Source organism: Mesoplodon densirostris, chromosome 3 (genome assembly GCF_025265405.1).
Source record: "Mesoplodon densirostris isolate mMesDen1 chromosome 3, mMesDen1 primary haplotype, whole genome shotgun sequence".
Classification (NCBI taxonomy): domain Eukaryota; kingdom Metazoa; phylum Chordata; class Mammalia; order Artiodactyla; family Ziphiidae; genus Mesoplodon; species Mesoplodon densirostris.
Genome location: NC_082663.1, coordinates 84419456 through 84557089, shown reverse-complemented (window position 1 = coordinate 84557089; position 137634 = coordinate 84419456). Strand labels below are relative to the sequence as shown.

The 137634-nt window shown below is 36.7% G+C and overlaps 1 protein-coding gene across 1 annotated transcript; it reads left to right on the top strand.

Annotated features, from left to right (window-relative positions):
- The first annotated feature begins 16075 nt into the window (after positions 1 to 16075).
- Positions 16076 to 79108, top strand: SLCO4C1 (solute carrier organic anion transporter family member 4C1). The gene is made up of 13 exons (XM_060091827.1): positions 16076 to 16421; positions 19504 to 19767; positions 52087 to 52269; positions 57880 to 57976; positions 59517 to 59638; positions 60594 to 60706; positions 63147 to 63291; positions 63656 to 63851; positions 69509 to 69662; positions 73299 to 73489; positions 74992 to 75056; positions 76428 to 76565; positions 78978 to 79108. The coding sequence occupies exons 1-13, from the start codon at positions 16076 to 16078 to the stop codon at positions 79106 to 79108; spliced, it is 2145 nt and encodes a 714-aa protein (XP_059947810.1).
- The last annotated feature ends 58526 nt before the right edge of the window (positions 79109 to 137634 follow it).

Here is a 137634-nt window from a genome sequence, read left to right as displayed (position 1 = left end):
CTCTCAAATCATCTTTGAACATGTAGTGGAGCTAGAAATAAATTTTTTTTTATTACTTTAAGCCACCACAGTTGGAGTGGTAATTTGTTACTGCTGTTTGACATAGTTATCCTAAAAAAAAAAATACAGATACTAAATATAACTTAGTAAAAATATTTCTGTCAGGAACTAAGTTTCTCTAATTTCTAGAGTTCTGGCTTAAAGATAGAACTTTCAGAATTTAGAAGACTTCATGGCTAACATTGCCCTTAGACTGTAACATCTCATCTATACTTTTAGCACACAAGATTTCCAATTCTAAGTTATGCTCTCTGGCCAGTGACTAGAATGAAGACTGTGTATCTTATTGAAAAGAGTCATATGTTCTTTACGGATTATGATCAATAGCAGAATAAGATGCAGTTATACAAATTAAAGAAGTTGTTTTATTTTTGCTCAGAGGTAATCCGTAATCCCACCTCATGGAGGTGCCTGGGACAAGAGTCTACAGTAATGCCTGGAGAGGAGCCAGTATTTTTCTCAAAGAATTTTGAGCCTCTCATATGCCTGAATAATACTTCTGTGGCAGTGCAGAGTTACCTGAGAACTAAAAGTTATGGTTTTACTTTAGCTGAGAGATTTTTAAAGGCAAGTTGTTGCTATTTAACCTAGTTAATTACAGAAGAACTTTAATGTAAATCTGTTTTATAAATGAACCAAAGATGTCCCCTAGGTTGTTTGTTTCATCACAGGAGACTGTGTCCTGTTAGCTCAAAAGGTCATTGGTTCCAAAGTAAAATTTTTACACATTGTTTTCAACATAGCCCAAATAAACAGAATTTAGTCATTTTGAGTCTGACTGCTTTGTGTATCTTGTGAAGCTATGCCCAACATCTGCTGGCCATGGATAAAATAAACCCTATAGCTACAAAAGCAGAGCTGCTGCTGCCCTTTGGAACTCTCTGAACCAGATTCCCTACTGGTCTCCTGAATGACATCCCCTAGACATGTAAGCCCCCTTTCCCCTGGGAGTTCACTTGTCCCTCCATCCCCTTCTAGATAGTGCTTTAGGCTCCAAATACTATCATGCCATGAGGGACTTCCCCCACATGCAAACCTGTCAAAGTGTTGCTGAAATAATGCTCATATGTACAACAGCCACTTCATGGTCATATCTTTTTCCCTTGTTCAGCCCTGAAATCCCTCAAATGCACTGAATGTGTCAGCTTTGGCTGCAGTCATCTCAAGTCTTACATAGAGAAGAACCTTCTTCCAAGTTCAATCGTATGAGAATCATACTGTTGTTGGTAGGATTCAACTTCTCAAGGTATGTTGGACCAAGGGCCTCAGTGACTCCACCAGCTTTTGACCAGAAGTTCTTTGGCATGTGGGCCTCTCCATGTGGCTCATATCATGAAACTCACTTCATCAGAGCAGCAAGCAGGAAGAGCCCAAGAGTAAGTGCAAGCCAGATGGAAGTTTCAGGGGTCTATAGCATAGTCTCAGAATTGACAGCTCATCACTTAAAAAAAAAACAAACTAAACTACAACTTTATTCAGATTTCAACAATTTTTTCCACTCAGGATCCTATTCAGGGTTGTCATGTCTCCTTAGTCTCCTTGATCTGTAATCATTCCTCAGTATTTCCTTGTGTTTCATGATCTTGACATTTTTTTGGAAGAACTTCTAGTTATTTTGTCATTTTGTAGGACTGCCCCTCAATTTGGATTTGTTGGTATTTTCTCATGATTTTGTTGAGGTTTTACATTATTAGAAGGATAACACAAAAGTGATTTTCCCTTTCCATTGTATCATATCATGGGTACATGATGTCAGTATATATTGGCAGTGTTATTAACTTTGATAAATTGGTCAAGGTTGTATGCATCAGGCTTCACTTCAATGAAGCTACTATTTTTTTTTTATCAACTCAGAACCACCACCACTTTTGACATATTCTATTTGTTAGAGACAAGTCGCTAAGTCCAGCCAGTACACACAAGGAAGGAGATGATATAATGGCATAAGTATCAGGAGGCAGGGTTCATTGGGAGTCATTTCAGAAGTTGCTCATCATACTATGACAGGTAAGGTAAGTAAATGTCCATCAACAGATGAATGTATAAAGAAGATGTGGTGTATATATATACACAATGGAATATTACTCAGCCATTAAGAAGAATGAAATATGCCATTTGCAGCAACATGGATGGACCTGGAGATTATCATACTAAGTGAAGTAAGTCAGACAGAGAAAGACAAATATATGATATTGCTTATATGTGAAATCTAAAAAAAAATGATACAAATGAACTTATTTACAAAACAGAAACACTCACAGACTTAGATGACAAACTTATGGTTACCAGGGGGAAAGGGCATGAAGAGGGGAGGGATAAATTGGAAGTTTGGGATTGACAAGTACACACTACTATATTCAAAATAGATAACCAAGAAGGACCTACTGTATAGCACAAGGAACTTGGCTCAATATTCTGTAATAAATGGGAAAAGAATTTGAAAAAGAATGGATACTTGTAAGGGTATAACTGAATCACTTTGCTGTATACCTGTAACTAACACATCATTGTTAATCAAGTATACTCCAATATAAAATAAAACTAAAAAAATAATAAAAAAGGTAAGGTAAGGATACAGTTGTAAGTAAGGTAAGGCTATAGTAGGTAAGGTAAGGATACGATAATGCACATAAAGGTCTTAACATGTTACTGTTTAAATGGTAGCTATTAATGATAATTATGATAATTATTTTGTGGCTCTCTTTCAGATTGATTCATTTGACAAATGTTTATTGAATGCTTATAATGTTAGAAATAGAAATACAAAACTATTTGGTTTAGGGGAGAAATAATAATAAACAGGTAAGGAAAATATTTGTGAACTTAAAAAAAATAAATTTATTTATTTATTTATGGCTGAGTTGGGTCTTTGTTGCTGCGTGCAGGCTTTCTCTAGTTGCAGTGAGCAGGGGCCACTCTTCATTGCGGTGTGCAGGCTTCTCATTGCGGAGGCTTCTCTTGATGCGGAACACAGGCTCTAGGCACGCAGGCTTCAGTAGTTGTGGCATGTGGGCTCAGTAGTTGTGGCTTGCAGGCTCTAGAGCGCAGCCTCAGTACCTGTGGTGCACGAGCTTAGTTGCTCCACGGCATGTGGGATCTTCCCAGACCAGGGCTCAACCCCGTGTCCCCTGCATTGGCAGGCAGATTCTTAACCACTGCGCCACCAGGGAAGCCCAATACTTGTGAATTTTGATGAATGATATAAGGAAAGCTATCAGGACAAGGTGATTGTGTGTGTGTGTGTGTGTGTGTGTGTGTGTGTGATGATTGTTTCAATCAAGACAGAGAAAGCCTACTTGATATGATACTTATGCTGAGATTGAATGTTGAGAAAATATCAGCTTTATAAGATCCTGAAAAGTAATATTGTAGGCAGAGAGATTAGCAAGTTCAAGGACAGTGAGGCAGAGAAGAGTTTGTCATGTGAAGGAAATAGGAGAACCTTATGACTAAAGTATGCTGAGCCAGTGGTAAAGTGTTATAATGTTGGTGAGGTAAACAGGGGCTAAATTATATAGGACCTTGTAGGCTGTGGGAAGGATGTTATTTTATTCTAAGTATGATGGAAAGGATTGTAGTGTTTTATGAAAGGTAATGATAAAATCTTATTTTTAAACTTTTATTCTAAATTTATTCTAAATTTATATTTCTACAAATTATAGACTTGCAATAGTGTAAGGATAGTGTAATAGAATAGTGTAAGGAAGTTCTGTATATGTGTGGTGAAAATTATAACAATGCCAGCTCTCTCTGATTGAATCTATTGTCTTCAAAACATCTAAAATGGTATACTGGCCTTTACTTTTCTAGTATTCAAAGAAGACAACATTTCTGTACCTACTATATAAGGACAAGGCATCATTATAATTAGGTTATTTTCTCTTTAAATATTCAGATAATAAGTGCAAAAATGTTTGGAGACTATTGAAATTATCTCTAGTGTTTAAGTTTGGGACAGCCATAAAATGGCACCTACTGACTGGTAGGAAACTATTTTCCAGATCAGTCTGGTGTCATTGCAAGTATCCCATGGGCAATTTTATTTTACTGTTTGAATTTCACCTTAGGATTTTTGCCTTTACTCTTGACATTTTTTTTTTTTTCGGCAAGGAAATATAATATAGGTACAATTTTCTGAACCATGGATATTTTAAAGGAATGTGTAACTGATCCAAAACTTTGACACCAACAACGATGCTTGAATATTATGGCACATACATGGTAGTACCTAATTAACACTTGTGCCTACAGTATCTCCATGCTCATAGCATGCCATTCTTACTGATTTTTTACACTTGCTTTAGAAAGTGTTGCATGGCATTCATTTAATATATCTTTTATATTCAGGTTCATTATTTGGGAAAGTATTTGTTGGTGTACAATTATATGTGCTTTACTGTTTTATGACTCATCCCACTCCATGGATGACCTCAAAACTAGGTAGTATTTCATCTGGCTTCTTTCTTATTTTCTTCCCACCCACATCTCACAACTGAATCTTTGTTTGCTAACATGTACTCTGAATGCCTTAGACACAAATAGAAAACAAGAGTCATGGTAAACAGCACACCAGAAGTCCAAGAAATCTATTGTCTATTCAGTCAAGGAGTGTTAAGAAAGGAAGCTGGTCACAACCAACAAACATCTTAGCTGGTGAGCTCATGAATGGTTCTAGTTAGAATAAAACACAGTCCATTTATTTGCCTGGCCAAGGCCTGGAAGTAAACATAAGGTTGCTAGGTATGGGAACAGGATAAGGGGAAGAAATAAAAGTGGTTTAGTAGAAAGACGACAGAATTCTAAGTATGGCTCTGACACTAAATAGATTTTAGATGAAACAAATTTTAATTAAGTTTATATTCTTATCAGTATTTTATGAAATTACTGGATTACTGAGTTTTAGCATCATTAAATTTCAGATTTGGAAAGGGGTTCAGTGGTTGGCTAATCCAAATCTGTAGTATGAATGCCTCCCACAATACCCCTAATAACTGACCAGCTAGCTCCTTCAGTGAAAGAGAATTCAGTACCTACTGAGGCAATCCATCCCATTTTGTATAGCTCTAATTCAATGGGTCTTAAACTTTTTTGTCTCAGGACCCATTTATACTGTTAGAACTAACTAAACATCACAAAGAGCTTTTTGTTTATATGGGGTATATCTATTGATAGTGATATTAGGAATTAAAATGAGGCATTTAAATAATTAGTTCATTTAAAATAGCAACAATAAGCCCATTAGATATTAGCATAAATGTTTTAAAATTTTAATAATTTTGAGCTAGGCACAGAAAAACAGTTACTACATGATCTCACTTATATGTGGAATTTTTTAAAAAGTTTAATTCATGGAGACAGAGAGTAGTATGGGACCAGGGACTGGAAGAGGTGGGGGAAAATAGGAGATGCTGGCCAAAGAGTACAAACTTTCAGTTATAAGATGAATAAATTCTGGAGACCTAATGTACAGCATAGTGACTACAGCTAATCATAATGCATTGTATACTTGAAATTTGCTAAGAGAATAGATCTACAGTGTTCTCACACACAACACACACACACACACTAGCTGTATAAGATGATGGGTTTGTTAGTTAGCTTGATTGTGGTAATCATTTCACAATGTATATATATATATTAAGTATGTTGTACACCTTAAATATATACCATTTTTATTTGTCAATCATACCTCAATAAAATTGAAAAAAATAATTATATTTTAAAAATTATAGTGAGAAGAATGAAATGGTTTTATCTCTTTTCAAATCTCTTTAATATCTAGCTTAATAAGGAGTTCTTATGTCTTCTTTTTTGTGATATGACACATCAAGTAGCCTCTGGAAAACTTCACTGTTCATTTGCATGAAAATGGGGATCTAAATGGCAAATAACATCCTAGTATTACTTAAATATAGTTGTGAACTAGCAGACCCCCTGAAAAGGTCTCAGATTGTGCTGGGACTCTGGATCACATTTTGAGAACCATTGCTCCAATTATTTATAAAGGATTTTCTTTATTTTGAGCCCATATTATCCTTCTACTTGAAAGGTCCTTGTACTAATCTCAAGAACCATAAAGAATAAGTGTGATCTCTGTTTCATATGATCCCCTCACTCAAATATTTTATAACAGCTATTTGTTATCCCTGTATCTTTCTTTCAGGATAAACTTTCATAGTTCTTTCAACTAATTATCATGTGAAAGTTTTCAATTTTCCACCCTAGTTATATTGGGTTGGCCAAAAAGTTCATTTGGGTTTTCTGAAACATCTTCCAGAAAACCCCAAATGAACTTTTTGGCCAACCCAATATTATCCTTGGGCCTACTCCCATTAGTCAGTTGTTCTCGTTGTGCATCAATTAGGGTTGAATACAGTATTTCAGGATAGTCTGAATGGTGCAGAGAGAAAATTTTAACCTGGATTTCATACTTCAATTAATGTCTCAAATTAATACATATTTGATCCATATTTTAACTAGCTGGTGTTTAGTCAAATCTTTACTTTGCAATTTTGATTTAAGTGAATTTATAGAATTTTTTAAACCTATGTCACCTTGTTAGATATGGATCATGGTTTTAGTTTGTGGATCCTGATGCTGTTATACAAAGTATTCATAATATATATGGCAGATATAATGCGACATGTTCACCAAATTGCTTTATTTTCCTCCTGGGCATACAGCACAACTACATACTGAGCTCCTGTTGCGTCTAGGCATAGGACTGAGTTTTGGTCAGTGGGATATAGGCAGAAGTGCCCTATGATCTGTTTCAGTGCTGGCCAGAAACATGCAGTGCAAAGGTGTACTCTCTCTCCAATTGACTTGTTGCAAAAAAAGACCTCAGAGAGAACAAAAAGTGGATCCCTGAGTCCATCATTTGAAGGAGACATTCCAGGAGAGCCTCCTGAAGAGGAAAATTCACACTGAACCTTCCATGAGCCAGAAAGAAACTGTTATTTATTGCTCTACGCTCACTGAATTGTTTGATAGCCTACATGTTCTCAGCTTCTATTAAAATTCTCTACGGTTGACATTAGTCTGTTATTCAATCACTGTTTTGCCATAGTCAGTCAATCAAAAAGGACTGTACTACCTCAACAATACTAAGAGTACTAACTGTACTGTCATTTACCCCATATTTATCATATCCACATGAATATAAGATAATTTTTGGTAGATGGTATGGTGAAATTTAGATAAATGATGAGTGATGCTGGCATCATAGAATAAGTTGGGATGTATTCCCTTATCTTTGATTTTCTGAAAGGGTTTATGTAGAATTGGTATTAGGTCTCCCTTAAATGCTCAGGAGAATTCACTACGGAAGTCAATGGGCCTGAGGTTTTCTTTGTGGGAAGATTTTTAACTACAAATTCAATTTCTTTAATAGACCTAGGCTTGTTTAGAGTATCTATTTATTACCTCTTAAGAGTTCTTTTGTAATTTGTCTTATAGATATTTTGTTCATTTCATCCAAATGTCAAAGTTTTAGGCATAAGGTTTTTTATAACTGTATCCCTTTAATATCTGTAGAATCTGTAATATCACCTCTCTTGTTCCAGATATTGGTGATTTGTACCTTTCTTCTGGTCAGTCTGGCTAGAGATTTATCAATTTTCTTTATCTTCTAAAAAAATCAGTTTTGGTCTTATTAATTTCTCTATTGTTTTCCTGTTATCTATTTCATTAATTTCCTCTCTGGTCTTTATTAGTTCCTTTATTTACTTTGCATTTAACTTGTTCTTTATTTTTCAGTTTCTTATGGTAGAAAGAAACTGAAAAATAAAGTTTTTTATATAAAAAATAAAAAAAAACTTGAAGTCACTGATTTGAGACCTTTCTTCTTTTTAATACAGGCACTGCTTTAGTAGCATCCTACAAATTCTGATGTTTTGTTTTTCATTCAGTTCAAAATACTTTCTTATTTTCCTTTTGATTTTGTTTTTGACCTATGGGTTATTTGAGCTGTTATATTTTTTTCACACATTTGGAAATTTTCCAGATATCTTTGTTATTGATTTCTGATTTAATTCCATTGTGATCAGAGAACACATTTTGTATGACTTGAATCTTTTAAAAATTATTGAAACTTTTTTCATGGCTCAGGATCTGGTCTATCGTGATAAATGTTCCATGTGAACTTTGAAAGAGCGTGTAGCCTACTGTTATTGGCAAGAAGTTCTATAAATTTCAATTAGGTCAAGTTTGTTGATAGTGTTGTTTAAGTCTGCAATACTCTTGATTTTCTATTTGTTCTATTAATTATTGAGAGCATAATTAGAGCATATTAATTATTCTGAGCATAATTGTGGATTTGTGTATTTTTCCTTGCAGTTCTATCAGTTTTTATTTCAGGCATTTTGATACTCTATTTTTAAGTGATTATTTGAGATTCTTAAGTGCTATTGATGAATTTACCCCATTATCACTAAGAAATAACCTTCTTTATCTCAGATAATATTCTTCACTGTGAAATCTATTTGCACTGTTATTCATGTATCCATTCCAGCTATCCTTTGATTAGTATGGGCATAATATTCATTTTCAATCTTCTACTTTTAGCCTATTAGTGTTTATATTTAAAGTGTGTTTCTTGTAGGCAGTATTTAATTGGTTTTTGCTTTTTGTATCAGATCTGATCATCTTTTCCTTTTAATTGCAATGTTTATCCTATTTATATTTAGTGAGATTATTAATATAGTTAGGTGTAAATCATCACCTTGTTACTTGTTTTCTTTTTCTCTTATCTACTTTTGTTCCCTTTGATCTCTTTTCTTGCCTTCTTTTAGATTAATTGAATATTTTCTATGATTCCACTTTATTTTTTTTCTTGGCTTTTTTATTGCTGTTGCTATTTAGGAGGTTGCTCTAGGGCACATGGTGTAAGTCATTATCATATTCTACCTTTGACATGATATCACTTCACATATAAGACATTTACAATAGCATAATTCCATTTCTCTTTACCTGGTCTTTGCATTATTGTTGGCATATATTTTGCCTCTACACAACTTATGAATTCCACAATACTTCTTTATTTTTGTTTAAACAGTGAATTATCTTTTAAAGAGACTGAAATAATTTTTTTAAAATCACACATATTTCTCCATGGGTCTTGAGCTCCATCTCCCCATTTCTGGTGTTCTTTATTGTTTTGCATAAATCATTATTTTCACTTGTTATCATTTTCCTTTAGCCTGAAGGACTTCTATAACATGTGTGCAGGTGCTCTGGGTGATGAATTATTTCTCTTTTTTTTTTTAATGTCTGAAAACTTCTTTATTTCACCTTCATGTTGTCTTACTGGCCACTGTCCCTCTAATCCCTTCAGATGGTTCTTTCCCTGGACTAGGATAGTTTCTTCCCATACATGTGCTCTCAGTATTCTGCTGAATACTAGAGGGAACCCTCTGCATATCAACTCTGTCCAGCTTTCTCCTCTCCAGTACTCTGTCCTGCATATTCTAGTTGTCTTGTACCTTCAGCTTTGTCTCCTCAACCCAAGAGAGTCTGATGGGTTTTCTATGGATCTCACATCCTGCCCCACCCTACCCACACCATCAGCTGAAAACTCTCTGAAGGCAATAAACTGCTCACCTAGTTTGTTTCCCGTCTCTTTGAGATGACTGTCCTTCATTACCTGGTATCCAGTGTCTTGAAAACCTTTTTCTTTCCTTCATATATTTTTTCTTTTTCTTTTGGGTGTTTCAAGTTGAGGTTAAATCCAGTCTCTGTTACTCCATCCTGCCTGGAAGTGAAAGTCCCTTCACTGGCTGTTCTTTTAATGCCAGTTTTTTGTATTCCATTTTTCATATTTTAAAAAATTTGTCTTTATTTCACCATTGCCTCAGAAGTTTTTACTTCTTATAGTTCTTCAGTATTATTTTCTTTTTCTAGTCTAGCATTTTTTCATCTCCCCTGATAAGCTGGAGTATGGAGATCCTTGTACCTCTTCATCAAAGAATAGACAATTTTCTGGGATACTCACTTAAGCAATTCTCTATTTTCATATCTCTTTTGTAGAGTATAAAACATTTGTCTTTGTCCTATAGGAGCATACTCTGAGAGCTTTCACAAGTTGTAAAGTAGAAATGTAAACGTTTTGTTTTGTTTTACCTATGTCTACTGCCTTGAACTTTGTTCATTAAAGCTCTTATTTACAAGTAAATTATTTTGCTAATTAATAGCAGCCTGCTAGCTCCCTCAGCCTCACACCAGACTTCTCCCAACTCCCAGTAAATTGTGAAAAGATTATTGTGAAAGAATTTATGAAAATTCCTCACTCACCGCTATCGCTTTATCTGTTATTGGCCTATTTTCTGCTTCTGACTGCATTGGGTTTTTGGGTGTATTTGACATTAATCTTGCTAGAAGCAGACTGCTGGAACAAATGAAATCGCTGTCTTATATAGTTTTATAAATCTAAATTTTAGGGCTCCCCTGGTGGCGCAGTGGTTGAGAGTCCGCCTGCCGATGCAGGGGACATGGGTTCGTGCCCCGGTCTGGGAGGATCCCACGTGCCGTGGAGCAGCTGGGCCCGTGAGTCATGGCCGCTGAGCCTGCACGTCCGGAGCCTGTGCTCCGCAACGGGAGAGGCCACAACAGTGAGAGGCCCGTGTATCGCCAAAAAAAAAAAAAAAAAAAATCTAAATTTTAGTAACCTTCATTATCTCCTTTCCTTTGTTAAGAAATGGATAGTGGTTAAATTGTGGATGTGATGGGACTATCAAGAGTGGCAGGATGGCTATTTCTCTATTCAGTAAAGATGGCATTTTGTTATGATTATGACATTGTGATTGTGTATATCCTATAGAATCATAGCATGTTGAAGACTGTTTCCAGGCATCAAAATCAGACCTCGAGTAGAAAAGAAATATGTTTTAGAAATAATATCCTAATTACTAATTTACAGTAGGTTAATTTCTTCTAGTTTAAAGCATTTCTTGGTATATAAATCCAATTATGCTTTCTTCACTATATCTACTGTTGTGATATTTGATCATAAGTATGCTTTTATAGAATTTATAGCATTTTGAGTGAATTATAATAACAATCACTTAGTGAAAAGCTTAACTTGGTACTATATAGTAAATTTTATACTAGTCGTTCATTTTTCACTTCCTACTGAGTTTGCTTTCTTATGGGATTATTGTATTAAATGTTTACATGTTTTCTTTTTAAAAATTATGATCAGTCATGTTTATGGATGTATCTCTTAATGATTTATGATTAGTATTACTAAAAGAAAAATGTAGGTGCATTTCTCAATATAAATATATTTTTCTGTGAAACTGCAATTCAAAGCAGTATTAAAAAAATCTAGGGGCTTCCCTGGTGGCGCAGTGGTTGAGAGTCCACCTGCCAATGCAGGGGACACGGGTTCGTGCCCCGGTCCGGGAAGATCCCACATGCCGCAGAGCGGCTGGGCCCGTGAGCCATGGCTGCTGAGCCTGCACGTCCAGAGCCTGTGCTCCACAATGGGAGAGGACACAACAGTGAGAGGCCCATGTACCACAAAAAAAAAAAAAATCTAGTCAGCATTAAATTTTTTCTTAAGATATAATTTGTGTTTTTTTGAAGTATTTATTTTTGTTTGGTTGCGCCAGGTCTTGGTTGCTGCAGGGAAGCTCCTTAGTTGTGGCTCGCCAGCTCCTTAGTTGCAGCACGTGGGCTCCTTAGTTGCAGCAGGCGGGCTCCTTAGTTGAGGCATGCGAAATCTTAGTTGAGGCATGCATGTGGGATCTAGTTCCCTGACCAGGGATCAAAGCCGGGCCCCCTGCACTGGGAGCAGTGTCTTAGCCACTGCACCACCAGGGAAGTCCCTATAATTTGTTATTTTTAATTATACATTTTCTAGAGTATTTAAAGTGAAGAATACTAAGAGGATCACTTAGATTGCTTCATTGCTTTTCTGCTTTTATTTAGTTAATATAAGATCTAGTGGTGTTAATGTTTAATGTTGGGATTAAAAAAATTTTTTTTCTGGGTGTTGCTTCCTTCTTTTTTGTTTGTTTTGCTTTGTTTTTTTCTTTTTAAAACTTTTTTATTGGAGTATAGTTGATTTATAATGTGTGATAGGTTCTGCTGTACAGCAAAGTGAATCAGTTATACATATACATATATCCACTCTTTTCCCATATAGGTCATTACAGAGTATTGAGAAGAGTTCCTGGGCTATACAGTAGGTCCTTATTAGTTATCCATTTTATATATAGTATTGTGTATATGAATGCTGAAATTTTAAATTATCTCGAAAATATCTGCGTTTGACCATCTTTCTATTCAGGCTTCCTCAAATCCCTCCAATTTTAATATTCTGTGAGCCTCATAGTGTTATACCGCTAAAGATTTCACATCAGTCTGAAACTGGAAGGGAACTAATAAAGAATTAAAAGCAAACAGAAAAGAATATGATAAAATACTCAAATAGTCATATAAGTACATTTTCACCCTATAGGCATACCTACTTGGAAGGCAAATATATAATCCTTAGAATGCTTTTAACCATGGAATCAGAGCAAGGGGAGTTGGTGGGATAATCTTGAAAGCTTCTGTCATTAAGCCACTTTACCTAGGTTCATCCAGTTCCTGATAGGGAAGACCTGCTGCACATCCCAGAAAATGAAACCCATAGGCAGGGACATCTGCTTCTGGGTACATTGGTGGAGTTCTACTTTAAAATCTGGATACTGTTCTTTCTTCCATTCTCCACAGTTTAAAAATATAGCAAATGAAATTTGCTAAAAGAATAGCAATTTATTAATTACTTCCTGAAACTTAAGATGGTATTTTGACTATGCTCATTAGATTTACCCTAGATTGAACAAAGAATTTTTAAATGACAATTTTCCACAGAATTATTACAGACAAAATCCATGAAGTTGTTTTGTCTTTGTTGCAAACCTGAACTTAAGGGAACAGGAAAGTCGTGTTGATAACTATTTCATGAAGACCAAGAAGTACTCAGCACGAAGCAATAGCGCTTTTGCTAATCTTTCAACAAAATTCTACTCTTCCTCACTGCAACAGTGGAGATTTCTCCTTGACAGTATGGATTTAAGTGCATAAAGATTATGCTACTTTGATTTTGATAGTCTGAATTTGTTCATTCAAAGCTGCAAAATAGTCTTAAACCGTGAATGTATTTACATCTCAACAAAGCAAACTTTGCTGATTGGTTAAATTAATTCATATTTCATAGATAAAATGGTGATCATATCTATTTACACATTTAAACACCACTGTAAGTTTATTTTTGTCGAAACTTTTTTCAGTAGAAGGCCTAGGAGGATTACATACCAAGCCTAATTTGAATATCTGCCAAATCTGGGGAATTCAGAGCAGCATTAGTCTTCTAAATCTCATCAGTACGAGATAAATAGGAGTTTTGATCTCTCAGAATTGCTATGCAATAATCCTAACCACAAAGGTAGGCTGTAACAATTATAAGAGAGAGAATGCAAAGTCCAGGGAAGATACCTAACTGAGAGAACTAAGTTCAAATCCTTAATAAGGTTGGCTATTAGCTATATGACATTGGAAGAGTTGCTAATCCTCTCTGGAATGTAGTTTCTTTAATATGTAAAATGAAGATGATAATAGATACTGCTCTTGTAAGGATTAATAATGGGATATATAGCAGACATTTTAAAAATGTTAACTCCTACTTCTGCTCTTTCCTTAGGTTCTAGGCCAGTCTAGACCTTTTCTGACTGTGAGGGAATAAAAAACAGAATGTATGTCTGTTCAAAATAAGATAAATGTTTTATATCTTAATCCCTCAACTCAGCAAAATAGGCGTATATAAGTGAAACAAAATTTTCACAAAATAGTACTTGTGAAAATGTACTATGTCATGCACTGTGTATTTTTTTTCTTCTGAATTCTACTTTATTTCATTAAAAGGTAATAGTGTTTGGAAAACATTCCTCTAGGCCACTTTAAGTGAGCCTACTGTCTACAGTTATAAATAAAAACATCTTGTTTCAGGATGAGAGGTAAACTTTCCATCACCATACTCTCTTCTCTGGGTTTAAGGCTACACTTGGATATGACCATCATATGCTACCAAATCATTGCTATTTTGAGAGGTATTAGCACTGAATCTAGAAGTAACTTCTTGGCCAGGCAACCAGCCAGGTGTTAAATGAGGATAGGAAGACTTGAAAACTGTCTCTAGAACTTGATAGCATGATTAATTAATATTTAGTGAAGTACTCTAACTTTCGATGAAAGGACCCTTATAAATGAATAATAGTACTAACGTACTGAAAATATCATATACCAGTATAGTATCCAGTAATATCTGAGACCTCTATTAACTTTGCTAAAGGTAGTTCAGACATATTGTTTGAGAAGTTTTACAGCCAACAATTAGATGTGAGGAAGTAGGTTCCTTAACAATCTGCAGTCTTATGAAGCATAACAGCTTTGTGTATGTAGTCCTGATTACATAGCAAAAAGAAAATATTTGTGGTTTTTATTATGTTCCTTATTGGAATAAATAGTTCATTTAGGGAAAGATAAACGTTCCAAGACCGTGATATATAGTTTTAAAAATGTCTCTGTTTAAAATATATTACTTTGGGATGTATTAGTATATCTTCAGAAGGGGACAGAGAATGGGTCCTTTGAAAATCTAATCATACCATGATCATGTCACTCCTTAGCTCCAAACCTTCCTATTTTAATCACAATAAAAGCTAAAGTCCTTATAATAGCCTACAGGGTCTGGCCCCAATCACTTCTCCCTCACTCCACCTGCACCCCTTTACCTGCCTTCAACTCCCACTGCTCTCCAACCATCTCATTCCACCGCAGTCACACTATTTCCCCAATATACCAGGCTCCCTCCCTTAACTTCCTTCAGTTCTTTGCTCAAATATCACCTTCTCAGCGAGGGCTTCCCTGACTACCCTCTTTAAGATATTGCATCAAATTCTCCCCCTTCCAACACACACGCACACTTTCCAGCCTGTCCTTGCTTTACTTTTCTCCATAGCATTTGTAGAGATGTACTACATATTTATTACTTATTTTCTGTCTCCCATTAGAATGAAAGCACCATAAGGGTAGGGGTGTTTTTCAGTTTTTGTGCACTATTGTACTCCCAGAACTTAGAACAGTGTTCGGCACTCAGGAAATAAATATGCTTTGATGAATGAATGAAAGGATGAATGAATGAATTGTAACTACAATTAGCATAATGGTTTCAGTTCTTCAAAGTGTTTTTCTTATTTATTCCACAGGTAGAAATTATTTACACGACTATCACTATTGTTAATCTTAAGATAGGCAATGTACAGCAGAAAGAATATTATATATATGGCTTGAAAGTTTCTGAGTTCCTATTCCTTCAGTTTGGGGGCAGTGAAAGCTAAAAAAAGGGGTTCTGTCATGATGCTAATGGCTGCGGTGTTGAAGGGCGGCTGGGGATTTAGTTTCTAGGGAGGGTTACAGGTGAAAGTCTTACCACGTTGCTCATGGAATCCAAAGTATTGTACCTGCGGCTGCTTGACTCTCGGAGTCCAGACCTAGCCTGGTTTGGTAAGCAGCAAGGGAAGAAAACCGCCGGATATTTTCTTGAACAATCTCCTGATGCAACTGTGTTTACAGCCTTCCCGGCAGCACCCAGCGGGAACTTTAGGGCCAGGAGACTCTCACAACCTTTATTTGGTTCTCAGTCCCTGGGCTCTGGGAAGCAGCGAGGTGGGCTGAGGGCCCCCTCCCCTTTACGTGGCGGCCGCCGGGCCGCACGCCCACGCGACAGGTGAGGCGCGGCGGAGCGCCAACTACACAACCGCGGGGCCAGACGCCCGCGTTCTGCGCCGCAGGCGGCCGCGAGTTGGCGGAGGAGTGTCCCGGCGGCGGCGAGAGCCCCTGCAGACGGACGCCCGGCAGGCGGGAACTTTTCCCGCACGGGGGCGCTGCCACCTGCCCGGAGGAGGAGCCAGAGCGGGACCTAGTTTTTTGCGGCTCCGACGCACGGGAGTCGGGAGAACCCACCCTGATCATGAAGGGCTGCAAAGGCATCGAGAACCCGGCTTTCGTCGCCTCCAGTCCAAACAGCCCGCGCCGTTTGTGTCCATCGCCCTCTTCCGTCGAGGTCTCTGTCTTGTCCACTAATCCCCTGAGAGAGGGTTCGCAGCCGCAGGAGCCTCAGGAGCCCCAGAAGTCCCCGGAGCCACCTTTTTCTTCAGTAACTCCTCCTGGCTCCCAGGAGCGGTCCGGGCCAGAGTCACTGTCAGAGTATGAGGAGGGGCCCTGCGGGTGGGGGAACTTCCAACCCCAGTGTCTCCAGTGCTGCAACACGCCCCAGGGCTTTCTGTTTCACTACTGCCTTTTGGCCCTCACGCAAGGTAAGGTTCAGAGCCGGCTCGAGAGGGCGGTGGGCCTGCGCGGGGCGAGGGGGGCGCGGAGGGCCGGCGGGGAGGAGAGGGCAGGTGCGCCGCGAGCCCGAGGGGTCGACGCGCCGAGCTAGGTGGCCCCAGGCTTGGGACTTGGAAGCGCTCGCACCGACGTCAACCAACGAGGTTCAGGCATCTACATTTTAGCTTCTGTTTTATGGAAACATTTAAAACTGGCCATGCAAGCTTTTTCTCTTTAGTGTTCTACCTCAGTCTAGCCGATTCGATTCCTACAGAGAAGATGAGTGGAGCCTTCCTTCGGGAACCTTTTGCTGGGGGGTGGGGCGGGGGAGATCCGCTGTACGTTACAAAAACACACATTTTGCTAAACCCCCTTATTAAAAGGATTTTTTTACGTTGTTTCTGGAAGAGAAGAATTAATAAATTTGCAGTTGAGGTAGGGTGGTTCTCGAAGGAGAAACTTGTTGAAAATATATAGTATCGGTTAGATCTAGGCATTCGTGTTTTTTGAGTATAGTTTGAATGTATTGGATGCACTCGTGGAGCCCAGTGAGTAAATCCGCAAAGGCTTCAGGCGTTGTTAACTGGTAAGGCTGTTTGTTCGAGGATCTCTTTTAGATTCTCTTGGGAGTTACTGGTAAAGTCCAGGTTTATACCCTCAGGAGTTTGCAATCTAAGCCTGATTTGGAGGAGTGAGTAGTAGGGCAGAGGGACAATGACTCTCCTGAAAGAAAGCATGCAGGGAATGAAAGAAATGGGAAGTTACAACTAAGGCGACAAATTAAGGAGGGGGGCATTAAAGTGCAGCATTTTCAAGGACATGCTGTTGGTTAGCTAGAATTTGATGGTATGTAGATATTTTTTGGTCACTTGAGTCATAGTTTAAAAATATTTTGTAAAGAGGCAATCAAGGACTGATTGAAAGAAATCTAATCCCCCCCTCAAAAAAATTGGGGGAGGAGGTGGGTTGAAATTGCTCTTTTTAAAGATTAACAGAAGACTATCTAAATATATTCTTCCTGTTCTTATTCCTGCTCCACTGTCTTAAAGCAACTCAGTGTCCCTTGCACAGGTTAGGTGCTGAGTAAATATTTGTTGATTGTGAGTCTGTAGCTCTTCTACTAGGGACAGTTTTGTGCTAAAGAGTTACTTCCTTTTCCACCTTTCTTGTCCCCACCAAAGTTGGCCTTCTCTCAACATCTTGATCTCAGTTGTCCAAAATCAGTGATTGTGAAGCATCTTAGTGTCAAGGGAATGCAAAGTTCAAAGAAATTGGGCACAAGTAAAAAATTCCTTGTCTTGTGTATTATCTTAAACGTATTCTGAAATTTCAATATTATTCCAAAATATATCATTTTACATTTAATATAAAATATTGTTTAAAATTATTATCGAATATAATTGAAATTCTTAGAGAAATGTGTCAAGTTTAGCCTGGAGCTACTCTACCTAGAAATCTCCAATTTCAGAAGCATAATCTGAGATGAAAGTGACCCAGTAAGTTCTTATTTGGGTTTAAGTCTGAATGACTGAAAACATTATTATTGTGTTTTTCAAACAATATCCTTGGGAAGACCATTTCCATGATATAGTAATAGGTGATTAATTGGTAAAAAAAGACCCAAAACTTGTCAAGTGAGTTTACTTAACCCAGCACTTCTCAAAGATAAACAGGATTTTTCTTAGCACTTAATTTCCTAATATACCTCATAGCTTCATGCATTTACAATAGACATAGTATGCAATGTTTCATGAAATTTCTTTTTTTTAAAAGCAAAGTTCTTGGAACTTGTGTAGCATAGAATTCACATTGGGATCATAGGCTTAAAGTGCTATATTTCCACAAGAGTTTGCAAATTTGCTTTCTTAGAAAATTTTTTACCATAAAAACAGTGAGTTCTAATGACTGACTTTTAATCAGTATGGCAAGGGTGTCAGAAAGTTGATTTTAGATGGGAAATTTTCAAATTCTCAGACAACCTCATCTCCTTATAAATGTGTCATTCCTAGGTACCTTAGAAATTTTATCTTAAAACATCAAGAATTATAAATTGGCTTATAGATTTATTAAACTGACATAAAAGTAAAAATCATGTTAGGACTTTTAAAACTTATACAAATTTTCTTGAAATACATTCCTAGTTACAGTCTTGATAAAGCAAAATTTGAAGAGATTATAGAGATCATGACTTGGATATACTCTTTCTATTAATTAATGAATGAAAACAATTCATGGCAGCCTCTTAAGTAAAAGGAATAATCAGTTAAAAACTTTGTAATTTGATCAGATGCTTTTTATTTTCACTTTATAGTAATGTTTAAACTTCTATATATTTAATCTATATCCAAACAGGACATTTTCGTTAAGTCAGTCAAAATTGGATTTCAGCTTTTCCTTGTTTATCTTGTACTCCTTCATCATGGTTATAATGAGCAGATGAAGTATAATGGTTTTTTATTTTTCTTTTTTCTGTTACTTTGCCTATTATTTAGAATGCCAGTGGTTAAAATAAGACTTTCAGTTTGTTATTTTTGCCCCAGGAACTTTTAAATGATAACTTTAAAGAGTGCTAGAAGAAAATAGAGGTTTGAGAACTCAATTTCACCTCTCTTAAGACTAAGTCAAGGATCTCATGTTATAAATATGTTTAAAGATTGAGTAATCTGAGCAGTTTTAGTATTTGACCTCTCAATCACCTGTACATTTTGTACTCTTCCAAGCGAGGTCCATGGGACTATGCTACACCTGGAACTCTCTAGCAAACCAGCCTCATGAGACTTTACCAGTCTTTTTGTCATTTAAAGAAAAATGAAGTTAGTTATAATTCAGTATGTGATAAGCATCAATTTTATTTAACATCTGAAAATTCACAAGTGTATAATTTAAAAGTGAGCTGATTTGTAAAGGAAATATATTTGGCTTGCTTAGCTTTGAAATTTTGAGATTTTTAAAATTGGTACATTTAAAAATATCAAAAGAAACAAACAATCAAATTTTAGTATGTCGTTAATAATCATAATCTATATGGTAAAGTTGTAATAATGCACTTAAATTTCCTCTTCTCTCTTTTAGGTATGGTGGTAAATGGCCTAGTAAATATTAGCATTTCCACTATTGAGAAGCGCTATGAATTGAAGAGTTCCCTGACAGGCTTGATATCATCAAGCTATGATATTGCATTCTGTTTGTTGTCTTTATTTATATCATTCATTGGTGAAAGAGGACACAAACCAAGATGGCTTGCATTTGCATCCTTTATGATAGGATTGGGAGCACTTATATATTCATTGCCAAAATTTTTTAGTGGAAAATACCAATTCGGGTCCCTTTTTGAAGGTAAGTTTCTGTTGTGTTTTGCTTATTTTAAGAAGTAGTATGAAACTATGTTATACTGCAACTCTATATTGCAGCTCACTTGTATGGGTAAATAGGGTAAAGGCTAGTCTCTTCCACTGCTTACTGCTTTGTTATTATTGAATTGTGTTAGGAGATTACTGAGACAGATTGCACATTATTCATCCCTTCAGTGGTTCTCCAAGTTTTTAATCCTCTAATACTCATTCCCCATATTATACACAATCTTCCTCAGAAAAGACATGACTTGTTTTGGTTTGCAGGTGGTGTGACTTCACTGGGGTTCTAAGATCTAGTTTTTCCCTTTATGGTTTTATTTGCTGTGCCTATAGCTCTGCACCCTGGACATGTTGACGCCTGATTTGAGAAAGAGAGGTATAACTTATAGGAGTGGATCTTTTCCTGAGAACTGAAACTAGCTTTACTTTTGACTCTAGTTTAGAGACACAGAGCTTCATGAGTTACCTAAAGTGTTGCTCTGGTCAGTACATTATTTAAAGGCTCAGAAAGGAAGTTTGATTATTTATATTTCTTCCCTTTTTTTCCCCCCCAAAGAATCCTTTTTAATGGAAAAACAATTATGGTAGAGCCCAAGAAATGTGCTAATGAAAGTAGACCTTAACGTTTTTTGTCCTTCTTGAGACTTTTAATAGCAAGTATTGAAATAAAATCAGAGGGCTACAAAATCTGAAGTTTTGATAGGTTAGGTAAGTGAAGAAAAGGCTTATATTAAGAAGAAAGGAGAATTGGGGCCTCCTGCACAATAGGCATTATTTTTAAAAAGTTAGGATGGTTATATTTGTATTAATTTTGAAAATTCATATTAAAGTGTTAACATTTCCCTAAATCTATTTCCCAATTATAGAATGACAACAAATGGGAAAATATTTTCAATAACAAAGTATATATCATGTAGCATGGTTTTAGGGGTGCACTTATTTAGAAAGCAGACTTCATTTTGGAAATAAAAATAGAATATGCAAGCATATGGTCCAAGAGGGGATGTTTTAAAAATGTGATACAGTTTGGAATGAATTGGATAAGGTGAATGTGTTATCAGTAGAAAGAACAGTTACTAGATTTTAGTATATTATCTAAGATTCCACAGGATTTTATCAGGCCAACTTCACATACTTTCTCTGGGGGTAGATTTGGGAAAAACACATGTAGGCTTTAGTATAATACCTTTGAAATCTTAATTTCAAAGAGGAAAGGGAAAAGCTGAATTTTAGTCTGTCACACAAGAAATACGAAACTGATTCTATGATAGCAAAAATATTGTTGTGTCTCTAGTATTTAGGTGTTGATCTTTGTACTGAATCTAATCCCTCATTTTTCCAGTTGATCAGATGCCCTGTTTGTTCTTAAAGTATACAGACTTTGTTAAAAAAATCATTGACTCTCTAAACTGAAACATAAACACCTAGTCCAGTGCAAAAGCCTGATTTGTCCTCAGCCGTCTTCTTAGCTCCGTCTCTTGCCATACATGTGTTGAGTTTCAGCCAGTCTGAATAATTTATATTTACTAAAGGGAAATGGCCACAAATTAAGGTGTGTTTGTGGCCAGAGATGAAGCCAAGAAGGTTGCTGAAGCCAGGTTAAAAACTTTTAGTACATTATTGTATATTGTGCAAGTTTTCACCAAATTCATATTGATATTTTTCATTATTTTAGTTGAGGTAGATTAGGTAGAGGAATTGGCTGATCTGTAAAATTTTTACTCTAAATTATGACTCATAATTTAAATAATAGTTTATCTGTGGCAAATAAAAGCAAAAACTCAGGTTGCCCTTACATTATTCTGCCATTCCTATGAGGAATATTTATTGATATGGACTATACATGATGCTGAAATAATAGCAGTGAGACTGTTTCATGCCCTCTGGATTTTATATACTAGTGGGAGGTAATACAAAATAAACAAACAAGATAACTGAAGATTGAGGTGAGTGTATAACAGAACAAGTATTGTGAAGTAATAGTGTACAAAAGGGAAAATTTGTGGGCAAGGGAAGGCTATTGTGATTGAAAACTGGATAATGAGGACCCAGCCAAGGAAGATGATATCCAGGCAGGAGAAAAAATGATCACGGGCTTTGGAGCAGGAAACAGCTTGGCTGGTTTTAGGAATTGTCAGTTTTGGCCAGCATGATCAAAGCGAGGGAGAATGTGGCATGAGAAGAATTTGAGAGTCAGGTAGACCCCAGTGTGAGGCATTTGGATTTTCCTTCAAGTGCCATGGGAATTCATGAGAGAGTTTTACACAGGGAGGTACATGATCTTATTTATGTTTTTAATTGATCATTTGGCTTCTATTGTTCTGAGGGACAAGAGTAGATGGGAGGAAATCACCCAGGAGGTTTTTATTGTAGCTCAGGTGAGCAATAAGGGTGGTTGGGATGGGGTTGGTAGCAGTAGAGATCTAGAGGAGTGATTGATTTTCAGTGTATTTTATTTTTATTTATTATTTTTAAATGTTTATTTATTTATTTATTTTCCTATTAGTCATCCATTTTATATACCTCAGTGTATACATGTCAATCCCAATCTCCCAATTCAGCACACCACCACTCCACCACCCCCTTGGTGGCCATACGTTTGTTCTCTACATCTGTGTCTCAATTTCTGCCCTGCAAACCGGTTCATCTGTACCATTTTCTAGCTTCCATATATATGCGTTAATATACGATATTTGGTTTTCTCTTTCTGACTTACTTCAGTCTGTATGACAGTCTCTAGATCCACCCACGTCTCTACAAATGACCCAATTTCGTTCTTTTTTATGGCTGAGTAATATTCCATTGTATATATGTACCACATCTTCTTTATCCATTCATCTGTCGATGGGCATTTAGGTTGCTTCCATGACCTGGCTATTGTAAATAGTGCTGCAATGAACATTGGGGTGCCTGTGTCTTTTTGAATTATGGTTTTCTCTAGGTATATGCCCAGTAGTGGGATTGCTGGATCATATGGTAATTCTATTTTTAGTTCTTTAAGGAACCTCCATACTGTTCTCCATAGTGGCTGTCTCAATTTATATTCCCACCAACAGTGCAAGAGGGTTCCCTTTTCTCCACACCCTCTCCAGCATTTGTTCTTTGTAAATTTTCTGATGATCCCCATTCTAACTGGTATGAGGTGATACCTCACTGTAGTTTTGATTTGCATTTCGCTAATAATTAGTGTTGTTGAGCAGCTTTTCATGTGCTTCTTTGCCATCTGTATGTCTTATTTGGAGAAATGTCTATTTAGGTGTTCTACCCATGTTTGGATTAGGTTTGTCTTTTTTAATATTGAGCTGCATGAGCTGTTTATATATTTTGGAGATTAATCCTTTGTCTGATGATTTGTTTGCAAATATTTCCTCCCATTCTGAGAGTTGTCTTTTCATCTTGTTTATGGTTTCCTTTGCTGTGCAAAAGCTTTGAAGTTTCACTAGGTCCCATTTGTTTATTTTTGTTTTTATTTCCATTACTCTAGGAGGTGGATCAAAAAATACCTTGCGGGGATTTATGTCAAAGAGCGTTCTTCCTATGTTTTCCTCTAAGAGTTTTATAGTGCCCAGTCTTGCATTTAGGTCTCTAATCCATTTTGAGCTTATTTTTGTGTATGGTGTTAGGTAGTGTTCTAATTTCATTCTTTTACATGTAGCTGTCCAGTTTTCCCAGCACCACTTATTGAAAAGACTGTCTTTTCTCCATTATATATTCTTGCCTCCTTTGTCATAGATTAGTTGACCATAGGTGCGTGGCTTTATCTCTGGGCTTTCTAACTTGTTCCATTGATCTATATTTCTGTTTTTGTGCCAATACCATATTGTTTTCATTACTGTAGATTTGTAGTATAGTCTGAAGTCAGGGAGTCTGATTCCTCCAGCTCCATTTTTTTCCCTCAAGACTGCTTTGGCTATTTGGGGTCTTTTGTGTCTCCATACAAATTTTAAGATTATTTGTGCTAGTTCTGTAAAAAATGCCATTGGTAATTTGATAGGTATTGCACTGAATCTGTAGATTGCTTTGGGTAGTATAGTCATTTTCACAATATTGATTCTTCCAATCCAAGAACTTGGTATATCTCTCCATCTGTTGGTATCATCTTTAATTTCTTTCATCAGTGTCTTAGAGTTTTCTGCATACAGGTCTTTTGTCTCCCTAGGTAGGTTTATTCCTAGGTATTTTATTCTTTTTGTTGCAGTGGTAAATGGGAGTGTTTTCTTAATTTCTCTTTCAGATATTTCATCATTAGTGTGTAGGAATGCAAGAGATTTGTGTGCATTAATTTTGTATCCTGCAACTTTACCAAATTCATTGATTAGCTCTAGTAGTTTTCTCATGGCATCTTTAAGATTCTGTGTATAGTATCATGTCATCTGCAAACAGTGACAGTTTTACTTCTTCTTTTCCAATTTGTATTCCTTTTATTTCTTTTTCTGCCCTGATTGCCATGGCTAGGACTTCCAAAACTATGTTGAATAATAGTGGTGAGAGTGGACATCCTTGTCTTGTTCCTGATCTTAGAGGAAATGCTTTCTCTTTTTCACCATTGAGAATGATGTTTGCTGTGGGTTTGTCATATGTGGCCTTTATTATGTTGAAGTAGTTTCCCTCTATGCCCACTTTCTGGGGAGTTTTTATCATAAATCGGTGTTGAATTTTGTCAAAAGCTTTTTCTGCATCTATTGAGATGATCATATGGTTTTTATTCTTCAGTTTGTTAATATGATGTATCACATTGATTGATTTGCATATATTGAAGAATCCTTGCATCCCTGGGATAAATCCCACTTGATCATGGTGTATGATCCTTTTAATATGTTGTTGGATTCTGTTTGCTAGTATTTTGTTGAGGATTTTTGCATCTATATTCATCAGTGATATTGGTCTGTAATTTCTTTTTTTTCTTTTTTTTTTTTTTTTTTTTTTGCGGTACGTGGGCCTCTCACTGTTGTGGCCTCTCCTGTTGCGAAGCACAGGCTCCGGACGTGCAGGCTCAGTGGCCATGGCTCACGGGCGCAGCCGCTCTGCAGCATGTGGGATCTTCCCGGACCGGGGCACAAACCCGTGTGCCCTGCGTTGGCAGGCGGACTCTCAACCACTGCGCCACCAGGGAAGCCCTGTAATTTCTTTTTTTGTAATATCTTTTTCTGGTTTTGGTATCTGGGTGATGGTGGCCTCATAACATGAGTTTGTGAGTTTTCCTTCCTCTGCAATTTTTTGGAAGAGTTTGAGAAGGATGGGTGTTAGCTCTTCTCTAAATGTTCGATAGAATTCACCTGTGAAGCCTTCTGGTCCTGCACTTTTGTTTGTTGGAAGATTTTTAATCACAGTTTCAATTTCATTACTTGTGATTTGTCTGTTCATATTTTCTATTTCTTCCTGGTTCAGTCTTGGAAGTTTATACCTTTCTAAGAAATTGTCCATTTCTTCCAGGTTGTCCATTTTATTGGCATAGGGTTGCTTGTAGTAGTCTCTTAGGATGCTTTGTATTTCTGCGGTGTCTGTTGTAACTTCTCCTTTTTCATTTCTAATTGTATTGATTTGAGTCCTCTCCCTCTTTTTCTTGATGAGTCTGGCTAATGGTTTATAATTTTGTTTATCTTCTCAAAGAACCAGCTTTTAGTTTTATTGATCTTTGCTGTTGTTTTCTTTTTCATTTATTTCTGCTCTGATCTTTATGATTTCTTTCCTTCTGCCCACTTTGGGTTTCAATGTATTTTAAAGGAAAAAGAGATCGGTCTTTCTAGTGGATTGATTGTGAAGAAAGGGTGACTCCTTCATATTTGGTTGGACCAACTGGAGCCATTTACTCTAATGTGGAAGACTGGGTTAGAACAGAATTGGGAGTGGAAATCAAGAATTCAGGTTTGGACCTAAGTATGAACTGCATACTATATATCCAATGTTGCAATGTATATTTTTGGACATGTACGTTTATGTAAATGTGCAAGTTGTTCTTTAGTCTTCATTCCTTGAAATGAAAATACTGGTTTGAAGGGCTTCCTCATTCTAATTTTTGATAGATAATGTCACACTGACTTTTAGGAAGGGATATACCAGTTGCTCTCCCACAGTCAATATATGAAAATGCCTGGTTGCTATTTTGAAATCTTTACATTATTTTTTATACTTGTCTGCTCAAGTGAATTAACCCACTTTTGCAAATATGGGATTCTGTAACCAAAAATCTGGGTTATTTATCCTACTCTAAGGAGAATATAGAGGAAAACTGGAGATTTAAGTGAGAAAAGGAAAACAAATTAGTTGAAAGCTTTTTGTAAATAAATTAGAAGCAAAGAAATGTATAATCTTCTTAGGTAACATTACATAAATAATCTAAAGAGCATAACATTAAGAAATCATATTAATTGAAATCATACATGTAATTTAATTTGAAACTGACATTGAGAGAATTAACACATTCCCTTGTGTGCTTTTTTTGTTGCTGTTGTTTTTTTGAACTTGAGGTAAACCAAACTCAGGCTCAGTTTGGATAAAATAATCTCTGTAAGAGGAGATTAAAGTAATGTAATATAGTTTGTAAATAGAAGAAAACAAAATATGAAATATGATAAGCATGTATAATTTCCACAGGTGTGAGAATTACACAGAAGGAGGTTAAGAGTTAACAAAAAGGTAGAAAAATGTGTTTGGAATCAGCTTGAATTTTCTATTGTTCTATAAAAAATAAATTTGAGTAGATTTGGGAAAAGTATTTTCTTAAGGGAAGTTTTAAAGGACACATAAGGTTTAGAGGTGATTATCTATCTTTGAATGGAGATAACATTTATCAAAGAGAAGTTTTGCTTGTTATTGGACAAACACGCGAAAAAGGAAGAATTAAATTTAACAGAGAAAAATGCTTCTAAGGGCTAATTTTGGTATGTGTTAACCTGAAGATAGAATAATGTCATAAAACATTTTCAAGTAAATCATATTTGCCACTCACTTTTGATATATTTTAATAGACCGTTAACATAAAACATCATATTTTAATATAACTTTTAAATATTTTTTAAAATGTAATAAATAAATAAATCTTTACCACGTAACATATTGTTTTCATTCAAGCACTTTTTAATTTCCTTTGGATGAGTTAATTTAATGTTGGCAAACAAAATAATCTTTTCTTCTCTTTGAAACTTTGTGACAGGGGCCATTAGTAAATAGCAATACTTAGGAATTGTAGAGAAGTAATTACTAAATCCAGTAAATCTCTTTTTCTTTACTGACCAATAGTTGGATAAATTTTCCTAAGTTGTATTATTTTCTTGTTTCTCTTTTCCATCCCTTTCTCTCAAAAGAATGTAGCTCTCAACACTTCCCTTTTGCTTCATCACTAAATTTCTAATATTTTAGAAATGGTATTTCAGGGAGAATTCTGCATTTAAGGACTATGGTTACGCAGGCTGACTACCTAAAAATGTTGAACTAGGAAAATGATTAGAGCAGGACTCAAAGTCAGACTTAATTTTTAGTTACCGTTTTGTCTTTATCTTGTATTCTTAAGGTTTTTTTTTGTTTGTTTGTTTTTTAAATATGGAATGCTTGCCTAGATTGGAGAAGACATAGGGCCAAGAATCTTAGAGTTTTTCAACCACCAGTTCAATACAGGATGCTTTAATTTTGCTTGGCCTCTGGGAAATATGTGTCCAGTTTAGTGTTTACTTATTTTGTAAAGTCAATTGTGGGCATAGAGAAAAAGGTTTCTTTTCATTTCAGGATTATTGCTTTATATTTTCCTTTAAAATAGGAGTTTCATAACCATCATGAAATACTACATACCTTAATGTAGCCAGTTTTGTTGAAATTCAAATGACCTAACTTTTGAAATAGAGGAAACTCACTGAGAAAAATAAGTATGAAAGCATGTGTCAATGAGATGTTAGCACAAACTCTGTTCTGCCCACAGTTATAATTTGCAGATAGGTATAAATTTTAAAATGAGTGGCCTTGAACAAGAGAAAGTAACATCCCAACATATCTCAAAATATGATCTGCTGAGCAGAGTTTCTGAAGGTATTAAGATATACAATGGAATATTACTCAGCCATAAAAAGGAACGAACTTGGGTAATTTGTAGAGACGTGGATGGACCTAGAGAGTGTCATACAGAGTGAAGTAAGTCAGGAAGAGAAAAGCAAATATCATATGATAATGCGTATGTGTGGAATCTAGAAAAAATGGTATAGATCATCTTATTTGCAAAGCAGAAATAGAGACATAGACATACAGAACAAATGTATGGATACCAAGGGGGAAAGGAGTGGGGAGGGAGGAATTGGGAGACAGGGATTGACACATTTACATTATTGATGCTATGTATAAAGTAGACAAATGATGGGAACATACTGTATAGCACAGGAAACTCTACCTAATGCACTGTGGTAACCTAAATGGAAGGGAAGTCCAAAAGGGAGGGGATATCTGTATGTGTATGGCTGATTCATTTTGTTGTGCAGTGGAGGCTAACACAACATTGTAAAGCAACTATACTCAATAAAAATTACTAGTAAAGTAAAAAGAGTATGTTAAACACGGGTTCCGTAGTTCAATGAGTTTGGGAAAAGATGAAAGTTAAAGAGGCGTCTCTATTGCATCACTGTAAAAGTGAATGCATTGTGTGCCTCTTTAGTTAGGGAATATGAAATGTATAGTTCTGAACTTTTTGACCAGGAACTCCATTGATATGCTTGTCCCTTTTACCCTGCTTGCACTACTCACTTTACATTTTCTCCTCCAGATTAGTGTTTCAGTGAACAGGCTTTGGAAAAATCTGCTCTATGCTGTCTTATGTCTAAGTATTGAAGCCCTTGTTGAATTTAGAAACTTCCTTATGGCCAGCACCTAGAACAGCGTGTGATAGATAGTAGGTACCTGAGAAATGTTTGTTGAGTTGTCAAATATATAAATGAATGATTGGATCCCTTCAACGGAGGCATATTAGGAGCCTGATGAATTGTCCTTCTGTAGAAGGCAGTAAGAGTAGGTAATGGCAGATAAAGGCAATGTGGGATTCTCTGTTCACATTTTCCATAAACTTGGCTTCATGGAATAAACATATTCCATAGAGAATAATTTTCTTTTGGCCACTGACCTGGGAAGAATTGTAAGTTATCAGAGGCAAAAATTATTTGCCATAGATGATCTTTATGGGTAAGATTTTGGATCTGAAAAATTTGCAGTATGAAAAAGGAAGCTAAAATGAGAAGCATATTCAGAAATAGAAGCAAAATGCAGTGATATTCTATTTTTGGTTTCATCTTAATTACTTGATAAAATATTGATTTCACTATGTATCTACTGTACTTCTAAAGTGGTGATAAAATGTCAGAGTTATTTTTTGATAGACTGTTAGTAGTGATTACCCTTATTTGTCTTCATGTATGAAATAAAAGGAAATGCTCTGGTAGGACATTCAAGTGGACCATAGGCAAAGTTGTGTCTAACCAGGTATAATGTATGGGAGGTAATTATTAAGCAATGCTTTTTGCTTACCTCAGAAAGATTGGTAAAAATGTGGTTTGTGGTAGGAAAGAAATGAGGAAATTCTTATTTCTTAGTCACTGTTCTTAAAAATGCACAAATAACCAATGTGTGTTTTAATGTATTTTTCTCTTTTATTTTAATGCTGTTAGCACATTACATTGAGTGAAAATATGCAGCAATATAGCAGGGATATTAAGATCAGACAAAACAGTTTAAATTTTTGCTCAAGCACTGTATGATAGAGCTTTGTGACCCTGGACAAGTTTCTTCAACTGTAAATCATGATGAGGATAGTAACTGCTACTTCATAGGAAATTATACACAAATAGTGATAAGGTTGTGTCTGGTGTGGGTAAGTGCTCATTAAATAGTAGCAATGAATAAAAATGATGTTCATGATAATTAACAGCTATATTAATGTAAAAAACCTGCCTTTCTTGGTTTGTTTACTTATTGTCAATGGTAGTTACAAGATAATATGAACAACTAAAAATCTTTCAATATGATACATATTTTTTTTAGGTGCCACTTGATATTGACATATCCCAAAAGTCTGGCTAAACACTTTCAAAGTAATATATTAGAAAAGGTTTTAATTAGCTATGTATCCAGGATTGTATTCTTTTTATGAGATAAGAAAATAAGTTTATTTGCTGTAGCTCAGATTAATTGGAGCTACTCAATATGACATATTAAATATTGCCTTTTAAATAGCCAAGTTGACTCTTTCTAAATATTTTTAATTTTTTTTCCTAATTTTAAAATTGTCCCTTTGCAAGCCAATCGGAAGATAGAAAAATACAAACAAAAATGAAGTAGAAGGGGAAAAAATGGAATATATGGAATAAAAAAGTAAGGAAATAAAATTTTTTATAACAGAGCCTAGATAACACTGTCAGTATTGTTCAGCCTTTTTAATATATACACACATTCATACATGTATTGACAAATAGTTATGCATAATTACACTTTTACATTACATAGTCATTAACACACACTCATGCACATACATTCTCACACCTTCTTACTAACCTTTATCCATATTCATACATCTTTACATCACATTTTCACATATATGTTTAAATGCACATTTTAAAGAAACAAGATTTTGAACTTATGGATATCTACTTTTTTTTAACTTAGAATATATATTGGATATTGTAAATATTAAAAAAGACAAAACTGCAGAATATTTGTTTTTATTTCATTTTATAGATAATACATTTAATCAACCCTCCTTTGTTGTGATTTTTATTAATACATTTTATTTTTCTGATTAGAAAAGTTCTATTGGTCATTGCAGACAATTTGGATAATACTAAGAAGTACAAAGAGAAAAAAACCTAATTCATTATTATTCTTTTCTCAAGGAGAACAACTTTGAGATTGTCTTAATATTTTTATTGTGCCTATTTCTTGTAGAGTTAGTATAATATTTTTCATAGTTTGCAGCATGTGAGCATTCTTATTCTTGCATAGCATTCCATTTTATATTTTAACGATTCTCATAAATATTTACATTTTAAAAGTTTTCCATTATAAGTCACCTCATGGTAACATTTTTATGTTTCAAGATTTTACTATATTTTGGGAGTTATACAGTATTTAACATTTTGGAGTTGGCTTTTTTTTTTTTTTTGCGGTACGTGGGCCTCTCACCGCTGTGGCCTCTCCCGCTGCGGAGCACAGGCTCCGGATGCACAGGCCCAGCGGCCATGGCTCACGGGCCCTGCCGCTCCACGGCATGTGGGATCTTCCCGGACCGGGGCACGAACCCGTGTCCCCTGCATCGGCAGGCGGACTCTCAACCACTGCGCCACCAGGGAAGCCCTGGAGTTGGCTTTTTTTATTCAGAATAATTCTGTGAAGACTCATCAGGGTTGAATTTATCAGTTGCTCATTCCTTTTTATTGCTAACTAGTAAGTATTCCATGGTATGGATTTACCATAGTTTGTTCAACCATTCACCTGCTAAAGGACATTTGGGTTGATCCCAGTTTTTTGGCTATTACAAATAAAGTTATGAACATTTGTGTACAGATTTTTGTGTGAACATACTTTTCAGTTCTCTGGGATGGATGCCTAGGAGTAAAACCAATGGGTCATATGGTAGTTCTCTATCTCTACTTAGTTTTTTGAGAAACTACTGTTCTCCAGAGTGTACCAATTTATATTCCCATCAGCAATGTATGAATGATCCAGTTTATCTGCACCCTTGCCAGCATTTGGTGCTGTCATTTTTTATTTTAGCCATTTTGATAGGTTGTAGTAAAATCTTATTATGCTTTTAATCTGCATTTCCCTAATGGCTAATGATGTTGAGAATCTTTGCTTGTGCTCAGTTGCCATCTGTTTGTCCTTCATGTAATATCTTTTCATGTATTTTGCCCATGTTCTAACTATATTGTTTACCTTTTACTGTTGAGTTTTGAAAGTTACTTATGTATTCTAAGTACTAGATCTTTGTCAGATAGATGGTTTGCAGATATTTTCATCTCGTCTGTAGCTTGTCCTTTTCAACCTCGTAACAGGGTTTTTCACAGAGCAAAAGACTTTAATTTGGGTAAGGTTCAGTTTATCACTTTTTTCCTTTTGTTGTCGAGTCTAAGAATTTTTTCCCTAGTCCTAGATCCCAAAGATTTTCTATTTCTTTTCTTCAAAAAGTTTATAGTTTTCCATTTTCCATTTAAATCTGTGATACATTTTGAGTTGATTTGACTCTCTTTATATTTCCAAATAACATTCTCTGTTTACTCCTTTTAAAAACAGAAATGTATAACTAATGTATTTGTCACAATAATCATTACTGGTTGGAAAGGGGAAAATACACAGGAGTCACTGATTCAGAGAAATCCTAAAATCCCACTGGGAAGCTGTCATGCTTGTTCCTTGAGTAAACTCTCCTTCTGCTTCTTGGGAGGGGCTTCATAGTTCATTGTTCTCTGTTGGTCTTTTTAAAAAAATTATCCTTGGCTATATTTAAAGAGGGCAAATGGAGAATATATTACTTAGATGCTTAGAAGCTGTTATCAGCCTGTTTCTTGCCTGTAGAAATTTGGGAACTAAGGGTCATCTTAACACTCATTCTGTCATAATCTCTCCTAGAAGAGGCTAGTGGTTCATCTGATAGTGCAGATGTTTCAAAACCTAACTGATTCAGGTATATGTGCCAATAACCACACTCATAGTTTTGCATTGTATCTTGTCTTTCTTAACCTCCTGTCTCTCTGGATTTAATTAAGCTTATCAGACTGAGAGAGTCATACCGCTAGGTACTTTTCCTTGAGCCATATTTTCCAATTAAAAGTATTTGCTTGGGGCCACCTTAATCCATTCAATGGCATTAACAGGGAGTGGGGCCATAGCCTTGATTTTATCTACTCCACAGGCTGTTTTAATTAACCTTTGTTGCTCAAAGGCTTTCTGAGTTCTGAGTTCTGGAACAAGATAAACTTCTTGAAGCAGGTATGGACAGTGTTTATGACAGTGTTTATGGCAGACAGGGAAGATGTAGGAAGCCTCGGGCAAGTCTCCAATAGGGAAATCCCAGTGAGGACCCCTGGGTTTCTGTAGTAAGACCAAGCTTTTCTGCCTAACTATTCTCCTTTTGAAAAGCAGCTATTGGTTTTCTCCTTAATGCTGGTAAACAGGATTATGAACACCGTTCAACCTGGACTCCCCATTATGAAGTGTATGTTATCTACTGTAACAAATCATAAAATTAGACAAGTGAAAATTAGACATCTCATTGTTAAATGAATTGGTAGATGCAAGCAGATGTGGAAGGCACAAGTAACTATATAGGCCAGTATCTCATACTACTAGCCTACTTGTTTTTATTGACTTTCACTTCCTTCTTTTTCAATGGAGAAAGGTTATTATAGGCAGAAGTTAGCATGGTCTTACTACAAAAACCTAGATGTCCTTATTAAAAGGATCTCACAGAGTTCCTTGTGGCTGGCTAACAGAGGAGGAAGGGGTGTAGCCTGGCTTACAGTGGGTTTTTGCTGGCACCCACCAAAGATGAACATTTTGAAGAAAAACCCCAGTCAGGCATGTCCCTAAAAGGCAATGGTCAGTGGAAATTCTCTTGACAGAAGGGAAGGCCTGAGGTACAGATTTATATTGATTTATGCACAACACTAATAGATAAGCTGGCCAGTCAGAAGCTTGGAAGAAAACAAAAATGAAAGTTGTTTACAAGGTATGAGGAGTTCCAGCCAAGAGGTTTGTAGTATGCTTCTGGGCATGGGCCTAGAATATAAAACTATTTTTGCCACATGTTAATACTCACTTGAGGGCATCCTTTGTAGAAGAGGCTCTCAATCAGGAAGAAAAGATGGTCTGTCCAGTGAGTGTCAATCAGTGTTTTTCCCCAGCCACTGTGGTGCTTGTGGAATTGTCCCATGTAAAAAAATGGCCATATAGCATAAAAGGAAGCTAAACATGGGGTCCAAAAATGCCCTTTCCCTCATAATGGCTGGTCTAACTACCTGTACTGCAGGTTGGTTGCTCAGTTTCCCAATTGCCGGGGCCAGTCCTGAGAGCAGTGATTTGGTAACATTCCCTAGGGCAACCACTATACCCCAGGGCAACGAAAAAATATATATCCTGGTTGTAATTTGTTCTCCTAAGACAAGTAAATATTCTAAATATGAATTCATTTTCACTGCCTGCAATACTTCTACCAACACTCAATGTTGTTTGACTTACAAAATGCCTTATTCATTATTATAACCTATACAGCATCACTTCTGATGAAGAAATTCATTTGCAGCAGAATTATGGTAACAAACTTCTGCTCATGAAATTCACTTGTGTGTCTTACTGTGTACCTCAACACCCAGAAGCCGCTGACTCGGTAGAATAGTGTCTGTTGTGTTATAACTTGCAGAATAAGATTTCCTTCTGTACAGAATATGGTATATGCATTAAATAAGGCAGAAACCATTCTGTGTTGCTGGGTCCTCCATAGCCAGCACACACAGGGTAGTGAACTAGGGCGTGGCAATGGTTTGGAGCCTCTTGCTACTGTACCTAAAAATCCACCTACAGAATTTTTGTTTCCTGCCTTGGTCTTCATACTAAATAATCAACAGGAAGAGAAGATGGTCACTGAACTGACAGAAGTGATGGATCCTCGTTACGAAGGGGAAATTGGGTGGTTTCTAATCAGAGGCAAGGAGGAATGTATTTTGGACTGAGGGAATTCACTCCTGTGCCTCTTAATATCCCCAACCCAATAGTACTTGTTGAAAGGAAAACTGTGGCAACCCAATAGAGACAGAAGAGCTGAAGACTTGTAAGAACTTTGTAAACTCCCTCACCAACTAAGGGATAGGCAGGAGGTAAAGGAAACATGATCTGGATGATAGAAAAAGAAGTGATTACAGGCAGGAGAATTATCAAGCTTGTCAGTTGTCTTACTGCTTTATTAGAATAAGCCTCATGGACTATATTGCCGTGCACTTTTGCCTTCTGGCTTCTAGCTGGGTTCAGCCAGTGGGAGTTTGCATGTGGGGAAGAAGGAGGTTCTTGTGCTTATTTCCCTGGTGTGTTCCCCAGAAGACCTAGTGTGGGAGTTGATGTGTTGCCTAAGGCCATGTTGCTGCAGGGTTTCTGTAACTGCCTAGTAGCACCTACTGTTTGTTCCCTTAACTCTGCCTTTGTAAAAAATCCACCCATAAAACAATCCACATCCATACAAAAATTTAAAATTTGCTTCAGTTATCTCTTTTGTCTGTGTCCTACAGCAACCTTAACTAATATGTAAAAATATCCATACACATATTCTAACTTGAGTCTTTTAACAAATATTTTGAGTTAAGTAAGTTCCTCCTTACAAATGACTGATGTTTTGAAGTGAAATTGTGCTAATACTTCATAACAAATTGGGAAACTTTTTATTTTCTTCTCTATATTGGAACAATTTAAATAACACACAAGGATTGATTGTTTTTGATGGAGCTTTGATATAAATTCTCCAGAAAAACCATTTTGGATATGTTGATTTTAGAGGTACACTTTTGATTCCCATTTCAATTTATTCCAGAATCATATCTTCATTCAAATTTTATATCATTTATAGTCAATATTTTTATTTTAAGAGATTTTCAAATTTCTTGGTATATGATTATACATAGAATTTTCTAATGTTAAACTTTTTTATGCATTTGTGGTCATTCCTATTATATTCATGATGTTGGATTCTGGTTTTCATATCTTTTAATGGGTTAATAGCCTGGTAGGTCAGGAGTTTGTATTTTAGAGACCATAAGGAGGTTGACTGTTAGATCTTATATCAAAAGTTTTTGTCTATCTTGATAGTCAGAAGCTCTTACAGAAATGTTTTGAATTCACATCCCAAATTATTTAAGTAACTGATTAATTTTACTTTATGTCACTGTTAACCATAAGATGAATCTCTTAAATACATAGGCTCTTAAATCTTAGAGATTTTGAAGTTAATCCAATCCTGACTTTACTCATCTGTAAATGAGGAAAATAATAGTATCTCTTTCATAGGATTTTTTTCTGGGGATTAGAGAAGATAATGTATGCCAGTGAAGGACCTTGTATAAGATAAGCACCCCATAAGTATTACTACTATTATTATTGCTATTAACATAAATGAGGATAAGGTAAAAGTAAGATATGGTAATCAAGAACCTAGTGAGTCATACAGGCTTATTGTCACTGAATGAAGAAAGATACTAGTAAATGAAGAAAGGGTTTCCTTTGGACAACTCAGGTGAGAGCTTTTAATAGGAAGTGGAGTTTTATAGACTTGAACAATGGGTATGGTATCAGTAGGAAAAGCATATGATATGGTCATTATAGACAAGGAATATATTATTGAATGCTTTTTGTGTTTTAAACTTGATGACTAGAAAATGGATGTTATGAACACATATGGGAAAATCAGGTAGAGAAGTTGGTTTTGTGGTGAAGATTGTGAACTTTGTTTTAGATTTTGAGGTAGAAATTTGGCATTAGAAATATAACACTAGAACATAAGACATTGGACATTCAAAATTGAGATTTGGAGCCATCCTCACAGTTTCTACATCTGTGATGGTATATGTTCACTCCAAAGGAGATGGGTAGTAATAGAAAAGGTGGGAAGCAAAATCCTGAATCTTGGCACTATGAATCATTAAGCGATCATTGATAACACTAACCCTTTAAGATTTATTTCTGTCTATACAGTGGTTACATTTAAATTTTTTAATTATCTAGGATTGTTTTGTTTTACTTGACACCTTTGTCATACTTCAAACCAGTATTTTTCAAAGTGTGTTTTATGGAACACTAGTTCTGTGAGCTGTAAGACATCAATGGAGAAAAAAAGCAACTTGAATATACAATAAATAATGTATAAAACTTTATCATATTACATATAAATGCATGCTTATTAATCTAAGAGGAGAAGTGCTATAATAGAGTGTTTCCCAAACTAATTTGACCAAAGCATCCTTTTGTTTATGGAAATTCTCAGAAGCCTAGGGTTCTATAAATTATACTTGGGGAAATCTTCCTTTGTACCTCTTTAGATGATGGTTCAGCTCATTAAATTATAACTCAAAGATCATGGAGTATATATTGGAGGATCAGAAGAATAGGAATCAGATTATTAGGCTGTGTTGCAAAATCGGACTATGCATAGCCTGTGATTTCGGGCTTCAGTTTCTTCACAGGTAAAATGATTGCAGAAAGTTGTAAAGGTTAGGCTAGGAAGTGTATGTGAAAGCTTATAGTTTTTTTCCTCTGGAACAATACAATGTGAGTAAAATAGGATAGATTTCATTGTAGTTAAAGATTAATATGTTATTTGGCACAAGGTGTTATTCATTTTTGTGACTTCACCGTTTCTCTTTTTTACATTTGTAATTTAATCATTGCCTTTTAGGGAATTTCTTATGCATTCTTATATTACTTAAGTTCTCAGAGGCCTTTTTCCACCTGTATATTCTGAAATCATTTAGAAGTGCTCGTGACACTGGATATATAATATACTGCTCATATTTTCTACCACGAATATTCTCAAGAGTCCATATGTCTATGAAATTTGGCGTCTCTTCAAAGTCCAGTTGAAGCTCTATCTTGGTGATGACTGTTGATGTCATGTTTCCCTGGCACCCAGTTATGCAGATTGAAGTATATAGATTAACATGCATATTAACATTTTAGGGACATTTTCTTTTTTTTTCTTTTTTTTTTTTTTGCGGTATGTGGGCCTCTCACTGTTGTGGCCTCTCCCGTTGGGGAGCACAGACTCCGGACGCGCAGGCTTAGCGGCCATGGCTCACGGGCCCAGCCGCTCCGCAGCATGTGGGATCTTCCCGGACCGGGGCACGAACCCGCGTCCCCTGCATCGGCAGGCGGACTCCCAACCACTGCGCCACCAGGGAAGCCCTAGGGACATTTTCTTAAACTACATATCTGAGTATTTTATTCCATGATTTTTTTTTCTCAGATACTTCAATTGTGTGTATGTATGATCTTCTTTGGCCACCTTATATCCTTAGCATTTCCTCTGCTTTTTTTCTTTATCATTCATTTTACTCACTTTTCTAATTTCTGTATTACATGCCTGTTACTGTGTTTTCTCAGTTCGTTCACCCTTGTACCCCTTTCAATTTTATCTTCCTTTCTATGAGATTTTAGTTTTTCCCTTTTACTTTTTTCTCTGAGTTCTACCAGTTCAAGCTTCATATCCTCTTTCTTCCTCTCACCACTTCTTTTCTAAGTTATTTCATTTCTGCTTTGCCATTATGATGTGTTCACAGTTTTCACCTGCTCCATGAAAATATTTTTGTGGTCCGTGTCCTAATCTTAATTTTAATGAAAGTATGTTGGTCTTTTTTCTTACAACATCTTTGTATGGATGCTGTGATAGTTTTTTTTTTTGAAAAATTACTTTATTGGTTGAGTTAGATTCCCATGGGAGGTGAGTGATCAGGTCAGCATCCCAGGTGGGTTAGCTGCACAGGCAAAGGCTCTCTCAACTTTTCAGTACCCATAAATAGAGTCCTAAATTGTCTGTGAGATTCCTTGTGCTGCCTCTTCCCACCCACGCTATCTATTTTTATGAACCGAAGCAGCCCAAGAATTCCCTGCTGCCACCTGGCCTATCTCCTGTTCCTGTATCAGTTGTCTCAGGCAAAAGAAGTCTGGATTTCTGAGTGTTGCTCCCCACCTTCAAGAAGAGTATTTTTCCCCCCTCTTTCTCAAACCTACCACCAGCTGCCTGCCCTTAGGTCCGGACAAGAAGGGTCTTGCCCTGAGCCCTGTGCTTAGAGGGACCCATATCACAGACACTGAAACTCAAAGGTAATTTGTTCTTCTCTTAAAGTTTTGTGAGAAAGATTTTTGCAAGATTGGTACACAGGATAAGTGAACAGAGGTTATAAGAGAGGGAGGTAGGGATGAGCTACCACCTCCAGGCCAGAAGCTGCTACGTAGACTTGGGGACGGTCAAATTTAAACAAAAGCAGCAACTCCTTCTCCCTTTTCAGGGCAGTGGTTAGAATATGGGAAGTGGAGCCAGGGGGAGAAAATTACGGTCACTTCCTGGGAACAGAGAAAGAGAGGTTGCTTTTCATTAAAGTTAGCCACCTCAAAGTACCTGACGCAGGTAATTAGGCAGACCGGGTTCCCCAGAAAACTGTGCTTCTCAGGAGGCACGGGCACCTCCTGGAAATACTGTCAGAAAAGTGTGGCTAGGGGAGTGGAATACCATCTCAAGACTGCAACATCCTTCCCTGCCCCTGGCAGCAAGATGGGCCAGAGGAAAAGGTGGTCTCTTTAAACTTACAGGTGTTGAAGGTAAATGCTTGGTGGGGAGCAGGCTGTGGACCTCTAGGTGAGGGTGAGGGCTGCACTGAGCTTGATATTTAACTTCTAAATATTCTGGTATATGGATTTTCTTTTGCCATTTTGCCTTTTTGCCTTTAGTTCCTGCACATGATACTGGGCAGGACTAGACACTGGTTTGTTCATTAAGTAAAATTCTAAGCCTTAATTTTATTGGCAACCCTCCTCTGTGTTCATAAACAACATAGAAGCTCCCTCTTGTGGTGTATTGTCAAATCACATGCCTTTAATTTAGCGTTAAGTATTTTGTCAGAAATTTTTTTATTTCACGTTAGAAGTTGAAATTCGAGGTTCAGATAGTTTCCTTAAGCAATAATACCTCAGAATTCACATAGGGGGTAAATCTATCTATCTTGTAAAGCTGTATTATAAGAGACAATTTAATAAATTATTTAATGTTACTTAAGATGAATAGTCTTCTTTAGGTCCCCATGATGCATCTCTGAATGACGTATTTCGTGGTAAGCTGAAATGTACCCTCTAGTAAGTGTTTTGTTTGCTTGTTTGTTTTTTGTTTTTAAAGGAAGGGTTAATTCCATAAGATTTTAAATATGTTAAATATTTGTCTTTTGCCTTTATATTTGGATAACAGTGTTGGCTGAATGTAAAATTTCTGAGTCACATTATCTTTCACTGATTTTTTTGTCATTCCTTTACTGCCTTTATGGGATTAATGTTGCTTTAAAGAAGTCTGATGCCAGCTAAGGGTTTTTTTTCCCCTCTGCCTAAGTGACTATATTTTTTCCTGACTGTTCAAAGAAGTCTTTCTTCATCTTTAAAATTCAGTGACTTTTAGTGTTGAAAGTTCTGCATCAAAATTTCCAGGGTTGGGCTTCCCTGGTGGCGCAGTGGTTGAGAGCCCGCCTGCCGATGCTAGGGGACACGGGTTCGTGCCCCGGTCTGGGAGGATCCCACATGCCGCGGAGCGGCTGGGCCCGTGAGCCATGGCCCTTGAGCCTGCGCGTCCAGAGCCTGTGCTCCGCAACGGGAGAGGCCACAACAGCGCGAGGCCCACATACCGCAAAAAAAAAAAAAAAAAAAAAAAATTTCCAGGGTTTTTCTATGCCTTTTAAAATTATAGATCAGTCTTCATTTTTTAAGTTTTACCTTTGAAAAAAAATATGTATATATATATATATATATATATATATATATATATTCTATTCTGATTGATTATGCACGTTTATTTTCTTTGTCTGAATATCATTTCTATAATTTTCTCTCTAATCTTTTAAGTCTTAGGTTTTGTTCATTTAATTTTGTTTGTATTTCTCAAGCCTTTTCTCTCTGTCCTTGTAATTCTCACAGTCTCTAGTCTCTCTTTTGTCCATTGCAATGTGACTTTTATTTCTGTTTGGGGATTTTTTCCAGAGTTCTTTCAGCCCATTTTTTTTCCTTTTTTAAAAATCCCTTATCTCACCACATTCATGAGTTTATTAAATCCCTGTTTTCACCTTTTGATTTTAGGAAGCAATTGTTCTTATCACTTTAAAGGATGGCAATATGGTAATTGTTCTGCTATGCATTTGCTTTTCTTTTTTGGTTATTATTTACCTTTGAATGAAGTGAATTATTCCTTGGCCAGCTTTTTGTAAGATGTTTGTATTAACTTTCTATTGCTGTATAGCATATTACACAAACTTACCAACTTGAAAAAGCACAAGTATATTATCTTACACTCTCCATAGTTCAAGAGTCTGGCACAGCTCTGGGTTCTCTGCTTAGAGTCTCAAACTCAGGGTGTCAGCTGGCTGCATTCTCATTTGAGGCTCTAGAGAATTCTTTTCCAAGCTTATTAAACTGTCGTGAAATATCAGTTTCTTGGAATTGTTGAACCGAGATCCCCATTTCCTTGACGATTGTCAGTGGGGGTTGCTCTCAGCTCCTAGAAGCTCCCCACATTCCATCTTCAAAGGCAGCAAAGGTTCACAGAGCCCTTTTGCTTTAAATTTCTCTCATTGCTTCTGCTAGCCACAGAAAGCTTTCTGCTTTTAAAGTGCTCATGTGATTAGATTTTTGAGCACAGCCAGATAATCTCCTTTCTGACTAATTCAAAATCAACCGATTAGTAACTTAAGTTAGTTAATTAGTAAGGTGAACTTACTCTGCAGAATCCCTTTTGCCACTGTAACAGAATCAAGTGTGATGTTGTCCTATTCACAGTCCCAGGAATTAGGATGGGGAATCTTGGGGACCATTTAGAGTCCTGCATAACATAGTATACATGCAGGAGAGGGACTGGAACTCTGTCTGGACAAGTGGGGATTATCTCTGTTGAGACAGATGTTCCTTCTGAATAAATTATTTAAGCTTTTATTTCTTCCCCACATAGAAAGATTGCTGTTCAGATTTAGAATTTTTCTCTGGCACCATGCCTCTATGACATACTGTTCCTTGTTCTGTCCCACCTTGCTTGCTTCTCAATGATGCTAGGTAGACAAGTATTCTTCATATAGGATGTTCACATTTATTTCTCAGTGTATTTAGTTTATCTTTCTTGCTATACATTGGTATTTCTTCCATCATGTCATCTAACTTATGCATGTGAAGCTTACTTATTTTTTTGTATATTCTTTTTTTATCTCTTTCAAAATTAATTTTATGTTTTACTACTTTACTAAATTCCTTTATTGTTTTTAGTAGTTTTTCCATTGGTTCTGGAACCAATTAAGTGTTCCAAAAAGACAATTATAATTTCTGCAAATAGAAATTGTTTTACCTCTTGATTTCCAATTCATAGGCCTCTAGTTCCTTTCTCTTTCCTTCCAATACAATATGAAAAGTTACAGTTAGGGCACATCCTTGTCTTACTCCTGATTTTAGCAGTCTGTATGTATGCATATACATACATGTGTATGTATACACACTTATATACTTGTATGTTTGATCATGTTAAAAAATGTCTATTCCGGGCCTCCCTGGTGGCGCAAGTGGTTGAGAGTCCGCCTGCCGATGCAGGGGATACGGGTTCGTGCCCCGGTCTGGGAGGATCCCATATGCCGCGGAGCGGCTGGGCCCGTGAGCCATGGCCGCTGAGCCTGCGCGTCCGGAGCCTGTGCTCCGCAACGGGGGAGGCCACAACAGTGAGAGGCCCACATACCGCAAAAAAAAAAAAAAAAAAAAAAAAAGTCTATTCCTATTTTATGTTGACATTTGTCAATTTGTCAGTTTTCTACTTGAAATCTATGAAACTGATCATTTGATTTTTCTAATTAGATCTAATATGTTAAATTTTAATAGACTTCCTAATGTGCTTCTTTAAAAAGACATGCTTTTTATATATGTTGTTGGATTTTGTTGCTAATATTTTGTTTATGATTTTTTTGTGTTGATATTCAGATATGAGATTGGCCTATGGTTTTCTTTGGTGTTGTTAAACTTTTTCACATGTTATTATCAATCTGTAATCAGTAAAAATATTTTGGTAATTTTTATCTTGTTTCTATGCTCTGGAATAGATTAAGTACTGTTAAGTTTATCATTTATTATTATTGTCATGATTATTATTTAATATATAAAGTTTTGGTAAAATTCATTTCTGAAACTGTCTGGGCTTGGTAATTAACCATTTTAGATTTTCAAATTAATATGCTAGTAATTTGTTCTAAGTAGTCTCTTCTGATTTTAAAAAAATGTCTTCTCTTCATAGTTTATTTCCTTTTTTCATGTATTATTTGTGTATATGTAATTTCTCCTTCTCATTATGCTAGCTAGTGGTTTATTTTACTGATTATTTCAAAGGATTTATTTTTGTGTGAATTTTATTATTACATTTTATTAATCAGATTTCTATTCCTTTGTTAATTCTTTTTTTGTGTGTGTGTGGTATGCGGGCCGCTCACTGCTGTGGCCTCTCCCATTGCAGAGCACAGGCTCCAGACGCGCAGGCTCAGCGGCCATGGCTCACGGGCCCAGCCGCTCCGCGGCACGCGGGATCCGCCCGGACCGGGGCACGAACCCGCGCCCCCTGCATCGGCAGGCGGACTCCCAACCACTGCACCACCAGGGAAGCCCAATTCTTTTTTTTTTTTTTTTGCGGTACGCGGGCCTCTCACTGTTGTGGCTTCTCCCATTGCGGAGCACAGTCTCCGGACACGCAGGCTCAGCGGCCATGGCTCACGGGCCTAGCCGCTCCGCGGCATGTGGGATCTTCCCGGACCGGGGCACGAACCCGTGTCCCCTGCATCGGCAGGCGGACTCTCAACCACTGCGCCACCAGGGAAGCCCCGTTATTACATTTAGCCCCCAATTCTTTTTTTTTAAATTTATTTTGTTATTTATTTTTGGCTTCATTGGGTCTTCGTTGCTGCACACGGGCTTTCTCTAGTTGCGGTGAGCGGGGGCTACTCTTCCATTGCGGTGCGTGGGCTTCTCATTGCGGTGGCTTCTCTTGTTGTGGAGCACGGGCTCTAGGCGTGCGGGCTTCAGTAGTTGTGGCTCGTGGGCTCTAGAGCGCAGGCTGTAGAGTAGTTGTGGCACATGGGCTTAGTTGCTCTGTGGCATGTGGGATCTTCCCAGACCAGGGCTCAAACCCGGGTCTCCTGCATTGGGAGGTGGATTCTTAACCACTGCGCCACCAGGGAAGTCCCCCCTTTGTTAATTCTTTATTGCTTTTTATTAGAGATGCCTCTTAATTGCTTGCTTTTTTCAGTATTTCTTTTTCCTAGATATTCTTTTGCATGTTATCTTCTCGAACATCACTATTCTATGATAAACTCATCTAGTGCCAGTGGTGTTAGTGCTGGGGGCAACTCATTAATGTGCAATTTATTTTTATGTTTTTTTTTATTTTGACTTCTTTTTTCGGGGGTCTTTTTTTGTTTCTTTTTTGGTTTTCTTATAAGAACTACTTTACTTATAGCGTATAAGTTTCGATGTGGTTTGTTTCTAGTATCATTTCTGAGAAATTTTGTAATTATAATTTTTTGATCAAAGAATAGTTTAATAGAGTTTTTAATTTTTTGAATTCCATATAGAAGGGCCTTTTCATTTTCTGTTGTCTTAAAAGTTTCTAGCTTTTTTTTTTTTCCATTTTGGTCATAGAGTATTATTGTTATTTACTCTTTGGATTGTATACTGATATTTTTTTTGCATAATATTTGGTCACATGTTTTTAGAATTGTCCATGGTACCTAAAAATGGAAGACACAATTTTATAAGAGACTAGAATTTGACATGTTTTCCTAAATTCAGTGGTACTAATTATACTGTTTAGGCCTGCTCTATTGTTGCTTATTTTTAACAATTTGCTGTCTTGGACTGGGAAAGATGAAAATTAGTCTGCTGTTTTAACTTTTTATGTCTGTTTTTGCATTTCTGGTAGTATCTGCTTAATAAAAATTGCTGCTGTATATTTATTTATTTATTTTTAATTTTTATTTAAGTTTAAGCCTTTATTTGTAATTGGCTGTTTTATTCTATACTTTAAAAAATATTATAAACTTGCCTTTTTAGAACAGTTTTAGATTTACAGAAAAATTGTGAAGATAATATAGTTTCCATATATACCACAACCATTTCCCCCTATTATTAACATCTTACTTTGTATGCTACATTTCTTATGATTAATGAATTAATATTGGTACATCATTTATTACATTTTCTACTTGTTAACTGAAGTCCAAACTTTATGTAGATCTACTTAGTTTTACCTAGTTTCCTTTTTCTATTTTAGGATCTGATCCAGTATACCTTATTACATTTTTTTTTTTTTTTTTTGCTGTACGTGGGCCTCTCACTGTTGTGGCCTCTCCCGTTGCGGAGCACAGGCTCCGGACACGCAGGCTCAGCGGCCATGGCTCACAGGCCCAGCCGCTCCACGGCATGTGGGATCTTCCCAGACCGGGGCATGAACCCGTGTCCCCTGCATTGGCAGGTGGACCCTCAACCACTGCGCCACCAGGGAAGCCCCCTTATTACATTTAGTTGTCATGTCCCTTTGGCTCTTCATGGCTGTGATAATTTCTCAGATTTTTCTCTTTTTTTTTTTGATGACCATAGCAGTTTTGAGGAGTGCTGGTCAGATATTTTGTAAAATGTCCCTCAGCTGGGATTTGTCTGATGTTTTTTCCTGTGATTAGACTGGCTTAATAGGATTTTCAGGGGGAGGACCACACAGGCAAAATGCCATTTTCATCACATCATATGAAGGGTACATGCTATCAACATCACTTATCACTCTTGATGATAACCTTGATCACCTGACTCAGGTAGTATTTTTCAGGTTAATCCATTGTGAAGTAACTCTTTTCCTACTTTCTATACTATATGATTTGGAAGAAAGTCACTATGTGCACCCAACATTTCAGAAATGGAGTGTTATGTGCCATCTCTTTGAGGATGCAGTATCTACATAAATTACTCGGAGTTATTCTGCATTAGACATTTGTCTCTTCTCCCACATTTATTTATTTATTCAATTATTTTTTTTCAGTGTGGCTGCATAGATTTGTATTTTACATTAGATTATAATCCAATGCAACTTTATTTCGTTGCTCAAATTATTCCAGCTTTGTCTACCTGGAGTTTTTTCTGTTGTCTCCTGTGTACCTTTGACATACCTCCATCACTGCAGATATTTTTGTTTGTTTTCCTTATTTTCTTGCACTCTGAGGTGCTGCAGGCTCATCCTATATATTTCCTGCTCCAGTCCTAAAGTCAGCTATTTCTCCAGGGGGCCCTGGTTTCTTTAATTACGGAATGGGAAATAACTTTATCATCTAGAATACAGTGATTATATATCGTTACTTTTGCCTTTAGTCTTGCAGACTCTACTCATTCCAGTGTTACTTAGGTCAGCACCCTTACCCCCACTCTCCTTAGTGAGGTTGTTTCATACATTTGTATTACAGTTAGATCCTTTTGTCACATTCTGCCTTTCCTCCTGGAAACTTTTGGCCTCTTAAATGATTTTTAAAATTTTGTGTAAAGTTCACTCTTTGTACTATAAAGTTCAATGTATTTTGACAAATACTAGTCAAATATATGACTAGTGTCATATATCCACAATCAAATCATATAGAATAGTTTCACTACCCTAAAAAAAATCCTGTGGTGCTTCATCTGTTCAACCCTCCCTCCCCTCTTCCCTTGGCAACTATTTCTATGGTTTTACTTTTCCAGATTGTCATATATTTGGAATTATAAAGTATGTATCCTTTGTGGACTGGATTCTTTCACTTAGCAATAAACATTTTTTTTTTTTTTTTTTTTTTTTGCGGTATGCGGGCCTCTCACTGTTGTGGCCTCTCCCGTTGCGGAGCACAGGCTCCGGATGCGCAGGCTCAGCGGCCATGGCTCACGGGCCCAGCTGCTCCATGGCATGTGGGATCTTCCCGTACCGGGGCGCGAACCCGTGTCCCCTGCATCGGCAGGCGGACTCTCAACCACTGCGCCACCAAGGAAGCCCAGCAATAAACATTTAAGATACATCCATGCCTTTCTGTGGCTTGACATCTCATTATCAATTTTTATCAATTCTAGGAAAAGTGAAAGAAGGAAATTATTCAGAAGTAATGCAGAGAGAGTAATATATTGGATACAGTAGTTTTCATAAGTAGATCTTAGGCCTTGTTTATTTGGGAAAAATGATAAAATAAGATCTGTTAACTGTTACAGAGCCTTTCATGTAGTACTGTAACATGGGATATAGCCGGGCTGAAATATTGATACCCACAAACCTTAGACAGCTGAAGTACTTAAAACAGATCTGTGGAGAGGGACTGCAAAGATCAGTGACATGAAACTGATTATCCAGAAATAAACCCATACATAGGAAATCTAACAAAATATGTACTCTTTGGTTAATCCAACACAATGCTGTAATCCCTGTCTTTTTCCACTAAAATATATTACATATGAATTAAAAAATAAAGTATTAAAAATGCTAGGGTAAAACCCAACATAAATAAATTTATGTGTAATCATGGAGAAAGGGAAGACTTTTATAAGTCAGATATCAAACTCAGAAGCTCTGAAGTAAATTTGAGAAGTTAGTTCACAGAAAAACATGCAGGTAGCCAATAAACATACAGAAAAATGCTTAAGTTCACTGAAGATTTTTTCAAAAGTGTTGCTGCATTGCTAATGGGAATGCATATATTTATAATTCTTTGTTATGGCAACTTGGCAAATCAAATATAAATATTTATACATGTTGACCCGGCAGTTCCACTTTTTGGAACCTGTCCTACGATAGGCTTGCACAAATATGCCAAGATAAATTTTAAAAATATTCATCACAACATTGTTTTACCTAAATGTATGTATAACATAATATTAATAATATATGTTATATTATTATGAAATAGAAGTTGGGAGGAAGATGCAAGAGGGAGGGGATATGGGGATATATGTATGCATATAGCTGATTCACTTTGTTATATAGCAGAAACTAACACAACACTGTAAAGCAATTATACTCCAATAAAGATGTTAAAAAGGAAGCATACAAGCAAACTTAAAAAAAAAAAAGAAGTTGTGGACTTGGTAAATAAATCACATTTATGCTGTGGAATATTATAACAATGCCAACAAAGAAATTTAAATACAGCTTTAAGTTCCAACATCAAGGATTTCTAGGACATAAGAAGTGAAAACTGGAAGTTGTTGAATATAAGGATAGTATGTTTAGTATGATCAAAAATATGTAAAAATGTAACTGGATATAAAACATGTGAATGTGTGAGAATATGTCTGAAAAATGATAAAAGGAACTGTTAACAGCGGTTATTGCCTTCATCTAAGTGACATGGGAGAGCTTAAATAGAGGCAGGCAGAGGTAAGGGAGAGCTTGGAATTTTTCTTGGTATTCTTCTGTTTTATTTTAAATTTATTTAAACAAGCAGGTTGAAACCCATTGATTACTTCCTCTGGGAGAAACAGAAAAACACCAAAACCCTGCAGAATACTCTTATAATCAAAAAGTCTACCAGATTACTACAGAAATATATTTTCCTAAAGGCAATTTACCTATTATAAAAAGGAAGTAGGAGAAAATAGTAAACCAATAATGCATGTACGTATGTTCAGTTTTTCAAAATGAACAATTTGCAAATAACAAAGCAAATAATAAGAGATTGTTAGTCTAATCTACTACCTCCAGGAAAGTGAATATTGAAACCAAGAATTATAATTCAAATGTTTGACATGACCAGGGAAATATCACAAATAATGCAGACCTAGCCCAGTTATAAATATAAATAAATTATCTGCCAAAATATCCATCAACCTCTTATAACATGAATATATACAGTATTATAGAGTATATTTTAACTATAAAATTTTAAAAATATATTTTTATGCATAGAATTTGCATCTGAAAATTTGATGACAGTGAACCAGTTAAAGAATATTCAGGATTGGTGCTTTAGGGGCCTTACGTCTCATCAATCAGGAAATAATAAATCTTGATCTGATATCAAGGAAATGAAAATAGAATTAGCTGAGGCCATTGTTAAAATGAAAATTCCTGGATACTACACCAGATTCAAAGGGAAAGGGTTGGAAATATATTTTTAACAAATCTCTTAGTTCATTAATATTGATGAGTTTAGGAAATATGGATTTACTTTAATACCCAGGCTTTGAATGTGATTTTCTTTTTTTTTTTGCGGTATGTGGGCCTCTCACTGTTGTGGCCTCTCCCGTTGCGAGCACAGGCTCCGGATGCGCAGGCTCAGCAGCCATGGCTCACGGGCCTAGCCGCTCCATGGCATGTGGGATCTTTCTGGACCAGGGCACGAACCCGTGTCCCCTGCATTGGCAGGCGGACTCTCAACCACTGCGCCACCAGGGAAGCCACTGAATGTGATTTTTTAAAAAGATTTTAATCAAATCCTAAAGATAACCATTTTTCAGGTATCTAAATTGGAAAGGAAGTGGTAAAATTATCATTATATGCAGATGATATGATATGATATATAGAAAACCCTAAAGACTCCACACAAAAACTGCTAGAACTGGTAAAAGAATTCAGCAAGGTAGCAGGATACAAGTTTCACATACAGAAATCTGTTGCATTTCTTTACACTAACAATAAAATATCAGAAAGGGAAAATAAAAAGACAATCCCTTTTAAAATTGCATTAAAAAAATATAATACTTAGGAATAAACCTGACCAAGGAGGTGAAAGACTTATATGCTGAGAACTATGAAACATTGATAAAGAAAACTGAAGATAATTTAAAGAAATGGAAAGATATCCCATGCTCTTGGACTGGAAGAATTAATATTGTTAAAGTGGCCATATTACACAAAGCAGTCTATAGATTTAATGCAATCCCTATCAAATTACCCATGACATTTTTTCACAGAACTAGAACAAATAATACTAAAATTTATACAGAACCATGAAAGACCCAGAATTGTCAAAGCAATTCTGAGGAAAAAGAACAAAGCTGGAGGCATAACCCTCACAGACTTCAGACAATACTACAAAGTTACAGTAATGAAAACAGTGTTGTATTGGCACAAAAACAGACATGGATCAATGGAACAGAATGGAGACCCCAGGAAAAAACCAACACACCTACGGTCAATTAATCTTCGACAAAGGAGGCAAGAATATACAATGGGAAAAAGACAGTCTCTTCAGCAAGTGGTGTTGGGAAAGCTGGACAGCCACATGTAAATAAATGAAGTTAGAACACTCCCTCACACCATACACAAAAATAAACTCAGAATGGCTTAAAGACTTAAATACGAGACATGGCACCATAAAACTCCTAGACGAGAACATAGACAAAACATTCCCTAACATAAATTGTAGCAATGTTTTCTTAGGTCACATAAATTGTAGCAATGTTTTCTTAGGTCAGTCTCCCAAGGCAACAGAAATAAAAGCAGAAATAAACAAATGGGACCTAATCAAACGTATAAGCTTTTGCACAGCAAAGGAAACTGTAAAGAAAACAAAAAGACAACCTACACACTGGGAGAAAATATTTGCAAATGATGTGAGCAACAAGGGCTTAATTTCCAAAATATATGAACAGCTCATGCAACTCAATAACAGAAAAAACAACCCAATCAGAAAATGGGCCGAAGACCTAAATACACATTTCTCCAAAGAAGACATACACATGGTCAATAGGTTTATGAAAAGATGCTCAATATCACTAATTATTAGAGAAATGCAAATCAAAACTACAATGAGGTATCACCTCACACTGGTTAAAATGCCCATCATTAAAAAATCTACAAATATCAAGTGCTGGAGAGGGTGTGGAGAAAAGAGAACCCTCCTACACTGTTGGTGGGAATGTAAATTGGTGCAGCCACTGTGGAAACAGTATGAAGTTTCCTTAAAAAACTAAAAACAGAGTTGCCACATGATCTAGCAGTCCCATTCATGGGCATATATTCAGAGAAAACTCTAATTTGAAAAGATACATGTACCCCAATGTTAATAGCAGCACTATTTACAATAGCCAAGATGTGGAAGCAACATAAATGTACATTGATGGATGAATGGATAAAGAAGACTCCATACATAAAATGGAATACTACTCAGCCATAAAAAATAATGAAATAATGCCATTTGCAGTAACATAGATGGACCTAGAGATTACCATAGTAAGTGCAGTAAGCCAGAGAGAGAAAGATGAATACCATATGATATCATTTATATGTGGAATCTAAAATAAAATACAAATGAACTTATTTATAAAACAGAAACAGACTCACAGACATAGAAAACAAACTTAGGAAAAGTGGGTGGGGGCAGGATAAATTAAGAGTTTGGGATTAGCAGATACAATCTATATAAAAATAGATAAACAAAAAGTCCTACTGTATAGCACAGGGAACTGAATACATTCAATATCCTATAATAAACCATAATGGAAAAGAATATGGAAAAGAATATATATATAACTGAGTCACTTTACTAAACACCAGAAACTAACACAACATTGTAAATCTACTATACTTCAATAAAAGGAAAAAAAGAAAAAAAAAGATAACAATTTTTCCTTTTAAAATTTTCAAAAAAACATCCTATGGACCCAAAGATTGCTTCAAAATATAAATGTAATAAAATAGTTTGACCTGTAAAAAAGAAGTAGACATAACTTCTAAATATTACTGCTTTGTAGTGAATATTTTAAAAAATTAATTAATTTTTGTCTGCGTTGGATCTTTGTTGCTGTGCACGGGCTTCTTATAGCTGCGGCGAGCGTTGGCTATTCTTGGTTGCGGTGCACAGGCTTCTCATTGTGGTGGCTTCTCGTTGCAGAGCATGGGCTCTAGGCGCACGAGCTTCAGTAGTTGTGACACGTGGGCTCAGTAATTGTGGCTCACGGGCTCTAGAGCGCAGGCTCAGTAGTTGTGGCGCACGGGCTTTTTTGCTCAGCGTCATGTGGGATCTCCCCGGATCAGGGCTCGAACCCGTGTCCCCTGCATTGGCAGGTGGATTCTTAACCACTGTGCCACCATGGGAGTCTCATGTAGTGAATATTGAGAATTACTGTTTTGGCCAAAATATCCTATAGTCTAACACACTTTTCAAGTGTGTTTAAGATGCTGATTGATAAAATCAATATGGTGGTAACAAAAAAAAATCTTTTTAAAGAAAAAACCAATACGGTGGTCCTATTGTATTTATGACTTGTAAAAAAAATCAAGTCTAGTGTTTTTTTTTCCCTTCAATTTGAAAACTATCCTTCCCTGGCACCACTTGAGTCACTTGTGTTTATACAGTTTGTTAATTTTGGTTCTTAAGTAATGTTTCTCAGTTTTGTACTGTATTTTCTAAATTTTGATGTAATGTTTCATAAATTTTCTTTAATAATGTATGTATTTTTAAATATTTTAAGTATAATCAAAGTGAAGTGATTGGAAGAAATAAGGAAGGTTATGTTAGGCAAGTATAATTTGTAAGATATTTAAATTATTAGCTAAAATTTTGATAAATTCACAACTTTTTTTCCCCTAAAGATACCTGCTTAACAGAAAAGAATAAAACCAGCTGTACTGCTTCAAGTTCTTCACTTTTCTACTACTTGTATGTCTTTATTTTGGGACAACTATTGCTGGGAACAGGAGGAACTCCTCTTTATACCCTAGGAACAGCCTTTATTGATGATTCTGTGCCCACCCACAAATCTTCTCTCTATATAGGTAAGTTTGCTCTGTAATGTAAATGTCTCGGTGTCATTTTATCTTATTGCTTGTTTAATTTATAAGTAAAGCATAACATACACTTATTAAGAAGTTGTGATTTCGTAGGTATTTACATTTGATAAATGCAATATTACTTTTTTTGTTTAATTATATGCTGATGTATCATGTCCTTCAGTTGAATGCGGTTATGATTTTTATTGACATTCTGTTCTATTTTCTATGGGGAGCATGCCAACCTTCCTGGAAGTGCCATCCAAGCAGTAGGCTGTCTAGATTGCTGGAATGTACCCCAGGCTAATTTACACAGGTGGGGGGATAGAGCTCTGCTGTTCTACTGACTTACTTCATCCTACGTGGACTTTGACTAGAGTCAACAAAAGAAACCACACAATGGTACTCAGAAACTCCTGTGGAGTTCTCCATTTCAGATTAATGCTTTTTATGTATGACTCAATTGTTTTCCTTTGTGAACTAATTCTTAGCAGTACAAGTTTCTCTTAAATTCCATCCCTGAAGTTCCTGGAACGTAGAGTTAACTAGACCATGCATGGCCCTACATCCAAATTAATGTGTAATTTATTTGCACATGAAGTTTCACTTTATCAGTCTATTATTCTAATGTAGGGGACTTAGTCCATTTGGACTACTATAACAGAATACCATAGACTATTTGGCTTCCAAGCAAGAGAAATTTATTTGTCACAATGCTGGAGGCTGAGAAATACAAGATCAGGGTGCCCATAGATTTAGTATCTGGTAAGGGCCCATTTCTTGGTTCATAGACAGCTGACTTTTAGCCATGGCAGAAGGGACAAGGGAGCTCTCTGGGGCCTTCTTTTAAGGGCACACTAATCCCTTTTTGAGGGCTCCACTCTTATGACCTAATCACTTCCCAAAGGCCCCACCTCCAAATACAGTTTCATTGGGAATTAGGTTTCAACATATGAATTTTGGGGTGGCACAAACTTTCAGTCTATAACAAAGACCTATTGCCGTAGTCACTGGAAGCCAAGTGTGTTCAATGCAGCCCTGATAGAGGGTACTAATCTCCTAGGCTCATCTCTAATATGGAAACCACTACACTTCTACCAGTTTTCTCTACTTGCTTTGCTTTGGTCTCTCCGCAAGATCTGATGCTCTCTCTTTACATGTTCTGGCTGATCTGTACAACCTCTCCATTTACTAATTTAACAGTGCTTTTATTTCAGTTAGCTACTAGTGATGCTTTTCACTCTTCCAGTTCACAGATTTTCTTTCTGAGGTCCTCTCCTAATCAGTACTTCTCATAAAACAATTTCAATCTTTATATTTTAGTAACACACAAAATACTAAGTTATTCAAAAATTATTTAAGCATGGGAAGGTTGGGTGAAGGCCCACGAGACCATCCCAGATTTGAAATTCTCTAGGCCTTGACAGTTCTCAGGGCTATGATTTATCACAGCAGAAAGATACAAAGCAAAATCAGCAGAGTTGGAAAAGGTACATGAGGTGAAGTAGAGACGACCAGCTGCAAGCTTACAAGAATCCACTCCCTCCTCATGGAGCCCTACGGATTGAAATTAATTGCTCCAGCCAGGAGTTGTGACAACATGTATGAAATGTTTTCTACCAGCTAAGTTCATTAGAGATTCAACGCCCAAGGATTTTATTGGTAGTTGATCATGTAGGAACCCTCTGCCTTGCACAGAGAAAATTTCTAGACTCTCAGAAGGAATACAAGTGTTCAACAAAACCACATTGTTTATACAAACAGTTTGAGCACAATGAGCCCCCTTTATTAGTTAGGGAACTGTGGCATCCCTCTGGACATTTAAGATCCCAGATGCCAGATGAGAGCAAAACTTGCAAGCAGGTCTTTCTAAAGATAGCAGCCACAAGGCCTGCTATCTTATCTTTTTCTTGTACTGTGGGAATTCATTGAATGGTAATTTTTGAGAGTAAAGGAAAAAAACAAAAAGTAACAAAACTGGGAAACTCATTTTAATTTTTTTCAATTTCAGATAACTGATACTTTTCATTGGGTAATTAGGTTTTGTTGATTGAAATCCTTTCGTATGTTTTTTATATTTGTGTACATTTCCCCATTTCCAAAATCTTCCTCCCTTCTTTCTTTCTTTATTTTTATTTTATTTTTTTGTGCGGTACGCAGGCCTCTCACTGTTGTGGCCTCTCCCGTTGCGGAGCACAGGCTCCGGACGCACAGGCTCAGTGGCCATGGCTCACGGGCCCAGCCGCTCCGCAGCATGTGGGATCTTCCCAGTCCGGGGCACGAACCCATGTCCCCTGCAGACCCCCCAACCACTGCGCCACCAGGGAAGCCCTAATTGAACTTTTAAATTCATTTAATGTTATTTTGTGTTTAAATCTTTCATCTTAATATGTGCTTCCTATCTGCTCTACACTCTTATTTCTTGCCCTTTTTTCCTATCTTTTTGATAATTTAATATTTATTATTTCATTTCTCCCCTCCATTAACTTCCTAGGTATATGCTTTTTTACTGTTCATCTGCTAATTACTTTATATGCAAACTTGATTTTATGAAATTCAAATGTTAATTGATAATTTTACCACATTCCTAATCATCACATAAGTCTTAAAACCCTTTAAATTTATTCCTTTCCCAACATTTATTCAGTTATTTCTGTGTACTGTAATCCCTTCTATATTTAAATTCCTGAAATAAGTATTATTGTTTTATTTTAAAATATTGATCCACTTTTATAAACATGTTTACCTTTTTTTATTGCTCTTCTTTCCTTTGCTACTCTGAGTTTCAGTCTGGGATCATTTTCCTTTAACGTGAAGAACAGTCTTGAGTTAATTTACTGGAACAATCTGCTTGTGATGAGTTCTCTTAGTTTTTCATCTAGGTTTTTTTTACCCTTTTCCCTGATGAATATTTTCACTGGGAATAGATAATTAGTTGGCCATTAATTTTCTTTCCGTACTTTAAAATTGCTATTCTACTGTATTCACTTCCACTGTTTCTTATGTATGTTTACCATTATTAAGATTCTTTTCTTGTATTTGATTTTCATTTGTTTTATTTACTATGAGTGTATAGGTGCAAGATTCCATTTATTTCATCTGTTTTGAAGTTATATGACTTCACGAATATATTGTTTGATATTTTTCATTGGTTTTGGAATATTTCCTATGATTATTAATATAACTTCTGCCCTATTGTCTCCTCTCCTGGGACTCCAGTTACTCCAATTACATGTATGGTAGGCCTTTGTGGGTTTTGTTTTTTTTTTTAATGTATTCTTTCTCCTTTACTATCTTTTCTGTATTTCCTATCCTGTATTTTTTCTGTGCTTCTTGATAAATATTTACTGATTTAATAATATATTTTCCAGTTTAGTAATACTCAGTTCAGTTCTAAGTAATCTGCTGTGGATCCATTTCATTTTTATTGTGACAAATGCATTTTATAGTTCTAGAATTTTTTTTCAGAATCACTCTGTGTGTCTTTTAATAACTTTCCAACCTCTGTCGTACATGGGAACAGTACAGTCTGGGATGCCCTTTATCTAATTTCAGGGACTGAGTTTATTTGAAGCTAAACTGCACTTACTCTGTGAGCCAGTCTACTTCTAACTCATCCTTGCTTTTAGAGTATAGCCTCGTAGGTGCCAACTTAAAATGTAGGACAGGGAAAGTTTATAAGCTCTACTCCCTAAACTGCAACTTTTGTTTCCCTACTTCCTAGAGACTAGCAAAGGACAGTTTACCCTCTCAGTGCCTCTTATAGAATTAGCCAACGTACCCAGGAAAAAAAATCAGTCCCAATTTTTGTTAAATCTCTCTCTTCTTAAGAATCTTAACACAGTGGTCCTTCACTATTTTTATCTGACTTATATTTAAAAATAATTTTTACCGTTTTTAAAAGTTTTTCTTAGTGGGCAATTTGGTTGGAAATGCTAGTCTACCATAGTCCATCCACCATTACCAGAATTTTTAATTTTGGGGTCATAGCAAATTCACCTTTCATCAGTTGAAAACATTAAATTCTTTGTTTTCTTGATATATTTCTTTTATGAACATATTTGTGAACATACACAAAGCGTATGTGAACATACTCCTTGGTTATTGTTAACCAAGGAGTAATTGCTGAGGACTGAGAAAGCAGGTGATGTAGATAGTGCTATTCAGTGTGAATTACATAGATCCGTGCCAACATGAAGAAAGTCAAAAAATGAAAATAAACTTTTAGAAACTTTTATAGCAATTCTTTTTAATAGATCTGTTTATTTATTTAGGCTGTGTGGGGTCTTCATTGTTGCTTATGGGCTTTCTCTAGTTGCGGCAAGTGGGGGCCACTCCTCATTGTGGTGCGTGGGCTTCTCATTGTGGTGGCCTCCCTTGTTGCGGAGCATGGGCTCTAGGTGCATGGGCTTCAGCAGTTGTGGCCCACAGGCTCTAGAGCACAAGCTTAGCAGTTGTGGTGCACGGGCCCAGTTGCTCCACAGCATGTGGGATCTTCCCGGCCCAGGGCCCAAACCCGTGTCCCCTGCACTGGCAGGCAGATTCTTAACCACTGTGCCACCAGGGAAGCCCTACAGCAATTTTATACTTCCACAAAACTTATAAGGTATCCTTACAAATGTATCAGTCTAAACCCTTTTGGAAATAATTTATAAAAGGATCCATCACCAAAGATAATTTGGGAATCATTGATTGCCAGCATTTTTAATCATGTACTTTCAGCTATAAAATTTTTTGAGCATGAATCATATATATATATATACACACTTATTTATAAATTATATACTTAAAATTTTCTACCAATACATTTTTTACGTTCAAAAATATAGTTATAATATAAATTAGGGTAGTTGATAGATAAATAAAAGTTCTTATATGTTTTCAGATCATCTTGAATGACCTCTACTTTGGAGCCTCGATCTAGTACATAAGTCATTTTTACCATTGATGCATGCTTCACTTTGTGTATGGTATATTCCTTTTCTTTTATGTATGAGAAGGAGAATCTCAGTAATTAATAAAAAAATTCAGAAGGTGGTAGTATATGAAGATACTGATGTATGCATAATTTTTTAACAAAAAGTAAAAAGTTATATATGGCAAAGTTTTAAATATCAGAGAAATAAGGTCAGTTTAATTTTGTTGCAAGTTAAAATGGGAGATTCACTAAGAGAAGGAGTTTAATGGTTTACTTTTAAGAAACAGACTAATGAACCAGATCCAGGTTTTAAATCAGCTGCCATAGAATGCTTTTGGAATGTGTACAGAGTATAAAAGCCTTCTCATTTCACTTTGTTTTCTTCCGTAAGAATTGTAGCCAGTAATTACTATCACTGTTCACAAAGGGTAATAGTAGATGAACTACCCCTGCTGTGAGTTAACATGATATAACTTTCATAAATTTATAATTATTGGATTTGTTGCCATCATTATTGTAGTCTAAAAAATTTGACATTGAATTATGTATTTTAAGCTCCTTGACAAATATGTGTAATTTTCATATAATTCTAATCATTTTGTTTTTCTATAGTAAAATATTTCTCTTTCTTCACTTGTCAGACATTCAAAGCAAAGTTCCACAGATGACCATTTTCATTGTCTTTGTTCTTTTTCTAGGAATTGGCTATTCCATGTCAATTTTAGGCCCTGCTCTTGGCTATGTGTTGGGAGGACAGTTGCTAACCATGTACATTGATGTTGATTTGGGACAAAGGCAAGGCAACATCTATTTTTCTTTTATTTAGATTTATATTATTTTAATCATGTTAGTACCATAGACAGAATATTTTTATAATATTTCTTCAGAATATCATGAGGGATTTTTCAGGAAACAAAACTGAATACACACAATTTTTATGTACTATTTTGGCTGCATTGCTTCATGAATTAATGCCACACCATCTCTTGGTATAGTGTATTTATTTACAAATAAGGATGCTTAGTAGTTAGATGGTGAAATTTTTCAAAATACATAACCAGTACCCTGTGCATTGTTCAAAAATAATAGTTTAAAATTAGTTATGCTTTCAGTAGATTTAGCTGTAGGTAGATAGCCTGAAGAGTCTCGAGAGTTTATGATTCTCAGACTAAGTGCTATAGTAGCTCTGATAATATAGAGATCACAATTGTTCAGCTTTAACAACTGTAACACTGGAGGATAATAATAGGTAATGTTTGTTTATCCCATACTGTGTTCTAGACAACATAGGTTTTGTGTGTAACGTAATTTTACATGCCATTTTATTTAATCCTCTTAATAATCTTATAAGGTAGTTGATACAGAACTTGGTAAGTGGCCAAGGCATGAAATGAAGTAGATCTTTTTGATTCCAAAACCCCCTTCTTACCCACTGAGTTACCTTCTCCTTTTCCTGAATAGAGAAGTTAGTGGCCTTTGCTGAGGCCATATTTTCTCATTTTATTGTAACTGCACAGTCTTTTGCATGCCTGTGAGCAATGAATAAGAAAATGTGGTCACAGTATGTGATTTGTTCTTTAGCTGTTAGTCCCAGGTTAATCTTTTAGAGACTAGGTTAATCTTTTAGAGAATATAGGTTAATAAAAAATTTCAGAAGGTGGTACAATACAAAGATACTGATGTTTGTAGCCCTAGGTTAATCTTTTAGAGACTGTATAAAAAGGTGTACAGAGGAAACCCTTGAACAGAAAGCTGGGTTTTAATTTCAGTGGAGAGAAATGAGTTGTAGAAATGATGTGTTTGGGGGAAGAGCCTGTTGATATAAAAATATGACAACCATTATAACAAACTGTTAATATATTATCACTTTAAGAAGAATTTTACATTCAAATGAATGCCACAATTGGGGCATAGTGTATAGGCTTTGAACAAAAATCAGTGATTCATTGTGAGATGTATTTAGTATTCTCTCTCTATATATATACTATATATTATAATATTCAGAGAAGAAAAATGTAGCCAAAGTTAGATAAAGAATGTTCAGAAATTCCATGCATGCTTTCAAATAGTCAACATACATATATTTACTATTAAATATTTAAAACTTCTGTGTTATATTTGCCATGTGGAATACTTTGTAAATCATTATTCTTAGAGCTCTCATTTATGCCTGCTATCCACTGTGATTCTTCAAAATGGCTCCACTTGAAATTTTGGATAATATAATAATATTTCTCTATATATGCATTTGAATTATAAATTACATAATTATCGTGACTGAGTTTTAATTAACAAGATAGAGTTGACTTTTACCTCTTGTTTTTCTATCATATAGCATTGATATCACTGAGGATGATCCACGATGGCTGGGGGCATGGTGGATTGGATTTCTTATGTCTTGGCTCTTTGCCTGGTCTTTGATAATACCTTTTTCTTGCTTTCCAAAACACTTACCAGGTAAAAATATTTTCTTTAAAACCAGGGAGTCTTATTCCAATTCTAGGCCAAGTGTTGCTTTCTACATGATTACTAAGAACCCTAGAAAATTCACTATTTTTTTTAATAGAATCTCAGTTGTCTGCCTATGCAAACTTTTGAATATCTGTCTTTATTTTAGGAAATATTGAGTAACAATCTTAATATTCATGGTTTTTATTTATTTTCATTTAATACCCAATAAAACTGTACATATTCACCTCTTTATTAAATACTAAATTTGTATCTTATGTGTTATCTGGAATCTTGCTTTATGTTTATGTGAGATATAATATCTTCTAAACTATTAGTTTGTATTCAGTTAGTAACTTCAAGAGCCAATCGGCTTTAAATTATTGATGTTAATTATTTGTTAATGATAGTACAAGTATTTTTTTTAATTGTCACCAAAGTCATGCTTTTGTATACTTATTTTCACCAAATTTCAACACTAAAAATCTGTCCTAAAAGAAAAGATTAATAGAAAAGAATATCTATTCCTTTCTCTGTGAGATTTTGTTTCTTTATAATCATGTGGTTCATATACATATCTATAGAAGTATTTTTCTCCAGGCTGAAGGCATTTAGTTGTTTCTGTTATATATAACAGAATAGATGTAACAGGATAGATGATTAACTTCTGGAAATGGGCAGAAGAAAAGTAGGCAGAGTAGAAGTAGATGGACTCATTGATTTCTTTCTACCCTGGGCCATCCAACTTATCAGTCTGTATCGACTGTTTTCTCAGATTTATTCACGGTACTATTATTAAAAATTAGACATGATAATAGGTAGTAAATATTATTTCATCTAAAAAATATGTTAGAATTAGAGTAGAAGAGAAAAGCTTTAAACATTCTTTGTTTAATGCATAAAGGATGAGAAAGAATCATTAGAAAGCAAGAAGATAGAGCGGGTAAATTTACTATTTTTTTAGGTACAGCAGAAATTCAAGATGGAAAAACTTCCCAGATTCATCAGAGTAATTCTTTACAACATACAGATGGGAATTTTGGACAAAGTTTTAAAGATTTTCCAGCTGCTCTAAAGGTAAAATAACACTGTACACACACACACACACACAACTATACACACATACATATCTAGATATATGTATATATTACAAATATATGTAAACAGCATATCCATACACACAAATATTATCATAATGCACTCTTGCTTGCTTATTTACTATAGTTCTAGCTCTTATAAAAACCTCTTCAGATTTAATTGTATTGTGCTTTGAGTAAATGAAAACTAGTCCAGAGTAGATTGGTTGGAAGAACATGAGTTATCTTATTGGCAATATCAATATTCAGTGGTTCCTCATTAGCATGTAGTCCATTATCCCATGCCATTTCCCTTGTGTAATGGATGGATCAATTATCATTGAATTGTAAATATGTTTTTGAGAATGCCAAACCAATATTTTTCCCTTGTGAAAGGAGTGGCGGTTAGTGGTTACTTGTTTTGAATTTGAGGTTAAAGAAACAAAAGTGTTATGGTCTGTTTTATTGAACTCGGCAGAGAAGTGTTCTTTCTATTTAGCATCATAAAAGTTTTGTACATAAGGGAATTTATAATTTTACCTTTTCAAGATATGAACTTATTTACTTTTCATTTTTTTTCCTCCTCAAATGAAAGCCTTAAAATGTTTTTACTCCATTCACCCTACTTTTTAACTCTCCTTCCTCCTCTTCCGTACAGGCACATTCTTGTGTTTTGCTGAGATTGTTTATAATTTTTAATTCTAATTACTGTTATTTTCTTTTATAGTAGTTCTGTTCTATTTCATATATTTCTATTTAATTTATTTTATAAATTCTTATATGTATCAAGAGTCATTACTCACCAATGCTTTTTTTATCCTTATGTTCTCGTGCTTTGAGATCTTGATTCTGATTCAGATCTCTATAGATACAGCATTTTATTGCTGGTTTTTCTCAGATAGGATGCCATCTAAGTATCCTTGAATGTCAGAATGATATTTCTGACTGGATGGATACTTTCAGATCATACTTCTTTAATTCTAGTAGTCTGTAGATGTTGTTTGGCTCTTTTCTAGTTAAATATGTTGCAGTTGAGAAGTTTCAAGTTAATGTGATTCTTAGTTATTTCTATCTGCAAATTTGTAAATTTTTTCATTTCTCTTTGATTTCAGGAAATTCACTAGTTTATTCCTAAATATGTATCATTTTTCATTAATCCTTGCTTGGAGTCCATTATCTTTTTCAATCTGAAAACTTAAATATTTTCTACTCATTATTATTATTATTATTATTTTTTTTTTTTTTTTTTGCGGTACACGGGCCCCTCACTGCTGTAGCCTCTCCCGTTGCGGAGCACAGGCTCCGGACACACAGGCTCAGCGGCCATGGCTCACGGGCCCAGCCACTCCGCAGCATGTGGGATCTTCCCAGACCGCGGCACGAACCTGCGTCCCCTGCATCGGCAGGCGGACTGTCAACCACTGTGCCACCAGGGAAGCCCCTACTCATTATTTTTTTAAATTATTGCATTTCTTCATTCAGGTATTTTTTTTCATTTTGTCACTACTGTTATTCTTATGTTCGATCATCTGGCTCTGACTTCTAAATCCCTTATCTTGCCTTTTTGTGACTTCTTTGTGTGTGTGTGTTGCTCAGTTTTTTTGTTTTTTGGTTTTTTTTTTGCGGTACGCGGGCTCAGCGGCCATGGCTCACAGGCCCAGCCCCTCCGCGGCATGTGGGATCTTCCCGGACCGGGGCACAAACCCGCGTCCCCTGCATTGGCAGGCGGACTCTAAACCACTGCACCACCAGGGAAGCCCCTGTTGCTCAGTTTTATTAAATTTTTTTGCATTGAATATTCTAGAACTATACTTTCTGGTTTTTCACTTTATGGTTAAATATTGTGAAATAACTGAATCTCTACACTCCCCTCTGGTAGATTAATAAGGTTCTGAGAACTCCAGCAATATAGACCCTTATTGAAAATTGCTTAACTCTATACCTAATGTTCTTAACTACCGAGAGCAATACTTGTGGAGCAATACCAAAAGTTTGATACTTAGAGACCACTCTCATCTTTGCTCACAGTCAATTCTTCATTTACTGGACACAGGGATTCAGAACACAATTTAAAAAAATCGAATATGGGGTAGATTTATTGTATGGAGATATATAGTAAGACTGGGGAAGAGAACTTTCCAAGCCAGCTTTTACCTCCTTTCCCTAGTCCCTTGCATATGATCAAGGCACATTCACCCTACTGATTAATCATCTGTCAATTTTCTAGGTGCTCCATGTATAAATTTTCTCAACATTGTATGTATAAAACTATTAGTGATCAGTATTTATACTTCTGTGCTAAAGAAAATGCTGAAATTTTACAAATAATTATATTGTGTGTATTTAAAATGTGCTATTTCATCATGGTACCTACCATTCTAATGCTGCATTTTGCAGTATAATCATAGTTATTCATTTGGTGAACTGTATTTTTTCTTTAGAATTTGATGAGGAATACTGTCTTTATGTGTTTAGTTCTATCAACTTGCTCAGAAGCCTTAGTTACTACTGGATTTGCTACATTTTTACCTAAATTTATAGAAAATCAGTTTGGATTGTCTTCCAGCTCTGCAGCTACCCTTGCAGGTAAAACATTTTCTTTGTTCTAGCTTAATCTAATAATCTTACTTTACCACATTAGATATTTATTAAAATAGCATAAAATTTTGGATAACCCACTCCTTGAAGTTTAAACTTTACACTGACTTTGATAAAAGTTTCCAATTTTCTGACATTAGACAATCTATTGTATGAATTTGAGAGATACAAGTGCTATATACAGAGCTAAAGCAAATGTATATTAATCTTAATATTCAAAACATTAATTTTATTAATCTCTTACTTAGTATAAATGTTAACTCAAGTACTACTTGTTTTTGATGTTTTCCAATTGTTGGTATAAATTACTGAGTATACGTGTATGTTTTCTCACTGTCTTCTTTCTCATTAGGGACTGTTTTAATTCCCGGAGCTGCTCTTGGTCAGATTTTAGGTGGTATCCTTGTTTCGAAATTCAAAATGACGTGTAAAAACATAATGAAGTTTGCTTTGCTCATGTCTATAACTTCACTTACACTGACTTTTGTATTTGTTTATGCCAACTGTGAAAATGAGCCATTTGCAGGTGTATCTGAATCATATAATGGGTAAATATATTTCACTGCTTTTTGATATTAATATCAGAGTAATAAACTATGTGTGTATTTCCAAGTATATGCTTTCTTAAATAAAATGATAAGAAATTGGCTTTTTAAAAAAATTGGAAGACTGCTTTTCCTATGTAAGAATATGTAGCTTTGGGCTTCCCTGGTGGCACAGTGGTTGAGATTCCGCCTGCCGATTCAGGGGACGTGGGTTCGTGCCCCGGTCCGGGAGGATCCCACATGCCGCGGAGCGGCTGGGCCCGTGAGCCGTGGCCACTGAGCCTGCGCGTCCGGAGCCTGTGCTCCGCAACGGGAGAGGCCACAACAGTGAGAGGCCCGCGTACCGCAAAAAAAAAAAAAAAAAGAATATGTAGTTTTTATTTTTAGTTTCAATAATTGATATCATATTAACAGTTGGATATTTTTTCAGAAAGAATTTAAGAAACAACTATTCTGTACTGAGTACTATTCTCAGGGCTACAAAGATTAATATTACAGAATCTTTGTCCGTAATGGATTCAACATCCTAGGGAGAATTTCACATTATATGTTCCTATTGATTTAAATTTTAAAACTCTCTATGGTGAAAGTCTCTTATTAGATGGATTGAAAATAGGCTAGCAGAGAAATTAAAATGAAGCTACAACTAGGTGGTACTAATTACTGTTGTGTTTACTTTAGAAGTTCATGTTTATTATAGAGAAATAAATAACTTCTTGTTGTTATGACCTGTAAACATATTTCTACCTATAACTGGTTTGACCATTTTATTTTTCTTTGCCTTGTTTGTTTTGCTTTGAAATCCTAAGCCATAATAGAGGATCAGGCTCTAGGACATTGCATAGCAGTGTATTTTATGGCCCACGGTGCTGCTTTAATTGTTTGAATATATGTGTTTGAGACTGTTAAAGGGGATGGTGCTCCAGGTCAAGGACTCTCTAATTTTGTATTAATATGTCATTCAGATAACCTAAATAAAGGGAAAAATTTGTTTTGAAAAGTTTGCCAGTAACAGTTATCATGATTTGTAGCTACTGTTCATGTCTGTCATTCTTTTATATTAATGAAAAATGTTCGAAAGCAATGTTTAGTCCAGCTCCATTACATTTGTTCAACAATTCATCGACTGCTTCCTCTGGCAGACTTTTATGGCAAAATTCCTACTCTAAAGGAGTTTCCAGGGTAGCAGGATAGATTGGGAAACAAAACAGTGAATGAACAATGAATTAGGTGGTGAGAGATATAAAAGGCTATGGAATTTAAAAGAGCTTTTCAGTTTCTTTAATTAGATTTAGGAATGGCTTCATGGCATAATAGAGAAATAGGGCTAAAATATCCTCTAAGTATACAAAAAGCTTGAGAGAGAAATATTTGGGAAAGAGGGAATGGCAAAGGAATATGTTAAGCCAAAGCATAAATGCTAGAAAATGAAGGCTAGATTCAGGGACCAGTTTGAATGGTGCTTAGGTCATGTGTCTGGAAATAGTAGAAAGACACCTGGAAAGGTCGAAAGATAGATAGAGGTAAGTTGTGCAGAACCTGACTGACACCTATAAACTTCACCCAAATGTACCCCAAGAAACCACTTTTTTTGTATGTTCCTTTTAGAAGTACAGAAACTTCTGGATAGTTTAATACTACTCTATCACCTTGATGCACAGATGATGTGGATGTGAATCCATCTGATATTTTCTACCTTAAACAAGAGTCACTACTAGATGAGTGGCCTTAGCCTAATCAGAAGGGAAAGCAAGTGAGGTGGTGTCAGTTCGAGGTGCATGTGGGGGCTGGTCATCGAGAGATATCAAGGTCTGGGACATAGAGACAGAGCTTAATTACATACACATTCTCAGTGGTGAAAAAAACTGAAAGTGAGTATACACACGTACACACGCACATTCACACACACGGAATGTGTGTGTGTGTGTATGTAGATTCTGTTAATAAAGAGATAAGGCTTGAAGTCACAATGGAGGTGTGAAATTGTCAGATCATTTTTCTCTGTGGTCCCAGATTCTTAATTTAGCTATGTGCCCTGCATATTAAAATGTCCACATCATGGACATTAGCTTAGTCATAATAACCTTATGCAAGAAACATGTGTATAAGAAAAAGTACAATGAAAGAACAGACTAAGAAGCTCAAGAGGACTTCCCTGGTGGCACAGTGGTTGAGAATCTGCCTGCTAATGCAGGAGACACGGGTTTGAGCCCTGGTCTGGGAAGATCCCACATGCCACGGAGCAACTAGGCCCATGAGCCCCAACTACTGAGCCTGCGCGTCTGGAGCCTGTGCTCCGCAACAAGAGAGGCCACGACAGTGAGAGGCCTGTGCACCGCGATGAAGAGTGGCCCCCGCTTGCCACAACCAGAGAAAGCCCTTGCACAGAAACGAAGACCCAACACAGTCAAAAATACATAAATTAATTAATTAAAAAAAAAGAAGCTCAAGAAATACCTCCTTAGTGAAGTGGGAGAAAGAGAGGTTGTGAAGATGCAGGGTTTGTAGTAAGTACACACAGTATTTTTTCCCTATCTGGCCTATAGCTAGAATTTCATTGCTTATCTGAAACAGCGCCTTAAAGAGGCATGTCTATCAAGGAGTTGCAGTAGATTTAGGGAAATCTTTGCTTATTGTAGAAACATAATTATAGAATAATAAGTTTGGATTCAAATAAGACATTAATGTTTAAATTCAGATATTTGTGATAAACATGTTTCTCATATATACATATATGTATGCATAAACACATTTATGTGTATTTTTTAAATTATTAAATATATTTTGTGTATAATCAAAATGATATATTTAAAATATTTTTAATATTCAATTTTTTAAAATTTAAGATATTTTATATATTTAAAAAATAATATGTATATATTAAGAAAATTTAATAAACTTCACAAGCACTGGCTATTTTCCTGGTAATAGTTTCCCCTTTATGAAATAAACCTTTAGAAAATGTGTAGGCTAAGGTGATTAACCCTTGATAATAAAGAATATATTCTATATTTCTTTGTTTCTACTGTAGTTTGCCTCAGACTGTCTCAAACTTTCATGTTCTTAGTAATCATTTATCAGTAATATGGGGATTATATATTGGAAAATTTTAATTTAAAAATTATCATGTAGAGGCTATTTCTAGAGTTGCAGGGATAGTTTTTCTGTCACCTTATTTCTACATCTATATTGTAAACTAGATGTGGGCAGAGACTATCCTGATTGCTTTCATGAATGGAATCATGCTTGATAAAGACATCTAGCAGCAGCCTGTGGAATAGATTTGAAGACAGAGACCCTAAGCAGAGAGATGAATTACTTAAAATTTATTCTTTGATCACCTTTCCTTCAAACTCCCTACTGATTTGTTCCCCATTTGTTTTATATTCTTCTCTTTAATCTGTTTCCTTCATGAGCTTCTTGTTTTCCACTTACTCCTTAGGTATCATCATTTTGCAACATAGCGGTTATTATCTTCTGATACTTAGATACATCGCTCATTTACTGTTTTTGATCCCCAGTGCAAGAAACTTGGCTTCATGGTTGCAGGGAATTTTATTCCTCCCTCCCTCCCTCTTCCCTTCCTCCCTTCCTTTCTTTCCCCCTCCCCGCCTCCCTCTCTCCCTCCCTCCCTCCCTGCCTTCCTTCCTCCCTCCCTTCGTTACTCTTTCTTTATCTCTATTTCTTTATTTATTTTAGATATATTTCCACCACTTTGAGTCTAGCAAATGATTGGAGCTCATTACGTATTCATGAAATAAATGAACTCCCAAGACCTCTCTGTATTCTTCGACTCTTTATATGGTTGATCTTATCATTCTTAGAGTTTCAGCTACATGTATATGCAAATGGATATTAAGATACCTGGCTCCAGGCCAGATTTCTTCACCAAATTTGAGACTCTTAATCTCAATATGTATAAAACCATACCCATCACCTCTTCCCCAAAACTAGTTCTCTATCAAAATGCCAAGTTAGACACTAGGAGTCACTCTTGACTTTTCCATCCTGTTCCTATCTTCAGTCAACCAAACACCAAATCTTACTGATTCTACATCCCAAATATTTCTCAAATCTGTTTTTTTTAATCAAAATTCTATTTAAGTTCTCCTACACATCATCATAATTTATTGCCTAGGGTATTGTAACTGGTCCCCTTCCTCCAAATTCAAACTCTGTATAACTCCTAGGGTTATTTCTTTAAAATGTACTTTTCACATTGCCACTTTTCAGTCTAAAATACTTGATTACCTTTTCAAAATAAGTTAAAGCCCATTAGCTTTAACTTAGCCTCAAGGCTCATGAGACTTTCAACAATCTGGTCCATGACTCTTCCAACTACATTTGCTATCACTCTCTGCCTCAGACATCATTCATATTTCTCCATATAGAATGCTATTTCTCAACTTTTGACTTTGATCAGCTTCTCTGAAGTACCCTTCGCCTTCCCCATTTACTCAGCTAACTCTTACTCATTCTTTAAGACTCATCTCAGGCAGATGCTCCTTCAGACCCTCTTATCTAAACTTTGGCTTGTTTTAAGTGTCATTCCTTAGTGCAGATATATAAAATACACTTTGTTGATATCTATAACCACAGTCTATAACCATATTAGTGTATAAATTTGTGTCCACTCTACTCCTAGACTGTGAAATCTTTGAGAATGGCGACTGTCTTATCAGCTTTGTAGTCCCAATACCTAGCATAGGGCCTAGCACTTGCTCAATATATATTGGTTTAATGAATAAATAAATAAGGGATTGGAGAAGTATCTTTGCCTAGGGTAACCCTTTATATTTTAAAAGATGTTCCTCCTATTAAGAGGCAGCATGGAACAACACCGAGCCTGGGAACCAGGATTATTATATTTGGAAAAGAAAGAAAAGTAAATTAATTTCTCTGGGACTCAGTTTTCCCATTGATAAAATGAGTATGCTGAAGTTTACAACTGTATTCATCCTTCCAGGTTTAAAATTTCACTCACATCCCAGGGAAATTTGGCAGTGTCTGGATACATTTTGGTTGTCACAACTAAGGGGATGCTACTGGCATCCAGTGGGTAGAGGCCAGGGATGCTGCTAAATATCCTACAACCCACAGAACCAGCCCTCCCTCACCCCACACCAAAAAAAAAAAAAAGAATTATCTAGTACCAAATGAGAAACTGCTTTATTTGCTTACTCTGCCTATGTTGTTTTTTTTTTTTTTTTTTTTTTTGCGGTCGCGGGCCTCTCACTGTTGTGGTCTCTCCCGTTGCACAGCACAGGCTCCGGACGCGCAGGCTCAGCAGCCATGGCTCACGGGCCCAGTCGCTCCGCGGCATGTGGGATCCTCCCGGACCGGGGCACGAACCTGCGTCCCCTGCATCGGCAGGCGGACTCTCAACCACTGCGCCACCAGGGAAGCCCCTGCCTATGTTTTTTAAATCATTGACAGACATTATAAAATATAGCTGTTGTTTCTACTTCCTGTCTCTTCCACAAGAAGTTAATTAAGCTCTATGTGAAAAGGCAGACATTCTGTTTGTTTTATTCAGTAATTAAATGAAGTGTTGAGTGAGTGAATAAATGATTGAATGGCAAGATATAAAAATACTTATGAACTGTTCATTAAAAGTTATAACATAGATAATTTACCCATCTTTTATTTATTGTTGACAGGACAGGAGAACTGGGAAACTTGACCGCTCCTTGTAATGCCAACTGTAACTGCCTGCGATCATATTATTATCCTATCTGTGGAGAAAATGGAATCCAATATTTTTCTCCCTGCTATGCAGGTTGTACAAATTCTGTTTCCAAAAGACATCCAAAGGTAACTTGTGTCTTTACCTTACTTCCTTTACCTTAATGAGGCAGTATGTTTGTGTATTTCTGATGCCCTTCCTTATCCCTCTAGTGGTGTTATGCTGTGCCTAGTCTTTCCTTCCTGGCCCACCTCCTCCATTCAGAAGCCAGGCATAAAGTTTCAGTCAAGTAAAATGAATAAGTTCGAGAGATCTGCTGTACAACATTGTACCTGTGTCAACAATAATGCATCGTACACTTAAAATTTGTTGTGTTCTTACCTTAATTAAAAAAAAAAAAGGCCCCTGACCACTCCATATGAAAAAGATCCTTCTTCCTTTATACCTCACGTTCAATTACTGTTGAAAAATCAATTGAGCAGTTCTTCATATACATCTTTATAACATCACTTCTGTTATAGAAGTGGAATATTATTTACCTTTTTACATTGTTTTATTTTTTCTCAACTATACTTTATGTCACTCGAAGTCAGGGAACTTCTCTTATTCTTACTGAGTACAGTGTATATAATAAAAACACAGTAAATATTTGTTGCTTTTAATTGATACACCATGGACACATTAAAAAAATATATAAACCACTAATCCATTCTCAAATGCAAGTTTACTTTTAGTTGTGGATTAGAATGCATATCAGGACTTCCCTAGTGGTGCAGTGGTTAAGAATCCGCCTGCCAATGCAGGGGACACAGGTTCTATCCCTGGTCCGGGAAGATCCCACATGCTGCGGAGCAACTAAGCCTGTGTGCCACAACTACTGAAGCCCATGTGCCCTAGAGCCCGCACGCCAGAACTACTGAGCCGACGCACTGCAACTACTGAAGCCTGTGCACTCTAGGGCCCGTGCTCGACATATGAGAAGCCACCACAATGAGAAGCATGTGCACTGCAATGAAGAGTAGCCCCCACTCGCTGCAACTTGAGAAAGCCTGCACACAGCAACAAAGACCCAACACGGCCAAAAAATAAATAAAAATTTAAAAAAAGAATGCATATCAGTTTACCTAAATATGATTTCTTTTTAATACAATTAAATGGTTTAAGAAAATCCAATAGAATTTTGTTGTACTTCATCTACACTCTAAAGATTTTATCTTCGTTAAATTTAATAGCCTGGGAAGAAATAATATTCACATTACTAGTAGTACATAATAGGTAATGTTATGCATTAATAGATAATGTGATAACTTTAAAAAGACCTGAGGGAAACATAGAGACTACAATGAATAAGGTATATAAGAATTATATGAAAAAACAGCACAATCTTGGATATTTGAAATATGTATTAGTGAAATGGCATTCTTTTTCCTATATAAAGATAAGTTTAAGATTGCAAGAAAAGATTTTTACGTAAATAAATAGAAATCATTAATTGAAATTATCTGTAACAGTACTTCAGATTTCGTTTAGAGCTAACAGATGTCTGTATGTGTGTGTGTGGTTATACACATTTATATGTTCATATATACACACATAAATATATGTCTGTACATATGTATACGTATCTTTAATGATTTTGTATGTAATAAATACATTGAACATTTATCTCAACAGAGATGTAGGATTTCATCTTTCAGCTAGGGGTAAAACAGAATGTGAGAAACAGTATACATATTTTTTCATATAACCTAGCTTATAGATATAAAAATAGTTGTCTAAGAACATTGAAAATATGCCAGAAAATAAGTGGTGAATCATAGCAGACTTAATAGACTTGGTTGACGTGCAGTTTTAATCCTTGGAGTAAAACTAACTAAATAACTACCATAAAGTTCCTGTGAAAGTTTAATGAAAGATTACCATACCTTCAAACCAGTGGACATCTGGGGTTGCTTTAGTTTCAAAACAGATTGAGAAAATTAGGTGTTCGTGTCAGTTATAAGGAATCAGATTCCACAAGTGAGCATAATACATATCATAGGTAAAGGTAAACTGTTCCTTTGAGAGGCAGATAAGTAGGTAGCATTTTCCTGTTTATAAAATATCATCAATCAATAAGTGCTATTGACTAACTCTAATTAGAAGATTATGACAAGGAATTAAATTAATGGAAGGGTTTTACTCACATAGCAAAATGTATAGACACAAATACCGTCCTGCACAAGGAAACCAAAATAAATGAATAAATAAGTAAATAAATAAAAAATCTAATACCCAGAGCACACTTGAAATGGTATTGGTTATTTTGACATGGTTAATTCGATATTTGTATTTGTCACCAAATATTATCATCACTATTTTAAACAATAAATTGTCTTCTAGGGATTGTTTCAGAAAAGCAAGTTATTTTGACTTCCAAATTTTTTATTTGACCTGGCTTTTTTATGTGCAACTAGTCCATGTAACAACTCATTTTTTCACAGGATTTTTTAATGAAATATATCAGATAGGCAAATGCATTGATAATAATGTAATAAAAATCTATTCACATTTGTTCACAGTAATAGAATATATTTCCTACCAGTGATCTGAACTACAAAAACAGATGTTGACTAGCAGCTAGCTATATTATAGGCAAATGTATACTTTTTTATGTAAGAGAGTTGTAAAGCTTCATTAAGATACAAAATACTGTTTTGAGTTTTCCTTCTTAAAATTTTTAAAGGCTACTTTATTTCATTATTTGACATATCGGATTGCTGAGTATGTAATATTTCATTTTAGGAATGTCACCTGCATATTTGATTTTCCTGAACAGTACCAGTGGTCTCTGGCCTTTGGGACAGTAAAAGCACCACTTCACTTTGACTTCTCTAGCTCTGCTCTGACTTTATTGAGGCCTTAAACATATAAAAAGATTTGTAGTAAGGATGGGCTTGAGATGTAAAAAGCCTTTAAAAAATGATTATGCCTAACTTTTCAAATACCTGAACTCTTTTCCTACAAAAGTAATACTTGTGATTTTTAAACATGTTACTTTCCAACATTTCATATTATTAATTTATATATATATATACATATATGTGCATATATATATTAAATAGTTAATATGTTAATAAAAAATAGCCTTCAGGATAACATAATAACTTCTAGTTTTTGATTATCATAAATATGTCATCTTAAGAAGGATCCAGTTTGCTTTTGGTAAAACAATTCAAAAAGTTCAGAAAATTATAGTAAAAAGGTTTAGTTGAAAGTAGTTTTTTTTTCCTCAAACTCTTGTAATGTATTAGTTAATTTACTGTGGCAATTGTTAAAATTAGAGTGTTAGTTCTTTCAAACTAGCATAGATAGTGAGATTGTCACTATGCATGCTTTTCTTTGTGTCCTAATAATGGAAAAGAAGAAAATTAGCAGGAAAACTATTTGAACAATTGTGATCTATTGAAAGCAGCCTAGAATGTGTGAGATCATCTAATTGTTATATTCTTGTCAATTTGTTTTATAAGACATGAATCAATAACAGGTTACAAGTTAAAATAATGGACACAAAAGTCAAATACAGATTATTCTACTTTGTAACTATGACCCCTTGTTTTTACTTGCTTGATTTCTTAAGGGTTATTACTGTTTCTCATCACTATTTGATGTGTATGAATTAAGGCTGTGTAAGTGTTTGCCTGTCTAAAACTCACATAATTTGCAATGATAAAATATGTTTTGACGATAAGCACTTTTAGTGTGTTTATGTCTAATATTTCCAGGTATATTATAACTGTTCATGTATTGAAAGAAAAACAGAAGTAACACCTACTCCATCAAGTTTTAGTTTTGAAGCTCAAGCTGGGAAGTGTTCAAGTCAATGTAAAAACTTGCCTGTATTCCTTGGCATTTTCTTTGCTGCAATTGTTTTTACCTTCATGGCTGCTACTCCTATAACTGTGTCTATCCTAAGGTATGTGTTATATTGTGAAATTTGCCATCCCTAAGCCAACATGTTGAATGAAAAAAAAATGGACTTAGGGATTTATTTGGGGTTTATATTGACTGTTGGTTCCAAAATTAATTCAGCCCTTAGAAGATCATTAGTTTTGTGGCATTGGGAATGCTACCTCATTGAACCCAAGATGTTTGAGGCTTTAATAAGATCATGGTTGTGAAAGTGTCTTAACATTGCCTACTTGGCATGTACTCCATGCTAGTTTCTCTGCTTCTTTCATGAGGCTTCGGTTGTAAGCTGGAGTTATAATCATTTGCATTTGAGTATGATGGAAATGGCAGTGCATTCTACATGTGTCAGAATCAGAATGATGTGCATTCTGTCTTATACAGTAGGTGCTGTGATATTAAACCTTCCTGTAAACAGTAAAATATGCTGGCTGTCCCCTGGCTCTTCAGTGTTTTGTGCTTTCATTGGCTCTTCTTCCTTCCACACCACTTTGTAAAAATATTTCCTATTTGCCCTTCCATAAGCTCATCAGCCTTTCGATATCTTTCCTAACAAACTAGCTTTTCTGTCTTCAATTTTTGTTCCTTGATACTCACTGCTTTTTCACATACTTTTTTTTTTTTTTTTTTTTTTTTGCTGTACGCGGGCCTCTCACTGTTGTGGCCTCTCCCGTTGCGGAGCACAGGCTCCGGACGCGCAGGCTCAGCGGCCATGGCTCACGGGCCCAGCCGCTCCGCGGCATATGGGATCCTCCCAGACCGGGGCACGAACCCGTATCCCCTGCATCGGCAGGCGGACTCTCAACCACTGCGCCACCAGGGAGGCCCGTTTTCACATACTTTTTGACAAACAGAAGCTTCAGAGATTTTGTCTAAAAACATTAAGTAGTCTGTTAACATAACACCTATTACATCTATATCACTTTTTACCTACATATTTTTTTTTAAAGACTACTCGATCTCTTCTATCTCCCATCTAACTCTCTTGTGTGCCAACATCATGTCTCATTCATCTCTGAGAGTTATTACTTAAAGAATTATTGTTGAATCAAATTGAGCATCAGAAATTGTTTTACACTACCTCAAATTTGTAACCATAATTACAGGTATGATTTCTGTCTCAAAGTTAATAAGAGAATAAGAATTATTTGCTTGCAACTTAAGCCATATGACTTGTAACTTATGGGATAGTCAAATAGAAGTCTTGTTAATGAATGTCCTTTCTTCTTTACATTTGCTAAAATTCATACATATTCAATACATTTGTTAAAACTCATTTGACTCCTTTTTGTTATTATTTGCAGTATTTTAGTTGAGATAACATTTTTCTTCTCTTATAATTCCAGAAAGTTTGAACCGTATATAAGCTGTTATAAATAATTTGTTTATTTTATGTGTATAGTATTTGCTTTAATCTAGAAATGCTAAGCTGTTATAAGAATGAATTTGCTCAAAGAGTAAATATACTATACAACCATTTTTTGTCTTATATGCATTTAATATATCCAGGTGTGTTAATCAAAAGCAGCGGTCTCTAGCATTGGGAATACAGTGTATGTTGCTTCGATTATTAGGTATGCCATTTTTCTTAATGTATTGGTAACTGTTGGTTATTTTTATTCATTACTGTTATTGATTTATTCACTTACAGTATGTGCCAAGAAAACAATTAGTTTAACTGCAGTGGAACTGCAATTAGTTTCTGCAATTGTCATTGAAGAGAGCTGTTTTTCACTATTCAATATGTAGTAGTATTTATATATCACATAGGAAAATAATGACTTTACTTTTCACCTACCTGATTGGTTAACTGTTGTTACCAATTCTGTTGCAAATATAACCCCAAAGAGTATATTGTATTTATTTAAAATATAACATATGATCATCAACACATTTCTAATAGAGCAAGTAAAAGACATAATTTTTTTTCTATTCATATAAAACCTATCACCAACATAAATTATGATAAAATCTTATTTATAACTATTGTAATTCCTTTTCCTCCCTGTATTTAACTCCATTTAGGACATAATTATGTTACATTAGCATTGAAAAATGATGAATTTATATGTTTCAATAAAAACTGTGCTGTGAATATTGTGTCTAGTTAAGAATTGATGGAAGAAATAATTTATGCCAGAAAATTTTTAAGGTTCCAGATGTAGGAAGAATAATAAGGCAGAAACGTGTCTTACACGTAATTATATGTGTGTATAATTTTACGTATAATATTATACACATAATATTACGATTAGTTATAAAAATAAAAATCAAAAGCAGGAAACATTAAGAGATCCCCTAGACCAACTTTTCAATTTTTTAGATGAGTAAATTAAGGACCTGAGAGATTCAGGGATTTGCCCATAGTTGCACAATTAATGATGAACTAGGCATGTTAGTGTGAATGTTTGTGTGCATGTACATATGTACATTCCCATGCACATTTATGTCACCGTATGTATGTATATATATATATATATAAATATGTATACTCACACACCCACATTAGTTTACATGCACATGCACACACACACACACACACACATAATATATATGCTGTAGTTTAGGAGACTTATTCTGTGCATCAATAATTTATTTTGATTTTTTAAAAGTATAATAGCTAATTTCAAAGACATTTACTAAATTAGAAAAGCAGTGAATTAGAATATTTACTCAACTAAATATTAACCCAATACATGACAGAGATGTTTATTAAAATAATTTCTTGAATTGATTAGAAATATATAATATGTATAATCATTTTAGAATGTTTGGTCTGCATTTCTTTATATTCCTATTACTTGTACATGAACTGACTGATTTGCATATGGGCAGATTAATACCTATTTTTATTTATATAAAATATATACATAATCATATATAAAAAAGCTGTAACTATAAACTATAATCTTCACTTATGTGTATTTCACATGTAATTCTTCTAGGCACAATACCTGGGCCTATTATATTTGGCATCACAATAGACAGCACATGTATTCTCTGGGATATCAACGAATGTGGAATTAAAGGAGCTTGCTGGATTTATAGTAACTTCAAGATGGCCTATATGCTAGTGGCCATAAGTAAGTGGAGACTTTTTGATATCTTTAGAATAAATGGATTATGTCAAGAGAAAAAAAATCTTATTGTTACTTACTTAGGTTTTGAAATGTTCAGTCCATGCTTTTGGATTCCTATAGTCCTGAAGCCGAGATCATTTATCATAGCTTATTATAAAAGGTCTTACCTGGAGTCTGCGAGGCTCAGTCTAAAATAGAAGAGAGTAACATTTTAGCTTTCATCATATCACATATCATATAATTTTCTTTTAACAACTTCTCTCAAACTTTTTTTGGAAAGTATAACAAAAAGCTAAAAGAGAATTCTAAGAAACTGAAACGATTGTCATTTAGGCACCTGGGCTTTGAAAAGCACATAGAGCTGAGGTAGGGAAGTATTTTCTGGCTCTAAGGCACGTTGTAAGAAACCTTTTTATCATTTACAAGGTTGGCCATGATGTTTAACCCTTTTTGCCTTTGGTAGTCTGTCTTCCATAGTCTTGGTTAAGCAATCAATGAAAATTAAGAATAAGGAAATATATCAATGCATCTAGTATGAAAGAGTATGATAAAATTTAAAAGAACAACCTAAGAAATTAGAGTATTTAAAAATAGAGAAATTCTAGATATAAATACACACACATACAGAGTTGACCCTTGAACAACATGGGTTTGAACTGCTCGGGTCAATTTATAAGCAGATTTTTTTCAATAAATATGTACTACAGTACTGCACAGTCTTTGGGTTGGTTGAATTCGCCATCTGGAACCGCAAATACAGAGGGCAGTCTGTAAAGTTATATGAGGATTTTTGACTGCATGGGTTGCCGGTGCCCCTAACCCCTGAGTTGTTCAAGAGTCAACTGTGTGTGTGTGTGTGTGTATTTAAAATAATGTGTGATTTTCATTGTGATTGTGGTGTGATCATTTTCACACATGTATCAAGATAGCTTGTTTCTCCTACATGTGTTTAAATCCATAGTATGCTGTCTGAATTTATAATGACAGAATAATAAATTATCCACTGATGAAATAAATATATATATCTAGCAAAATAATGAGAAGATAAATATTGACTAGAATAGGCAAAATTAATCTTCCCATCACTTTTACCTGTTAAAAAACATTTTTTATTCAGTGTATTTTTATGCTTAAAAATTTTTTTTAATTGATTATGTTTGTACTTTTTTTTTTTTTTTTTTTTTTTTTTTTGCGGTATGCGGGCCTCTCACTGTCGTGGCCTCTCCCGTTGCGGAGCACAGGCTCAGCGGCCATGGCTCACAGGCCTAGCCACTCCGCGGCATGTGGGATCCTCCCGGACCTGGGCATGAACCCGTGTCCCCTGCATCGGCAGGCAGACTCTCTACCACTGTGCCACCAGGGAAGCCCTGTTTGCACTTTTTGACCAAAAAATATAGATAATGAATTGTTCCTTTACCTACTCTGTAGTGAATATGAGAATTTTTTTCCCCAAAACATATATACCTTTAAATATTCCAAGAACATTGTAATAGTAGTACCTATGTAATTGTTCTTCTTATAAATCTAAAAATGCTTAGCACAGTGAGTATTCCTGTTTTTCAAATACACAGTTTGAGTAAAATGTTAATGATTAACACAAATTAGCTACTGCAAAAACCATATTGTGAGGTCATTTAATGTATTTGGCTGGCACTTTGATGCTTGTACTGTGACCAGAACTAGTTTTTCTTCAAATAACTGAGCTTAAAATCAGAGTTCTTTGAAGACAAATTGAAGCCTGTGAAGAGTATTGAATGTTATATATTCCCATAGAGGCTTTCTTTTAAGAACTCCAAAGCCTTTTTTATTTTTAGAATTACTTTTCATCATGGACATGAAAATGTTGCAACTTATTATTCAGGTTCAAGGATGTCGTAAGCTATTTTTCCTTGGTTGAGAATGTATTATTGTAACCAAAAATAGAATAATTATTTTACATTTTCATTGTTTAGAAAGAAAATAAGGACTAGTTCATTGAATTACGGATAGATGTTCCATTGAAGAATATCAACTTTCTCACTAAAGTTTTAAAAATTTAAAACATAAAACTAATTGCTTAGGGCCTCCCTGGTGGCGCAGTGGTTGAGAGTCCGCCTGCCGATGCAGGGGATACGGGTTCGTGCCCCGGTCTGGGAGGATCCCATATGCCGCGGAGCGGCTGGGCCCGTGAGCCATGGCCGCTGAGCCTGCGCGTCCGGAGCCTGCGCGTCCGGAGCCTGTGCTCCGCAACGGGAGAGGCCACAACAGTGAGAGGCCCGCATACCGAAAAAAAAAAAAAAAAAAAAAAAAAACTAATTGCTTATATACTTCTCTTTAAGTAGTGAGCTTCTACTCATGAAGAATTTTTCAATGAGAATTAATTTTTGTAATAATTAAAGGCCCAAATGCATGATTAATATCTGTTTCTATATTTAGGTGTTACTTGTAAAATTATCACCGTTTTCTTCATTGGGCTTGCAGTCTTTTTGTATAAACTGCCACCATTAGGCATGGATGTGCCATTTCAAAATCAGAATTCAGTTGTGACTACGGTTTCATTAGAATGAGATCTCAGCAGAGCAGGGCATGACGGGTAAAACAGCAAAAAAGAAGATTGAAAGTTGGCCTCCATCTGTAAGAATACACAGTCACTGTAGCATTAACTATACAATATGGACAATCATATTTTAAAAATTGATATTCTATAATTAAATGTGTTTTCTGTATATGTATGGACTCTTAATTTGGTTTTGTTTTAATATAAGGAACAGACCTGTGCCTTCAAGGCCCATCAGAAGCCTCAAAACACACACACACACACACACACACACACACATATACACACAGAGATACATCTAGGTACGAAATCCCCAACTAATAAACTATACTAGAAACATAAAACCAATGATTAGTTAAAAGTTTACATTTTAAAAACAAAGTGATGTTTCTATCCCTCTTACAACTTGTTTTATCTTAATTATCATTGCCAATAGTTTGGGCTTTTGTAGAAAATTTATGGTGTAAAAATTTAAATTCATCAAGTTTATGTTTGAAGTTTCAAGAACTATTATTGAAAGACCATGAATTTAAAACCATCTAAATACTATTATTTGATTTTAAATATACATATACTAATCTGTCCTGGATTTATTATAGAAAGTTACTGAACTATTAGAATATTGGTTAGTTATCTTCTTTGTGTCCCAGTACCTAGTGAATTCAGAAATATTAGCATTGTATGCACATATCTTCACTTTAACTCAAGAATTCCAGAAAGTGATTTGTTGATATTGCTGATTTTTAACACCTACCTCTTATTATTCTATGATAGTTTTATTCAATTACATGTCTTCCAGAGGAATGTGCCAGCTTCAGTAAAGAAAAGTGCCAATTAGACAGGAAAAGATCTTTTTTTTTTAATGGCTTACATGCATTTTATTGATATTCTTTGAAAAGATTTCTTAATGAACTACTGATCAATGTTTGTATACTCAGTACTTTAACTTTTCTCATTTTAAAAACTGATCACATTTAACTTTTCTCATTTTAAAGACTGATCACCTAGTACATTCCTTATAGCACTTCAGTAGTGCTTTGCTCATAGTAGGCATGTATTATTGTTGTTTGATTAAAACATTGAAGTCTACTCTTTAACTGATCCACTTATTTAAAGATTAAGTATTTCACATATATGATAACATTATAATTCCATTTTTTCAGATCAGATTTAGGCCAACTTTGTCTACTCAGAATGTGGAGGAGATAGATCAGTGAACATCAATAAAAATAACTTCTACCTGTTCAAGAATTTTACTGATTAAGAGAAGTGCTGAAGTTCATACCCATTTGAAATTTCATAAAATATGGCTACTAATTTAATAAGATCCATTATCAGCTTTTTCCTAGGTTAGCTTTTTACAAGCAGTGTTTTATATACACTGTGATCAGAATAACAAACAGAGTAAAGGCCTAATAGGTGACCAGGATCAGAAGCATTAGTACTTCACAGAGTTTAGGAGATTATGTTTGGTGGTAATTAGTGGCCAGTGATGATTCAAGAAATGAGTAGCATTTATAAATTGAAATGCAAGAAGGAATGAATTAGAGTTAGGCAAACAAGCACACTTGAATATTAGAGAATTATAGGAGCAGTGGGTCAGGAATCAGAGGGACAGACCTACTTAAACCAGGAACATATAAACACCAGAGATTGAAGCCAGATGGGTGGTCAAAAGCCCAGGTATTTGAGAAGCAGGAAATTCATAACAACCAAAGAGACAGTTCAAGGTAGGCAGGGGAACAAACACGTGATACCTCAATTCAGAAGCAGTCTCCCTCCCACCCAGACAGATACATTTTAAATTCCTCTTCGAGCTAAGGCTAAAAGGAGATTTTAGGCTTTCTATATCTTATACATGGGATCAGGGAATTGAAACATTTTCTAGCTGTAAAATAATGGCAAATTCTCAGGAACTCATTATTAGAGATGTGAAACAACAGAAAGAGAGGAAACAATAATTATAAAACATATTAGTCTAGAGCCACTTAATTTAGAGAAAAGAAAAAAAATCACCCCACTCATAGATATAGTTCGATGAATAAGTAACTAAATAATTGGCATTCATAATGATTTTTAGTTATCAAGGGTTTCACTGTGTTCAGCATACTCAATTTTAAAGATGATAAACATTTTTATAAAGCTTTAAATGAAAATGACTAAAGTGAAAATAATTTTGCCACTTGAAAGAAGTCAGACTTTTATTTATAACATACATATTTACAAAGAATACCTCCTCTTATGATAGGGCAGTATAGACACTACTGTAATTTATAAACATTGTTTATACTTTTGGATTTACCTAGATTATATGAGTTGATATTATGCTACTTTTAGAATATAATTTTTCATAATATGTATTTTTCACAATTTATAATGATTTTTAAGTAAGTTTGAATCTGTAAGTTGACTATGGTGATTTTTGTACATAATTGGATATATGTCTTAAGATTTAACATTTGGATTTTCTTAATTGTAGGAAATATAAAACTCTTATACATGTAAATAACTATATATAATTGTTTAGCTATGTAAAGTGACAGAAAATACAAGTAAAATTTTGGCTCTTATTTTTTTCAAGATTTTCTTTATTATAAATAATTATGTAAAAAAAATATTTTTTTTAAATATCAAAATGTTTGTATTAGTTTTAAGTGTTTAACCTTATTAAATGTCACAGATTTTGAAATATGATTTGTCTCTGTTTATGTATACACATACATTTGATGGTTGGGAGAGGGAAAATCAGTGTACTTTTGAAGTCGGTGAATGTAATTTAATTAATCCAGTGATTTCTGCTATCTCAATGGATGTATTTAATTCAATATAAGCCATTCATTATGAAATATAGTCTAAAATTCTTTCATATAACATTTTCCATGTAAGACAGATGAATATATAGGATTTATATGAGTAGGATATGTGTTACAGATGGTTTATTGTGAAGTATCTGACACCAAAAATAATGTGTCTTGGAAAGGTTATATTTAATTCATCTTGGATTATCAAAATTCTCAGTACAATATCTTTAAAGAAATCAAACTGGACATTAATTTGAGATGTAATATTCTTTTCCCCTCACTATAGCACATTCAGGTTCTTTTAGCCTTTTTTGTATGTACCCCAAACAATAAACATTAACATATGTTACATGTGAGTGATGAAAAATAACTAAGAAATCAAAAACAGATCTGGTAAATTGGATCAAAACATTTTAGAATTTTAACTAAAATGAATATAGCTTATAAAGATTATCAAGAATTGACATTCTAGTTTTTTCTTTTTAGATTTAACTTGTCTGAGTTTATTTTTTAATTTTATTTTGTAGTATTTTAGACTCTTAAAAAGTTGTAAAAATAATACAATTCCCCTATAAGCTTTACTCAGCTTCCCCTAATGTTGACATTTTACATATCCATAGAACAATGACCTAAACCAGGAAATCAGTTAACACTACATCTGCAAAAGGGCATGGCAGAACTATTTACTATGATGGCAGTATTAGTTTTATTTTTGAATTGTTGAACTAGGCACATTAAAATGATGCATTTTGCTATATGTAAATTATGCCCCCAAAGAGTTGATTTGCAAAGAAGAAATGATATTAGAAACAATGTTAAAAAAACAACTATTGCTGGGTGTTTCGAAGTCAAATGAGAAAGCCTAAGAGAATCACGCTAGTGATGAGGGTATTTCTAAGAAAGGAGGCTGGTACCTCCTTACTTGGATGTTTGCTGAGTTCAGTCCCTCCCGTCAGAATGGAGTATGTACCCCAACATGTTAAGGCAGGACAGGAACACAAAATTGGGTTCCTGGCTTAAGCTGAGGGATCACAATGCAAAAAGAGGAAGCCTCAGAGGGTTAGCTGCACTCATAACATCTGAAGATGAGAATTTCCCATGCCATGAGATCATGAGATGCCATGAAATGTGACATTCTCGAGCAGCCCTTATGGGACTCTGCCCAAAAGAGCTGCCTGATGTGAGGGCCTACTAAGGAAGAAAGTAAGGTGGGTAGGGATGTCAGTATTGACCCACAATTGCACCCCATTGTTAAACCAGCTTTTGTAGACTTGCCATAATGGAGGGCATGGAGGTCAGCCAGGGCTAGTCAAGAGAAAATTATGTAGGTCCTGGTGGTGTCAGGTTTTCGCCTCTCTTCCTCTATTCCTTCCACCCCTTCCTCAGTGCACAAGAATACAGAAGATGAAAAGGACTACAGATCTCCCTTGACTTACAACAGGGTTATGTCCTCATAAACCCACTGTAAGTTGAAAATATTGTAAGTCAAAAATACGTTTAATACACCTATCTATCAAACATCATGACTTAGCCTATCTTAAAGGCACTCAGAACACATATTAGCCTACAGTTGGGCAACATCATTTACACGAAGCCTATTTTATAATAAAGTGTTGATTTTATTGAATTCTGAATTCCACAAAGTGAAAACAGAATGGTTGTATGAGTACAAAATGGTTGTATCGTTTACCTCAGTGACCACGTGACTGACTGGGAGCTGCGGCCGCTGCTGCCCACGGGGCAGCAGAGTATCTACAACATCTCGCTGGCCTGGGAAAAGATCAAAATTCAAAAGTCGAAGTACAATTTCTACTGAATTAGTATCACTTTCCCACCATCCTGATCTCAGAGAGATGGCAGTGAGCGGTGCTGAAGAGAGATCTTAGTTCCCTGCCCAGGAATTGAACCTGGGTAGCCTGGATGAAAACCAGGAATCGTAGTCACTAGACCGCCAGGGGCTGGAGGCTAGAAGCAAAGTGGCCCTGGCTCTTTCCCCCATTTGAAAGCAAGAATGTTTCAAGGAGGCAAAAACTGTCAAAACAGGTACAAAGTTTATTATTAAAGACACAGCACAATGTATGGGAGAGCACACAGAGAAACAGTCTAAGACTGAAGCTAGGCAGAGATACACACCCAGAGAGGAGCGTGGGCGTCCTGAATGAGGAGCACAGTAAAGAGGTGATTTAAATCACTTACATAGCACAGTCCTTCCGGGTTTTTGTTTACTTTCGCCAATTGTTTCCCACCTGTGACCTGTTCTAGGATCCTCCCCAACATGCGTGCGCAAATTTTTGCTAAGATGGATCCCACCGCAGAGGCCTGTGGGTGCCTGTCCACGCTTATTATGGGGTGGCGCCCCCTCCCTTTTTGACCCCCAAGGAGACTTCCTGCGCATGTGCAGACAGGGAAGTTTTCCTTGACCTCAGGAGTGGTCATCTTATCTCTTTACTTGAGCAGAGCTCAGCTTCTGCCCCTAGCTTTGTCTTGGAGTGTCTGCGTAAGAACAAAGCTTCAGTTTTACTCCACCGGACAGACACCAGCTGTCCAGCCCGGGGGTCTATCTATCTCCTACCTCAGTCCTAAAGTTGAAAAAATGGTAAGTTGAATCATCGTAAGTTGGGGCCCGTCTGTAGTGAGGAATTTAACCTACTGCTCTTATTAGGACTCTTTTCCACAAGTCAGTTCTAATTCGGGGGCCAGAGAGAAATGGAACCTTTCTGATACCTAAAAATGGCCACATAGCTATGGAATCTATCCAAGAATGTTTTCAAGGGGTAGAGCTAGCAGATCCTGCAGAATGTATTTGAAGGTAACAATGGGATTAAAATGTTGTTTTTCATGAGTTTCACCTTTTTGAATTACTTTACTATTTTTGTATCCTCCTTTTACTTATTCAAAGGAAATAAACATTATGGGTTTAGTATATTTCTTCCTCTCTAACCTATGAAAATATTTATTTCTTAACTTTTGAAATTATTAACTAGTGTTTGGATTGAGTTGTTGGCTAAGATGACTATAATTGAAGTCACCTGTGGAACGTTAAAACAATGTTCAAGCCCCATCCAGGACCAATTAAATTCGTTAAAAATTTCCTAGGTGATTGTTAAAGTGAAATCAGGGCTGGAAACTTCTGAATATGAACTAACACATTGAGGAAGATGGGGGAAGAGCATGAATCACATTTTGTGGTCAGTGACTTAATTATGTTTTCTTATTTCTAATTTTGGTCTCTAAGAAAATACAAGTTTGGTTTGAAAGTAAAGGAGAGAGAAGAAATAATTGGGTAATTTTGCTGCTGGGGCTTTCTTCTCAAAATACAGAAGCATGTGTTCTCTGGGATGCAGTAAAGTGAGTTGAGGAAGAAAGGGTGCCCGTAAGTTGGAAAGCAATGGAGAGAAATTACCTGTTCTAAATTTTTCCCAGGGCTATTCCTTTCAGAAATAAAAAATTAGAGACAGCACTTGATGAATTCCTTTTCTTGTATTAGCGAGGTACTTCAGTAATAATGTGGACCTAACATTTACTATAGCCTTTTTCATGGAGGGATCCAAGAATAACAGGGTTGAGTGCATGGCATCATGTGGTGATGGTACATGAGAAATTCTGATAAATAAAGTAAAACAGAGCAGATTTGACATAACTAAGTGGAGAGGCGAAAGACACTGACAGACATAAAACAAAGACATCCTGGCACATGCTCCTCAGCAATATTCCTGAGATCTTTCAAAGAATATGGAAAAAACTGATCCATCTGGTTTCCCAATGACAGGACACTGGCTGGTCTTTGCTACTTGTCAGCAAAGCAGAAGCTTGCCCAAGGAAAGGAAAAAATACATCACTGATTCAAATGTATCTGAATTTTTTTCCTTCTCCTCTCTCTGTCCCTTGCTTTATATACATACTGCTTTTGCCTTGGTTAGATTAAATCAGGTTATTCTTGGCTTTCTTCTTTCTATAAGTAAGTGGTGTAATGATAATTACCATAGGTTTTGACAAAGAATTTGACGTTCTGAAAATTATAAGCAGCAAATCTGTTGGGTAACACTACTCATGAAAACACTTAAAAAAATATAGCAAAGATCAGGTAAATTCTAGTGAAAATGAGGCTGCTCTTGCTTATTGAAAATATAAGTTTTGTTTATCTCTTGGGTATGAGGAAATGAGCTGGACATACTACACATTTTATACTCACCACAGTCCTATCAATTGTTTCACATGTGAGACAACTAAAGCCCAGGGAAATTAAGTTTTCAAGGCCAAAAAGCTAATGAGTGTCAGAGCTAGAAGTTGAATCCAGGTATCTTTGGCTCCAAAGCTTAGGCTTTTTCTTTTTCATTGGAACATGCTGAGGTTAACTTAGATTTAAAAAAACAAACAAACAAAAAACCTCAAACACATATTTTAGTTAGGTGATTACCCAATATAATAATAGAATAATAATTCTAAAATTATATTTTATGAAGTTATAGTCGGTAAGCAAATTTAAGGCACTTAGACATGAAAATAAGCTGGTCTCCAGAAAAAGTGTTAAAATCCTTTCATAGCCTTTCCAGGCTTGCAATTTATATTTTTACCAGCAGGTGGTAGTGTTGGCTTGGCTACCACAGTAAAGGTGGTTTGCTTTTTGAACCTTAATTTTTTTTTAACATCTTTATTAGAATATAATTGCTTTACGATGGTGTGTTAGTTTCTGCTTTATAACAAAGTGAATCAGTTATACATATACATATATCCCCATATCTCTTCCCTCTTGCATCTCCCTCCTCCCACCCTCCCTATCCCACCCCTCTAGATGGTCACAAAGCACCTATCTCATCTCCCTGTGCTATGCGGCTGTTTCCCACTAGCTATCTATTTTACATTTGGTAGTGTATATATGTCCATGCCACTCTCTCACTTTGTCGCAGCTTACCCTTCTCCCTCTCCGTGTTCTCAAGTGCATTCTCTAGTAGGTCTGCATCTTTATTCCCATCCTGCCCCTAGGTTCTTCATAACCTTTTTTTTTTTTTTAGATTCCATATATATGTGTTAGCATACAGTATTTGTTTTTCTCTTTCTGACTTACTTCACTCTGTATGACAGATTCCAGGTCCATTCACCTCACTACAAATAACTCAATTTTGTTTCTTTTTATGGCTGAGTAATATTCCGTTGTATATATGTGCCACATCTTCTTTATCCATTCATCTGTCGATGGACACTTAGGTTGCTTCCATGTCCTGGCTATTGTAAATAGAGCTGCAATGAACATTACAGTACATGACTCTTTTTGAATTATGGTTTTCTCAGGGTATATGCCCAGTAGTGGGATTGCTGGGTCATATGGTAGTTCTATTTTTACTTTTTTAAGGAACCTCCATAATGTTTCCGAAGTGGCTATATCAATTTACATTCCCACCAACAGTGCAAGAGGTGAACGTTTTCTTTTCTTTTCTTTTCTTTTTTTTTTTACTGTACGCGGGCCTCTCACTGTTGTGGTCTCTCCCGGTGTGGAGCACAGGCTCCGGACGTGCAGGCTCAGCGGCCATGGCTCACGGGCCCAGCCGCTCCGCGGCATGTGGGATCTTCCCGGACCGGGGCATCGACAGGCGGACTCTCAACCACTGCAGCACCAGGGAAGCCCGCGAACGTTTTCTTGATGGAGGATTCTTTCTGGCTCTTCGGTAAAAATTACATTTTCATTTATTCATTTCCTATCCTTTTAGTAATTTTGCCAGAATTGTTTTCTCATGCAGATCATTGGAAATGTTTCCAGTTAGAAGTGACACTATTCAGTAACTAACGAGAATTATTTGGCAAATGCAGCAGAACGGTTTTCACTATGCTGACTTTACCCGGTTAGAAATACGACGGCACATATTTCTGATTTCATGGGTTTTGTCTCCAGATATTGACCAAGAGTGAATTTTTCATATTATTCTATATTTTATTTTAAAATACCAAAAAGCTATTTAAATTATCGTTCATAAAAAGAATTTTATCCTTAAAGAACATCGAAAAGAATACCCCAAAATAATAAATTTCAAAATTTTGTTCAGATTGTCTTTCCATTGGTAAGCATGAATTCTGTACATCCTGAAATTATTAACATTCTTTTACTGTTATGCTGGCATTTCATCCCATCAGTATCTGTAAGACCTTCTCAAAATCGAATTAAAAAGAACAAGTCTGAGATGAGAACATAAATAATATGCTCTCATACTTTATACTTGCTATTAAAAGGAGATACCAGTTGTGTTTATAATGCTCAAACCCTTTTTGGCTAGCCAAGAAATGCATTATGTTATATGTAGTTTTCTTACAAAACTGTCTCTTAAGGTTTTCTTTTTAAGCCAGTAGGGGCTTTAATATGCAGTTTTGTGACTAAAGTTACTCTCCTCAAAAGTAAAGCAATTAGGGCTTCCCTGGTGGCGCAGTGGTTGAGAGTCCGCCTGCCGATGCAGGGGACACGGGTTCGTGCCCCGGTCTGGGAAGATCCCACATGCCGCGGAGCGGCTGGGCCCGTGAGCCATGGCCGCTGAGCCTGCGCGCCCGGAGCCTGTGCTCCGCAACGGGAGAGGCCACAACAGTGAGAGGCCCACATACCGAAAAAAAAAAAAAAAAAAAAAAAAAGGTAAAGCAATTAAACGTTTAAACAAAAAGTCAGAACATTCAGCTTCCAGAAACATTTACTGACACTTAATGCCAGGAACCCTAAAAATTGGGGGGTGGGGTGGAACGGAAAAGAGAAAGAGATTGAGAGAGAGGCCATCTGTCTATTCCTTAGGGGCTTGTGGACTTTTGTAAATAGAACTGTATTTAATCAATTATATTAAAATACAGTTCAGTGTTATTACCAGGCATTTTTTGTAGAGGAGTTTGATGTCAAGCATAACACGGATAACGTGGAAATAGAGCCCCTCCCCTCTCACCCCCCATTCACAAGCCAGTGCTTACAGTTAATAAATCTATGGGAGTGTAATATGGTGTTACAAGTTGTTACCAGAACACACAATGGGAGTGACACAACAAGTCATGCAGGGCAGTGACAGCTGTGTTAGTGATTCAGAAGGTGATGGATTGATGTAACACAAAGCAATACCTGATCACAAATGATTTGCACCGCTCTGTACCCCAACTGGTTCAGTTAGAGCTGTCTCCATAAAGGAACAGACATTTCAAAGCCCTGATTATGCATCCTAACCTCATTTTCCACAGGTGCTAGTGCTTTTTGCTTTTCAGAGAAGATAGAGACTATTAAATAGGACTGTTCTCAGCTTCTGTTTACATCTCGTTACACCCTGTTTACAAATGAACGTTTATCTATCTTTCATTCCATTTCAGTGGAAAAGAGGTCGTTTTTAACAGTTATCTACCAACCTAGTCCCTTCATTCTATTTGAAGCCCCCTGATCTTCTTAGGACATTGCTTAATTTCCCTCTGTTCTGTGGAATATATTAACCTCTCTTTGTTCCGTTTCTTTCACATCTAAAGAGTTCAGAGTTCCCCCTTCTGTAGGATATTATCTTTCTCCCTCCTGCTTTCCAAATGCCCAAGTCCAGCCCTGATCAGCCATTAAATATTTAGGGTTTTAGTGGACACCTCTCTTGGGCTAAATCACAGGCATCATAAACTCAATTTGTCAGCAGCTGAACTCACCATCTGCCCTGCCCCTCCCTCTTTTCTTACCTCTTTCCTTTTCTCTATTTTGATTGATGACTGGATCCAGCTGAATCCCAGACACCTGCCTTTGCATTGTAAACCTGTCAGCATCCTTTTCTAAATCCATAAACAATCCCTGTCTCTACAACTGATTATAAACTAGCAACAAATAGTGCATATGACTATAATTTCAAGGAAAAAAAATAACACACAAACACAGTTTTAAATTTCTTCAATAAATATGTATTGGGTCATACTATGTGAAAGTAGAATAAACAAAATGCCATGTCTACATCTAGAGTAAATTTTTATTTCTTCATTATCTATATGTATTGTCAAGAGACAATTGAATTTTAAACAATCAAGAATGATAAAACATTAAATTTAATTTCTTGGCTTAATTTTTATTTTCAAACATTATTTTATGAATGTATGATAATTTAATAATCTGAAATATGAATTACTTGATGATATAAACTGTCAGTGGAAATGCTTATTCTCTTGAATTCTTATTTTCCAGCTCCACAGTACCCAGCTGATTGGCCAGAGGTGAGAAAAAACTATGAAATAAAATCAATGATTTTGAATATTTTAAAAATAATTTTATCAGGCATTAGGGTATCAAAGCAAAAATTGCTCTAGCAAAGTTAAACAGGAAAGGAAGACTTTATTCAAGATTGTTGCAATAGGGGAGAGACAGACAGACACCAAATTCAGTCTGAACTCAGCTCTGCAGAAAGAAAAGGTAGTGTGGTTTGTAAGAGGTGGGGTGAGGGGAAGATATAGGCCACCAGTGTTTGCCAGTGGGCTTTATTTAACCCAAGGAAAAGTGAACTTTCCCTTCTCTTCATGAGTGAGATAGTTTTACGACTCAGAGCAAGGAGCCCGCTGAAGTTAATCTCCTATCCTTACACAGAAATGGGTGAGGGAGGGATGAATACGGATGTTATCTTCCTTGATAATGCATTTCAAAGGAAAGGCTCCTAAGTCCCTGAAAAAGACATCCCTAGGTTGTAAAATAGGCAAGAAGTTTTTTAAAAAGTTTACATCTCAAAGGGGCAGAGAAAATTTACACTCACCAGTTTTCTAAAAGTAAATAATCTAAGAAAAGGGAAGTCAGGGCCTAGAGTCAGGAAGAAGCTTTTTTAAGATCAGTCAAGCTGAGGGAAATGCTGAGGATGTATTTGTCAAAAGGATACAGATTCTTTGACTTCATTTCAATCTTCCTTAAATCTTCTCTGAGCACATTTTATATAGCATATTTTTATAGTTGCTTGGTATTTCATTTTGGACTTAGGGACTCTGTAATATAGTAGCCCTTCATACATTTTAGTGTGACTTAACCTTTTAGTTTTTAATTAAACAATACATCTGTCAATGGATTTGTGTTTTTACTCAAAGAGTGTAACAGAGCAGTTAGTTGCTAGGAACTGAAAAAAAATAGGACCAAAGTCTGCTGAGGACACTATGGCTTATTTTGACTCTTTAAAATTCTGATATAAGAAGAATACACATAAAAGACTGCTGTGAACAGAGCAGGCATAGATAACACAGGCTCAGACACACTAAGCTAATTACTTACAGTAAGTGGTTTGAATGTGGGCCAGTAAGAGACTGGGGAGTAAGCATATTAAAGCCCCTATAATAGAAGACATGAAATGAGACAAAAGAAATGAGGGATGAAAATGTAACACATGGAAGGAAAGTCACATAGGAGATTAAGAAAATTACATTGCTATTGTGTTTCATTCCAGTTGAAGTGAATGGCCTTGGTTGGCAATAGTTCATGAATCCAGTATTATAAGAGAACACAGACACATCAGTGGTATACAGGTTAGTCTTTTTTTTTTTTGGTCTTTCTCTGTTTCTTTCCTGTTCCTTTTTTTTCTTTAATGCTTAGATAATTAATTACATTGCAGGTTTACAATCTGTACACATGAAACCTTAAAGCATTAGGCTATGCTTATCCAGGTGAAGACAGACTTTTCCAATGTTATATCCTCTTCACCAATCAAAACACTGCTGGATTTACACATTAATCACTGTTTAATTGATGGAATAATGCGTTGTCAGGGCTTTTTCTCAATTTTCAGTGAATTGTTAGGCCCGAGAAGTCTGGCCCTCTGTCAGGTGGATGTCTCCATTTTGGTGGAAAGTAATTTTTTCATTAATTCATTCTCATGCACATATAAATGTGAATAATATGCTTTATTATTCCTATGACAAGATAGCAGTGGGACTTCCCTGGTGGTCCAGTGGTTAGGACTCTGCGCTTCCACTGCAGGGGGCACAGGTTCCATTCCTGGTCAGGGAACTAAGATCCTGTATGCCTATGCTATGTGCACAGTGTAGCCAAAAAAAAAAAAAAAGAGGATATATATATATATATATACATATACATATATAAAGAATTCACACACACAAAAAGGAAAAGAACAAAAGATAGCAGTGGATCCTGTCGTTAGTGAGGGGAAATAAAACTTAAATTTGGTGCCATCTCTGATCTGTCCTAGATAAAAAGATTAAGATTGTCTTAGAATTATTCTCATTTTAATGAATATGGACTTAACTCTCAGAGAGTGGGAGGGAGCAAATATCTTCTTTTCTATCATTTAAGTTATGAGGAAAAGAGGCATAGACTGAGGTGAGTTTACTGTACTCCTGTATTACACAGTAGTTTTGCAGAGATTAGGTACTGATCCAGAGGTTCCCAAACTTTCTTAGTTCACAACAAACTTAGCATCTCAGTAATTTTTTTTTTTTTTTTTTGTGCGGTACGTGGGCCTCTCACTGTTGTGGCCTCTCCCGTTGCGGAGCACAGGCTCCGGATGTGCAGGCTCAGCGGCCATGGCTCATGGGCCCAGCTGCTCTGCGGCATGTGGGATCCTCCTGGACCGGGGCACGAGCCTGTGTCCCTTGCATCGGCAGGGGGACTCTCAACCACTGCGCCACCAGGGAAGCCCTCAGTAATTTTTTCATGGCACATCTAGACCCAAAGAAACAGCTAACAAATGTGTTTATTAACTAGATAGGATTTAGGTCCAAAATTTAATAACTATTTGTTTCCTAAAAGTTTAATAGTTATTTGAAAAACACAACACACATAAATTTAAAGAACAATTATATTTTTATTTCATTCTTCAGTAATCACAATTACTAATGTGTGCACCTGTTGGACACTACACACCTTCTCAAAGCTTGGAATTGGACTGGACACTGTCAGCCTTGTTTCCTTTCCTACACTGATATTCACAGGTACTTGCTTTTATTATCATAGTGATTGCTGAAAACCCTTCTTTGCAAATAACATCATCTAAAGGAATATAGTACAATCAAATATTAAGACTTCGAATTTCTCAAGCTGGCAGCTTATACAGAGTACAACAGATACTGAGTAGTGCTGTTTTCTTAAAAACTTTAAATATCCCACTGGGCCTTTGTGAGTTTGCTGTAGCAAACTGGGATGTAAAGAGCAAATACAAATGAAAAATTAGATGCTTAATTCTCCCTGTGGGAATAAGGAAAGAGACTTCTTTTCCCTCCCTTTTCTAAGAGCATTTAATACTTTAGAAAACTTGTACTTGTAGCTTCCTTCTGTCTTCTGTAGGGAGAAGATTTTTAATTATATTTCTCTAAGATCTTGGGCATAGTTTCAGAATATGATCCTAGATGCAAAGTTTGTAGTCTTCCATGTTTTTACCTGGTTCAAATATTACAAGTTATGATTATCATAGATTTATACTTATAGACATTTTCACTTTTTCATATGTTGAAGAGATCATTCGTATCCTATAACATTACCACAGCCTTCTACAAGTTAGAAGGCAGATATCACACTCCTTTTTAAAAACTGATTTTAGAGACAAAGAAGAATCTAACAAGGATTATGTGAGTTGCCAGAAAAAGGAAGAGGTTAGTATCTAGAATGGGTATGACAACTATTTTTTTACATTATTTTAACAAACTCAGAGTATATGGTTTGCCTGAGAGTCTAATTCAGCACCCAAATTTCAGTATCTCATCACACTTTCCACAGCTTCATGAAAGAAGGTTTTTTTTTTTAAAAAAATGACTAACACATGTACCGCAATGTTCACTGCAGCTCTATTTACAGTAGCCAGGACATGGAAGCAACCTAAGTGTCCATCAACAGATGAATGGATAAAGAAGATGTGGCACATATATACAACGGAATATTACTCAGCCGTAAAAAGAAACAAAATTGAGTTATTTGTAGTGAGGTGGATGGACCTAGAGTCTGTCATACAGAGTGAAGTAAGTCAGAAAGAGAAAAACAAATACCATATGCTAACACATGTATATGAACTCTAAAAAAAAAAAAAGGTTATGAAGAACCTAGGGGCAGGACAGGAATAAAGATGCAGATGTAGAGAATGGACTTGAGGACACGGAGAGGGAAGGGTAAGCGGGGATGGAGTGAGAGAGTGGCAAAAAAGACTAACAAAGAAGAAATATGGTTAAATTTTGAGAAAAAAATCCTCCTGCATGTTAAAATTTGTAAGACATTAGAAATCACATTCAAGTAAGGTCCTGGAACTTTCCTTTCCGGAGACTATACTTTATTGATAATTTCTGTACTAGTTTAAATTATAACATTTTTATATGGCTATGGACACAAATCAAGTAATCTTTCCATCCCTTCACCATTCTTTTCTCGATTTTCCAACCCCTCACAATCTAACTCCCCTAATTAATTAGTGTAATAGGGCATAGGCTTTCTAATTTTTTCCTACATGTAGACACACACACACACACATACATTCACAGAGGGTTTTCTTATTTATTTGTCTATTTAATTTTATAAAACTGTAAAACGAATCTTCCTCCCTTTCATTTACTATATCATGGGCAACGTCAATGCCTCTCTAGATAGATCTAACCTAGTTTTTAAACAACCTCATAGATTTCTAATGCATGACTATCATGATTAATTTACTCTTTCCATATTATGAAAAATAATATGACAGGCCAATATCTTTAAATGGGTTTGAATGCAGTAGAAGATGCACCAGACATAGGAGATAAATTTGATGAGTCTATCAGTTATCAAGAGATAAACAGTTGTACATGGTGGTATACAATACAGCCTTTCTGGTAGATGTGGTACTTTAGGACATAAAGTGATTTTAGAACATAAAAATGAAGGAAATCAAAAGAAAATTAAAAGCTTTCTTTGCCAATATTGTTGAAACCATGTCATCCAACTTCATAGACCTGAGATTGAAATCTTAGAAAAATTCCTAAGGAATAACAAATTTTGAGCAGAACCTTAAGGGGACAAGATTATATTGGAATAAAGACTAAATAGTGGCATTAAAAATCATCCAGTATTAATCACGGAAGAACATACTAATTTTAAAAAAGCATGAAAGATACTCTCCCTTGCAGGACAGTGTTTGCCAAAAATTGACCACAGAGCATTTTAAAAAACGTAACACAGGTGGAGCCCCATAATGATTTTACTTACATACATCATGAAGTGATTATCACAATAAGTTTAGTGAACATCCATCACCTCATATAGAAACAGAAATAAAGAAATAGGAAAAAAGTTTTTGTGTTAAGAACTCTTAGAATTCACTCTCTTAACAACATTCAAATGTAACAGTTGTGTTAATTATATTTATCACATTGTACATTACATCCCCAGTACTTATTTATCTTATAACTGGAAGTTTGTACCTTTTGACCACCTTCCTCCAATCCCCCCTCCCTTAACCTCATGCCTTTGGTAACCACAAATCTGATCTCTTTTTCTGAGTTTGTTTGTCTGTTTGTTTTTGAAGTATAATTGCCCTACAACACTGTGTTCATTCCTGTTACACACAGTGGTTTGGTATTTCTGTACATTTCAAAATGATCACCATGATAAGTCTAGTTATCATCTGTCACCATATAAAGATATTACATAGCTACTGACTGTATTCCCCAACTGTACATTTCCTACCCATGACTCATTTATTTTGTCACTGGAAGTTTGTACCTCTTAATCTCCCTCATCTATTTCTCTCCTCCTCCCAGCTTCCTCCCCTCTGGCAGACTCCTGTTTGTTCTCTGTATCTATGACTCTGTTTCTGTTTTGTTATGTTTGTTCATTTGTTTTGTTTTTTAGATTCCACATATAACTGAAATCATACAGTTTCTGTCTTTCTCTGACATTTCACAAAAACTCTTGTTTTTATTATGCTTTCAGCACTATTTGACCTTTCAAACTCTGTGTATATATTACGTATACAAAGATTAAAGTTAAAAACCTCTTGATTCATACAGGAAAACAGATTGTTTTTGAGAAAAAGTTGACCTACAAAGAGTTTTTGGGTTTTTCAGTGGAATGTCTAAAATTTTCCTTCAGTACAATTGCCTAAACTTTGATAGAACTTTCATACTCTGTCCTTTCATTCTGCTTCTCCTATGTGTTTATGAAAAAGATGCACAGAGACTGATGGATCTCAAAGTAAAACACACAGTTTGAAGATTTTCTGAAATTAGATATTTGTCTAAAAATTTGGAATAGATACATTATGTCTGCATAGGATGCCAGATTAATCAGCTAAAAAGGGAAGAATTTAGTCAGTCAAGGGAATGCAAAAAGTCTTTTGACTCTTTGCCAAGTTTTTTCCATCTTGTATAGATACAAATTCAGTGCTTTCTAGCATTTATACTAATGAGTTTTAAATGCATTTGCTATGGAATGGTTAAATAGACCTCCAAACTTTTGCATGCACACACACACACACACACGTACACACACCCACTTTTTTTCTTTCCCTCATAGAATTCAAATCCTGAGTTTTAAAAAATTTCTCGACCACAGTAATAGAAATACATGGAAATAGAATACTTCATTTTTATGCTCAGTAGCACAACCTGAAATTTATTTGATTGAATAATGACAGCTTATGGCAGGAAAATAATCAGGAGTTGGTGAGAAAGGCAAGTTTTGTGATTTGTTCACATGGGATAAATTTTAGCTCAACGTGTGCATTAAAGTTATGTGCTCCACAACTTTGTTAATAAAAGAAGTGTGTAAGTAACATTAAAATTGAAAATCAAAGTAATCATTTTTCTTCGTTACTGATAAGCAGCCTTAAGCTCTAAGGCTGAGAAAATGAGAATCTACTAAAATCATCATTGAATTCACGTAATATCTAGATATCAGAAGATTTATCATTAAACTAATAAAAAGAAAACTGTTCATTATGCTTCTAAGATACTATCATGTGAGATAATAAGCCTAAAGAATCTCCCCAAAAGGACCTCTTAGTCTTTTTTCACTTTCCTCCTGCTGGTACATTTCTGACATGTTTTGATTGCATCATATTTTCTCTAGTCACAGGAATGCAAGGCATCTGGACTTGAAGTTTGATCCTGATCAGGAGAGCAACCCTTGCAATCCCAACAGTGGCCGACTTTGCAGTGGCAATGTTATTACAGGTTATTTTTGAAGAAGGAACAACTGGAACAGCATTTTTTTTTTTTTTTTTTTTTTTTTTTTTGCGGTACGCGGGCCTCTCACTGTTGTGGCCTCTCCTGTTCCGGAGCACAGGCTCCGGACACGCAGGCTCAGCGGCCATGGCTCACAGGCCCAGCCGCTCCGTGGCATGTGGGATCTTCCTGGACCGGGGCACGAACCCGTGTCCCCTGCATCGGCAGGTGGACTCTCAACCACTGCGCCACCAGGGAAGCCCTGGAACAGCATTTTTATTAAACAAAGGCAAGGGCAAGTCATTTGGACCAAATGACTGTTACTATGGGGTATGTGATAATGAATACAATAACTAAGTTTACAAACTAGCTTTCAACAAAATACTTATTTTCAATCACTTGGAATTAACTAAAATAAAACCTAGTTTTGACATAACTTTTTCACATTTGTTCTCAGGCTTTCCAGAGGGTATTTTTTCTGAAAGTTGAAGAAATATTCCTTCAGCAATCTTTGAGAACTCAAGTCTCAGGAAACAATGTCTACTTTTGTAAAAATTAGTCTGCACATTTCCTCTTATAGCTAATACTACATCAGTGATGGATGAAACTTAATATTGTAAAACCAAATATTCCATAAACTTTTGTTACATCTCCAAATTAATATTAGAAGCAAATTATCTTGGATAAAAAATTCTAATATTGCAAAACTGGCATAATACTATTAGTTTAATGCCAGTAAAACCCAATTCATTAATATCTTGTTCCTCCTCAATATTTAAGCTTGTTCTTTTTTAGGGGGCAGCTCTTTTTGTCTCCTAGATGCCAATTTTTCTCCTGTTCCTAGCCTTTTTTTTTTTTTGGCTGCACCACGCAGCTTATGGGATTTTAGTTCCCCGACCAGGGATTGAACCTGGGCCCTCGGCAGTGAAAACATGGAGTCCTAACCACTGGACCGCCAGGGAGTTCCCCCCGAGCCTGTCTTCTTGTTTATGCTGTATAATACTGACCCAAATCAGTTCTCAAGTCCCAGACACACGTTTTCAATTATTTCATTAGCATCACAAACCCAGTGCTACCTAAACTGGGTTTAGAGTCTACACACTGCTCTTTTTCTGACTATACTTATTCTATTACTTGCCTCAAGTCACACAATTCAAACCATCCTAAATACTTTGGACTCTTTACCATCCTTACTGTACCAGGATACTGTCAATGCCCAGCCACTTCCCGCAGTCTACCCCGAGGAGCTTACACACAGTCCGTTGTCTTACTTTCTGGCATCCTGAGGGAATTCTCTGGTCATGGAAGCAGGTTTGACCCAGGTATGGAGCAGGATGGAAGTGCCAGGAAGTTGATTGCTTATAATTTAAACTAAAACGTGTAAAATATACAGACTTTTGAAAATCCTGAAGTTAGTCACCTAAAGAAGTTTTTCTCTGATTTTGCAGAGACTATATAATCACAATTTAATATACTCAGCTACTGATTTTTGGAAATATTAGAGAGAAATTTGCAAAACATTTGTCAGGAAATAAAAAGAAATGTCAAAGTGTCCTCATAGTGCTAGCATAAAACATGCATTTCTTTGATCATACTGTTCATTCTTTTAAAGCAGATGTGAAAATCCCTGCCTTAAATCATAAAAATTACATTTCTTGTCACAGAGATCTAGTGCATGGGTCCCCTATCCACCTACTTCCCATACCAGGGCATTGTCTGCCAGTGATTTTGTTCCACGGCATATTTATTTTGAGCTTGCTATTTTCTATACAGCTTATCCATGACCTGTTAGTAATCTTTCCCTAAGCAATAAAGCAAGGTCATGACTAGAATGATGATGGAGCACCATGAGCTGAGAGAACAGAAGCATGGTGGAACTTGATGCAGGTGCCTTACATAGTCTTCTAGCCCAGGTGACTTTGAGTCTTCCTGTACTGAAAGAACACTGCTGTTGCTGGCCAGTCAATGCTGAAACAGTTCTGGGTTCCTGGTGGAAAGTCTCCCCATGGCCCAGGCAGGAAGTATGTAAGGGACCCCTCATAAATCATTGTCAGGGACAGAATGCTAGTATGTGCCAAGTTTATTGGTCATGTTTTAAGTTCTGCAACTGACCCAGTCATGAATGTGCCTCAGAAATTTAGAGCAGAGAACGCGTCATATATTTCTTTGCATGCATTCAAATCACTTGTCTCATAGTTGCTACTTAATCAATCAGTAAAGTTTAGAAAAATTCAGAACCTGTACGTTCCTGAAACCAATCCAAGTGTCTTCACGTATATTAACTCCTTTAATCCACAGAACCTTTTGAGATGTGTTTTTTTTTTTTTTTTTTTTTTTGGCGGTACATGGGCCTCTCACTGTTGCGGCCTCTCCAGTTGTGGAGCACAGGCTCCGGATGCACAGGCTCAGCGGCCTGTGGGCTCACGGGCCCAGCTGCTCCGCGGCATGTGGCATCTTCCTGGACCGGGGCATGAACCTGTATCCCCTGCATCGGCAGGCAGACTCTCAACCACTGCGCCACCAGGGAAGCCCCTGAGATGGGTTTAATAAATGAAGAAACAGAGTTCTGAGAAGGTTAAATGACTATTATTCAAACTGACCACTATAAAATGAATGAATGAATACACTTTAGGGCTGTGTCGGCACAGTAATGTGAGACCTCACTTTCTCTTCCCTGCACACAACACACATGAAAGGTATCTTTTATGGCGCAGCCTTAAATCCAGTAAATAATTGTTCTGAACAGCTCTGTAACTAAGCATAGTTCAGGAAATGAGTTTCAGTACTTAGAAATAGTAGTATCCATCATAAAATTTACTGCATACTAACAGAAACCCTGGGTAAGTAGAAGACCATAGGAAATCATTTAGATTATTTCACAACATTTGACATTTTTTTCCTGATAAACTGAAAGAAACAGCAATATGAGGTACATCGATTGTAATCACTATGTACCTTTTATAACTTTCACTTCTCTTCACAAAATTAATACAAAAATGAAGTTGTATTACATCAGAGATAACTAAACCAGCCATTGCAACACACAGGGAATTTAGAATGGAAATAGGAATGCTACTTTCTCTGCCAGAAGCCTTTTCATCTTCCCCTAATCTCCAAGTGACCTTTTCCTTACCCTCTCAATCCATTCTCTTGGCTTTTATTGCTTCATATGACAAATGTGAAGAGTTGGAAAATGTTGAAAATTCTTAGAGGTACTGTGCAGGACTGTTGTCTTCTCGGAGAGAAGAAAATTCCATTACTTTGACTTCTTTTTCCTTAGGTTTACTTCTCATTATACTACTTCCCAATATTGAGGGTCGTAACCCTCTGGAAGCTTTGGCTCTTTCTCTCTCCACCTCATCACACTTAAAATAGTCTCTTTATGAGACTAACATTTTTCAAAGGAAAGAGGAAAGGCTTGGCTTCAACAAGATTTTGTCTTCGTACCCTACAAAACTCTCTTAGCAAGAAAATACTAAAGATCTGGCTACAGCCTTGAAATTGGAGAAGAATCTGTTTTTCCTTATCCCTGAGAACAAAATTGCTTGAAAATTCCAAATTCAAAACTTGAAAAGAAAGGTCTGATGATTTATCTTTCTTTTCTCATGATTAGACACATTATACTCTGTGGAATTATGTAGTTAAGAGGAATAAATATGAGGAAATGGAGATCTTGATTAAAGGTACTCTTTTATTTTTAATTAGCTATGCCCTTAAAAAAAAGGAATTCTTTTTTTATTTTAATTTTTTATTTTTGGCTGCATTGGGTCTTTGTTGCTGCTCGCAGACTTCCTCTAGTTGCGGCAAGCAGGGGCTACTCTTCGTTGCAGTGCATGGGCTTCTCATTGCGGTGGCTTCTCTTGTTGTGAAGCACGGGGTCTAGGCGTGCAGGCTTCAGTAGTTGCAGCACACAGGTTTAGTAGTTATGGCTCACAGGCTGTAAGCACAGGCTCAGTAGTTGTGGTGCATGGGCTTAGTTGCTCTGCTGCATGTGGGATCTTCCCAGACCAGGGATCGAACCTGTGTCCTCTGCATTGGCAGGTGGGTTCTTAACCACTTGTGCCACCAGGGAAGTCCCTAAAAGGAATTCTTAAATGCAGTCATCATTCTTGATTTAATGGTGAGATTTAAAAGATTTGTTAAGAGTAGCCATAGATCAGAACCTAGATGCTTGCATACCACTCACCCTTCAATTAGGCTGAAATTATGAGAAGAGATATGGATTTATATAACTAAATGTGGTATTATCATAACAATATAGTATAAGTTTTTGTTTGTAATAATAATTACCATAATAATACAGTATTTATTTTTTGTTTTGAATATTTGGTCCTGTTCTTTCATATACTGTTAGTTACCTGTAAGTTTAGGGATCCAGGGATCTGTTATTTTTATTTTTCATAATATTCTGATGGCTTAGAAAAATCAAGTCAGAATCTCTGCTTTCAGGAACGAGCCGTCTCTTCTGTGGCAAAAAAAAAAAAAAAAAAAAAAAAAAAAAAAAAATCAATAAGTAAATAAATAGCAGGGGTCTTTGCAAAAAGTTTTTTATAGTCATAAAATTGTAGGACATGGGGTTTCTGGGAAGTTCTTGACATCATTGACTAAGCCTTTAAAGGTACATCTTAATAGAGAAGCTTTAGAAATAATGAAAAAATAAAACAAAATTCTAGCTATAAAGCGTTGCCATACTTCCAGTTTCTTGTTGCTTATCTCTGTCATTGATATTTTACAAGTCATCTGGGAAAATGGAACTTAATTTCTATCTTCAGTTATAGTATTTTAGAAACTGGCCCATCGATGAATAATTAAAGAAAGATTGCCTTTAGAATGATATGAACCAACTTTGTATTTTCTTCCATAACATCACGATGGTACAAAGATGACATGGGAGAGCCATCAGGAGTGAGGACTAGACTCGCTTGATCTAAAGCAAAGGCCAAGTGCCTTCTTAGTGCAGCAGGCAGTACGTCAGTGTCATAAAAGCAAGGCCAAGCCTGCTGAGAAATGGAAAAGCTACTTTCACCAAATCAAACTTTGTTTCTCAGTTTAATGTATCATCTGACTTTGATTAGAGTCATGTACTTTAAAAATCTTTTTGATCTTCCCTAGTATTCCTAAGTTTGCACTTTATCATTTGAAATTTACAATGGAGAAGCTAGTATTAAGAGAAAGTAAAGCAAATTCCTAAGCTTACAAATAAATCGAGCTATTTGAATATTTTTTCTTCTTCTGTGGCTCACATTGTTTGTTCAATTTTTCTCCTCCTATTAGAGGGAAAAAAGCCCTGTATCTATTTAAAGCTTGTATCAGTCTTTGATCTAAAGATGAAAAGTTGCCTAGGGATTATTTTTCTATGTTGATACGTAGGCAGTATGCAGAATTGTGAGGATTAGGCATTGGACTAACATCCTTTTTCACAAAGTAAATTTTCAAGGAATAAGAAATACCCTGTGTGAAATTGTATAATAGGGTGGAATATTTATTTCTGATACTGATCTGCTCAACTTAAAGTGTCTCTACTTCCTATAATTTGTCTGGCTTTCCTTGCAATGCCTTGACTGTAGGTTAGAACACAAGTCTCATGTCCTCCCTCTCCTCCCTTACTATTATTAATTTACAATACAGTAAACTCATTCAAATTCAGCAATTTAACAGTTTCTCTACATAATTTGGTAACATTCTCTTAGAGATGATTCGACATTTAAAAAAATATTTTTGTCAGCCCCAGCTGTTTGCCAAGATGCCTTCTGGTACATGCGACGTGGGGCTTATGTGACCTTATGGTGATGTCATGTGACAAGGTCTGTGGAAACAAGTGATTTTTCTCTTGATTTTCTCTGGTCTCTGCTGTGGGGTGACTAGTCCTATATATTCCTTGAGTTAGTGATCGCTGTGGTGGATCCATGAATGTTTGGGCTGTTAAAAGATAAACTGAGGCATAATACAATTTTTCAGAGTTTATTTGAGCAAAAATTGATTCCAACTGGACAGCTCCAAACCAGAAGTGGTTAGGAGTGCTCCACTGACAGGAGCTTGGGGGAAGATTCTTATGGAGTAAAGGTGGCCACAAAGAAAGGAAATTATTGATTATCTGTAGCTTAAAGCCTATTGTCTGTTTGTGATTGGTTGTCCTTAAGTTTCAATTTTGTAACCTTGAGGCGTTTATAGGCTTAAATTTTGGTTTGCTTACATAGGTGGCCAGGGCATTCGAGCCACTTCAGTCTAATGGCCTCCTTGTTTAATTAATTTAACACAGCATTGTGCTGAAACTTCCTATTGGGGTGCACGGTCCCATGAAGTCCCTACACATAGAATTCTCTTGATCCCAGTCCCACATGCTTCTGATGGTACCCTGTGTCTGTCTCTTTACCAGGGTGTAACAAAACTGACATCCCTCCACAGCACCCCAGCTGGAGGGGAGCCAGAAGGGGCGCTACCTTAGGCTATCTCTCTAACTGCTTCCCTCTGCCAATAGTGACATAGGATTCCAGACATGCCAGGTTGAACATGGCCACATGCAAAGCTTCCCTAGAGCAGAGATATCCAGACTACAGCCTTAGGTCTAATCCACCTGCCACCTGATACTGTAAAGAAACTTATATTGGTCCATGACACTTATTCATTTATGTGCTGTCCATGGCTGCCTGCATGTTACAAGGGCAGAGTTGAGTAATTGCAGCAGAGATGATATAGGCCACAAAGCTTAAACTATTTAATATCTGGACCTTTACAGAAAAGATTTGTTGACTCATGCCCTACAGCCTTGCAGCCTTTCTCTGAGTATCCTGGGTAAACGTGTCACCATCCTCTCTCCCTCTCTCGTACTCTCAGGATCTACCATTCCCAGCAGGAATTTTCCAGAAAGGAAAAATGAGGGCATAGGTTGACCTTTCTTACCACCTTCATGTCTCCTGTTTTTATCTCAAGGGACTCAGGGGACTTGGGGGCACTTCCCATTCTCTTCTTGTCTTCTAGGAATTCTCTTAAATCAGTCTCTTCTTTCTGTAATTATATTTAATTCTGTTTCCTTCCTTGAGATCCTACTGGCAGGTTGGCCTTGGGAGGGAGAAATAAGCTTACAAACAGGAGAGTGTAAATCAGGAGGTATTCAGCAAACATTGTACTTGTTTCACGTGGCTCACTTTTCCTACTTATATAAATAAATGACAGTAAATAGGCATTTGAAGAGTTGAGCGTTACATTGTTTTTCCTAGTAATGATAATATTCACATGAATTATTTCTCTTTTTCTCAAATTAAGTAAAACATTATGATTATGAATGATCTAGATAAGTGAAAAATAAATCAGAAAGACATGTTAAGAATAATACTGTGGGGCTTCCCTGGTGGCGCAGTGGTTGAGAGTCCACCTGCTGATGCAGGGGACACGGGTTCGTGCCCCAGTCTGGGAAGATCCCACATGCCGCAGAACGGCTGGGCCCATGAGCCATGGCCGCTGAGCCTGCGCGTCCGGAGCCTGTGCTCCGCAACGGGAGAGGCCACAACAGTGAGAGGCCCGCGTACCGGAAAAAAAAAAAAAAAAGAATAGCTTCACACAATTACACCCAGTGTGTAATACCTGCATTTTATGAAAAGCTCTGATATACTAGACTACCCCCTCACTCTGATGACAGTAATGGTTCTGATCCAATCTACTTACATTCTCATACTTTTACACATGTCAGTTTATTCTGGATGATCTGTTTCTCTGCTGGAAATGAGTCAAGATAATGAGAAGCACAAAGCCCTCTTTATTAGATCTCTGATGAGGTTTTGGATTGTTGAGGTGAATCATCCTGATGTCTGGCCCCAGGCAGAGGTGGGGAAATCAATGAAGGAGAACTTCTGAGAATGTCCTGAAGACTCAGTGTGAGCTAACAACTAACTGAGCTAACAACTCTGACTTTCTTTCTTGACTTTATTTCCTCCTATAATCTTAAATGATGTGACTCATTTAAAACTGTTTCACTTCTCATATATTTCTCCTTGACTTCCTTAGACTAGAAAGTGGGAGGCAAGCAGCCTGAAAGAAATAAAACTGAAAAACAAAGTATCTTTTGAGAACTGAATTGCAGGTAACAAAACAGTATCTCCAACATGGTGAAAAATGAATACATATTTTGCTCTAAAAACTAAAGAGGAGGAAATTTCATTGTTGTAATAGCTCATCCCTGTGGCTATTACCATATGTACTATAAAAAGTAACTACTTTAAACTCATATCTTAATATTATTTCCAAGTAAGAAGCTGCTTATAATCATCATCCGTGTAGTAAAGTACTGTACTCTTCATTTGTCCAGTAAGTACTTACTTATACATTATTTTATTTCACTTTAATATTTTGTTTTATATCATTCAACACAAGAAAATTTCACTGTTAAAGTAATTCAATCATAATTTATAATGGAAAGTGCAGAAGTCTTTAGAAAAATATAAATAACCCTATTTGGTGAATTCAGATTTTATTATTTAGAGTTTAACATAGTGGTAAAGACCATGAAAGGTTTTCAATCATTAAATCATCCCTAAAATGGAAGAGTAATGTTCATTTTCCTTTAGTGATCTTTTTCTTTAGTTGTTTTATTTTGGGTCCTCATGATCTGTATTTTTAATCCTTTAGCTCCCATAGAGCCTCTCATGTTTTCTTTTGCAGGTTTTCATGGTCTCAGGTTATTCCTGCCCAGAACTGTGCAAGGTCAAAGCCCTTTTGTCTTCATAGACTCAAATTAGGAAATGTATGTAACAAAGGTTCTCTCTTTGCATCTCATCACTTCTTTTCTCAGAGTGCCACCTTCATGCCCTCAGGCTTCTTCCTTGGATGAGAGGCCTGGCCTCAAGCATCCCTGGGGCTGTGTCCTTTTAGTACACGTCCTGAGAGGAAGAAGCTTTTTTCCATCAACAGCAACAGAAAATTCACCAGGGAGTGATTCCATTTAACCTGGTTTATGCTCCTTGCCCAGCTCCTGGCTGTGTGTGAACTGCAGAGTGAGGGCCTTGCTCGTATCTGTCCTCCATAGACCATCTGCACGGTAAGAACTCCTGCTGCTGCACAAGTGTCATTACGTGTTTATGAGTAGCTTCCTTTGCCCCTAAGGTCACCCTGTGTAAGCGGAACAAACTTCTTGAAGTCCAGCTTTGGTTTCTTTATGTGCTACAGTTTAGAGGGAGAGGAAGTAAAGGATGCTTGTGGGTGTGTTTGAGGGGTAGGGGGAGGAAGAGAGAAGAGCAAGGAGGAAGAAAGGGAGAAAAGACAGTATGGCAACACCAATGAACCGATAAAGCAATAAGGATCGCTATGGCAGCAAAGAAAGAAATGATGGAGAGAGAAAAAATAGGAATTGTTGACAGATTTGAGATATAGGCCCCGGGCTTCCCTGGTGGCACGATGGTTAAGAATCCGCCTGCCAATGCAGGGGACATAGGTTCGAGCCTTGGTCCAGGAAGATCCCACATGCCATGGAGCAACTAAGCCCGTGCGCCACAACTACTGAAGCCCACGTGCCTAGAGCCTGTGCTCCACAAGAGAAGCCCCCGCAATGAGAAGCCCACCCACTGCAACGAAGAATAGCCCCCGCTCGCCGCAACTAGGGAAAGCCTGCACGCAGCAACGAAGACCCAATGCAGCCAAAAATAAAATAAATAAATGAAAAAAAAAAAGATATAGGCCTGCCTCAGAGCTCTGTACCTTGGCAAAAACTTAAATGTCCCTGGAAGTTTTGATTCCATTTTGAAGAATATGACTTTAGATTAAAAGCATTGCTTATTTGGAAGAATAGGAATGAGATTTTACTAAAATCATTTTTGAATATTGCTGCTTGACTGGGTGTAATTGAAAATGGTTATTATCCTATAAGTGTTTCATAATGTGTAGTGAAATGAGTCATGAACTCCGCCCCTTCAGCTCAGTCTTATACCTCTCTTAGCTATGAAAAGCAAAGCCCCAAGTGCACTTTGTGCTGTTGGTTTTAAAACCACAAAGAAAGAGGAAGAAATGGTCCACAGATCTGATACATATGACATGACAACATATAAATCAATTATCCTGCTCAAATTGAACCCAACTGTAAAATCAACAAAACCATTCAAAGGGGTTGAGGCCAGGCATCACTTAATTGACTTCATTCCACCTATAAGTGGGTTCTTTGAGAAGCTAGTAGACACATACTTATTTGGTGGTTAATATGAACTCAGTTTCCATAACTGTAAATGTGTTGCCTCATAGAAGGGAGACTGGGAGTTGTGTGGCATTTGGCTTTATTGACATATTGACAATGACATATGATGTACAAGTGTACTGTGAAACATATTGCAGTAAGATTTTTGGAAGAGTGTTCCTTTCTAAATATCAAGCTGAAGCTTACAATGAAGTTTGCATTACAACATTCTTCTGTGAAACATGAGCACTGCTTAGTTTAGGACTGCTATAAAACAGTCAGATCTAGGATATTAAGGAGGAATCGTATAAGACAGTCATTTCAATAGATTATCATTTGATTATTCAATGATTAAAAATTTTAAATTTCAGGACAGTTTTAGATTTACAGTATTTTGCACAAAAAATTTGCAAGTAAACCAGAGGGCTCCCATAGATCCTCCATTCACTCCTTCCTATTAGTATTTGAAACTATTAAGGTACATTTGTCAAAATTAATGAACTAATATTGTGACATTATTATTTATTAAAATCTGTATTTTACTCAGACTTCCTCAGTTTTCTCCTAATGTTGTTTTCTTTACCGGGATCATCCAGTAGTCATGTTTCCTCAGGGTCCTCTTTTTTTTTTTTTTTTAACATTTTTATTAGAGTATGATTGCTTTACAATGGTGTGTTAGTTTCTGCTTTATAACAAAGTGAATCAGTTATACATATACATATATCCCCATATCTCTTCCCCCTTTTGTCTCCCTCCCACCTTCCCTATCCCACCCTTTTAGCTGGTCACAAAGCACCGAGCTGATCTCCCTGTGCTATGTGACTGCTTCCCACTAGCTATCTATTTTACATTTGGTAGTGTATATATGTCCATATATACACTACCACTCCCTCACTTTGTCCCAGCTTACCCTTCTCCCTCCCCGTGTCCTCAAGTCCATTCTCTAGTAGGTCTGCGTCTTTATTCCTGTCTTGCCCCTAGGTTCTTCATGACCTTTTTTTTTTTTTTAGATTCCATTTATATGTGTTAGCATACAGTATTTGTTTTTCTCTTTCTGATTTACTTCACTCTGTATGACAGACTCTAGGTCCTTTCCACCTCACTACAAATAACTCAATTTCGTTTCTTTTTATGGCTGAGTAATATTCCATTGTATATATGTGCCACATCTTCTTTATCCATTCATCTGTTGATGGACACTTAGGTTGCTCCCATGTCCTGGCTATTGTAAATAGAGCTGCAATGAACATTTTGGTACATGACTCTTTTTGAATTATGGTTTTCTCAGGGTATATGCCCAGTAGTGGGATTGCTGGGTTGTATGGTAGTTCTATTTTTAGTTTTTTAAGGAAACTTCATACTGTTCTCCATAGTGGCTGTATCAATTTACATTCCCACCAGCAGTGCAAGAGTGTTCCCTTTTCTCCACACCCTCTACAGCATTTATTGTTTGTAGATTTTTTTTTTTTTTTTTTTTTTTTTGCTGTACGCGGGCCTCTCACTGCTGTGGCCTCTCCCGTTGCGGAGCACAGGCTCCGGACACACAGGCCCCGCGGCCATGGCTCGCGGGCCCAGCCGCTCCGCGGCACGTGGGATCCTCCGGGATCGGGGCACGAACCCGCGTCCCCTGCATCGGGAGGCGGACTCCCAACCACTGCGCCACCAGGGAGGCCCTGTTTGTAGATTTTTAATGATGGCCATTCTGACCGGTGTGAGATGATATCGCATTGTAGTTTTGATTTGCACTTCTCTAATGATTAATGATGTTGAGCATTCTTTCATGTGTTTATTGGCAGGATCCTCTTGATTGTGATATTTTCTCAGAATTTCTCAGAATTTCCTTCCTTTGATGACTTTGACAGGCTTGAGAATTAGTGGCCAAATATTTTGTAGAATGTCTCTTAGTTGGGGTATGTTTATTTTTTTAAAATCAAGATAAGACTGGGGTTATGGGTTTTGGGGAAAAATACCACTGAAGTAATGTGGCATTTACTTCACATCTTATCAAGATAACATTACAGTTGATGTTACCTTAATGTTATTTGTCACATTTCTCTTTGTTTTATTTTTAATGCACTCTGCCAATCTCTATCTTTTAATTGGTGTATTTAAGTCATTTACATTTAAGATAATTATTGATATGTTAGGGTTTAAGTTTGCCATTTATTTATTTGTTTTCCTTTTCCCATTCTTCTGTTACTCTTTTCATTCCTTCTTGTGAGTTAACTGAACATTTTTTAGGATTCCATCTTGATTTATTTATAGTGTTTTTGACTGTATAGTTTGTGTAGTTTTCTTAGGGGTTACGCTGAGTGTTACAGTATGCATGCGTGACTTATCAGAGTTTACCAGTATCAACACTCTACCATTTCAAGTGAAGTGTGGAAAACTTACTTCCACTGAGTATGTTTACTCTTTCCATTTTTAAGCATCACTGTCCTGAGTATCAGTTGGTGTTAAAATTTGTATCTTAGTCATCACATATGATTTAGAAAACTCATGAGAAGAAAGATAGTCTATTGCATTTATGCATTTTCCTGCTCTTTCCACTATTCTTTCTTTCCTGATGCTCCAAGATTCTTTCTTTTATCATTTGCTTTGTCTTTGAAGAACTGTTATAGCCATTCTTTTGTGTGTGTGTGGGATTCATGTGACTTTTAATTCTTATTATACTAATGTTTTACATAAGTGTGGGGAGTAAAGATGGGAATGGAGTAATGGAAAGGAAGAAGTGAAAAGTATCTTTCAAGTTCCTTGAACTATTGAAGCATGTGCTAGGGTAACAAAGTTCAGTAAAAGCATCACGACCTTATCACCACAGAGCTTTTAATAGATATGTGCGACAGAGACATGGCAACTCTTTAGCTCAGGTAGAAGTGACTCTGACAGAATTAATCCTGCATCAATTTGGCATACTTGGAACACTGGGCACTGCCGCTGCTACACAGTTGGGCAGATGAAAAGTCAGCTGTCCAGAATCTACTTCCTAGCATGCAAGTAGGAGCATGTGTGTCTCTTCTCTGGTATGTATATCTCTTCCTCTCCAGCAGAAAAGAGACACTCCACCAACTTTGTAGCAAAGAGAAAACTGTTGGGCAAGACTCTTAGAAAAGAGAAAGATTTCTTATTTTATATTGAAGTATAGTTGATTTACAACGTTGTGTTAGTTTCTGGTGCACAGCAAAGTGATTCAGTTATACATATACATATATATATTCTTTTAAATATTCTTTTCCATTATGGTTTATTACAGGATATTAAAAAGAAAGATTTCTTTTTTATATTTTCTGGTGATGTTGACTGAAAGTGACATGCCCCCTGTGGGTACTGCGCATGCCCCCTGCACACAACACCACTTAAGGGGTGGGCAGACCACCTAAGCCACCCTTCCGGCTGACCCCCTAGACACACCCCAACCCTCACCCCATATAAGGAATAAGCTCCCCCACTCCCCCGGGGAGCCAGGCAGCAAGGGAAACTGTTTCTTGTTCTGCTCCCCCCTGCTGCAGCAGGGGCCCCAATAAAGCTTTGCCTGAATTTCTTGCCCAGCCTCTGGTCAATTTCTATTGATTAAGGAGGCCAAGAACCCTGGTCAGTAACAGCGTCAGGCGTGGATGATTGGTTTATCCTCGGCAGTGAGATTATACAGCTGAGTAAGGGTTGGGTCTAGTGCGTGAATATAGATTTTAATTTTAATTCACAGCAAATGATGATGAGCACAGATTAAGCACCTTAGTTTGCACTTCCCCTGTACCTGAATCATCTACTGCTGGGAAGCTGAGCTTTAGAGGAGAGAGCTGAATCCTTAGGTAACTTCTCTGATTGCCCTAGAACTGCAGTTTGCTCCAATATAAGGTGTGGTTTTCTTATTAGAGAAAGTAAGTATTCAATGCTAACTTTGAGACTGAAACTTTAAAGACTTAGTGGTGACAGGTGTTTTGGATCAGGAACAGGCTGTTTAACAAGTCAAATGCCTATCATTCCATCTCAAGCATTAACTCGTTTTAAGCAAGAGAATTCTATTTTTTATTTTTATTTTTTTGACTTGAAATGGTGCTTTCTTCTATATTTGATTTCTCGGTTTTCTTAGTACATACTAAGATGTACTAAGTACATACGTCTTCAAAACTTTCCCCTTTTCTAGAAGGTTTTCTCAGAGGCAACTTTTAATGTTCAGCATCTCCAGGTGGTGCAGCTTCTCCGGGCGAAGGGAGGCGGAGGCTCCGCAGCTGCTCCTTGTTGAGGCGGATGGTCTTATTCCCGTCGGTGCACGGCGCGGAGAGCTCAGATCCAGCCTGATGGACGCCGGCGGCAGGCCGGGCCAGGCCGAAAGACGAGGCCACGTTGCAGCGGGACAGCGACTGCGACCGCGCCATTGGCCCCGGAGAGGCGCGAGGACAGGTGGGAGATGGGCGAGGCCGGTGGCGGTCCTGGGGCGGGCGCGCGGGGCGCGGGGCGCGGGGCTCAGGGTCGCTCCTGGGCGCCTGGGAGGCCTCGCCGTTCTTCAGTGGTCGGTCTTCTAGTGATAAATTCTTTTAATTTTCCTTTGTCTGAGAATATCTTTATTTCTCCTTTCTGGTTGAAGGACGGTTTCACTAGACCTCGGTTTTTGTACTTTTTTTCTTCCAGGATCACACTAGTAGCAACTGCTGTGAAACAAACCACTGCCACAAATTAGCAGCTTAAAATACCAAACATTTATTTAACGATGATTCTGTAGGCTTGCAGTTTAGGCTGGATTCTGCCGAGGACTTCTTTTCTTTGAGCTGGGTTTCCTTTTTCATCTTAAACAGTTACAAGTAACTAGACGGTTGTGCTTCTGAAGGTTGGTTGGCTGAGCGCCTGGGCACCTTAGCTGTTCTCCGCGTGTCTCATCTTACGTGTGTGTCATTCATTAAAGACGTTAACGTGGCAGTGGTGGGCACCCATGAGAGAAAATTCCAAAAGCTTCTGGAGGATCAGGCTTGGAACTGGCACAGCACGTCTTCAGTTGCATTCTCTTGGCCAAAATCAAGTCCCAAATCCACCTCTATATCCAAGGGTGTGGGACACGATTCCACCTTTAATGGGAGGGTCTGCAAAGTCCAAATGCAAACGGAGTGGGTGCAAAAGGGAAGAGTGGAAAACTGGGGGCATTTTTGACATTGGTCTGCCACAAATATCTTAGAACGCCAAGTCTTACGCGTAATTGTAGGTCCTTAATGTTGTCAGAAATATTTTACTCATAGGAAGGTTGACCTGATACAACTTAATCTTCTATAGTTAGAGGTGGAAGTCCTACAACGATATTTTTAAAGCATGAATTTTGGAGGAGGTGGTGTCAAAAGTTCAGAAAAACAACAGTAAAACCAGCGAATCAACGAAGTAGTAATTAATCAAAGCTTAATTTGCACACACTGAAAGGCAGTTCGTGAACCAGGAGCAAACTAAAAAATGGAATGAGGCTGAAGGGTATATTGTTATAAAGCGGCATAGTGAGAAGGCTGTGACTTTGATTATTCACAGTGATTGGTTATGATATTAGAATCTTAAATGACAGGGAATTGGTTAGTGGTTACCTCATATCAATCTTGGGAAACTGTTTAAAGTTTTGCTTATGATTTCCAGAGGGAAAAACAAGTAATGACCTAGTTGAAGGTAGTCTTGCAAAATAAGCTAAATTAAGCTGTTTATGACTAAACTGGTTTTGCCTGCTCAGGGAATTTTCGAGGCTGGTCTCATTTGTTTTCAATTTTAACAGTGGAAAGATTATTTGCACTTGTGGAAAATGTAGCCATCTACATCATAAGACTGTAAATGATATAAACTGCTTGAAGTAAAGTTCAGAGCACTTCTGATTTCCTTTGTGTAAGATGACAGTGAGAATTAAGATAACTTAGCAACAGCTGCCTAATCAAGATAGAAATAGAGAAGTAACAAGGATATGGCAACCATTGTTGTGAGAGAGAAATAGAGTATACATGGGGAATCACGATGAAGCCATAGATCTGTGTCCAGCATCATGACTAAGTAAATAAACTTACCCATCAAAAAACATGGTAAACACAAGGGGGAGGTAGAGTTCTTTGTAATGCTAATGAACATGTCTTTTGCTCTTGAAATGGAATTGTTTTCTAAGGGTAAAAATCAATGACAATGCAGATCACACAGTCTTAAATTTAGTCAGCCTGAATTCAACACTATATTTCTGATGACATTTTTGTTATAATATGTGACAAGACAGTTTTTTTTTTAATTTTTGAATTTTATTTAATTTATTTTTTTATACAGCAGGTTCTTATTAGATATCCATTTTATACATAATAGTGTATATATGTCAATCCCAATCTCCCAGTTCATCCCACCACTACCACTGCCCCTCGCCGCTTCCCCTCTTGGTGTCCATATGTTTATTCTGTGTCTCAATTTCTGCCCTGCAAACCGGTTCATCTGTACCATTTTTCTAGGTTCCACATATATGCGTTAATACATGATATTTGTTTTTCTCTTTCTGACTTACTTCACTCTGTATGACAGTCTCTAGATCCATCCACATCTCTACAAATGACCCAATTTCGTTCCTTTTTATGGCTGAGTAATATTCCATTGTATATATATACCACATCTTTATCCATTCATCTGTTGATGGGCATTTAGGTTGCTTCCAGGTCCTGGCTATTGTAAACAGTGCTGCAATGAACATTGGGGTGCATGTGTCTTTCTGAATTATGGTTTTCTCTGGGTATATGCCCAGTAGTGGGGTTGCTGAGTCATATGGTAATTCTATTTTTCGTTTTTTAAGGAACCTCCATACTGTTCTCCATAGTGGCTGTATCTATTTACATTCCTACCAACAGTGCAAGAGGGTTCCCTTTTCTCCACACCCTCTCCAACATTTGTTGTTTGTAGATTTTCTGATGATCCCCATTCTAACTGGTGTGAAGTGATACCTCATTGTAGTTTTGATTTGCATTTCTCTAATAATTAGTGATGTTGAGCAGCTTTTCATGTGCTTCTAGGACATCTGTATGTCTTCTTTGGAGAAATGTCTATTTAGGTCTTCTGCCCATTTTTGGATTGGGTTGTTTGTTTTTTTAATATTGAGCTGCATGAGCTGTTTATATATTTTGGAGATTAATCCTTTGTCCCTTGATTCATTTGCAAATATTTTCTCCCATTCTGAGGCTTGTCGTTTTGTCTTGTTTGTAGTTTCCTTTGCTTTGCAAAAGCTTTTAAGTTTCATTGTTTTTTTTTTTATTTCCATTATTCTAGGTGGTGGATCAAAAAAGATCTTGCTGTGATTTATGTCAAAGAGTGTTCTTCCTATGTTTTCCTCTAACAGCTTTATAGTGTCCAGTCTTACATTTAGGTCTCTAATCCATTTTGAGTTTATTTTTGTGTATGGTGTTAGGGAGTGTTCTAATTTCATTCTTTTACATGTGGCTGTCCAGTTTTCCCAGCACCACTTACTGAAGAGACTGTCTTTCTCCATTGTATACCTTTGCCTCCTTTGTCATAGATTAGTTGACCATAGGTGCCTGGAGCTTTGGAGAGTAAAAAAATTGAATCTGTGACTGGTCATGTAGATAAAATTTAATTGAGAGCCTGCCATATAGTAAGCACCAAAATAATCTTTATGTAATTAATTTGATATAAATAATTCAGTAAACAGAACCACTAGTTGTATGTTGTATTTTATGTGGTGTAATCAATACAAATTTCATGTTTTCATGGAATATTTTCCCTAAATGCCAAATGTTACATACTAGGCCTAAAAGCAAAGTTCAGTAAATGATTAGAAAATATTGAAGTAAAATATGAACCAGAAAAATTAAGAAACTCTCGTAAACACATGGGGAAAGATGATGGAGCTGATTAAAGGAATCCTATTCCTTACTTTAATGTTTTCCAAGGTCATTCTAGATGGCCAGCATTAATTAAAATATATTTTTGATAATAGTGTGAAGGCACCACTTTCCATCACTAATAATTAAAAAAACTGAACTGCAATGAAGATTTTTGATGGAAATTTATATAAAATCTCTAATTTTTTAATGAAACACAGTAAAAAGGAAAAACAAATTTGTGTCTTTAGAGCTCAGTCAAGTACACTTTTGAGGTGGGAAGTGAAATTCTGATTTTTACAAAGAAAATCTTAGACAAAGAGCAACGATGAGGAGGGATACTGCCATAGAATGAAAAGAAACATGTAGTTTTAATCAATTTCAGTGACTGTGTCTCCTAAACTACAAATGACTATGATTGTGAGGTCGATTATCAATAACAAGGGGAAATGTATTATTGAAAAGATCAGAAAAATCTAATTGGAAAAGGAATAGTTTTTAATATTAGGTGGGGATGAGAATTTTTCTGTTTTTTTCATAATCATGGAATACAATTTCTACTTCTTTTAGTCTATGCATTTAGACATAGCATAAGACAATTTAGAGGTTTAGATTTTTTTCCTACTTCCCTGAATTATTTGGTTGAATGGTTCATATTTAAATATAATATGTCTTGAGTAAAATTTGAAAAAGTGGTTGCCTAGTCCATGTGGAATTTGAAAAACTGGGATGGCCTTTTGAGCTTGGGTGGGGGAGAGGGTAGAGGTGAGAAGCAGACTTGTTTCAGTCAGGAGTTGAGAATCATAGCAAGATAGGTTTCTGTAGTTTCCTGCTGGGGTAGGTAAATTCACTCTTAACCTTCAATCATACCTGCCTTTGCATGTCATTTTAGTGGTTATCTGTGGTCAAAGACAAATTTCTCCAACTTGCTTAGATTGTCATCCTGCCCAATCTTGGCTTTATTCTTTTTTTTCTTTCAGTTTTATTGAGATGTAATTGACATACATCACTGTATAAGTTTAAGGTGTACAGCATAATTATTACAGCATAATTATTAGACTTAAATAGGTCATGAAATGATTACCACAGTATGTGTAGTGAACATCCATCATCTCATATATATAAAAAATTAAAGATGTAGAAGAAAAATTTTTTTCCTTGTGATGAGAACTCAAGATTTATTCTTAACAACTCTCATATGTAACATACAGGAGTGTTAATTATATTTATCATGTTGTACTTTACATCCCTAATATACTTATCCTATAACCAGAAGTTTGTACCTTTTTACTGCCTTCATCCAATTCCTCCTCCCCCACTCACTGTCTCTGGTAACCATAAACCTGATGTCTTTTTCTATACATACGTTTGCTTGTTTTTGAAGTCTAATTGACCTACAACATATGTTAGTTCCTGTTACACTATATAGTGATTTGATATTTCTAGACATTTCAAAAAGAGCAATAAGTCTATTTAGCGATGTCTCCATGCAAAGATATTACATAATTATTGAGTATATTCTCCACACTGTACATTTTGTACCTGTGACACTTTTATTTCAACTAGAAGTTTGTACCTCTTAATCTCCCTCACCTATTTCTGTCCTCCCCCTACTTCCCTCCCCTCTGGCAACCACCTGTTTGTCCTCTGTATTTATGACTTCGTTTCTGTTTTGTTATGTTTGTTCATTTTTTTTGTTTTTTAGATTCCACGTGTAAATGAAATCATACAGTATTTGTCTTTGTCTGACTGATTTCACTAAGCATAATATCCTCTAGGTCCATCCATGTTGTCACAAATACAATATTTCATTCTTTTTTATGGCTGAGAATTATTTCATTGTATATATACACAACATCTTTATTCATGTATTAACGGGCACTTAGGTTGCTTCCATATTTTGGCTATTGTAAATAATGCTGCAATGAACATCAGGGTGCACATGTCTTTTGTAATTAGTGTTTTCATTTTCTTTGGATAAATACCCAGGAGTGAAATTACTGGATTGTATGGTAGTTTTACCTTCAGTTATTTGAGGAACTTCTGTATTGTTTTCCATACTGGCTGCACCAATTGACATTCCCACCAGTGGTACATGAGGGTTCCCTTTTCTCCACATCCTTCTCCAACACTTGTTATTTCTTGCCTTTCTGATAATAGCCATTCTGACTGGTGTAAGGAGATACCTCGTGGTTTTGATTTGCATTTACCTGATGATTAGTGATGTTGAACATCTTTTCACGTGCCTGCTGGCCATCTGTCTTCTTTGGAAAAATGTCTCTTCAGTTCCTCTGTCCATTTTTTAATTGGGTTGTTTGTTTGATGTTGAGTTTTATGAGTCCTTTGTATATTTTGGATATTAACCATTATTGGATATATCATTTGCAAATGTCTTCTCTCATTCAGTAGGTAGCCTTCTTGTTTTGTTGATAGTTTCCTTCACACTACAAAGGCTTTAGTTTGATGTAGTCCCGTTTGTTTATTTTTGCTTTGTTTCCCTTGCCTGAGGAGACATATCCAAAAAAAAAAAATTATTAAGCTGTCAAAGAGCATACTGCCTGTTTTCTACTAGAAGTTTTATAATTTCAAGTCTTATATTTAAGTCTTTAATTCATTTTGAATGTATTTTTGTATATGGTGTGAGAAAGTAGTCCATTTTGATTGTTTTGCATGTAGCTGTCAGCTTTCCTGTCACCGTTTATTGAAGAGATTGCCTTTTCTCCATTGAATATTCTTGCCTTCTTTGTCATAGATTAATTGCCCAAGTAAAGGTGGATTCATCTCTGGGTTCTCTATTCTGTTCTATTGATTCACGTGTCTGTTTCTGTGCCAGTACCATACTTTTTGATGACTGTATCTCTGTAGCACAGTTTGAAATCAGGGAGCGTGATACCTCCAGCTTTGTTCTTCTTAAGATTGGTTTGGCTATTTGGGGTCTTTTGTGTTTCCATACAAATTTTAAAATTATTTGTTTTAGTTCTGTGAACAATGCCATTGGTATTTAAGTAGGGATTGCATTGAAGCTGTAGGTTACTTTGGGTAGTATCGTCATTTTAACCGATATTGATTCTTCCAATCTATGAGCACAGTGTATCTTTCCATCTGTTTGTGTCATCAGTTTCTTTCATCAATGTCTTACAGTTTTAACTCTATTCTTCATCCTATACTTAGTGCTTTTCTCACCCACCCAATTCAGGCTTCTGCTGAGGGAAAGGCAACATGAGAAGACAAGCAAGACACCAGGATTAAAACTAGACTTTCATGTACTTTGAGAATTTTCTTGGGTAGCTGAGAGTTTACAAACTGTTTTTTTCAGATCTGTGTATCTTGTGACTTGAAAAGTGTTAGTCATCAGTAACAAGGCCCCAAATGGAGCCAGAACACCAGCAGCTTCCTGCTCATTGTTGTTCAGGGCAACTGTAGATGTATATACTCATGTTATTCTGAGTCTTATTCAAGTTAGTGTCCATATCTTTCCTGTTTTGGTAAATGGAAGTTAAAAAGGAATATGTGATAATAGTAAAACCAATTGAAGAAAACGTGTGAAAGTAATCAGAAAAATGAATGTTATCCAATTGTTCTATATTCATTAACCAATTATGATTTTCATATCAGTTGTACTGTCAGACCAAATGTGTAATTTTTTCAGAGCTCACATAGTGAACTCAACTGATGATCACAAAATTAGATTGCATGCTTTTCAAATTAATACACCACCAATAATAAAAACTGGGGTCTGATTAAGTTGGCAATTATGCAGATACATAAGGAAGATTAGCACACAAAGGGCTAGTCTTGCTTTGCAATACTCATTCTTGTGATAAAGGCTTGGGGGAGTTACTGCACCTATACTGCTCTACACATTGATGAAGCAGTTAGGAGGGGCTAGGCTATAGCTTTGTAACAAGGTAAAATTCCAAGCTAGAGAAATTACTTTATCAGATGTGAGCTTAATTAAAGGCTGCTGCTATACATTAGAAGCCTTGCTCTTTTTTCCATAAATGTATGTATTTATTTATTTATTTTTGGCTGTGTTAGGTCTTCATTGCTGTGCATGGGCTTCCTCTGGTTGCTGCGAGCGGGGGCTACTCTTCATTGTGATGTGCGGGCTGCTCATTGTGGTGGCTTCTCTTGTTGCAGATCACGGGCTCTAGGTGCCCGGGCTTCATTAGTTGTGGCACGTGGGCTCACTAGTTGTGGCTCACGGGCTCTAGAGCGCAGGCTCAGTAGTTGTGGCACATGGGTTTAGTTGCTCCATGGCATGTGGGATCTTCCCGGACCAGGGCTCAGACCTGTGTCTACTGCATTGGCAGGCGGATTCTTAGCCACTGCACTACCAGGGAAGCCCAAGCCTTGCTCTTAATAATGCCACTTATGCCAAGCCCCCAAAAGAGGAGGAGAGGGCAGAAGAGGTGATCAGCTTCTCTCTTCAGTTACCTGGTGAACACTGGCCATATTCTTCCTCTGCAGCTCCGGCCGTCTCCATGATGGCTGTTGGCTGTGAAAAGCATGGGTATGTGTCTGTCACTATAGCTGATGGCCACCTTGATAATGCCAGTTTCAGTGCCAGAACCTAGATTTTGATACTCACAAAGTTGGGACCCAAAGTGGTGGGTCCTACAGTCCCTGGGACTATGCTGAGTATTTATCAGAACTGGGGAGAATGCTGATTTTCTGATTCAAGCTTATATTTTCTAACTGAAAGACTAGAGCCAAACCTAGAACATCATGAATATAGCTCAGTTATATATGCCTCCAGCCCCCCTTACCACGTGGCTCAGATTCCGGTGTTGGGGTGGGCTAAGACTTGGTGCGTCCATCTCTCTCATGAGGATCAGCTCAGGTCACAAAACTTACCTGATTGCCCACCTCCTTCCTCAGAGTCTGTCATGCCTGGCCAACTCTGATTCCTAGCAAAGGACACAAGGTAGGCTTAAGCTGAGGCCTCTGCAACACAGTAACAGAAATATGCACAAGTACGTTTTAAGTTTCACCTAAGTTGGTATTTTATAAATTTTGCAATGTAAAAATTATGAATTATAATTGACCCAGTGGTCTCACTTTCTGGAGTTCATTCCTTTGAGCAGCTACTGGATGCAAATAAAGATGTCTATTAAGACTGAAGCCAGTGCTTCAGTTTCTTCAGAATGTCTCCTCTTTATAGGTTATATTCAGTTTCCTTAAGTCAAAAATTCCTTGTAATGATGTTTGTCTAAATCTCTAATATGAATATCCTCAGAGGATTCATATTTGAGATAAGTAGAATTCCTATTTCTATTAAAATGATTTCATTGTTTCCTTCTATTTCAAGAGCAAGTCAATTTTGTAATTTTATTTCCAAATGTCTCTAGTGATATGCTGACCATTGTCAAGCAATTACCATAATGATCAAAGTGTAGGCCATTATCTGAGATGGAGTGATAGCTCTGCTGACTTCTAAAGTGAGCATCCATGCGTTTAAGGACAGCAAATGTTCTCCACATTATAATCTTGACTACGTATCTTTTAACAGTAAGCAATAAATATGGGGGTAGAAATCATTTACTGAAGTGGAGATAGAGAGACATATTTCTACTGGTTATAAAAATCATCATCTCTTGAGTGAATAGAGGACTGTATTAAGAACATAAAATATTTTTAAGATTAGTGGAAATTTAGGGACTTAAAGGAAATGGAGAATGGCACTTTAAACCTAATAAACAGTTTACATCTTCCCCACAGTTTGATGACTAACCAAGGCAAGTTGAAAAATAGCAAGAACCCTTTCTTGCCTTGAAGTTATTAATCAGCAGAATTCTTCCATGATGAATAAGGTTTTGGAAATAATAACATGTCTGTAGAGCAGCTAAGTTGTGTTTCTGGAGCATTCCCTTGAAGAAGAGCTCTACCAGGTAAGGTGAAGGTCTTTGAATCTCTTCAGGCTTGTGATTACTCACTTTGGCCATGAGGCCAGATTCTTGGGAACTGCCTCTTGTTCTCTACCAGGTTTTCTTGGAGTATCTTAGAGATAGTCATGAGTCATAGATTATAAAGCAGTCCCCAAGTAAGGCAGTCTAAATTGAAGTATTCCAGATCCTGTAACTTTTCTTGAAATGCCCTGCCCTGACTTTTGTTCTTCTTTCCCTCCTCCCAGGCTCCCTAGACCATTATTTACCCTGCTCTTCTCCAGCTAACTTAGCAGAAACTGCCTATTTGGTCATGCAGATGCATTTTCTTTCTCTTGAAAATTTCCCTGCTCAGGAGTATACTAGAAAGACAACCTCTACTTTACAAAATTCACATGTTTCCAATTAGATCCAATACTAAAGTTGACAAATTTTGGTGAATTAATGAATCCACAGGCAAATATAATTAGACGTTAACATACAGCCATACTAGGGCATACCATTTTTGTTTCAAATAAAGATTTTTTAAAAACTCCTCAAAATAGGGTTGGGAATTTAAGGCAGTAAAGTGGGCATGGTAGTTAATTTGTCTTGCAGTCCTTAGTGGAGCTCTCAAATCAGCTAATCAGGAAGACTTTGCTTAGAATGGCTTCTACTTTAAACTTATCTGCAGCTCCATGAGTTGGATGTCAATCTGTTAGTGCTGTTGAAAAGCACTCATTCTGTAACTGTCTGAGTTAGAGAAAATAGTAGATGCTCCTGGGCACATCTGACCTCATGATGCTTCGTACCAAGTCCTTTTCAGATTTTAACTTCGTTTCTATTTATTTTATACTTAATTTAGAAGAAGCCTTTCCTTCTCAGCAGTCACATCCCCATATTATGTAGAAGGTCTGCTGTCCTCTATCAGATCCAAGAGCTCCCAGTCAGAGCAACAGCATTTTTAGCCTTCAGTGGTTCACTCAGGCAGTTGAGATGAGATCATGCACTTATAACTCAAGTTCAAAGTTCAAACCCAAGGTTAATGCAGAAGGAGAGGCCTCACTGATCATCAGTTGCCTCTTCTACCAACTGCAGCCACAAGATGGCAATGTGACAATTTAAATAAAATCAAAAGTTATTGAGCTTTGTTTTATTTAGGTCAGAGAATTTTAAAGACAGTAGAATCCACTTTCAGCAACTACTTAAGTTGGACCAGGAATTACATCCCACAATGTATTAATGTTTGTGCTGTTGTTCAGGAGATGGGTGAACCCCAGTCACAATGATGTCACCTGGGACAATATATAACCACACGTCTTGCCTTTTCCTTTTCTCCTCAAATGTACTCAAGTATAGTGGTTGGTGCAAGTCCATGGATTCAGCCTTTACAGAGTAATGAGAAGGCTTCAGATGACATTGACTTGCACTGGAGGACAAGAGCAGACACTGATTTTATTTTTCTTCTTGTGAGATGAACAGAGTAAATTCCATCAAAAAGTTAGCTTTTGTAGGATGATAAATCCTATTCTTTTATAGCCAAGTCATTTAACAATTCCTCCAAATCTCATTGTTTTTCTCAATGAGAGAGTATATGGTGAGCTTTTACTTTATGAAGAATTTATTATTTAGGTACTTGATTCATTATAGAGAACTGTTTCATGCATTTTGGGACTATGTAGTTTGAAGTATGCAGGTAACATGTTTATTTATTTATTTTTTTGTGGTACGCGGGCCTCTCACTGTTGTGGCCTCTCCTGTTGCGGATCACAGGCTCTGGACATGCAGGCCCAGTGGCCATGGCTCACGGGCCCAGCCGCTCCGTGGCATGTGGGATCCTCCCGGACCGGGGCACGAACCCGCATCCCCTGCATCGGCAGGCGGACTCTCAAGCACTGCGCCACCAGGGAAGCCCCCATGTTTATTTTTAAAATAAGTCTAGGCCATGTTTCTTTCCTTAGGACTTAGAATTTTAAAATGTATAGTAACTACCTAATAGAAAGTTTGTGGATATTAAAGAAATAATACATGTAAAATAGTATAGTCCTTGGCACATAGATATACAACAAATGTTATTGTGTTATGATTATTATTCCTTGTTGTAGTGTTCATAGTTGGTGTTACATGGGCGATTATTCATGGGAACCTGTTAGCTTAACTCTGTCACAAAGCCACAGATAAAATTTTTTACCCATTTATCTGTTTTGGAAATACAAAGAAAATAATATTAGTAGGTAATTCATGTTGACTAAAACTTTGAAATGTATGCTTATATGCATAATTTCTCCCTCCTCCTTCATTCTCCCTTTTACATGCCCAGATCACCTCCTCATAAATGGGAATGGAGCTCAGCTGTTTGCCCTACTCTCAGTAGTTACTGAATAAAATGTTTCCACTTTGACCACTGCTCAGCTGTGTTTATCTCTGACAGAGCTGTAGAGTGGAAGCAATGGTGATCTCAGTTACTGTCACTCATAATGACCTGAGTGGGGCTGGATGCTTCTTACCCCTGCAACTCTAGACTCTGACAGTTAGATGTCTTGGTCTGCAAAGTGAGCACACTTTTGCCAGGATCCACAGTCTACATCAGCCAACTGGGCACTTTGAATTCCTTGCGTCCAGAGACTAACAGGCAAGGAGTAGAGATGCCATCTTGGCAGGAGTCATTGATCCTGATCATCAGGAAGACTAGGACTTCTGATACACAGTTGGGGCGGGACGATACTTAAGGAACCAAGGTGGACTATTTAGGTACCCGTTGATGCTCCTTCTTATGGATTGAATTGTGTCCCCCCACTCCTAATTTGTATGTGGAAGCCCTAACCCCCAATATGACTACATTTGGAGATAGGGCACTTAATGAGGTAATTAAGATAAAATGAAGAGCCCTACTTCAATAAGACTGGTATATTTATAAGAAGAGGAAGAGATAGCAGAGCTCTCTCTGCATGTGTAAAGAGGAAAGGCCATGTGAGGGCATGGTAGGTGAAGGTGGAAGGTGACCACCTGCAAAGCCAGGAAAAGAGGCCTCATCATAAATCAACCCTGTTGGACATGATCTTGGACTTCTAGCTTCCAGAAGCGTGAGAAGATAAGTTTCTGTTGTTTAGACCACGTAGTCTGTGGTCTTCTATTATGGCAGCCCAAACAGACTAATACCTTCCTGTTGCCCACTTTTTACTGTAAATGGACAGTTATAGCAACTCCAGCCTGAAAACAGCATACTGGGGACCTAGTCCCCTCTGGGATGAGAGTTTGGGTCCTGTCAACCAATAAGCTGCTGAGACCAGCAGAGATGGTAGCTGAGAGTTGGGGGAATCTAGCATGGGCAGTGGAGGAAGGTGAAAGTCATTGTCAGTTGTGGACTGGATAGCTGTTTGTCTCTGCTACCTTTCTTCCTCATTCCTCTCAAGAAGTGAGGCTTACTAGGTTCCTGAAGATGCCTGTTCTCTGAGCATATATGCAGATATGACTGTCAGAGGTATGAAGAGGGTCTGTATGGGCAGGAATACATGCCACGAGATCTCTCTTCAGGGAAGGGCTTGTTACCCAGGTGCTGCAGCAAATAGTCCTTCCTTGTTGAATGACTGCCTTACCTCAAGGCACATCCTTCCAGGCTGATTTCACATCCAGTGACAAATGGAGGCAGAGGTATGAAGGCTCATCTGTTCTGTTCCAAAGCAGGACAGCTCTGAAGGGCCACTTTAGCTCCAGATGACTCCTGAGGTCTGGGGAGGCTGCCTGACTTCACAGCAAGATGGCCTCCTCTTCTCAGTTTTCACTCCTCCCCTGCCCTTCCACCACTGTTGATTTTAACGATGCTCCCTTATCAGCATCTCCTTCTGTGAACTCTGTCTCAGAGTCTGCTTTCAGGAAAACAGAACCTGTAGCATTCACTAACAATTGGGGTAATCTTATTAAAATGGGGACTGTTTAAAGCTTCTGGTTTTCATTTGGGGTCCTAATCACATTTCTTGGCAAAATACAGAGTCACACTCAACATTCTGTTGCCTAAACAATTGCCTTTTGACTCAGTTGGTGGGAGTTGGTTTACAATCATGAGAGTCCTAAAGGTAACCAGTAGCTGAGGAGCAGATGCATGAAAGGATGTCGCTGTTTTATTGTAGCTTACTGTCAGGGCCTCATCACTTTGATGCCTCCTTTGATGCCTCCTTTGATGCATCTAGAAGACAGTAAATGTTGAAGGCAGATGGAAAAAGGATAGTATAATAGAGCTGAGAAACATTGAATTTTCCTTCCATGGGTGATTATAGCTAGGTATAATCTCATAATCTTTGCACTAAAATTGTGTCAAACTGATGGTCATTGTAATTGATATTAAAGGGGATCAAAACAAATGGGACAGGCTGCGTGTGACGGGCTTATTTTGAGATTAGACATCCATCCTGGGTAGACAGCCTATAATTCCGTGATTATGTTCTGCAAGCTATGGGAAACAGCAGCAACAACAAAAAGTGCTGTGTCCAGTTTGCACATCATGAATGGAACAACACAGAATAAATACATCCTATTCTATTGATTGATTGCTTTTCTGAACAGTTCCTGTAACACAGTATTTCTTTGCCGTGTCAAATCTCTTTATGCCATTGAACTTCCCATTGGATTAGCCATGTTCCTCCCCTGAAATAGGGAAAAAGGGAAAAGAAAATAGTCTTAAGATATTTCAGTAGAAGAAAATTCCTTTAAAAGTTAAACTATTTTATATTCAAACAAACCATTAAATAATAAATTTAAATATCCAATGGAGTTTTTACTTTTAGTTTTTGTATAATAACTTAGATCTGGATTAATGGAATTTGGTGATCCAAGACACATTTTAAAGTTACTCTCTTTGAATCCTTCATCATACTTATTTCTATGGCCTACATTTTAAAGTCCCTACATCCATCATTAACCTCTCTTATTCACTAATGCACGTACTTTAAAAACATTTCTTAAGTTTAAAAAAAATGACTAAATCTAATTTCAGTAGATATTTGCTGTTTCACATAGTGGCTTTGTGTTTTTACCTCAGCATCTCTAGTTTTTATTCTGTTGGTAATGGCTTTTAATTGCCTTTTAGAGAAGTATGCCTCCCCCATTGTCAGAATCTTAGTGTATATCCAGATGCTCCGCACATAGTTAATGGACAGAGAAGAGAAAACAGTTGGAATTCTTGACTCCAGTGGTGATGTCCAGCATGAGACTGGTCAGCAGCAACAGCATCCTTGACCTTAGGAGCATCCCTGCCTTCATCCTTTTACCCAGTTGGGGTCTTTGGTTATTCTCGCTGATGGTCTGAGGAACCTGATAATTTTCTAATAAATCTCTTTTTCAATCATGTTAGCCAACCACTTTTGTTGAAGCAATAAAAACAAAATCTCTAGTTCAGAACTTTTGAAGTACCTAAAAAATGTCAAGTTTCAGTTTTGTATAGGGAATATAAAACAGGGAACTAATGCATCTAAAGTGTTGTAAAGACAAGGAGTTTTCAACTTTATTATTGAATACCTCTCTTACTCATTTTCCTTCATGATCACTAATCTTTTAGAATATTATCTCTTCATATGCTTTCATAATGTATTTGACCCAAGAACATGTTTCCACTTATTGAAAGTTCTTTATTTTGGAGAGGATATGGCAGAATATTATCAGAGTGAAGAGTCTTTAGGATATTTGAGTTATCAGGATTGGGGAAGAGGATTTGAATCAAGCAGCAATTATGTCCATATTGATCATATTGATTGATTCATTCATTCCTCCATTAGACAGGCATTGTGCACTTTATGCCAGACAAATAATGGAGATAATGAAATAAATAGTCAGTTGCAGTGCCCTGAGCAGTGAAAGCACAGGGTGCCGTGGAGCTCGGGAGGATCCTGAAAGGGCCATCGAATTCTCAAACTATGTGATGCTTGTTTTGGGTCTGGAAGAATGTGGAGGAAGTATTCTGGCAAAGAATGAGGGAAGGGAAAAAGAACCAGTAGCCTGTGGGCAAGATCCAAGAAGGAAAGCATGGTGCATTTGGAGAAAGGAAGTGGTTCCCTGTGAGCAGGGTTTGAGGGTTGACATTAAGGATTTGATGAGTCGAAAAAGGATGATAGGAGCTAGAGATGGAAAACTTTGTGTGCCACGTTCGAGTTTGGCCTTGATCTACAGACTTGTGAGGAGCTTGGGAGCTACAGAGTTAAGATAAGCATTTTTTAGAAAATCAACCTGACTTCTGTACAGAGAATGAATTGTATGAGATCTAAAATCAAAAGAGAGAACAGTTAAAGCTATTTAAAGAGTCTAGATGAGATACTGGAGGGGAGACCTAAGACAGAGACTCACTACAGTTAGTCTAAATGCCCCTTCCATGTAACCACAAAAGCAGAAGGCCTTTCCATTGTTAATTTTAAATATAAGTCCCATAAGCAGATTTCTTTCCTCCTTCCTTCCTTTCTTTCATTCAGGAGTTAATTGTTTATGTGCTCTTGTAATGCATTATTCAAGCTACGTAGTTATGGTGGGGAATGTAGCAGGTATATTGTCTACCCTTATTTCTGCCAGCCAGGGTTCTAGCAGGAAATGGTGACATACTCCAAATTGCATAATTCAAGAATGGGTTATTAAAGGGAATATTTTTTAAAGTGGTAGAAGGTGGTAGCCTGGGGCCAGTAACAGCTGTTAGAACACTTGACCTGAAGAAACAAAGGAAGGGAGTGGTTTTTCATAATCTGGAATATGACAGCCTTGTGGAGAGGACCCACCTTGGGAGAAGCTGTGATCTTCAATTGGGGTGGAAGGTACTGCCAATCCAAGGTGACTTTCAAAGAGGGGGCTGGAGAACAGATATCCTGCCTATCCTTTCATCATCCTGGTCTATCCTTCCCTCCAGTACCCTCCTGGGCTTTCAGCTGGCCAACCAAACAGAAGGGCAAAAGGCATGGGGGTCTATGATGTTTTCTATTTGGGTCCTCTTCATGGAGCAAAAAGGCAGTACAGAATTTTGGAGAATTAAGTGGGACGAGCAAACAAAAGGTATAGAGAATGCCAGGAAACTCCCATGCTTTCCTGTATCTGTGTGTGCATGTGTTTACCTTTTCAAGACTGTATGTGATGTTTCTTTCAACTTAGTCTCACCTTGCTCCGGCAAGGAGAATCCAAAACTAAAAGATTGTATTGTGTGCTTCAGGGAGTGTGAATTGAGCAGGGATGAATTTCAAGACTGCAGCCCATGTGTAATAGTCCATTCTGGACAATGTGAAAGGCCAGAGTCCTCACAGGACCTCCTAGGAACTCCACCTGTGCTGCACAAAAAGCCCACATACCTGCTGTACAGAGGGTTGTTGGAGGTCATCCAGTGTGAGTCAGGAAGAGAGAAATGCAAATGTAAAATTTTACCCACTCTCTCTGAACTTCTCATGGGCTCTAGAAAAGCCAGAAAATAGCAGGGCTGAAGAAGTCAAGTGGAAAGTGAAAGAACAGATGTTCCCTTCCCTCTGTAGATCCATGGTTCAGGCTTGTATTGGAGGAGGGAAAGCTCTGGATTGAAATGGAGATGACAGTTTTGACTTAGAATGAGGTTTTTCAGTACCTGAAGGTGAATCTTACTTGCTGAACGTGGATTTTGATCCCTTAAAATGACTCCAAAGTCATGTGATATGCATAAAATGGGAGCAGAGATTGAGCAGAGTGTGTTTAAAGACAGTGTTTATAGAAAAATAAAGCTACTCCCCGGTCTCCGTAAACCAGTTATAATAGTATCATAGGATTTTCTGTGTGTTGAATTTGAAGCCCCAGTAGCATAATTAGTCAATACTACACTTTCTGAATAATTTTATTTCTCTAACAATATGGTGGAAAGGTTGAAATCATTTGGATTGAGCAAAATATATATAGTATTCATTGTTCAACCGGAGTAAACTGAGTCACTGAGTCTTGGTCTCCACAACTGCTACTTTTGCTTTCTGGTGCTTAGCTCTTTAACTTCTAGGGAAGTTTTCACTAAGGCTGACTCAGCAATAATACAGGCAACACTTCATTCCAGTTTTAAACATCAGCATCTATTGAATAGACATGCGAAAGAGGCAGACCGTTGAGAATCTATGGAGCTGGGAGGAAAAAAAACAAAAGGAAAACTTCATTCTGAAAAAGGAAGAACAACTGAAGAAGTCAGCAGTGGAAAGGAGTGTGGGTACATCTGACAAAGAAAGATTAACTCAGTGGTTAATGATGAAATTACTGATAGACTGTAAAGAGGGGTTGAAATGTGAGAGAGTTTAGAAAAGATAATAGAGTTAGACAAAAAGAGGAGTTTTTCATCATGGGGAAGTTTTTTTTTTTTTTTTTGCCTCTCATTGCTGTGGCCTCTCCCGTTGCGGAGCACAGGCTCCGGACACACAGGCTCCGCGGTCATGGCTCGCGGGCCCAGCCGCTCTGCGGCATGTGGGATCTTCCGGGATCGGGGCACGAACCCGTGTCCCCTGCATCGGCAGGCGGACTCTCAACCACTGCGCCACCAGGGAAGCCCAAGTTTTTTTTTTTATGGGGAAGTTTTTAAGAGAGAGAGGGAGAGAGAGAGAGGGAGGGAGAGGGAGGGAGAGAGAGGGAGGGAGGGAGAGGGAGGGAGGGAGGGAGAGAGAGAGAGAGAGAGAGAGAAACAGGATCAATAGGAACCAAAGTGGAAAAACAAACAAGAAAGGGCAAATCTCGTAAATTCTGTATATGTAACTTAAGAAGGTAAAAAATGAAGTTCCATTTTTTTGTGTGAGTTTGAATTTTGTGCATGGGTCTACATCATCCTGGATAAATTGCTGCATGATGCTAATCAGTCAAAATACTTTCTGTGCTGTTTATGTCATTTTAAGTTTCAAGTTTTTGGTGATTAGGCAGGATGCTTATTTTTCTCTCATGATGTTATCAAACCAGGGCTCCTGTGCCCTCAGCACAGAAAGCCAAACTCTGCCAGCAGGTGTTTGCAGCAAAGTAAGGGTTTGTTTGCAGGGGTCAAGCAAGGGGATAAAGTTTTGGATAGAGAGATCAATCATAAACTCGGTAAGGAGATTTGGTTTTAGGGGACTTGGTTTCAATGATTCAAACTGAGGTCTTCCTCCAAAATACGGAGGTGTTCATAGTAAAGTGTTGTAAGCTCCTAGAATAGATCTGATGAAAACCTTATTTTAAGCCAGAGGAATGTATTACACCAGGCTATCACTGTAAGCAGGGCTTGAATCCCAGTCACCACAGTGATGAATGATTCCAGGCACGGTTAGTGTGCCTTTCCCCATTGCATCCTCCACACAGGAAGCCTGAGCACTCACACTACTCTTGATCTTTTCCGTTCCCCCTATTCTGATGGTTTAGTCTTTCTCAGCAGGTTTTCCAATTGGCAGGTTAGTAGTTTACAGTTATCCTGTTCCTGGCCTGCTGTCCACAGACCATGTTATGTTGCTGGTATCATTGGCTGCATTTTCGGTGTGATGATGCCATAATTTTGATGGTTCCTTTTGATTTCCTATGGGGATTTTGACTTATTTTTTTTAAATTTGTTTTTGGAGGGAGACATTATTTATTTCAGTAGTTGGCTTGGGCAAAGCCGTAAAACTTATGCTTTTTGGTATGCAAAATACCAAAAGCACTCTGAGCTATTTGAAGAGAAAAATTCATAGGGTATTGGTATTTGTTCATTTAGAGTATGAAGAGAGCAGAGATGGGATTCCCAGACTATACTTTTCTCAGATTATGCTTGCAAAACGTTAATCTTTAATAATGCAGGGTAAAGGACAGGTAATCAGCAATTTCTTCCAACAGTAATTTACATTTGATATATATTCCTGTCCTCTTTACAAGCTTCATGTGGTCCCATAATTTTATATCTCATGCTCACTAGCATCTAATATAAAATGCCAGTATATAAATCAACTGTGAAATTGGCCTAAATTGTGTAATAAATTGTGTCATACTTTAGTCTTTTAGAAAATATTCATTAACCACTTTGTAACTTTACTAATTAGAATAAAATGGAAACTTTCCTCTCTTCACTTTCAAATATATATGTACACAAGTGCATACATAGTACGTTTGGTTCATTATTTGAGGAATTTACTATTACTGAGTTTTTAAATACAAAACAATTTAAAAGATTATCCAGAGTTCTGCTTCTGCCTGGGATATAGAAAGTTGGAAAAAGTGTGTCGCTCTCAAGCTAATTACACTAAAAAATTATAGCATTTTTTGTACCCACCAGAGAGTTGAAGTCACAGGACAAATAAAGTTACTTGATTTCTAATGAAAAAGAAGTCCCTCTAAGGGTATAGGGCACAAGAAGAGTCTCAACTGTGCAGGGTACGGGAGGATGAGACACTGGCACCTTACAAGCATGTAAGAATCCAGTTAAAGTTTGTAACAAGTTCCCAGAGGCTGAGCATGGATTACAGTGAGAGGATAACCCCCATCTCCTGCCACAAACAGAAGGCACCCATTCCCAGGCTCTTTTCCTTGAACCTCCAAGGGGAACTCACAAGAAAGGTCGTGGGGAGGGTGGGAGACCAGGGAAGGCCCCACTGCATGATGGAGTTCTGAGGGAGGGGTAGCCACACTGGTGGAGGGCTTTAGGGGCCCCACTCCCTTAGTAAATGAAAGCCCTAGTCTCTGAGAGAAAAGCAGCAAACACTTTGGCCTCCAGGGCACAAGTGAAGATCCATTTTAGACACAAAACCAGAATGTGTTATCCCTGAGAAAGAAAGAAAAGGTAATTGGATTTTACCAAAATTAAACGCATTTGTTCTGAAAAAGACTAACAACAGACTATGAGAAAATATTTGCAATCCACTTATCTGTTAAAGGATTCATAACCAGAATATCTAAAGAACTCTTAAAACTCAAAAATAAGAAAATAACACAATTTAAAAAATGGGTAAAAGGTTTGAGCACACACTTCAAAGAAGAAATATGTATGGCAAGTATGTACATTAAAAGATACTAAACATTATGTATCATTACAGAAATTCAAATTAAAACAGCACTTACTTGTATGGCAAACCCCCAAAATCTGCCAATAATGACTGCTGGCAATGATGCAGAAAAACAAGAATAAGTAATTTTGTTTTTAATTGCTCTAAAAGGTAAGTAAAACCCAAAAAACCAAAAAAGTATCAATACACTTTGGTTTTATAGTATATGTAAAAGTAATGACAGCAATAGCACAAAAGATGAGATATGGAAATAAGTAGATATAAACATATATTAACATATATGCATATATATATGTATGCATATATATGTTTTCACTTACATATGTTCCCTAGCTCTCTCCCCTGAGAATAACTGGATGCAGCTTCACCACAATAGCGACATAGTGCCCTTGATCTCTGGACATTTCTTCAATAAAAGGAACCAGGGTTCCATGAAGAAATGCCAGGGCTGGGATAGGGAATGTACCAGATGAGCCTGGAACTTCTTTTTGGAACATAAAGTAAGGAAGTGTTCCAAAACAATGGGGATATGTTGAAAGTACATACAGCTATGATGAGGTTTCCAAGGGTCAAATCTGGAAACATTTGAAACTTGAATAATATTAGTAATGGATCATGACTCATTGGATAAAATAGGTATCCTTATGTTCTTATTGATATAAGCAAACCAATTAATTCAATTTTGATGAGGAATGGTATTTTTATAGAGTCTCAGAATAACTTCCAACAAAACATGTATTCATTACAAAGGGGAAAAGGGTGACTTTTTAGTGATGAGTCCTGGCAAACACTACTTTAATCAAGAGAGCAAAGTGAACAATATCAGTAATGGGACAAGTTTAAATCCTGAGACTCCTGATAGGATGCATAGTAAAGGAACAGAATCAGTAATATATAAATACTAATTTCCTTATTTTCAGTTTTCATATTGGATTATGTAGAAGACTGTCTTCATTTGTAAGGAACACACTAAAGTATTTGGGGAAGAGTAGCATCATGTCAACAGCTCACGCCCATAATCAGTTTTTTGAGGTTTTCTTACAAATTTTCTGTTGAATTTGAGATTGTTTTTTAGAAACGAAATAGTTTTGAGAGTCTTAATTGCAATTTGCATTTCATATCTTGTTATTCTTGCTGTAGTAAAGAGATTGGTGTGTCCTATTAAGCCAATTAAATTCTTAATTTTGGTTAAAGACTTTTCAGAGATCATTTAAGGAGAAAAAAATAGATTTTACATACCAAACTGAGATTCAAGGTAGTAAGTTCCCAGAATTCATAACACACTAAAATATTTTATGACAACAGTGGGACTATGGGAAATTGATTAAAAGTTCGATTTGAATGTGTTTTTTTCATTTTAAGTTTATTACTATAAATGACAAGTTTAGTTTTTTTTTTTTTTTGCGGTACGCAGGCCTCTCACTGCTGTGGCCTCTCCTGCTGCGGAGCACAGGCTCCGGACGCGCAGGCCCAGTGGCCACGGCTCACGGGCCCAGCCGCCCCGCGGCATGTGGGACTCTCCTGGACCGGGGCACGAACCAGCGTCCCCTGCATTGGCAGGCGGACCCCCAACCACTGCGCCACCAAGGAAGCCCTCAAGTTTAGTTTTTGATTGAGGAATATCTTTATTTTTTAGGGTTTACTAAATACCAGTGGTATACCCATCTCCAACTGTTAATGAAATTTAATCACAGAAGATTTGTGGTGAAATAAGGTAAACAAGATAGAAAGGTTATCTAATCCATTTAGGATCTTAATAGTACTTAATACTACTCTTTCCAAGTTATTAAAAAATCGTCGCATAGAGACTGAAATTATTTTGTTTTCCTAGATTACCTCTCCTATGATCTTTTCAGAGGTTTCAGAAACTCATGTGTTACAAGTAGCCTCAGGGATGGCACATTTGTACTCCTTTGCCATTAGATGAGGGTACTCACTGAATCTGTGGGAGAAATACCATATTTTATCAATTTCTCTTTGAAGGCACCATTTAAAACATGGACATGACAGTCTACTAAGTGGTGTCAAGTGCTTAAGCTCTAGAAAATAAGCTATTTGCTCCCTGGTTGCCCAGTGTTCATTAGAAGCTGTTTCTTCCAGGACCATGTCTATATGTGTGTGCGTGCATGAGAGAAAGAGATGGAGGAGGGGAGAGAGGGAGAGAGTGAGTGGGATACCAAGTCGTTTCTGTTTATGGTGTCCATTGGGAGTTGGTATGAGTTCTTTTTAAACAATCAGATTCCTGGAATCAGAGTTTAAGTGTGTAATATAAGATTGAATTATCAATATCTCAGACCAATTTGTGACCAAGGAACACTTTGAGGTGATATTCAGTTGCAAATATCCAGGCTTAGAGACCTGATTTGCACAGGTGATTCCTTAGGTACTCAACAAGCATGTCCCATAGGTAGTAGCTGAGTCTTTATGCTTGACATGAACAACTTTACACTCAGAGCCACTTTTATTTTACAGTTTAGAAAGTGCCTCACATTGGTGGCATTCAGAGCCATAGAGTATATTCCCAGTGGGCAATGAAAGGCCCAGCAGTTTTTGGATTTTGTGAAAAAGCTTTTCTAGAAACCGAGTAACCCTAGGAAGACTTACTTGACTTTTTGAGTAGGTGATATACATTCTAACACTTTATCCTAAGTAGTATGTTGAGGTCAGTTAATATTTCAGTATCATACTTAGCAAAACAGCTCATACCCTCCTACTCATCAAGAAAAATATCATTTGTTTTTCTTTAGGTTTCTCATGATGAAGTCCCATGATCTGAAGTCCATTGATCTCTGTTGATTCCATGATTCAGAACACGATTGAAAACCAGAGTAATATAGTGTGTTTTTCCCTGAATGCTGGGTCTCCAAAAACTCCTTAAAATTTTGGAGTCCATAGAAACACCAAATGGTAGGACAGAGTTTGATCTCTTTGAACATCTGTGGTAGTAGCCTGAACAGTGGTTTATAAACTTTGGACACATTCACTTTTTCATAGACTTCTGTCAGGGAGAGTCAGGAGTTAATTTTGTAGGTAAGTTGCTACGTTGCTGAAGTGCCTCATTCTCAGAGGCCAGGCAGGATCTTAAGCTTTAACATAACTATGGTTACTGTAAATGCAGAGTGTCAAGTGGTCTGGGATGCTTTGAATGGCATGATGTATTGAAATATAACCCAAACCTCTTGCAGCGCCATCAAAATTTTCACCATATCTGCATATCACCTGATATCTACATATCGTCTCATGTTTACTCCATATATATATATATATATTTTTTTTTTTTTACAAAATAGACTTTAAAAATATTTATTTAAAAGGGAGACTTTGTATCACTATTGCACAATGTCCGTCTCTTGCCCCCAAATAGAAAACAACGTAATATAAACTGGTAACAGATGATCTCATGTTTCACAGAGAAAAGAGCATTGTCTTTGCTGTCAGGTAGGTCTGGATTAAATCTTTGCATCTTACATGTCTAATTCAAATACCTGATTGGTGATCTTGGGCAGTCTCTTATAACTTCAGTTTCCTAATTTGTAAAATGATATAATTTTACCTAACTTTTAGTGTTCTAAAAAAAATAAGTATAATGAAATTATAGGACAAAAGCAAATAGCAATACTGGAACAAAGTAGGTAATCAGTAAACAGCAACTTGTTTCAGAATAAGTTGTTCTGAAGCAACTTGTTTCAGAATAGATGTACTTTTAAGTGGTTTTCTGCAATTTTCTCATCTCCATTGATTGAAATCCTACTTCATATTCAAGACCTAAATTTTAAAATTACTTCTTCCTCCAAGATTTCCCTGCTGTAAATAAAAATTTGTTCTAACATTTTGAAATAATTTAAAAACATAAACATAAAAGGGAAAATGGAAAATATAAACTTTTTTGTCTTATGTGATTTTTCTCTAGTTTTAAAAGAAGGAATAATTAGTATAAATATTGGACAAGGTTTTTTTGGTTTGTTTTTTTCAGAGAATAGCTGTTTTCATGAAACTAGTTTGTTTCTTAATTAACAGAAGAGAGATTATACATTAAGTGTCATGATTTATTTACAAGTTGTTAACAATAACACACACAAATTTCAGAAGAGAAATTTTTAAGAGACTACAGAGCCTAAGGAGGTTATAACTAGAGACCTTAATAATGATAATAAAAAGCTCCCATAAAGGATAAAATTGTGTTTATGCATATTCTTTAGCTTTATTTGAAATGGAGTTCAGAGCACACTAAAATTTGCTAGAATAATGCTTCTCCCTTTAATGACCTGAAACGTAGTCTGTGTATGTACAGTCGGATACATGCCTATCAGGACAGCAGAAGGCTATTAAACCTGAAGGATCAGAGTTTAGTGCAAACTAGAATAATGGTAAATGGCTAGTAAATGTCTTCATGCATACCAAGTTCTGGCTGGTATCATTAGTGTATTTCAAATAACTTTATATAATTGGTAAGCAGCTGTTTAAGTTAGTTTAAAAACTAATCTTGATGTTTCTGATTTTAAAACTTATTTTAAGGAAGAATGCTTTCAGTTTTTATACATCCAAACCTTGACAAATTTAAAAGACAATAGTAGCTGAACACCACTCTGCCAGGCAAGTTAAGTGAAAAATGGATAGTATGAAATTGATTCTCCTGAACAACTGAGTTAAAGACCAATAAATATACAGATCTAAATAGATGCACATAACACCCATTCTCACCTGGTAAGATTTTATCTGTAAAGGTAAACAAAAAAGGGAAGATTTTTCTCCCTATGATTACTGCTGGCAGTGCTGTGAACTCAGAAGTTGTATCTTTCGTTTAACACTCTGCATTATTTTTCTATTGCTGCTATAACAAATTAGCACAAACTTGGTGAGTGGCTTAAAGCAGCACTCATTTACTTTCTTAGAGTTCTGTAAGTTAGAAATCCAATATGAGTCTCAGTGGGGTAAAATCAAGGCATTGGTAGGGCTGCTTTCCTTCTGGAGGCTCTGGTGGAAACTTCCTTGCCTTTTCTGGCTTCTAGAGACCACCTGCTTTCCTTGGCTTGTGGTCCTCTTCCATGTTCAGCTGCTTAATTACATTGGCAAATGTGAATGTGTACAGTAAAGTAGTCACAGTTTCCAAGAACTATAGCACATGGGCATTTGTTGGTGGGGAGGGGTGAGGCGGGGCAGGGTTTCTGCCTCCCACACACTTTGAACTTACAAGGACACCATGCTTTTGCTTCAGGGATCCCCTGTTTCTACTGATTGCCACTGGTCTTGGCAAAGTAGTGAAAGAGAAATTTTCGGTCTAGTTAATAATGAAGCATTTAGAATGAATTACATATTAAAAAACCCAAAACTTACAAAATGTGAGTAATGAATCCAAAGGCATCCAATCCCTGGGGCTATTTCACATGAGGACAAGAAGGTATGGTGCTGAGATTTGAGCCCAGGCAGCCTAGCTGTAGAACGTCTCAACCCTTAACCACCATTATATGCAGTCTCTTCATGCAGTGGAGAAAATCTATACCTCAGTAAGTTGACAGGAAGTTTAAATAATAAAATGTATGCAAAAGGCCCAGCACAGTGCTTAAACCAAGATCACCCCTCAAGACTGCTAGTTTTCCTACCTCTCCGCATATCAAGGATCCAATAGAATGACAGCAAGATGCTAAAAAAGAAGGTATTTCTTGGGAAGGAGAGAAAACAAGAGGGAGAAAAAAGGGCAGAAAAGAAGGGAGGTTTCTTTTCTCATTTGGCAGAGGACCATATAGGGTAATGGTTAAGAGCAGAGGCCTTCTGGAGCAAGGCTGCCTGGGTTCAGATGTGAGCACAGTGTGCATCCATATGTAAATACTGGTTTGAAACCTGTATCCA

What these genes read in the sequence shown, in the direction of transcription:
- SLCO4C1 (XM_060091827.1), top strand. Translation starts at nt 16,076, where the DNA reads ATGAAGGGCTGCAAAGGCATCGAGAACCCGGCTTTCGTCGCCTCCAGT. An exon ending in GTATCTGAATCATATAATGG is followed by an intron (nt 63,852 to 69,508) that starts GTAAATATATTT and finishes TATTGTTGACAG; the next exon opens with GACAGGAGAACTGGGAAACT. An exon ending in CTATATGCTAGTGGCCATAA is followed by an intron (nt 76,566 to 78,977) that starts GTAAGTGGAGAC and finishes TTCTATATTTAG; the next exon opens with GTGTTACTTGTAAAATTATC.